Below are 144,179 nucleotides of genomic sequence, written 5' to 3'. Positions count from 1 at the left end.
CGTATAGGCCGAATCTATTCAATCGCTCCTCATAGGACAACCCTCTCATCCCAGGTAGACTGCCTTAAATTGAAGACATTGTGACAGTTGCCCTGACAATTGAGGATTGATTTGCATATTGCAATGCTGATAGTTGCAAATATGTTGAATATTCAGAGAATGGAATCCTTTCCTATTGATTGCTACTGCCATTTGTGAGGGAGCACGTAGCGGAAATCTATAACTCCCTGGATCTTTGATGAGTCCGCCACTGTAAAATTGCATGGATCTCTCATCCTGCTGCCAGTTGTCTATGGGGAAGAATATGAACCGTGTGGCTCAAGCAAACAATGTGTATACGACTTGCTTCAGACATCAATGCACAGCAAAATTGGCAGATATTCGTGACATGACAGCTTGAAATGATGTGAATGCCTAAACGTTGAGTGTAGTTGTGACTTTTAAAGACACACGGGAGTGTCGTGCCTATGATGCAGATTGGCTTTAGGTCATGTGACATAACTCCATCATGACTTTCCTGTCAAATTGAGGCCTCTGCAGTCACAGCTTCTTGAACAAGTGGAGGTACATGTGCTTCTGGCTGTGTATTGTGATGTGAGGATAATGCCGGGTGAGTGCAGAGTTCCTGGGACCCAGCCTGACGTGCCCAGTATCTCTCTATTTTGCCTTCTAATCTTCCTTTAAAAAAACAACAGCAATATAAGCCAATTCCCAGAGGGTACAGTGACAGCAGAAGAAAGGCAACACCGCAGCAATCGCCATGATAGGTTTTCAACCAGCTCAGTGATGACAGGGTCAAAATAAAAAGCAAATAGGGTATAAAGGCTTCAGCAGTTGCTGGACAATGCCCTTGTCTCACTACTGGTCTCTTTCATTTTCATATGGAGTCCGGCATCTCGCAAACCCCCGTCGCCGAACTTAAATGGATGGATAAAGGAAAAGTGTGACACGCACAATTGCGTGAATACATCATGATGTCATTACCCATTCATTTTATATGCAACGAACGAGCCATTGAAAGCCCAGTTACAAAATCAAACATGGCAAAAAATGGGCAGAGATCCAGCGATACTGACCTTTGCCAATTTCACGATCGGCTGTGCCCATTTTAAGCTTGAAAGTCAGTTGTAACCAACAACAAAAAATGACCCGATAGTATCAACTGCAGTGTTGTCCGTTGTGGAGGCAGATTCAATCGTGGCTTTCAAATGGGAATTGAATAAGTACCGCCCTAAATGGAGGAAGAGCTTCCAGGAGAGCGCTGAGCACCTCGAGTCTCGTCGCTGAGAGTATGCAGGAAACAAGCGCAGGCAGAGGAAAGAGCGTGCAGCAAACCAGACTCTCCACCCACCCTTTCCTTCAACGATTGTCTGTCTCACCTGTGACAGAGACTGTAATTCTTGTATTGGACTATTCATCAATTGAGAACAACTCACTTTTAGAGTGGAAGCAAGTCTTCCTCGATTTCGAAGGACTGCCTATGATGATGATGATGAATAAGTACCTGAAGGAAATAAATTTGCAGGACTACAGGGAAAGGGCAGGGGAGTGAGACTTGCTGAAGTGCCCTTGCAGACAGTCGGCATGGGCTCGACGGGCCGAATGGCCTCTGACTGTGCTGTAACCATTCTATGATTCTATGTGTTTTCAGCACTCGGTGTTCCAGGAACTCTGCTTGCTTCTTCTCATTTGTTCTTGGGACATGGGTGACTCCGAGAGCATGCAGAAATCAAGCGCAGGCAGTGGAAGGAGCGTGCGGCAAACCAGGCTCCCTGTCCACCCTTCCCCTCAACCACTGTCTGTCCCACTTGTGACAGAAACTGTGGTTCTCGTATTGGACTGTACAGCCACCTAAGAACTCATGCTAAGAGTGGAAGCGAGTCTTCCTCGATCCCGAGGGACTGCCGATGATGATGATGATAAGCAAAACCTTTTTTGCTACAATGTCACCTCGATCATCACGGCAGCTGAGTGACACCACACATTAGTGCCAAATGCATTCAGCAGGTAACCTCATTTACATCAAAGAACTCTGACAATGCCAAACCTAGTGGGACAAAAGAAACACATTAAAAAAAGAATTGGCAATGTATACTGAACCTAATGGGGAAAGGACCAGCACACACAATACAGGTTACAATTTCACACCGATACACTCAACTGCTACCTTGCTCTTGTACCAGCTGCTCTCATTAATTACGTTACCTGGACATAAAAATAAACAGAGCTGCAGAATATCCAGGGAGCTAATTTCATCCAGGCATGCCCAAACTGGTCTCTTCACTTCTGGGTGCCATAGGACACACAGCCACACTCATTCCCGTGAGACAACCGAGTCTGAAGCTGTTATTCAGCTGTTGGGGTGCAGCCAGTTTTCAGATTGGTGAATGATAGATGTAGTGTGTCTGGCAGAGAGCTGCTTTTCAGAGTATGTGTGACTAATCATGTCGCTTTTCAATAAACCGTGACAATCAAGTTCACTATTCATTTAAGGAGGGGATGAAAAACAAATCCTTCAATTGTGAGAAGGAAAAGGAATGTTGTAGGCACCAGAGTTTATTAAGTAAATGTGCTGTAGGTGATTTAATTGTTTCCGGGAGATGCAATCTGTCAGGGTTTGAAGGTAAAAAGCATGCTTCAGTTCTTTTGAATTATCCCCAGTAATATCTCAACCAGAATACAACCAAATGAATGCCTTCTGCTGATGATCATTACGCAATATTTATTGTAAAGAGAATTAAAAGGTTATGTACGTGACTCACTCCCTTAGATCATGAGTGTAAATGTTATCACCTGCACCAATATTACTGCCCCAGATAAGGATTGAAATCTTAGGGTTGGCACATGTCCATTTTTAGATGTCTGCAATGACAGTAACAAAAGTGCTTCAAAACACAATTACAGCATTTTCACACCATTTTACTCTCTTCCTCCTCCCCGAAACTGCCATGGATGCTAGCTTTCCTCCAGTGGTTTGCCCAAAGCGTGATTCTTCATGGGTGAGCAGTGATTGTCAGCAGGCTATTTGACTGTGGGGGAATCCTGTTGAAACTCATGTTCATGTTCTCACTCGGCAACCATATATCCAGCAGAAGTCACTGGACAGCGATCAGCAGCAGAAGCTCTATTCCAGGGAAACAAGACTAATTATAATATGTCCAACATCACCCTGATTGAAATCAGCTAACTCAGCACAGACATAGGATGGAACCTAAGAACCATAGGGTTCAGCTGCTCACTGGATAAATTTGCTTTAACCCCAAATAATCCGACTGACTACATCTTAACTCATTGATGGCGATCATTGGACAACAACATTGAGACATGTAAGATTCTGAGGGGGATTGACAGGGTAGATGCTGAGAGGTTATTACCCCTGGCTGGGGAGTCTAGAACCAGGGGGCACAGTCTCAGAATAAGGGGTCGGCCATTTAAGACTGAGATGAGGAGAAATTTCTTCACTCAGAGGACTGTGAATCTTTGGAATTCTCTACCCCACAGGGCTGTGGATGCGGAGTTGTTAAGTATATTCAAGACTAAGTTGATTTTTGGACTTTAGTGGAATCAAGGGATATGGAGATCGGGTGGGAAAGTGGAGTTGAGGTCGAAGATCAGCCGTGATCTTATTGAATGGTGTAGCAGACTCGAAGCCTACTTCTGCTTCTAATTCTTATATTCCTATAATCACAAGTGAATTCCTGAGCAAGCCATAAATGAGGCCTTTGATGGCTACATCAGTGCATTGTAATACTACTAACGGAGCTGATCAGAAAATGGTAGCTCGATGGGAGGAAAATATGCTCCCAAATTTTCAGATCAAGGGATAGCAACAGGTTGTAGAGGAGACAATAGCCAGCTCTTCTAGTGGTCCACTGGATAAAAACACCGCCGGATGCAGTACTAAGCGGTCAAAATAGTTTTTTTTTATGCTGCCCATTGCCGCCAGCGGTAGGCGACATCCACCCTCTGGAGAAATGTAGTTGGATCTTTGCTAGAGGCACCAAGAGGTAATGCTGCACCATCGAATGCCACCCACATGGTGACATCATCCAGCGTGCAACGCCCCCTTGTGATATTTGGCTTCAACGGTGGTCTTACAGGCAGGCGTTCTTACAGCCACAAAAAAGTGGTGAAAACATAACGGATCTCGGACGCAATCGCCCAGAGAGCAAGGTACATTTTTTTCTTTACTTTTTTCTGCATTTTTCCTTTTGTTGTAACAGTAGGGAAATTGTGTGTGTGGGTCAGAGAAGTTTTAGGTTTTTTTTCCTCACTTTTTTTCCACCTAGCATGCCGGCAGCCTCCCATAGCAAAACTGAGTCAGCCTCCTGAGCTCCCGCCCCTTTAGTGCCTGAGGATGAGAGTGCAATGACACCTTTTAGCACTGCATTCTCATCTTAGGGCGTAAAAACTTAATTTGGCAAATTGAGGCTGCATCTAACGCCTGTCACTAAAATTAGCACTCAGGCGGTGACCCCTGCCTCAAAAATGGCCATAACGAATTTAGACCCCTAAGTATTACAGACCAGAATGTCCTTAATTGCATTCCCTGGTCTATGCTGAGTTAATTGACTTCAGCCAAGGTCCAATAGACCAGAGTGCCCCAGGGCCAGAGAGTGGAAACACCATAAAGTGCTTCTCATTGACTGCTGCTGGGAAGTGTGTCTGTGTGGATGTTGGGTGAGGTTAGAATCCGTCATGGCTATAATGGTGCCTACAGTCAAATGGCCTCCCAACATTATCTAGACATGAAAAATAGTTACTGAGGGGAGTCAAGGGTTATGGGGAACAGGCAGCTAAGTGGAATTGAGGCCAAGATCAGATCAGCCATGATCTTATTGAATGGCGGAGCAGGCTCGAGGGGCCGTATGGCCCACTCCTGCTCCTATTTCTTATGTTCTTATGAGGCAAAATACTGGAACCCACGGAACTGTACTCTGGCTTGGGTTAACATTTTTGGAAGAGATGAGGAGAAAAGAGGAGGAAATTGGTAAAAGAAGTAAGCCAAAGCAATAGCCCTGAGGTCTACTGGATTTGGCCTGGAAATAAATTTCCCCACACTCATGCACCATGCCTGAGAGGAGATTGCTTGGCAGCTGAATCCAGTCTACAACAATAAAACAGCCTAGCACAAAATCACAAAACACATCACTGGTGTAGCTAAACACAGAGGGAATCTTTGCATAAACTTCAAGAACAACCTATAGAGTTGACAGCAGATGAACAGATGGTTATCCAGCTCAAGTTTGTAGAGGGTTGTGAGGGAGCACCTCCACTGCTGACTCTGGCAAAAGCAACTGGTAATATATGTGAGCCTTCGTAAAATATATTGCAAAACCGTAAGGTTAGGATCTTTCAATAGGAAACTAGGCTAGTGCAAATATATATGTAATTTTTGATTTGATACAGTATATCCCTGTTAATATGTATACAATTTCTTTATTCCTGATGTTGTTATGAAAGTGGTGTGACACATTCCTAATCTGATACTTTATTGCTCTCCGCAGATGAGCATGCACCATCTGGAGTTGAAGCACAAACAACACAACAAACAACACGCTGTACCAAAGAATAGGCACTACTTTTGCAAGCACAAACACAGAGGTTGTGCCCCAGTGTTAAAACATTCCATGGTCCACCATTACAAGAGCGCAGAGCTATACAAAGGCTGCGAATGAAAGAGACCAGATTTCGGGTGGAGGCATTGCAGATGTGATGTGCATTTGGAGCAAAAATGTAAAGATCAGTGGGAAGGCCATGAAGGTAAAATTGTTGGAGCAGTTCAATACTGTTGGTCTGTTTCATATTTTGGTGGATCAGAAGCTCCATCGTGCTGAGAAACGTTCTGTGCCCATCAACAAAATGGCTGAACTCCTGCTAATTATGGAGAAAATGCCACCTAGAAAAGTGATTCCTTTGATGCCTCAGTGAATTTTTTTATTCGTTCCTGGGATGTGGGCTTTGCTGACAAGCATTTATTGCCCATCCCTAATTGCCCATGAGAAGGTGGTGGTGAGCCGCCTTCCTTGAACTGTATGGTGAAGGTACGCCCACAGTGCTTTTGACCCAGCGCTGATGAAGGAACGGCGATATATTTCCAAATCAGGATGATGTGTGACTTGGAGGGGAACTTGCAGGTGATAGTGGTCCCATGCGCCAGCTGCCCTTGTATTTCTAGATGGTAGAGGTCGCGGGTTTGGGAGGTGCTGTCGAAGAAGCCTTGGTGAGTTGCCGCAGTGTATCTTGTAGATGGTACACACTGCAGCCACGGTGCACCGGTGATGGAGGGAGTGAATGTTTAAAGTGGTGGATGGGGTGCCAATCAAGCAGGCTGCTTTCTCCTGGATGGTGTCGAGCTCCTGGAGTGTTGTTGGTGCTGCACTCATCCAGGCATAGTTTTAACAACATAGAAGCAATTTATTAAAATGTTAGAACTCAGGCTGATCATTGGCTCCATTTCTTCGTGTCTCTAAAGCAAGGGTGTCCATTGTAAAAGAGGAAGGATACAGTCATCTATAAGGGAAGGCATTGCAGAGTTCTTAGCCAATTGAATATCCATCTGGAGCAGCTGCAAAACACTGTTTTATAAAGTTTGGTACATTGCAGTACACTGACAGGTTAGTGATCAGATTATGATGATGGAGAGCCCTAAAAAGATATTCTTACACACCTTCTTAGAGAACACTGAGACCTCTATGGAAATAATTCAAGTTACTTGTCCAGATGCTCAGATATCAGTGAGTGTTGCTGATTCTTCTGCCATCCTTATATCTCAAGCATCCTATTTGAACTTGATTACATTCTCTAATGGTGTTATATTACAGCCAAATCATGATGGTCATAATCAGGAGCACAAGGGCGGTCAGTGAAAAGTACACAGGTTTTATGGGATGAAATGTGAAAGACAAAACTTGAATTTATATAGCATCCTATCACACTCTTGATTCCAAAGCATTCCACAATCCATGAATTACTTTTGCAGTGCAGTCACTGCTGTTACATAGGAAAACACAGCAGCAGATTTGTGCACACCAAGGTCCTACAAACAGCAAATGAACACGGAGGGGTTGAAATTCGGTTTTTAACGCCACCTGTTAGTGCCAGAGAGGGGTGCCTAACGAGTGGCTAAGGACTTACCCACGCAGTGGAGCGGTGTCCTCACCTCCCAAAAACTTTAGTTGGGCGGTGGGGAAAGCACTAAGAGGTAGCGCTGCATGCTCTACCACCACCCACGTGGTGACGTCATCGAGCGTGCAATACCCCATTGGTGCCGCAGCGGCAAACTTCAGTTACATCGCCCGCTTTGCCAACAGGCGCTTTTCCCGACTGGGAAAGTTGTCGGTACATCGGGGATCCCAGGGCAGTATCGTCCAGGTAGCAAGGCAAAAAAGTTTTATATATTTGGGCTTCTATTTATTTATGACGGCAGTGGGGAAGTGTGGGTGTGGATCACTGAAATTTTTGCAAACATTTTTTCTTTCATTTTTAGGCTCTAGCGCCAGAAAATTGAGTGAGCCTCCAGAGCTTCTGCTCCGTTGGCGACCGAGGATAAGTGTGCAATGCCTCTTTTAGCGCTACACTCGCATGCTTAGGGGAAAAAAATGGAATTTTGCAATTTGAAGCGGTAATTACCGCCTGGCGGCAAAATCACCGCCTAGTCGGTGTCACCGCCTCAAAATCGGCGGTACCGAATATCAACCCCTGAATCTATTTTGGGGTTGAGGAAGAAATATTGACCAGGGAGCCAGGAGAACTCCCCACATTTCTTACAAAATAAATGCCCTGGGATCTTTTAAGTCCACCTAAACTGGCAGTCAGTGCCTGGGTTTAGCATCTCCTCCAAAAGCTAGCACCTCCTGCAGTACTGTGTTGATGTGCCTGCCTAGAACAGAGTGTCAGACATATTTACATGGTGGGGCTGATTTGACAACCTGGAACTTGGCATGGGCCACATTCAGCAAAAGTTATTTGAACACACTGGGGTAGAATTAGTATGCATTTTGCGCGCTTTTTGGACATAAAGTGGACGCAATGTACCAGTTTCTGGGCGCAAGAATCTGCACTGGCGGCATGGCCACCACTATATTGGTCCTCGCTGGCTTTTAGATATCCCTGGCGGTTGCCTGAAATCAGCATTGGATTAAGAAACGGGGCCTGCACCTTTTCCAGGTCACTTCTGCAAAATGCATGAAAAACTAGGTGCAGTATGCACCGCGCAAGCTCCGTCGAGTTTTTCCAGCTTTACAGATGCCTAAACAGCGGCCCTTAAAAGGACGGCTAAAGGCTGCAGAAGAAATGGTAGGGAAAATGTGCCTCTCCCAGCTCTGTAGCACTCCTGCAGGCCACTGCTGGCCCATGCTCGGCCCCCCTGCATATGCTGATGTCCACCGCCCGGTGGTGCAGCAGGCCCAAGTATGATTGCCAGTGTTAGGCGAGCTGCCTATGGAGATGCGACAGGTGCCAGGTACTCGCTTCTGTTATTAAAGCATCCCTTGGGAGCACTATATAAGCCGGCCCCTAAGGCCTGTTCCTCACTCTGGAGTGTCTTAATAAAGACTGAGGTCACTGTTACTTTAACCTCCCTGTGTGCAGTCTCATCTGTGTTAGGAACACAATAACTGGTGACGAGAATACGAATCCAACGCAAAGATGCGGCAAACTGTGGGCATCCTGAAGAAGTTGTCGGAAGGTGAGGACTGGGAAGCCTACATCGAACGGTTAGACCAGTACTTTGTAGCCAACGAGCTGGATGGAGAAGGAAGCGCTGCAAAAAGGAGAGCGGTCCTCCTCACGGTCTGCGGGGCACTGACCTACAGCCTCATGAAGAATCTTCTGGCTCTGGTGAAACCCACAGATAAGTCATATGAGGAGCTGTGTACACTGGTTCGGGAGCATCTTAACCTGAGAGAGAGCGTGCTGATGGCGAGGTAGCGGTTCTACACATGCCAGCAATCTGAAGGTCAGGAAGTGGTGAACTACGTCGCCGAGCTAAGGTGACTTGCAGGACAATGTGAGTTTGATGGCTATCTGGAGCAGATGCTCAGACTTTTTTGTACTGGGCATTGGCCATGAGACCATCCTACGAAAACTTTTGACTGTAGAGACACCGACCCTCAGTAAGGCCATTGCGATAGCACAGGCGTTTATGTCCACCAGTGATAACACCAAACAAATCTCTCAGCACACAAGTGCTAGCAATGTTCATAAATTAACTGGAATTGTGTTTGCGAGCAGAAATGTACAGGGCAGAAACCACGAGTCTGCAACTGCCAGCAGGCCTCAGGTGACCCAGATGACTCAGAGTCCGCAACAAAGGATGAATGCAAGGCAATTCACACCTTGTTGGCGTTCTGGAGGCTTCCATTCAGCCTATTCATGCCTCTTCAAAGGGTACGTTTGCAAGAGCTGTGGAACAATGGGGCACCTCCAACGAGCTTGCACACAAGCTGCAAGCTCTGCAAAACCTGCTAACCACCACGTGGCAGAGGAAGATCATTCCATGGTGGATCAAAGCAATTTCAAGCCTCAGAGAGAGAAGGCAGATGCTGAAGTACACGGGGTGCACACATTTTCGACGAAATGTCCACCTATAATGCTAAATGTAAAATTGAATGGCTTACCTGTAGCCATGGAACTGGACACTGGCGCTAGCCAATCCATCATGAGTAAAAAGATGTTTGAGAGACTGTGGTGCAACAAGCACTCAGACCAGCCCTGAGTCCCATCCACACGAAACTGAGAACGTACACCAAAGAGCTTATCACTGTCCTGGGCAGCGCCATGGTCAAGGTCACCTACGAGGGCACGGTGCCTGAACTGCCACTCTGGATTGTCCCGGGCGATGGCCCCACACTGCTTGGAAGGAGCTGGCTGGACAAAATCCGCTGGAACTGGGATGACATCTGAGCGCTATCACATGTCGATGAGGCTTCATGTACCTAGGTTCTTAATAAATTTCCTTCCCTTTTTGAGCCAGGCATTGGAAACTTTTCCGGGGCGAAGGTGCGGATCCACTTGGTCCCAGACGCACGACCCATTCACCATAAGGCACGAGCCGTACCTCACATGATGAGGGAGAGAGTGGAAATCAAGCTGGACAGGCTGCAACGTAAGGGCATCATCTCCCCAGTGGAATTCAGTGAGTGGGCCAGCCCGATTGTTCCAGTACTCAAAAGTGATGGCACGGTCAGGATTTGCGGCGATTATAAAGTAACTATTAATCATTTCTCGCTACAGGACCAATACCCGCTACCTAAGGCAGACGACCAATTTGCGACGCTGGCAGGAGGCAAGACGTTCACCAAGCTCGACCTGACTTCGGACTACATGACGCAGGAGCTGGAGCAATCTTCGAAGGGCCTCACCTGCATCAACACACACAAGGGACTGTTCATCTACAACAGATGCCCGTTTGGAATTCGGTCGGCTGCAGCGATCTTCCAGAGAAACATGGAGAGCCTACTCAAGTCGGTACCACACACGGTGGTTTTTCAGAACGACATATTGGTCACGGGTCGGGACACCGTCGAGTACCAACAAAACCTGGAGGAGGTCCTCCAGCGACTGGATTGCGTAGGGCTCTGGCTGAAGAGGTCGAAATGCGTCTTCATGGCAACAGAAGTGGAGTTTTTGGGGAGAAAAATCACGGCCGATGGCATTCGGCCCACAGTCGCCAAGACAGAGGCTATCAGGAACGCGCCCAGGCCACAGAAAATCACAGAGCTGTGGTCGTTCCTGGGACTCCTCAACTATTTTGGTAACTTCCTACCGGGGTTAAGCACCCTCTTAGAGCCCCTACAGGTGTTATTGCGCAAAGGTGAGAACTGCGTATGGGGAAAAAACCAAGTAATTGCTTTTGAGAAAGCCAGAACCATTTTATGCTCCAACAAGATGCTTGTATTGTATAACCCGTGCAAAAGACTTGTGCTAGCATGTGACGCGTCGTCGTATGGAGTCGGGTGTGTATTACAACAAGCTAACTTTGCAGAGAAGTTGCAACCTGTCGCCTATGCTTCCAGGAACTTGTCTAAGGCTGAGAGGGCCTACAGCATGATTGAGAAAGAGGCATTAGCGTGTGTGTTCGGGTAAAGAAAATGCATCAGTATCATGTTGACAATGCAGGCCTGTTTCTTGGCAAAATGTTCCTGGTGGTGGTGGATGCTTTTTCAAAATGGATTGAATGTGAAATAATGTCAGGAAGCACCGCCACCACCACCATTGAAAGCCTGAGGGCCATGTTTGCCACCCACGGCCTGCCTGACATACTGGTCAGTGACAACGGGCCATGTTTCACCAGTGTCGAACTTAAAGAATTCATGATCCACAATGGGATCAAACATGTCACCTCGGCCCCGTTTAAACCAGCCTCCAATGGGCAGGCAGAGCGGGCAGTTCAAACAATCAAACAGAGCCTTAAACGAGTCACAGAAGGCTCACTCCAAACCCGCCTGTCCCGAGTACTGCTCGGTTACTGCACGAGACCCCACTCGCTCACAGGGGTGCCCCCAGCTGAGCTACTCGTGAAAAGGACACTTAAAACCAGACCAACGCTGGTTCACCCCAACCTACATGACCAGGTAGAGAGCAGGCGGCAGCAACAAAATGTAAACGATGGTCGTGCCACTGTGTCACGGGAAATTGATCTGAATGACCCTGTGTATGTGCTAAACTATGGACATGGTCCCAAGTGGATCGCGGGCACGGTGATAGCTAAAGAAGGGAGTAGGGTGTTTGTAGTCAAACTAGACAATGGACAAATTTGCAGAAAGCACCTGGACCAAACGAGGCTGCGATTCACAGACTGCCCTGAACAACCCACAGCAGACACCACCTTTTTCGAGCCCACAACACACACACGAAGCATCAACGACACCACGCCGGACCAGGAAATCGAACCCATCACACCCAACAGCTCAGCAAAGTCAGGCTCACCCAGCAGCCCTGCAGGCCAACAACACGCCAGCCCAGCGAGGGCACAGCCAACACACCAGAACAGACATTTGTACCGAGGCGGTCCACCAGGGAAAGAAAGGCTCCCGACCGCCTCACCTTGTAAATAGTTTTCACTTTGACTTTGTGGGGGGAGTGATGTTGTGTATCTGTAAAGCATGCACTCCTATGTTCCGCCACCTGGGAGCGCATCCCCTGAAGTCCCAAGGGATCCCAGCATCCATTGAAAGCACTGTATATAAGCCGGCCCCGAAGGCCTGTTCCTCACTCTGGAGTATCTTAATAAAGACTGAGGTCACTGTTACTTTCATCTCCCTGTGTGCAGTCTCACCTGTGTTAGGAACACAATAGACTTCAGGTTAGTGTGATTGTTTTTTTTTGGTGATTTATATTGTGGTGACATGAGTTATTTATTGGGAATGTTTTTGGTGTTTGTTTTTTAGGTTTTTGTTTTCCCCCAGGCCTCTCTTGGAGCGCTCTGAGGTTGGCTGTTTAGCTCGAGATTTGCAGTTGCTCAGACGGCCTGGCGCCCTAAGAAAGGTGTGTAACGCCTCCCTTAGCACTCCACCCCACACTTAGGGCCCAGCTGATTCATTTTGCTGATTGAGGCGCAAACTTATCCCGGGCGCAAACTTTACCGCTCCGCCGCTATTACCGCCCCAAAATGAGTAGAACCGAAAATCCAGCCCTAAATGTGGTTGACTAACAAGAGATTCTGTCCACTGAAATGTTGTTTTATTTGAGATTGTCACAAAGCTCTCTTGCTAGTGGTGGCTTGGTACCTCAGACAGAGGTTGATGCAATCTCTCCTCATTCATGGTTTGGAAACGGGTCCATTCCTCAGAATGATATGGCTGTATAGCATGCAGCACACCACAAAGAATTGATGCAATTTAGATTACTCACACTGCAAGTCACCACTGCAGTGACCAAAAGATATGGAAAATCCATTTCCACAATGGACTATATTCATTTGTTGTACCGACAGACACTTACCATTTGGTGGATGGTGTAATGATGTTATGAGTTAAAACATGGCTCTTCAGTCAATTGTCCTGCTGAAATAATCAAGGCACGTATCATGGACTAAAGGTAAAGGAGTCATGTATAGACCCAGGAATTTTGCAGTCACCAAGAATATAGTTTTCTCGTATCAATGCCACTTGTGTGTTCAGGGAACAGAAAACCTGACAGTTTATATGTGTCATTGGGTCAAGTAATTGCACCTGTATCTCTACATGGTTGCAGTGTACCGTCACCAGCAGTCTGAGAAACCCAGCCATAGTGTACAAGTTTACATCTGTGGCCAGCTGTTGCGTTGCACACTTGGAGAAATGAATGGACTTGCGAGGATTACAAAATCTAAATCCTCAATTGCAGGTCATGTCTCAACCCATTCCACGGTCGCCTCCTTAAACCTAAATGACCCTGTAGCCAAATAAAATTACCGATTGCTTTGGCTTTAAGGCATCAAAATTGGGACCTTTAGCGCCAGCCGTCAAGGCCAGTTTTGCAGAAGAAATGGCGGCCACCTCGCTTCTCGCGCGGAATGTGGTGGCCGCAATTTTGGGCAGGTCGGCAGCGCTGCCACTGCCTGCGCTCACTGTACATGTTTCAATGATGCAGATCGTGATGTCAACTGGCGTGGAATGCCTGAATTTGATGCACCATCTGTGATTTTCAATATTGTCGCTCTTAATACCGCTCTCTCCAAACCACGCACGGAAGATTGTGTGTGCAGCAGTACAACAGAAACACTGCCAGCACTTCTTAAAGGGACACATAACTTTCAGGTAAGTTTAGATTTTTCTGCTTAGACTGTTTTGCCTTACTGGAGTTCTGCTGGATGCTCACAAAGCTTTGGATGTTAAAGGAAGGCCTCTGGAAGACCACTTGCTCCCAATCCTGAGGGCTCTAGTTGCAGTCCCCCTTGAGCTGCAACATCACATGGAGATGGAGCAAAGGCAACAAAGGGGACAAGCCGCTCGCAGAGGGATAAGGAGGATGAAGCAGAAGAGAAAAAGGCAACAGAGAAGGAAATGAAGGAAGGAGGTAACCCAGACAGTCCCTTTTTACCTGGTATATCCAGGATCGAATCATGTGCCTGCGGTACCTGTGACCATAACCACAATTCCCCTTCCAGCATTTGTCCCACACCTTACCTTCCCTTTTTTGCTGACCATCACAGCGTCCTCTTGGCCACAATGTTGAAATAAAAGCTACCACAAAGTAAACTTTCCAATCCAACTTTATCGAATTGTGCATCCAATATTACATCAAAAAATCAACTAATCACTCTTGTGCATTCTCTCAGTGCCTGTCTTGTGTGTGCCTTTGCCTATCCTAGTGCTGTTACGCAATGCTACCCCAGTGGCTGCAGCATGGCTGGTGGAAGGCTGCTGACTTTCAGTGGGGGAGACTGCAGATGGCCTTGCTGGTCGACCTCGAGGAGCTGGTGGCTGGGAGTGTCAAATCGAGTGACGGTGTTTTTTCATCTTCACTCTCCTCTCCCTCTTGTTGACACACTGGCTGGGCAGGCTGGATTTCTTGGGTGTCCAAAATGAGGAAGGCACAAGGGTCGGGTTGTGGTGAGGGGAAGGGGTAAAGCAAGAGCTGCATGCTTATACCACGTGCAGCTTTTAAATGAGGAGAGATTATGGGAAGTGGGATGTGAGAAGGAGGATAAGGTATGAGGATACCTGCACTTTGTATTCTTTCAGCCCCGCCATTGGCTAAGGGCTCAGCCATTCCCTGGCCAACAATGGTCATAACTGTCACCCCCAAGGGGGTGAGGTGATGCTAGGAATGTGAGGAGTGCTTCCTGTTTGGTAGAGATTGTTGGTGGATGAGTCATGGGGGGATCATGCATTGAGCAGTGTGTGAGGCTAGGGGTGCAGTTGGTAGAAGACCGCTTTGGAAGATGCATCCACTGACCTTGGCCACTTGTCTGAGGTCATGAAACTTCTTAGGGCACTCGAGCCACATCCTGGGGGTGGGGAGGGGCGGGGGGGGAATGATGACACTACTGGCAGTGACCGCTTCGCTGATCTGGTCTCACATCCTTCTTTCTGGAGGACCTCTTGGCACCCTGTGGGTAGAGGATTTCTCTTTCAGTGTTCACCCCCTGCACAAAGCTGGAGTACTGCATCTTAGACTCTGGGTTTCCTTTCCCTGGCTTGTTGAGCCATTTGTGTTTTAGCATTTTTTTTATGTGCAGAAGGAAGCTCAGCTTTAAGAGCTGCAGATTGCCTAGTGCTGAAGGATTTTAATTTTTTTTATGTGCAGAAGGCAGTTCGGCTTTAAGAGCTGCATCCTGCCTTGAAGAGGAGCAGAGTGGCTTTAAGTAAAGCTAACCTCTCTCCAGCGACATGAACTTCGGCACGCTGCTGAGTGCACAGTCAGTCAGCAGTGCGTTCTGTCGTAGGCTATGCGCTCTTATCATGTTAATTAGCACACACAACATCAAATTGACGTGTTGCCTGCACTTTCTGAACGGGCGCGGGCATGTCTCGCATCACACTGCCTGCGCCCATTTTTTTGTGCTATCGAATTTCATCCCCTAAGAGTCCTCCAGGTTTGGAGCCAAGCTTTCACATAATGAATTCACTGTCTCCCTTTTCAGCTTAGACACCTTAATGAACTGCTCCTTAGATAAAGCCCAAGTATTTCCTATGTGATTTGCATGAGAATATGGCCTTCACTTTGCTGAGCTCCAACAAAGTCTGTGTGCTTACATCTGAAAAGCTTTCTTATTTTAAATCCAGGATATCTATGGATGAAAAATTTGTCAGATCTCACAGGAGCTGCTAAAGGTCACAGTTAAACCAAGTAGGCAGCCTGCATTCTAGATCACAATTACAGAAATGCCTAACTTTTCTTAAGATTGATTGAAGTCTATTTTGACTAACCTAATCTCTGTGAGAAGAAACTTTGAAGTTGATAACCAATTCAATATTCTTTTTCAATTATCAAAAGTGTTCAATCACTTTTCACTCAATCTGAAACTATTCTCCATGTGTATATCATGTGAATAAAAATGTGTTGAAATTCCGGCCTTACCGGGTCTGTAGGAAGTGCGCATGGACTCGGCGAGGCCTCGCAAAAGCCGGTTTTTGGGGCGCGATGCGCAAGCGCCGAAAACCGGCTTATTCCAATCTGTCAAGATTTCTCTTGATAGGTCCTCTGCATTCCCGGGAGAAGGACATCCGTGCAGGAGAGATTGGGCTATTTGCCCAACTCATGCCCAGCAAATCTCCTTCAAACTTTTATGCCTGGTAAAAGCAGGCGCATAGCTTACTTTTACCAGCATAAGAGTTTTAAAACATATCCATATTACATTTAATCATTCATTTTTATGTTAAAAATCCTGTCCATTAAGGCAAGTTTATTGTTAACCCTATTAAAACACAAAAAAAATTCCCAAAAACATTTTTTTTTCTAAAACATTTAATTTCAATTAATTTTAAATATGGGAGTTTAAAAAAAAATATTATGCTGTGTTTCTTGTTTTGGGGGGTTGTTCTCATTGATAGTAATGGGAACTCGTAAATACGGAGTTCCCATTATTATCAATGAGAATACTACCTAGTGATTGATGGTCCAGGCTCACATGATTCCAGCATTTCCGTACATACAGGGTAATCATCTCCCTGTGCGCTACGCATCGAATGAAGGCCTCCGACTGGAATCGAAGGTGCCTCCGTGACCACCAGTAATTTTCCCATTGTAATTGTACAGGCCTTAAACACTGTCCATTATATCTTGGATAAGATAACAACAATAACTTGAATTTATATAAGCACCTTTAATGTTGTGAAATGTCCCAAGGCGCTTCACAGGAGTATTATGAGACAACGAGGACAATTTTCATCAAGGCCTCCGCCCACCCAAGTGCCGCCCAAGTGTCGCCGATGGCCACCGAGGTACCGGACGGTACTTTGGGCGGGATATTCATGGCCGAGGTCCCTCGAAGGATGGCGGGCGGCAAATGGATGGCGTAAGCCGCCAATTTGGGCAGCAACGGGCAGGAGGTTCATTCTTGACGGCAGAGGCGCTTGCTGCCCAAGTGCCGCCGAGGATGGAGTTGGGCCAACGGAGGGTCGAAGAACTGGAAAAAAAAATCACCAATAAAAAATACAATAACTATCCGAAGACCTTCAAGGAACCCCATGCAGGTAAGTCGCTGCTGAAAATTAAAAAAAATATATTCGCTTACCTTTTTTTCAGGTTCTTCAGACTTACCGTCAGGGGACAGACCAGCCTCCAGCCATTCTGCCGCCGCATCCTGCCGACTCCTGCCCGGGGAGCTCAGTTGTGCCACTCGGCCGTCCGCTGATGTCAGTGGGTGGTTCCCGGCAGCTCTCTCCTCCCGCCTGCTCCTAGCCCACTGCAGCCCACCTCCAAAATGGCACTGGATGGATCTTCAGGAGGAATGTCGGCGGCAATGGGCGGCGAGCTGATGAATTTCGGCCCCAAAGAATTTGACATCGAGCCACATAAGCAGAAATTAGGGCAGGTGACCAAAAGCTTGGTCAAAGAGGTAGATTTTAAGGAACATCTTAAAGGAGGAAAGAGTGGTTGAAAGGGGGAGAGGTTTAGGCAGGGAGTTCCAGAGCTTAGGGCCTAGGCAACAGAAGGCACAGCCACCAATGGCTGACTGATTATAATCAGGGATGCTCAGGAAGGCAGAATTAGATACAGGTTGGTATTGTCTTACAATGAAGTAACATATTGAGAGGCCCCATTTACATTGCTACTCCACAATTTAAATCATTTACAAATTTGTCCAATATACTGAAGTTGCATGATCAGACATGATCATATCGAATAATGGTGCAGGCTCGAAGGGCCAAATGGCCTACTCCTGCATCTATTTTCTATGTTTCTATACCTTTGTAATTTTCTTGATTTGTATCAGACTTCTACCTGTGCTATGTTTATTATATATTCCATGTTCAGAAACCTATTTGGTAACTTACCAATAAATTAATTGATTAAGATGACATAAATTAATTTATTGTGATACTTTAGTTGAATGGATGACAGGTTCCTGAGGCTAAATCGTGTGATCTAAACTGAAGCAATATTCTGTCACTGGATTTGTCTTGCAATAATATTGAATTTTACTTCCTAAATTTTCAGGGAATTAGCATACTCTCTTTATATCTATGCTTGCAAGCAACGTGCATGTTTTACAGAGAATAGATAAATCCAATAATCATTTATTCCAATATAAATAATTTCATTGGGCATGTGCTCTCCCAAAATTATGATTTTCTTCAAAAATCAACATAAAGTTAATGTTCAATATATGTCAGTGAGGTGATCCAGTCTCTGGATTAGCATAACAAGTTTGAACTTCAGAAATTCCTGTTTATCAAATAAATCAAGTTTATGACCTAACAGCAGGTGTTGCCTCATTTTGTCTTACCTGCACCTAGTTAGCATTGCAGCAATTCCACTACCCAGCTCTGATAGCTCACTGAGCGCAGCACTGGGAATACTCCTGTGAGCCTCAAGTGGCTAATCCTTAAGGAAAGGACTATCCGACATTTTCAAGGCTTGCTTGGTCCACTCCTATGTGAGTTGCTCTGGAAGACAGACAAGACAATTTATCGTAGTAACATTGATAAATATATTGAGTAGGATATGAAATCATTTTACAGCAAAATGCTGTCTGGGCACACCAACAATATGCGAACATGGTTAAGAGAAATTTCATTATACCGAAGATTGTTTGTACTGTGCTTATGTGTCAGCTGTGGCTCAGTCTTTGAATCATGAAGGTTGTGGATTCAAATCCCACTCCAGGGACTTGAGCACATAACTCTAGGCTGACATTCCATATAGTGCTGAGGGACTGCTGCACTGTTGGAGGTGCAGTCTTTCAGATGGGACGTTAAACCGGGGCTCTCTTGGGTGGATGTAAAATGACCCATGGAACTTTTCCGAAGGAGAGCAAGGAAGTGCTCCCCGATCTCCTGGCCAATATTTATCCCTCAATCAACATAACAAAAACAGATTATCCGGTCATTATCACATCGCAACAGGGACTAGGCTCTAAAAGTACTTCATTTGCGCTCAAGTACTCAAGCGCTTTGAGACATCCGGTGGTCGTGAAAGGAGCTATATAAATGTAATTCCTTCTATTTTTGGAACATGGACTGCTTTGTCACAGGGAATGGATGAGATAGAGACCATTGTACATTTAAAGGGAAAATTAGATAAATATTTAAAGCAGAGGAAGATTCAGGACTATGGCATGAGAGCAGCGCAATAGGATTAGTTTTGCATTGCTTTAGCAAAGCGACAACACGGGTACGATGGGCTGCACGGCCTCCTTCTGTCCTGTAAGCCTCTATAGTTCGATGGGTTTTCATTTCCATTTCTTTTGGTTTTCTTTCTTTTGTAAATCATCTAAGTGCTTTGCTACAGGGAGTGGTTGAGCCAGAGACCATTGCATCTTTTAAGGAAAAAGTGGATATATATTCGAAGCAAAGAAAGAAACAGAGCAAAGCAATGAGATTAGTTTCCGATTCTCCAGCAAAAAGATGGCTCAAACACAATGGAACGAATAGTCTGCTTTTGTGCTGTAAGTGTCAGTGGTTCAAATGTGCCTACCTACAGGCATTAACTAATTGTGTGATCTTTTCCTCTTGTTACATCTATGCCACAATCCCAGGAGCAGCAAGTTGGATGCTCTCATCAACAAGCCTCGCCACAGCACTCGATGTAATCTTTGTTGAAAGCAATCAACAGGTACTTCAGAATATTTTACAGATTTTGGGGAGGAAGAATTGCAGGTTGAGTCGCCTCATATGGATGTTGAGGGGACAGAGATGGAAGCTGACGAAGGGCTGGTTCCTGCTAAAGCGGAAGCATTAAACATCATTGTCGCCACTTTGTAATTTTGATCTCCCAGCTATGAAATGGAGGATGCTTCTTGGCCATGAACAAGTGCACCAGTCATTTGTCTCCTTGAAAACTTGGTTCATAGAAACATAGAAAATAGGTGCAGGAGTAGGCCATTCGGCCCTTCGAGCCTGCACCACCATTCAATAAGATCATGGCTGATCATTCACCTCAGTACCCCTTTCCTGCTTTCTCTCTATACCCCTTGATCCCTTTAGCCATAAGAGTCATATCTAATTCCCTCTTGAATATATCCAATGAACTGGCATCAACAACTCTCTGTGGTAGGGAATTCCACAGGTTAACAACTCTCTGAGTGAAGAAGTTTCTCCTCATCTCAGTCCTAAATAGCTTACCCCTTATCCTTAGACTATGTCCCCTGGTTCTGGACTTCCCCAATATTGAGAACATTCTTCCTGCATCTAACCTGTCCAGTCCTGTCAGAATTTTATATGTTTCTATGAGATTCCCTCTCATTCTTCTAAACTCCAGTGAATACAGGCCCAGTCGATCCAGTCTCTCTTCATATGTCAGTTCTGCCATCCCGGGAATCAGTCTGGTGAACATTCGCTGCACTCCCTCAATAGCAAGAACGTCCTTCCTCAGATTAGGAGACCAAAACTGAACACAATATTCCAGGTGAGGCCTCACCAAGGCCCTGTACAACTGCAGTAAGACCTCCCTGCTCCTATACTCAAAACCCTTAGCTATGAAGGCCAACATACCATTTGTCTTCTTCACCGCCTGCTGTACCCGCATGCCAACTTTCAATGACTGATGTACCATGACACCCAGGTCTCGTCGCACCTCCCCTTTTCCTAATCTGCTGCCATTCAGATAATATTCTGCCTTCATGTTTTTGCCCCCAAAGTGGATAACCTCACATTTATCCACATTATATTGCATCTGCCACGCGTTGCCCACTCACCTAACCTGTCCAAGTCACCCTGCAGTCTCTCAGCATCCTCCTCACAGCTCACACCGCCACCCAACTTAGTGTAATCTGTAAACTTGGAGATACTACACTCAATTCCCTCATCCAAATCATTAATGTATATTGTAAATAGCTGGGGTCCCAGCACTGAGCCCTGCGGCACCCCACTCGTCACTGCCTGCCATTCTGAAAAGGACCCGTTTATCCCGACTCTCTGCTTCCTGTCTGCCAACCAGTTCTCTATCCACGTCAGTCCAAATACACCACATCCACTGGTTCCCCCTTGTCCACTCTACCAGTTACACCCTCAAAAAATTCTAGAAGATTTGTCAAGCAGGATTTCCCTTTCATAAATCCATGCTGACTTGGACTGATCCCATCACTACTTTCCAAATGTGCTGCTATTTCATCTTTAATAATTGATTCCAACATTTTATGCACAACTGATGTCAGGCTAACCAGTCTATAAATACCCGTTGTCGCTCTCCCCCCTTTTTTACAAAGTGGTGTTACATTAGCTACCCTCCAGTCCATAGGAACCAATTCAGAGTCGATAGACTGTTGGAAAATGATCACCACTATTTCTAGGGCTACTTTCTTAAGTACTCTAGGATGCAGACTATCAGGCCCCGGGGTTTTATCGGCCTTCAATCCCATCAATTTACCTAACACAATTTCCCACCTAATAAGGATTTCCTTCAGTTCCTCCTTCTCACTAGACCCTCGGTCCCCTAGTATTTCCAGAAGGTTATTTGTGTCTTCCTTTGTGAAGACAGAACCAAAGTATTTGTTTAACTGGTCCACCATTTCTTTGTTCCCCATTATAAATTCACCTGAATCTGACTGCAAGGGACCTATGTTTGTTTTCACTAATCTTTTTCTCTTCACATATCTATAGAAGCTTTTGCAGTCAGTTTTTATGTTGCCAGCAAGCTTCCTCTCATACTCTGTTTTTCCCCTCCTAATTAAACCCTTTGTCCTCCTCTGCTGTATTACAAAATTATCCCAGTCCTCAGGTTTGCTGCTTTTTCTGGCCAATTTATATGCCTCTTCCTTGGATTTAACACGATCCTTAATTTCCCTTGTTAGCCACAGTTGAGCCACCTTCCCCGTTTTATTTTTATGCCAGACAGGGATGTACAATTGTTGAAGTTCATCCATATGACTTTTAAATGTTTGCCGTTGCCTATCCACCATCAACCCTTTAAGTATCACTCGCCAGTCTATTCTAGCCAATTCACGTCTCATACCATCGAAGTTACCTTTCCTTAAGTTCAGGACCCTAGTCTCTGAATTAACTGTGTCACTCTCCATCTTAATAAAGAATTCTACCATTTTATGGTCACTCTTCCCCAAGGGGCCTCGCACAACAAGATTGCTAATTAGTCCTTTCTCATTACATATCACCCAGTCTAGGATGGCCAGCCCTCTAGTTGGTTCCTCGACATATTGGTCTAGGAAACCATCCCTAATACACTCCAGGAAATCCTCCTCCACCGCATTGCTACCAGTTTGGTTAGCCCAATGAATATGTAATTAAAGTTGTCCATGATAACTGCTGTACCTTTATTGCACGCATCCCTAATTTCTTGTTTGATGCTGTCCCCAACCTCACTACTACTGTTTGGTGGTCTGTACACAGCTTCACAGTGGTTTCTGACTCTACTGTTCACTTAAGCACTGTGTTGAAGCAAGGATTCTATGCTCTACAGATCGCCATTTAGTAGTATACAGCATCATGGGGCATCTGCCGGGGAGATTTCAGCCAAGTCGATGGCAAGTACATTTGGAATACTTCTCAGTAATGTTAATGTTGGAGCATTGAGACAGATTTTAGAGCGTTAGTGGTGTGGGTTTCAGAGACCTCATGACAGTGCAACACTCTGTGCTCAAATAGAAGGGTCTGGCCTCTGGCAAGGCCACATGACCAGAAGGAAAGGAGCAGGTGGTGGGCTCTCCATTTACTACTAGTCACTTTTCTGCTGCAGGCTGCAGCTAAATGATGGGACAGACTGTTCCAGGCAGTATCATGGGGTCTGTCATACTTTTGAGGTCATGGGGGCAGCTGCATCTCAAGCAGATCGACATCACAATTCTCAGGAAGCTTTCACAACTATTCCTTCTAGTAGTGTGTCACGTTGGAGTGTCAGAGTAGAAATACCATGGCATATGAATTTATACAACAACAACTTGTATTTATACGGCATCTTTAACATAGTAAAATGGCCCAAAGCACTTCACAGGAGTGACACCAAGCCACATGAGAAGAAATTACGGCAGAGGACCAAAAGCTTGGTCAAAGAGGTAGGTTTTAAGGAGCGTCTTAAAGGAGGAAAGAGAGGTAGAGAGGTGAAGAGGTTCAGGGAAGGAGTTCCAGAGCTTAGGGCCCAGGCAGCTGGAGGCACGGCCGCCAATGGTTGAGCGATTATAATCAGGGATGCTCAAAAGGGCAGAATTTGAGCAGCGCTGATATCTCAGGGGATTATGAGGCTGAAGGAGATTACAGAGATAGAGAGGGGCGAGGCCATGGAGGGATTTGTAAACAAGGATGAGAATTTAGAAATTGAGGCATTGCTAAACCGGGAGCCAATGTAGGCCAACGAGCACAGGGGTGATGGGTGAACGGGACGTGGTGCAAGTTAGGACACGGGCAAACGAGTTTTGGATGACCTCAAGTTTACATATGTTATAGAGCTCCACCTAGTGGGCTACTGATGTAATAACAATAAAATGTCATGTGGTAAAATCACATGATAATTTCTGTTAAGGAGCCATCTTGTAGTGTGTGCTGTTAGTGGTCTCTGTAAAAATATCACAACGTAGGGTAGAATGTGGGAGGCCAGCCAGGAGTGCATTGGAATAGTCAGATCTAGGGGTAACAAAGGCATGGATGAGAGTTTCAGCAGCAAATGAGCTGAGGCAACAGCGGAGAAAGACAAAGGGTAGGCACCAAGCGGTGCACCTCATTAAACACACACTGTACCTTCACTATTCTCTTCAAAAGATACACAATGCAGCATCTTAACATTTCCAGTCATGGTTTACCAAAAAGGCTGTTGTGCCATGTTAATAAAAACAAAAGTATAATTAAACATAGAGGCAGGCCTCAAGCAGACAACTGCTCAGTCAGAGCCTGGTAAACCTTGGCTGTTTCATACAGTGGCTTTTGAACTGCAGCCAGCTCCCCGTCATTCTCTGCGACCTCCTCATCCTCCTCCTGTGCCACACCTTGCTGCTGCTGATCTTATGCGAACATATATGTGCCACTTTCCATAACTATATGTTGTGCAACACGTAGCACACCACTACCATTTTGTCAGTTCTCTTCAGGGCATATTGCAGAGCACCCTTGGTACAGCCCAAACATCAGAATCTTTGTTTGAGTGCACTTCTCAATCAAATGTGGTTCTTGTATGTTCTTTGCTGGGATGGTGGTGTGGGGGTGGGGGGGTACAGAGGTTGTGCAATGGTGTCATCGGCAACATTTTAAGCAAGTAACCTGTGCCTCTGAGGAGCCGCCCACACCAATTTGTCTTCAATTCAAAATAAATAGGCAAGAACCTGATTCCCTTTAATTGTGCCATAGACACTCCCTGGAAACTGTGCATTCATGTGCAGGATAATTTACTGCAGACCATTTGTGCTTCCATCTGGTCGTTATCACATTGCTATCTGTGGAGCTTGCTATATGCTAATTGACTGCCACGTTTCCTACATTACAGCTGTGACTACACTTCAGAAGTACTTCAGTGGTTGTAAAGCACTTTGAGATTTCCTGAGGTCATGAAAGGCGCTATATAAATGCAATTTTCTAGCACTTTTCTGTTGTTTGTCAACATGAGTTGTTTTACAGTTGTTTGAATGGTCACATGGGTGCAGTCAGTGGTGCCCTATGACCTAGGGATGCCATGTCATTTGAAAATGGTTAGCCTCTCCTGCTGCTGCTGCTGCATGCTGATGCTAATTCTTTTCAATACATACATTAAATACTGAGCATCTGTGATCCAGATGGTACAGTGATGAAATGCAAACTGAAAGATCATTCTCAAGTCCCTTGCATGGTGTCAACCTTGGTTGGTGGTGACACTCTCGCCTCTGAGTCAGAAAGTCATGGGTTCAAGCCTCACTCTAGAGACTTGAGCACATAATCCAGGCTGACAGGTTAGTACTGAGGGAGTGCTGCACACACAGAGGTGCTGACTGTCGGATGAGATATTAAATTGATGCACCAACTGCCTTCTTTGATCGACGTAAAGATTCCATGACACTATTTGAAGAAGAACAGGGGAGTCCTCCTAGTGCCTTGGCCAATATTTATCCCTCAACCAACATCACTAAAATAAAATTATCTGGTTATTTATCTCATTGCTGTTTGCAGGATCTTGCATGTGCACATTATTTTCTGCGGTTCCCTACATTACAACAGTGACTGCATTTCAAAAAGGTACTTCATTGGCTGCGAAGAGCTTCGCAACATCCTGAGGTCATGAAAGGTACTGTACAAATGCAATTGCTTTCTTTTTCTGCTATTGTCTGGAAGGAGTCTGTGCTAAATAAACAATTGAATACCATTGTTACTTTTACTATGACTGGCAGTAGATACAGATGCTGCTCCTTCATTGCAAGAGATGGCACGATTAATCTATGGATTCCTTGGTAAGCCACGTACTTTTCACACATAGGGAGTAAAATTCAACTTTGGCGGGGACACAGAATGGGTGATAGTGAATCGGCCGCCCAATATGCACCCTACCTGATTGAGGTCAATGGAAAAGAAAATTCAGCGGAGTGTATAACCATAACCACAACCACCCATTTTGCCCCTTTCCAAGATTGAATGTTGCCTCATAGTTCCTTGTTGAATCCGAGGCAGCTCTGCTGCCCACAATAGACATTCTGCTTGGAGTAGTAATGGTGGTCACACCGGCTATTGCATTAGACTGCCCTGGCCCATCTCTGCTGTTTGTTCTCCTCCTCCAATATGGGCAGGAAAATAAGCCTTGTTGCAATACACGTCCTCGTTCGGGGACTGAAACAGTTGAATTATTCTGTACAATGTCTGCTGCTCCATGCCATGCTGGGTCATCACTCACTCTCCCCATTGTTTGAATGTCACCTGCATGATAGATATAATTAATGCAATGTGAGCTAGAATACAAGCATGTTCAAAGTTGAAAGCTCACCTTCAACTGCCGCTAACAAATCAACAAAATGCCAATACTGGACCTGTGCATTAATGTGAGCTAAACTGTGAGACATTTTGGGATGTTGGTAAAAATGAGTCATGGTTCTGTTAATGGTGACACCATATTACTGCTTGTTAATATGCACACTGGGTGCAGTTAGATCAAACAAGCCGAAGGGTAGGTCTCATGAATTTGCACTCCCACTGTGCTGTAGGAGCACATTTCTGGAATTTGAGTTAAATGGATAATGCAGGTTGTCAGGTATGCAAACTCTTTGTATTCACTCTGTAACTACGTACGATGTACCACCTGAGGGCGATGCTGTTGGAGACCCCAGGGGTTTCCTGCCCTGGTGTGCAGGGGCATATAAAAGGCAGCCAGCCATGCTGCCTCTCATTTTGCAGTCATATTAAATGGACTGAAGTCACACAGCTCTTATTCACAGAACAAGGCCTCGTGGAGTTATTCGATGGTAATTGCAGACATAATAACTGGCGACGAGAATACGGACTTTCACGTGATTATGGCTACCTTTGGCACACTAAAAGACTTCATAGAGGGTGATGATTGGGATGCCTTCATGGAAAGACTCAAGCAATATTTCGTGGCAAACGACCTGGCAGAGGAGACGGACACATTGGCGGAGAAGCGCAAGGCTATACTGCTGACCAGTTGTGGGCCCGAGGTCTACCGCCTCGTCAGGGACTTGCTGGCACCCACGAAGGCCAAGGATAAGACATACGATGAGCTGACTGAACTAATTCGCGATACCATACAGATGACTTCCTACCAGAATTGGAGCTCACCGGCAAGTACTGTACGTAAAATAACGCCGATTGCAGGCAGAACTGTTGAACTAATCAGAACCGTACAGAGCAGAGCCTACATGCCTGCTGCTGCTAGGCGACCAAGGGGTGTAAATGCGAAATCATTAGCACAATGCTGCCATTGCGGGGGTAATCATGGGGCTCATCAATGTTGATTTAAAGACTATGCGTGCAAAAACTGCAGAACAAGGGGCCACCTCCAGCGAATGTGCAAACGTACTGCGACTCACCACGTGGCAGTGGAGTTGGCAGAAGAGTCCCGATCTAGCGTGGATCACAAAGGACAAGCTAGAGAGGCAACTCAGCCCAAGGGAGCAGTGTGCGGGGTGCACACCCTCGCCACAAAAAGTCCTCCCATGATAATAAAAGTCAAATTAAATGGCTTTCCTCTATCCATGGAGCTGGACACGGGGGCGAGTCAGTCAATTATGAGCCAGAAGGCATTTGCAAGGCTGTGGGGCAACAACAAAGCACAAAGACCCAAGCTGAGCCTGATTCAAATAAAGCTGCGCACTTACGCCAAGGAACTGATACCAGTTATTGGCAGTGCGAAATAAAAGTATCCTATGATGGAGAGGCACACGAGCTGCCACTGTGGATTGTACCAGGCGATGGGCCAACGCTGCTTGACAGAAGCTGGATGGGGACGATTCGGTGGAAGACGTCAAAGTGTTATCGTCAGTGGACAATGCATCCTGTGCTCAAGTGTTGAGCAAGTTCCCATCTTTATTTGAACCAGGCATCAGCAATTTCACAGGCGCCAAAGTACAGATCCACTTGGTCCCCGAGGCAAGGCCGTTCATCACAAGGCTCGAGCGATCCCCTACATGATGAGGAAGAAAGTGGAGATCGAATTGGACAGACTTCAATGCAAGGGAATCATATCGCCAGTCGACTTCAACGAGTGGGCCAGCCCGATTGTTCCGGTACTAAAGAGCGATGGCACGGTCAGAATCTGCGGCGACTACAAGGTAACAATCAACCGAGTCTCGTTACAGATCCAGTACCCACTACCCAAAGCCAATGACCTTTTCGCGACATTAGCCGGGGGAAAGGCGTTCACCAAGTTGGATCTAACCTCCACTTACATGACCCAGAAGCTGGTTCAGTCGTCGAAAAAATTAACATGCATTAACATGCACAAAGGACTGTTCGTGTACCACAGGTGCCTGTTCAGGATTCGCTCGGCTGCAGCCATATTCCAAAGAAACATGGAGAGCCTGTTTAAATCGGTTCCACACACCGTCGTATTTCAGGACGACATCCTTATCACTGGCCGCGACACCTCCGAACACCTGCACAACCTGGAAGAAGCTTTAAGTCAATTAAACAGAATCGGACTCCGGTTGAAACGATCCAAATGTGTCTTCCTGGCGCCAGAGGTAGAATTCCTGGGGAGGAAAATTGCAGCAGGCAGCATCAGACCCACAGACTCGAAGGCAGAGGCCATCAAGAATGCACCGACACCACGAAATGTAACGGAGCTGCGCTCGTTCCTGGGACTCCTCAACTATTTTGGCAACTTTCTTCCAGGATTGAGCACCTTGCTGGAACCGTTGCACAAGCTGTTACGCAAGGGAGACGACTGGGCTTGGGGTAAAAATCAAGAGGCCGTCTTTGAGAAGGCCAGAAACCTACTCTGTTCGAATAAGTTGCTGGTATTATATGACCTATATGAAAGATCTAGTTTTAGCATCGTCGTACGGTGTCGGGTGTGTTTTGCAGCAAGCCAATGCAGCGAGCAAGCTCCAACCGGTTGCTTATGCGTCCAGAAGCCTATCAAAGGCCAAAAGAGACCATAGCATGGTCGAAAAGGAGGCTTTATCCTGTGTTTACTGTGTAAAATTGATGCACCAATATTTGTTTGGACTGAGGTTCAAGTTAGAGATGGACCACAAGCCCCTAATCTCACTTTTTTCGGAAAGCAAAGGCATAAACACCAATGCTTCGTCTCGATGGGCACTAACACTATCTGCCTACGACTATGTGATCTGCCACAGGCCAGGCACTGAAAACTGCGCCGATGCTCTCAGCCGACTACCATTGACCGCTACCGGGGTGGAAACGGCGCAGCCCGCAGACCTGCTACTGGCCATGGATACCTTTGATAACGAAGGGTCACCTGTAACAGCCCGTCAAATTCAGACCTGGACCAGCCAGGATCTTCTGCTATCCCTTGTAAAAAGTTGCGTCCTCAATGGGAGCTGGTCAGCGGTCCCTAGAGACATGCAAGACGAGATCAAGCTGTTTCACTGTTCTAAAGACAAAATGTCGATCCATTCAGATTGCCTCTTATGGGGCAACCGCGTTACCTTGCCAAAGAAAGGCAGGGAAACCTTCATATGTGACCTACACAGCACCCACCCAGGCATAGTCATGATGAAGGCTATCGCCAGGTCCCACATCTGATGGCCTGGCATTGACTCGGACCTGGAGTTGTGCGTGCACCAGTGTAACACATGCTCACAACTGAGCAATGCTCCCAGGGAGGCTCCACTGGTCCTGGCCCTCAAAACCATGGTCCAGGATCAATGTGGATTATGCGGACCCCTTTCTGGGAAAGATGTTCCTGGTTCTTGTGGACGCCTACTCCAAATGGATTGAATGTGTAATAATGGCATCCAGCACGTCCACAGCCGCCATTGAAAGCCTCAGGGCCATGTTTACCACCTATGACTTACCCGACATTCTTGTCAGTGACAATGGTCTGTGCTTCACCAGCTTGGAATTCAATGAATTCATGACCCGTAATGGCATCAAGCATGTCAGATCTGCCCCGTTCAAGCCCGCATCCAACGGCCAAGCGGAGTGGGCAGTCCAAACCATAAAGTAGAGCTTGAAACGTGTCACGGAAGGCTCCTTACAAACCCGCTTGTCCTGGGTACTGCTCAGCTACATTACACGACCCCACTCACTTACCGGGGTTCCCCCTGCAGAATTACTAATGAAACGAGCACTCAAAACCAGGCTCTCCTTAGCACACCCTGACCTCATTGATCAGGTGGGAACCAGGCGTTATCAGCAAAATACGTACCATGATCGCGCAGCTGTATCACGTGACATCACTGTAAATGACCCTGTGTTTGTGCTGAATTACGGTCAGGACCCCAAATAGATCGCCGACACTGTACTAGCCAAGGAGGGGAATAGAGTGTTTATTGTTAAACTGCTTAACGGTCAAATGTGCAAGAAACATTTGGACCAAACCAAATTACGATTCACAGATAACCAGGAATCACCGGAAGAGGACCTCATCGTCACCAACCCACAGACACACGCCCAATCGACAACAGACCTTACTGCCAACCACAAGGATGATCCCACCATCCTCAACAGTCCAGCCCAACCAGTCGTGCTGCGAGACAGCAGTTGCCCAACCAACTCACCCAGGCCAGAAGCGACACTCAGATGGTCAACCAGGGAGTGCAGGGCTCCGGTTCACCTTAACCTGTAATCAACTCGCATCAAAGACTTTGGGGGGGAATGATGTCATGTATGCAAACTCTTTGTATTCACTATGTAACTATGTACGATGTACAACCTGAAGGCGCTGCTGTTGGAGGCCCCAGGGGTTTCCTGCCTTTGTGTGCAGGGGCATATAAAAGGCAGCCAGCCATACTGCCCCTCACTTTGCAGTCCTATTAAATGGACTGAAGTCACATAGCTCTTACTCACAGTACAAGGTCTCGTGGAGTTAATCAATGGTAATTGCAGACATAATACAGGTCTTTCTGTTCATTAAGCTTAACGGGCAGAAAATCCTGTGGGCCACACTGGCCTCTCCAAGCAAATTCCTGAAATGCTAGGCTCCGTGTTGGGAATATGAATTTGTAAAATCTCCCCAAGAATAATGTTACCTTCAATGCCGACGATTTTACTCGGCTTGAGGTGTCTTTTTGTCTGGCGCTGAAGGGCAGTGTTGTTGGCATGCAGCACATATATACAGTGCTGATTGTTGGAGCCAGAAATGGGTTGTTGCTAAGGCACATTGCTAGGACCCAAGTAAAGCTGGTTACTATTGCATTCAATCCTTGCTATTTATTGGTTCACAGCCACGTTCATGGCATGAAATATAAATTGTTGCTTTTACTTGATATTTATCAGCAAGTAAAATGTACCAAAATATTTTCAAATGTGTGCTATTGTTATTGTATATGTTTTCATAAATCAGCATGGTTGAAGCAGAGTACCCATTCCAACATGAAACAATATACTATGATAAATTTTGCTTCCATGAAAGTGTTTCAGTATATTTATTTCCCGTTAGAACAATTCGATCCCAATCTGTCAACGAGTATTTTGTACATTAACCTATCCAGCCTGATTATTCATTGAGTTTTGATTTACGTAACCATCTTAAACTGCCATTCGCTTGGCACATGAACACAGCTCACTTCATGACAAGATACAGACCTCCAGATGGTAGTGAACCCATACCAAGTAAATAGGTGTTTAATCAGGCAAAAGAGCATGACAGTGACTTATTTAAACAAACCAATCTGTCATCGGGATGTAGATCAATTTGATACAATTGAATGAAGCCTTGTAACACAATTCTTTTTACGGTACAATTGTAACAAAGCCTCAAAGAGAACATCTATTCACCTTTAAGATGATCAAAATTGAATATGATCTTGCAGTTTTCATTTTGTTCTGAATTAACTGGTGTTTTAAGTTTAGACAGAAATGAGATTAGAGCATTGAGGTAGCTTGTGGGAGGAAACAGGTGATAAGTGAAAAACAAAATTATCAGCCTAGTGTTGCATTTGAAACAAATAGTTCATGCAGCTATTTTCTACAATGTAAGTTTAATAAAAAATGCTTATCAAAGTTTTCTGATGGCTCATTTGGTTTAGCTACTGAACCATACAGACTGAGAATGTCCCAGGTTTGTTTGCTGGTCAATGCTCAGTTAGCTGACCTTAGACAGTATTTCAGTCAGGTTGCTGAAATTGGGTGCAAAAATTGAAGGAGATGATCAGCTGGGTTTCCTGCTCACAATCACTATCTGGTGATGGTGTGTCAGCCGTGGCTCAGTGGGTAGCACTCTCGTCTCTGAGACGGAAGGTCATGGGTTCAGGTCCCACTCCAGAGACTTGAGCGCAGAAATCTAGGCTGACACTCCAGTGCAGGGCTGAGGGAGCGCTGCACTGTCAGAGGTGCTGTCTTTCGGATGAAACGTTAACCAAGGCTCCGTCTGCTCTGTCAGGTGGATGTTAAAGATCCCATGGCACTATTTGGAAGAAGAACAGGGGAGTTATTGTCCTGGCCAATATTTATCCCGCAATCAACATCACTAAAACAGATTATCTGGTCATTATCACATTGTTGTTTGTAGGAACTTGCTGTGTGCAAATTGGCTGTCGCGTTTCCTACATTGCAACAGTGACTACTCTTCAAAACGTACTTCATTGGTTGTAAAGCATTTTGAGACATCCGGTGGTCGTGAAAGGCTCTGTATAAATGCAAGTGTTTCTTTCTTTGTTGGAAATGATGTGTGTAAGTGTGAATGTTGGGTGACGACACATCATGCATAGCTGTGATTTTCCCCCATGGCTAAATAGCTTGTCAGTTCTTACTGGCAGTCCTCACACATGAAAGAAGGATAACTTGGGTGAGGTAATGGGAGATAGTCATGGAATCTCCTAGCCCTGCAACTTCTACCATTGAGAAGGACAAATATAGCAAAATTAGGGAAACACCATTACCTTAACATTCTCCTGTAAGTCATACAAGAACCCGACTTAAAATATATACTGTTGATCCTTCATTATTGCTGAAATTTCCTACCTACCACCATTGTGGAAACAGCATCAGTGCAAGGTCTTCAAGTCAAGGAGAAGGCCCAGCAGCAAGCTCTCGGAGCAACTCGGGACGGGCATGAGTGTAGCCTTGCCAGGGTCTGAGAACAACACCCTGAGAACAAATTTTAAAAACTCAGCATGAGCCAATACTTCAGGTGAGGTGGGGAGAAAATTGGTGGAAAAAGCATGTTTACTACATTATCGTATGGTTGTTATCTGGACACTTATGTAAAACCCACAGCTCATGAATTATTCTATGGGATTCTCTAGTTATTCAATTAAAATGTGAACATTGGAAAAAATCTAATTTAAAAAAAAATTCCTTTTGGTTTACATTCTTTGGTAGACTATTTCCATTAATGGATGTAACAGAAAATATTTCATAACAACATCAACTTGTATTTATATAGTGCCTTTAACATAGTAAAACATCTCCGGGTGATTCACAGGAGCGTTATAAAACAAAATTTGACACCGAGCCACAAAGGAGAAATATGGGCAGATGACCAAATGCTTGGTCAAATAGATAGGTTTTAAGGAGCGTCTTAAAGGAGGAATGAGAGCAAGAGTGGCAGAAAGGTTTGAGGAGGGAATTCCGGAGCCTCGGCAGCTAAAGGCACGGCTGCCAATAGTGGAGCAATTCGAATCGGGGATGCTTAAGAAGCCAGAATTGGAGGAGTGCAGAGATATCGGAGGAGATTACAGAGATAGGGAGGGGTGAGGCCATGGATGGATTTAAAAACAAGGATAAGAATTTTAAAATCAAGATATTGCTTAACTGAGAGCCAATGTAGGTCAGCGAGGTGTGGTGGACGAGCGAGGCTTGGTTAGAGTTAGGATACGGGCAGCAGGGTTTGGGATGTCCTCAGGTTTACAGAGGGTGGAATGCGAGAGGCTGGCCAGAAGTCAAATCTAGAGGCAACAAAGGCATGGATGAGAGTTTCAGCAGCACATGAGCTGAGGCAGGTTACAGAGCTGGGCGATGTTACAGAGGTGGAAATAGGCGGTCTTAGTGATGGGCAGATGTGTTATCGGAAGCTCATCTTAGGGTCAAATATGACACCAAGGTTGCGAACAGTCTGGTTCAGCCTCAGACAGTTGCCAGTCAAAGAATGCAGTCAAAGTGGCACAATAGCAATGCTGTCTACCATAGATAATATTACGGTTAGTAAATAAAGTTCTCATTCTGCTGCACAATGCAGAAATCTGCAGAAACCGAATCAATAATCTGGAATCTGTTGCCAGAATAACTAAAAAAATAAGGGCATTTGTTTAAGATTGCTGGCAGTACTAAAACCTGGCTGGATTGTGACATACAGGGTTTAAAATACTGAAGAATGCAAGACTTATCAACTTTAATTGGATTCTGTTCAATAATTGGCTAAATTGGTGTTTTATTCACTAATGGTAATCATTTACCACTGTGTTAAACTGATGTCAAAATATATGTAATAACAGCAGTTAAAGCGCCTTTACTGTCTAAAATGGTATTTTCAAATCGGACTCCCCCGTTGTGACTCTTTTATCCACACTAGCAAAATGTTAAATTTAGCTAACCTTAGCCAAGTGATCTAACCAAGACACTTAACCAATGAAAAATAGCAACAACAACAACAACAAAAACAACTTGTATTGATATAACATCTTTAACGTAGTGAAACGTCCCAAGGTGGTTCACAGGAGTATTATGAGACAAAAACTTTTGTGACTTTTGCTCACCTGGGTATGATCACTAAACTCCCTTTCAACCACGAAATACTGCTGGGGATGGGAATGGGAATGAGCTATAAGATATGGGAATAGAAACATGTTTTTAACACTCAGGTTTGGCATGAAGCTTGACTGCTTTATGTCTGAAAACTATATGAGTTAATTATTTAAAGCTTCAAATTTTCTGAAATAAAAACAGAAACTGCTGGAAATACTTAGCGGGTCAGGCAGCATCTGCGGAGAGAGAAACAGAGTTAACATTTCAGGTTGATGACCTTTCATCAGAACTGGAAAAAGTTCGAGATGTAACAGGTTTTAAGCAAGTACAGAGGCAGGAAAAGGGGGAACGGGATGAAGGCAGGAGAGATTAAATGACAAAAGGGATGGTTCTGAAAGGCAAAAAGAGATGGTAATGGGACAAGTAAAGAAACAAAAGATGGGTCTAGAGGAGGTGTAAATGGGAATAGCAGAATCATTACCAACAGCTACTGTCTGAAATTTTCTGCACTGTTTGGGAGAAACACAAGTGTGGAAGCTCGGTACTGGCCCACGATAAAGGAGAACAATTGGGAACAGAGTAACCCGGGTTGCTCTTGCACATCTCCAATTCTCCAGCTCACCAAAAGCATTGGTAGAGGCTCGGGACTACTTTGTTTATATGCTATGTGGCACCTTTCAAAATCATGTTACCATGCAGGTACAGCAAGTAATTAGGAAGGTAAATGGAATGTTGGCCTTTATTACAAAGGGGATGGAGTATAAAAGTAGGAATGTCTTGGTTCAACTATACAGGGCGTTGGTGAGACCACACCTAGAGTACTGCGTACAACTTTGCTCTCCTTATTTAAGGAGGGATATACTTGCATTGGAGGCAGTTCAGAGAAGGTTCACTAGGGTTGATTCCTGGGATGAGGGAGTTATCTTATGAGGAAAGGTTGAGCAGGTTGGGCTTGTACTGATTGGAGTTTAAAAGAATGAAAGATGATCGTATTGAAATATATAAGATTCTGAGGGGGGTTTAACAAGGTAGAAGCTGAGAGGATGTTTTCCCTCATAGGGGAATCTAGAACTTCTGAATCTTTAGAATTCTCTACCCCAGAGAGCTGTGGAAGCTGAGTCATTGAATCTATTAAAGGCTGAGATAGACCGATTCTTGAACTATAGGGGAGCCAAGGGTTATGGGGAACAGGCAGGAAAGTGGAGTTGAAGCCAAGATCAGATCAGCCTCGATCACATTGAATGGCGGAGCAGGCTTGAGGGGGCATATGTCCTACTCCTGCTCTTTTTCTTATGTCCTTATAATCTAAATATTCAATTATAATCAAAATAAGTCAAACTAAATGTTTTTATTTGAAAACAATTACTTGTACTCCAAGGCTCCCCAAAGAATTCACGCCACAAGCAAAAACAAAATCAGGAAATATGGACTCAAAATCTGAATTGTCTGATGAACTTGTAATGTTCTGGGTCAATTCCTGTCTGGCCTTGGTTGTCGTACTAACAATATGGGGGCAGGACTTTGAGCTCTCTAAGCAATGTTTCACACTGTAAACATACATCACAGGGGCCCAGCCACAGCCCCGGAATGAACTCAGCTGAAGTAACTCAACTCCACGTGACGAGAAGATACTTCTGCAAACATCAGGGTGCGGCTCATAATGCTATTATCGGAAAGGCACTGGACACACTTCATTGTGTGGAATGTGTCAGGATCACTTTCAGCTGTTAGACCTTGTTCCTAGAAAGCACGTCTTTGGAATATGAATGATACTTTGTATTAAAGCTCCAAGACAGACATAACCATTGTTACTAAGTTGGTGGGAACATTTTGTCCAGAGTTTTTGCTACTAGAATAAATATAGTTAGGTTGTCCAAATCCAAACCTATATAAATTGACTATCTGTCTCGTGATGGTTTATTTTGCATCCCCCACTGTTGTTGTGGCGGCTGCAAAATTATTTCTCAGACAGTTTAGTATTTTTCACATTTGTCCATTGGTATGGTTAAAACCGTACCAGAAGCTTTTTGTTATTTTTACTCCTCTGTGTATTATTTTTAAAAGCTATTCTCCTTTCCCTTCACTTTATTGTTTACAGCACTTTTCTAGGTTTTCCCCCTGTGCTACATACCATTTCATCCTGACGCGAGGGGCCAGTGAACTGCCGCTAGGCCTCTGTTCATGGCATTGTGTAACTTGCCGTCAAATTTTCCTCCCTTTCTTGTGTGGAAGTTTTTGCGAGGGTATCCTTTTTCCAGTGCAGAGCCTCACCCGATGGGAACATAAGGGGCAGATAGGTCACTTAGCACTCAATGGCCAATTTGACACTCCACATTCCTGCCAAATGAAACTCTGAGCTGGGATTGAAGCCACACAAAACTTGCCCTCTAGTGTTTCCTTCTGATAGCTTGGCCAAGATTAAGAACTTGGCCATTACCTTGAATCTCCATCCCTAGTAGTAAAAAACTCAGTACTTGGAGGAAACATAGGAATGTACCCATGTTCTACCAATTTGGCGTAAATCAATAGGGAATAATTTTGACTTTGAGTGATAGTCTAAACTGGGCAATATCAGATCAGCTGCCCATTACACATAGCTTCCAAGTAAATCGGGAGAGTTCTTTCACAGGCGGCTGATCTAATAAAGCCCATTTTACATTATCACCCAAAGTTAAAATTAGCCACAATGTCCTACGTATCAGATCTCCAAAGCCTCTTTAAAAACAATATTCATTTAAATTGCTGCCACATCATTGTTACCCTGTTTATAACAGTTAATCTCCAACCCACCCTCCTACAGCGAGAATCGTAAATTACACTCATCTAGAATTTCCAAACCATCTGTGGTTCTCATGTTTTAATCAGCATGCAGTATGCATCGACAGAATAAAACCAGGTTCTTAGGAAAGATAGATTAAGTAACAAGAAATGATCTAATATCATTTTTTTTGAACAAGATCTGGGTTGAATTGTATAAACCTATTGGAAGTTGTCTAAAAGGGTGTTAAAGTTCTGGTAAGGATGCAAGTCTCAAGATCTAAGTTTAAAGATAAGAAGGTTAAAAGGTGTCTCAAAATATTGTCATGTTGGAAGTTTGTAAATATTGGCAAGGTAGCTCCAGAAATCCAAGCACCCATTGTAAATGTATTATTATTTATCTTTTAGGTGTTAAGATTCTGGTAAGTAAAATTAATTCTCCTAAATCTAAAGGTCAGGCATCGTGTCCAGAAAAAAAGAAGAAATTTGGCAACTTGAGGTGAAAACCTGTGAGTTAGTCTGTTGAGCCCTCCTGAATGTTACTATACAATGCTCTATGCATTAGATTGATGAATCTATGTACACTGGTTGTTTTTACCATATTTATATTAACTATTTAATTATAATTTGCTCTGTTGTCTGAGAAATTGCCAAAGGTTTAAATGAAATTTAGCAAGTACTTGAATGGTTAAAACAGGGCTGAGCCTGTATTGTTAAACTGGGTTTACTAGCATTGAGTGGAAACCTCAATTTTACAAGGCAAACAATTGGGGGTACAATGGGCATTGAAATGTAAGAAATGTAACGCAGCTGAAAAAAGCCTTGAAATAGAGCATTGTCTTTCACACAACCTCAGCTTATCTACTGGGAAAGTAGTGGCAGGAAGCCTCTTTTAACTCCCATCAATATTCCCAGAATTGATACTTTTTCAGTACTATATAATTCCTTACATCTATGCCAATAGACCAGTGCTCCAAATTGATAGATCTAAGGGGACAATTATATGACCATATTTTACATAATCGAGATATTACATTTTACAGTGACATATCTGTGCAGTTGGATTAGAAAATTAAATATGTTTGCAGAATATAGGCAAATATCTCAGTGATAATACTTGTTTTGTTTAACATTCGTATAATACAAAGACTCATTCTTTGACCAAAAGACTGCAACAGAGCTGATACAGTTTAAAGTACATTATTAATTTGATAATATTGTAGATTTTTGTTGCACAGCGATACTTTAGCCCATTTTTCTAATTAAGAGGGAATTATTTAAAAACATAATGGTGGTGTAAAAGAACTGAAAATACAATATAACCCTACTGCTTTTATATTTTGGGCTTTGTTGTATCATTTAGATGATATTGGAAGCACCTTTAGCAAAAAAAGAGTGCTTATGTGCTGTTGCTAAGATTAATTAAACTTTCATAGAAGCCAAGGGAATGTCCCCTTCACTTGCAGTCTGCCAAGTGCTGGATCACTCAATGTACTATCTGACTCAGAATCTGCATAGACAGAGTGAGACTGGGTAGATAGGTGATCTATTACATCTATTGCTGCTATAAATGTTTAGAATTTTGATTATCCAATCATTGATGTATCTCACTTGTGGACACCAATAGACTCATCACATCGTTCAGGTGTTTTTAAGAGTTGACATATCAAAATTTCTTCCTGCTCATCAATAGTTATAGTGAAATTCCATAAAATAGGGGTTTTGAAAAGTTAAGGAGCTATGTCTTCACATTAAGTGTCAAATGGCAAAAGTTAAAACACTAATGTTCAATAATGGTATGTATAAATAAATATATATATACACACACACTAAAGACGTTATTGACCCCAGTGCATATATGTTCCAGTAATAATGTATTGTGTTGTTTATATACTTATACAGCTGACCTCTACTCTTTCCTACCAATTATAAAGTCAAAAGCAAGAGGAGAAAGAGGTCAGCATTATATGTGTGCTATTGATCTCCAATCTTACTGCAAACGTCAAATGTTCTACAAACCAATTTCTATGTGACAAAATAATGATGGGGCAACTTCAACTTTATATGAATTATTTTGAATTTGAAACAAGAGAGAATTCTTGGTCTGTGTCCCAGTGTAACATTGTCACAAATTAGACCACTTTGCAACTTGACCTGGTGCACCCCCTGCTGACTGATGCACAGAGCAATACTGCCCTCGGTAGCCATGAAGGAGTCTGCCTGTATTCTCTTAGAGGCTGTGGACAATCATGTCTCCCAGGAAAGGATAGAGGAGAGAGCCAAAGAATTAAAAATAGCTGCAATTAGAACAAAACAATCTTAACTGATCTGAATCTTTTTTGTCCCAATCAACACAAGTAGCATTTCTCTAGCCTATAGAAAGGGGTGGGGCATACATCTGTCTCTCCTATGTGCACATAGCAAAGGATCTGTTAGAATCAATTTGCTATGCAGAATGTGTATTTTGATGCAGAACATTTGTGCCTGTGATTTTGTACCCTGCAGCTCTGATGCAGCACTTCACTATAATGGTATGGTGTCCATCACACTTTTTCTCAACTAGTTGTCAGGATGTGGGTGACGCTGGCTAGGTCACATTTATGGCCCATCGCAATTTGTACTGAGAAGGCCTTCTCCTTGAACTGCTGTAGTCCATGCGACGATTGTATTTTCACAATGCAATTACAGCGTATACCTTAAGGGTCATTCAGATTTTTAGGGTAACATTGCAAATTATGGTTCCAATTTGTAGTACTACTGCACGGAAGGGTACTATATCCCTCACTGCTCCACAGAATTTTCAATCTTAGCTGTCCCGTTGTAGGAAGGTGCCAAACGTTTCTTACAGAGAAGGAGGAGGAACTGGAAAGAAAGTCACCTTAGACCACTCCCATGCAGCTAATTACAGAGTAAAAGACTGGATGAAAGGCCAAAATCTACCGTGCAGGAATCAGCATGTTTGAAAAGAATATATAAAAGATGATGAAGTAAATTGAGAAGCAGTGATTAAATTTTAAGAGCTTGTGTATTATAATCATTGACAGAAGCTTGTGAGTAGGCGACCTGTCATTTTGCCTTAGGATGCTGCATTTAATGAAGTGGTCCAATAAGCTTCATTATTTTGAAGAACAAGTATAGAAGGTTGCAGATATAAATTCAGGAATGTTTAAAAGAAAAGGAAGACTTACATAAGAACATAAGAACATAAGAAATAGGAGCAGGAGTAGGCCATACGGCCCCTCGAGCCTGCTCCGCCATTTAATACAATCATGGCTGATCCGATCATGGACTCAGCTCCACTTCCCCGCCCACTCCCCATAACCCCTTATCTCCTTATCGTTTAAGAAACTGTCTATTTCTGTTATTCAATGTCCCAGCTTCCACAGCTCTCTGAGGCAGCGAATTCCACAGATCCACAACCCTCCGAGAAAATAAATTTCTCCTCATCTCAGTTTTAAATGAGTGGCCCTTTTTTCTAAGATTATGCCCTCTAGTTCTATTCTCCCCATCAGTGGAAACATCCTCTCTGCATTCACCCCGTCAAACCCCCTCATAATCTTATACTTCTCGATAAGATCACCTCTCATTCTTCTGAATTCCAATGAGTAGAGGCCCAACCTACTTAACCTTTCCTCATAAGTCAACCCCCTCATCTCTGGAATCAACCTTGTGAACCTTCTCTAAACTGCCTCCAAAGCAAGTATATCCTTTCGTAAATATGGAAACCAAAATTGCACGCAGCATTCCAATGTGTGGCCTCACCAATACCCTGTACAACTGTAGCAAGACTTCCCTGCTTTTCTGCTCCATCCCTTTTGCAATAAAGGCCAAGATTCCATTGGCCTTCCTGATCACTTGCTGTACCTGCATACTAACCTTTTGTGTTTCATGCACAAGTAGCCCCAGGTCCGGCTGTACTGCAGCACTTTGCAATCTTTCTCCATTTAAATAGTAACTTGCTCTTTGATTTTTTTCTGCCAAAGTGCATGACCTCTCACTTTCCAACATTATACTCCATCTGCCAAATCTTTGCCCATTCACTTAGCCTGTCTATGTCCTTTTGCAGATTTTTTTGTGTCCTCCTCACACATTGCTTTTCCTCCCATCTTTGTATCATCAGCAAACTTGGCTACGTTACACTCAGTCCCTTCTTCCAAGTCGTTTCTATAGCGCCTTTCATGACCACCGGACATCTCAAAGCACTTTACAGCCAATGAAGTACTTTCAGAGTGTAGTCACTGTTGTAATGTGGGAAACGTGGCAGTCAATTTGCGCACAGCAAGCTCTCCTAAACTGCAATGAGATAATGACCAGATAATCTGTTTTTTGTTATGTTGGTTGAGGGATAAATATTGGCCAGGACACTGGGGATAGCTCCCCTGTTTTTCTTCGAAATAGTGCCATGGGATGTTTTACGTCCACCTGAGAGCAGACGGGGCCTCAGTTTAAAGTCTTATCCAAAAGACGGCACCTCTGACAGTACAGCACTCCCTCAGCACTGCACTGGAGTGTCAGCCTAGATTTATGTGCTCAAATCCCTCGAGTGGGACTTGAACCCACAACCTTCTGACTCAGAGGCTAGTGTGCTACCCACTATGCTACAGCTGACAATAAATTTATGGGCTATTTGTATAAAATACAGAATGGATTTTATGGTATCTCAGGCAGTGGAACATTAGACTCCTTACAATAGATTTTGGGGCTAGAAACAGTGCGTATTTCTAATGTAATGGTGGGAATGGTGGGAAGGACTAGAATTTTGACTGGTACCCGCATATGGCAGATGCCAGCCTTGCACAGGAGTAACCACTTGGCATTGTTGGGTGGGGTAACCACTGACCTATCCAAAAAAGGTCAGTAGAGTAAAGGAGGGGACGAGGTCTCCCTACACCTGGGGTTCTTGCATCTCCAGCCTTTACGAAGACCTGGGGAAGGTTGGCAGTGGTAGGCCAACAAACAGCAGAATTGGGGAAGACTTAAGGTCCAGGCATGATCTTATATAGGGGGCCTTTGGGGGCAAATCTTAAATTTCTTTCGGGGGGGTTAAGGAAATCGATCCAGAAACCAACAACATCCACCGCTATTTGCAGCTTGAATGCCAAGGTAGGTACTCTAGATTCATCTCTAATGGTGTCTGCCAGTGCAACTTACATTAAGGACCTAACTTTGGTAGGGTCAGCGAAGAGGCCCTGGGCAAAGTGCATTGCAATACCTACGCCAGAATGCACTCCCTAACTCGCCTGTGGATGCTCGGTTGGTTCCTTTGAGCTTTAGGCCCAATTTTGATTGCCACTGGAAATTTCCTGGTCTAAATAGATGAGTTTCACTCCAGGCCATTTATTCCGGCTTGGAATTTCCTCAAAACCTGTGCTGAAAAAAATGGTGTAAATTCGGCTTAATGCCAATTTTTAGCACAAAAGAGCAAAGAAATTCTGGCACAAGCGACTAACATTCAATTTTATACTCTGCCCGAATTTTCCCGATCTTTTGTGCCAATTCACCAAAACCTTCGCCGAACCCCTTCCCTGCCCATTAACATAGCTTTGCTCTCGCCATGCGAAAGACTGAGGAATGCAAGTTTCCTGCCAATAGGTCAGTTCTGAATGGGCTGTAAATTTACACATAAAATGGACGCACAGAGTGCGGAGGGACTGATCCTTGCACCTGAATGGATAGACATAATATTGGGCCTCATTATCATCAGGCCGATGATCTGTGGATACCTTATGGGTATCCCCTGACAGCTCGCCTGAGAGGAGGACTCAAAGATTGGGCTGCTGTGATGCGTGTTGTGGCTCTCAGGTAAGTTTTAAAGGGGTCCGGGAGTTGTGAGCGATTGGGAGGGAGGATAGCGAAGACCAGAAGAGTGGGTAGTGGTGCTTGGGGTCAAGAAGGGTGGGTAGCAGTTGAGAAAGAGGAAGGTAGAGGCCAAGATCAGGATGGGGGTTGTGTTCAGGGCAACCCAATGTAGCAGAGGGGGTTTCATATAGGCATTAAGCCCCTTATTTGAATCTGCAAAGGGCCTGTTTCAGGCATGAGGCCTGGATGCCTATTTTATTGTCTACCCCAATATGGCGGGCAGCACACATCCGGTTCATAAGGAGTGTGCGCTTCATGCCTTATATATTGGAGGCTTTGGTGCCTCATAAATGAGCCCGGGACCATCCAATTTCTCGGCCTCTGTGCCTAATGTGCATAAATGATGGTTTGATGGCTTCAAACTTTAATTTTCATATATAGAGAGGAACTTAAATATGGCATTTGTTCAGCACTTTCTTTGTTTGCGCTGATGTCCAATTGTTTTACGTTGGTTTCTATGTTCTAATGTTTCTACGTCAGCTAATGAGATTTTCAGGAAAGTTCGGCATGAGTTGCTGTCTAGATCAGTGTAAATTCTGGTGTAACTTGCTAATTACGCTGTTTGAAAAAATTTAGGACCAATATGCGGCATGCAGCGAATCAGATGTTTAGAAAATTAGATGGCTTGATTTTCCAACTTGCATCCAGCACCAGTGAGGCTTCACACTACCATCAGAACTTCAGCAAATCAGGACAATAAAGTCTGTTGTTAACGCAATGATAATATTAATAAATATTTTAAATGATGAGATTAGATTGCACCATGAAAAAAGGTGAAAGACTGTACACCTGGATTGTCCATAGAGTCTAAGATTGCCACACAGTTACTGCTGAAATGGTAGGTTAGCACTGTCGGCAATGCAACAGTTGAAATAATTACCATTACTTGCATTCTCAGTATCAACTTTTGACAGGTTTTCAAGGAATACCACACATCAACTGAAATACCAATCAAGGCATTGGTTGGAGGTGGATCTGATTAAAATCAGTAAGAAGGGGACTGTACCATTCAAATAACCTTTAAGTTTAAGTGTGTTGTTTAGTCATAATTGAAGTAGGGTTAGTTCTGATACTCAGATTCTCAATACCTTACTACATTTATAACTGCTCAAATGACTCACATGGGTGGCTTTTTGCTTCGATTTCTAACGCTGTAAAAGACAGAGAATTGAGACAGAGAATATGGAGGAAGAGAGGAAATAATTGTGCTGAGAGGCTGTATATGGTCTTAACTGAGCAGCAGTGTGTGTGGACCTACGTAGCTCTATTCCTGCCCTTCATACATCTGCCACATGCTGAATGGCGACCTTGAACCTTTAGCCTCCACTGCTACAATTCGACCAATAACAGTTGAAGTGATTGCTTTGCTCAATTTGTAAACCACAGGCTCCTTTCCGTCATTACAAAATTGGTTATTTCAATTATAATTGAAAAGGTAGTAAGTATACTTCTACTAAGTAAAGAGAAAGGCATTTTTTCTTTAAAAAGTCACACAGGTTGCTACTCAGGGGGAGTGTTTGCTAGTGCTGTTGGGGAGGAGTTAAGCTAACATGGCAGGGGGATGGGACCTATGCAGGGAGACAGAGGGAAATAAAATGGAGGCAGAAGCAAAAGATAGAAAGGAGAATAATAAAAGTGGAGGGCAGAGAAACCCAAGGCAAAAAACAAAAAGGGCCACATTACAGAAAAACTCTAAAGGAGCAAAGTGTGTTAAAAAGACAAGCCTGAAGGCTCTGTGCCTCAATGCGAGGAGTATTCGGAATAACGTAGACGAATTAACTGTGCAGACAGCAGTTAACGGATATGATGTAATTGGCATCACGGAGACATGGCTCCAGGGTGACCAAGGCTGGGAACTCAACATCCAGGGGTATTCAACATTTAGGAAGGAAAGGCAGAGAGGAAAAGGAGGCGGGGTGGCGTTGCTGGTTAAAGAGCAAATTAAGCAATAGTAAGGAGGGACATTAGCCTGGATGATGTGGAATCGGTATGCGTGGAGCTGCGGAATTCCAAAGGGCAGAAAACGCTAGTGGGAGTTGTGTACAGACCACCAAACAGTAGTAGTGAGGTTGGGAACAGCATCAAACAAGCAATAAGGGATGTGTGCAATAAAGGTACAGCAGTTATCATGGGCGACTTTAATCTACATATTGATTGGGCTAACCAAATTGCTAACAATGTGGTGGAGGAGGATTTTCTGGAGTGTATTAGGGATGGTTTTCGAGACCAATATGTCGAGGAACTAACGAGAGAGCAGGCCATCCTAGACTGGGTGATGTGTAATGAGAAGGGACTAATCAGCAATCTTGTTGTGCGAGGCCCCTTGGGGAAGAGTGACCATAATATGGTAGAATTCCTTATTAAGATGGAGAGTGACACAGTTAATTCGGAAACTAGGGTCCTGAACTTCAGGAAAAGTAACTTCGACGGTATGAGGCGTGAATTGGCTAGAATAGACTGGCAAAGGATACCTAAAGGGTTGACGGTGGATAAGCAATGGCAAACATTTAAAGATCACATGGATGAACTTCAGCAATTGTACATCCCTGTCTGGAGTAAAAATAAAACGGGGAAGGTGACTCAAGGGAAATTAAGGATAGTGTTAAAGCCAAGGAAGAGGAATATAAATTGGCTAGAAAAAGCCACAAAGCTGAGGACTGGGAGAAATTTAGAATTCAACAGAGGAGGACTAAGGGTTTAATTAAGAGGGGAAAAATAGAGTACGAGAGGAAGCTTGCAGGGAACATAAAAACTGACTGCAAAAGCTTCTATAAATATGTGAAGAGAAAAAGAATAGTGAAGATAAACGTAGGTCCCTTGCAGTCGGATTCAGGTGAATTTATAATGGGGAACAAAGAAATGGCAGACCAATTGAACAAATACTTCGGTTCTGTCTTCACGAAGGAAGACACAAATAACCTTTCGAATGAACTAGGAGACAGTGGGTCTAGTGAGAAGGAGGAACTGAAGGAAATCCTTATTAGACGGGAAATTGTGTTAGGGAAATTGATGGGATTGAAGGCCAATAAATCCCCGGGGCCTGATAGTCTGCATCCCAGAGTACTTAAGGAAGTGGCCCTAGAAATAGTGGATGCATTGGTGATCATTTTGCAACAGTCTATCAACACTGGATCAGTTGCTATGGACTGGAGGGTAGCTAATGTAACACGACTTTTTTAAAAAGGAGGGAGAGAGAAAACGGGTAATTATAGACCGGTTAGCCTGACATCAGTGGAAAATGTTGGAATCAATCATTAAGGATGAACTAGCAGTGCATTTGGAAAGCAGTGACAGGATCGGATCAAGTCAGCATGGATTTATGAAAGGGAAATTATGCTTGATAAATCTTCTGGAATTTTTTGAGGATGTAACTAGCAGAGTGGACAAGGGAGAACCAGTGGATGTGGTGTATTTGGACTTTTGACAAAGTCCCGCACAAGAGACTGGTGTGCAAAATCAAAGCACATGGTATTGGGGGTAATGTACTGACGTGGATAGAGAACTGGTTGGCAGACAGGAAGCAGAGAGTCGGGATAAACGGGTCCTTTTCAGAATTGCAGGCAGTGACTAGTGGAGTGCCGTAGGGCTCAGTGCTGGGAACCCAGCTCTTTACAATATACATTAACAATTTAGATGAAGGAATTGAGTGTAATATCTCCAAGTTTGCGGATGACACTAAACTGGGCGGCGGTGTGAGCTTTGAGGAGGACTCTAAGAGGCTGCAGGTTGACTTGGACGGGTTAGGTGCGTAGCAAATGCAGTATAATGTGGATAAATGTGAGGTTATCCATTTTGGGGGCAAAAACACAAAGGCAGAATATTATCTGAATGGCGGCAGATTAGGAAAAGGGGAGGTGCAACAAGACCTGGATGTCATGGTTCATCAGTCACTGAAAGTGGGCATGCAGGTACAGCAGGCGGTGAAGAAGGCAAATGGTATGTTGGCCTTCATAGCTAGGGGATTTGAGTATAGGAGCAGGGAGGCCTTACTGCAGTTGTACAGGGCCTTGGTGAGGCCTCACCTGGAATATTGTGTTCAGTTTTGGTCTCCTAATCTGAGGAAGGACGTTCTTGCTATTGAGCGAGTGCAGTGAAGGTTCACCAGACTAATTCCAGGGATGGCTGGACTGTCATATGATGAGAGACTGGATCCACTGGGCGTTTATTTACTGGAGTTTAGAAGGATGAGAGGGGATCTCATAGAAACGTATAAGATTCTGACGGGACTGGACAGGTTAGATGTGAGAAGAATGTTCCCGATGTTGGGGAAGTCCAGAACCAGGGGACATAGTCTTAGGATAAGGGGTAGGCCATTTAGGACTGAGATGAGGAGAAACTGCTTCACTCAGAGAGTTGTTAAGCTATGGAATTCCCTGCCGCAGAGAGTTGTTGATGCCAGTTCATTGGATATATTCAAGAGGGAGTTAGATATGGCCCTTACGGCTAAGGGGGTCAAGGGGTATGGAGAGAAAGCAGGAAAGGGGTACTGAGGGAATGATCAGCCATGATCTTATTGAATGGCGGTGCAGGCTCGAAGGGCCGAATGGCCGACTCCAGCACCTATTTTCTATGTTTCTATGTTTCTATATTTCAGCAATACTTTTACGTCATTGCTAGATTATTCTGTCCATGACTTGGTGGGCTACATACTTGTCAAAATCAAAGCCTTGCCAGATACACTTCTATGGCCTATATCATATATAAGAGATAGCATTCCCACAATATACACATTCTAGCTGATGCCAAGCCTGAGATCCCACAAGTCACCACAATTTTCTTTGATTCATAATCCCCTGAATTTGAGTCAGACTATTTCACCAAAGCTCTGTGAATAAGAGGACAGACGAAATGGATGACTTTTTTGGGGACTGTTGTTATGATGTGAAGACATGGTTCTCGGCACCTGTGCACCAACCTCAAACAACAGACCAGAGGTACAGTCAGGCAAAGTAGAATACAATAGAATCAACAATTGTCAGTTTGAAGAAAGGTTTTCATTGCTTGGAGACCTCCAAAAATGTCTCCTACTGTGCATTATAAATGTTTCATTGTAAGATGCATGGCTATATAGAGGGATATATGAATCAAACGTGTCTGAAGAAGATGACAGTGTTTACAGGTGAATCATAGGCGGTCCCTCGAAACGAGGATGACTTGCTTCCACGCCAAAAAAGGACGAGTTCACAGGTGTTTCAATGAAGGACCTGAACTACATCCTCAAGGGTGGAAGATGCCTGTGCGTGGATTTTTTTTAACGTGTGGTGGCCGTTGCACACCAGTCACCACACGGGCTTGACAGAGCTAGGTCTTGGCCCAGTGGCAAGGATTACCCACGACGACTGGAGACCTGCTCTGCTGCACGGACCCAGTGCGCACACATATCACAGTGTGGGCTGGCCCGTGCTGCCCCTGTGCCCCTGGTCCCGAACTCATGCCTCCCCGGGCCCCGATCACGTCCCTCTACAGTCTCTCACTGCTCCTTCGCCCCGACCTCGCAGCTCTTGCTGTATCTGCCCACGCTCCAATCAACGACCTGGATCTTGATGACGTCAGTCTTTGCTGCCGTCGCCCTCCTGCACCAGCTCGTGCTGTTCCCTGAAAGGGCCTCCACGCCGCTCCTTTTATGGCCCCAAACTGCCGCTGGTGTTCTCACGCAGGTCGGGGCTTCAGTGAAGTCTTTGAACGACAGTACCCACAACAAAGAGACTCAACAGTAGTAGTCCAGGGAACCTGGGACAATTTGTGTTTTTCAACTCAAAAGCAAGCAGAAAAAATACAAGTCCTTTCACTTAAGGTACTTCTAACGACATGTACGTGTGAAATTTAAAACTGAACAGAAACAACACTACCTTAACAATTATAGAAAACAAAACACTGCATCCTGTTGATGAAGTCTTTCACTAGCTCCAAATGCAAGCACGCAGTCTTAGACAAAATGTATTAACATTTTTCTATCAGATAAACCATAGCTAAGATGATATGTCGTGTTAACTTCTTAATTAGACTTCACGCATAAACTGGTACTTTTTTTTACAAGAATCACTGGGGCTGAAATTGCTCCCTGCCGAAAACGCGGTGCTCCTACCGTGTTTCGACAGTTTTCACCGCCGCGGTAGATGTGGTGGCCTCTTGCGCGAAATTCCGCTCTTTGGCTTTTTTTTTGAGCGACCCAAAAGTCGGTCTCAATGGGGGCGGATGTGTGGCGGTGAGCAGAAGTTCGCACACTAGAGGGGTGGAATAGGGGGGCGGGGGAAATGTCCACCGCTATCACTCATCAGCGTAAAGCGTAAAGCTGATGACGTCATCACGCTGGCGCTTCACCATGTCTCGCCCCTTCACTTAAAGGGGAGAGCCGCTGCGAGCTCTGCGATACTTTAAGTTAGGTCCACTGGGCCACCAGGGAGGGTTTCAGCCCGGCCAGCAGCCTGGCACCCAAGAGGGGCTGCCAGGCTACCTGTTGGTGGCCCGGCCGAACCCGGGGGCATAATTATTGGTCCGACATGGCAGTCAGCCGACAAAAAAAAAATAAGATGGCGACCACTGCAGTAGGTCCTCCCCTTTAATGGCAGCCGTACCGCCATTTTACAAGCACTGCAAGCACAGCGCACTGGCAGAAAAAGCTGGCGATGGCATCAAGGGGCTGGATCAAGATTTTCAGCGCAGAACTTTACATTCGGGGCGGCACATCTGATGACGCACTTAGGACGGATCGCCAGCAATGGAGCGGTATTGGGGGGAGCGGATCACCACTGGGATACCGCAGGCGGAAAATTTTCAAAATTGCGGCCAAACTATGAAAAATCGGCAGCCATTCCATTCCACTGCATGGCCGCCAATTTCCGGCGGTAATAGGCCTTAAGGAAAGGGCAAATTTCAGTCCCATTGTATGTTGCTTTTTGTACACCGCCTCCAATGTGCCAGTGCAACCTTCGGTCGCCTGAGGAAGAGAGTGTTTGAAGACCAGGACCTCAAATCTGCCACCAAGCATATGATCTACAAGGTAGTAGTGATACCCACCCTCCTATATGACTCAGAGACGTGGACTATATACAGTAGACACCTCAAAGCGCTGCAGAAGTACCACCAGCGCTGCCTCTGCAAGATCCTGCAAATCCACTGGGAGGATAGACGCACCAACGTCAGTGTTCTCGCTCAGGCCAACATCCCCAGCATCAGAGCACTGACCACACTCGACCAGCTCTGTTGAGCGGGCCACATCGTCCGCATGCCTGACACGAGACTCCCTAAGCAAGTGCTCTACTTGGAACTCCTATATGGCAAGCGAGCCCCAGGTGGGCAAAGGAAACGCTTCAAGGACATCTTCAAAGCCTCCTTGATAAAATGTAACATTCCCACTGGCACCTGGGAATCCCTGGCCCAAGACCGCCCTAAGTGGAGGAAGAGCATCCGGGAGAGTGCTGAGCACCTCGAGTCTCATCGCCAAGAGCATGCAGAAACAAAGTGCAGACAGTGGAAGGAGCGTACGGCAAACCAGACTCCCCACCCACCCTTTCCTTCAACCACGGTGTGCCCCACCTGTCACAGAGACTGTAGTTCCCACATTGAACTGTACAGCTACTTGAGAACTCACTTTTAGAGTGGAAGCGATTTCGAGGGACTGCCTATGATGATGATTGGGGTACAATCATAGAAAACTTCAACAAGGACAAATGATAAGGTATTGGTCTAATGCCCACTAAACTATCCCTAATAGTAGAGGATTAAGAATGTTGCCAAGCCCTCCGCATCACACACCCATGCTACATCTTTACAAACAAAATGACATTCTGCTCACATTCCTAGTCTGGGCTACCATGTTGTTATGAAGAAATGTAGGATATCAGTCTAACATAGCGAATTCCTACTTACCGCTGTTCTGGTGGTTTTTGTTGCTGCACAGAAAGATATTTTTTGATAAATGCCAATTAAAGCCAATTTGAGTGGACACCAAAATAAGGAGCTCTTTAGCTGCGGTCCAATTGCTTTAGAAACATAGAAACATAGAAAATAGGTACAGATGTAGGCCATTCGGCCCTTCGAGCCTGCACCACCATTCAATATGATCATGGCTAATCATGCACTTCAGTACCCCTTTCCTGCTTTCTCTCAATACCCCTTGATCTCTTTAGCCATAAGGATCACATCTAACTCCCTTTTGAATATATCTAACGAACTGGCCTCAACAACTTTCTGTGGTAAAGAATTCCACATGCTCACAACTCTGAGTGAAGAAGTTTCTCCTCATCTCGGTCCTAAATGGCTTACCCCTTATCCATAGACTGTGACCCCTGGTTCTGGATTTCCCCAACATCGGGAACATTCTTCCTGCATCTAACCTGTCCAATCCCGTCAGCATTTTATGTTTCTATGAGCTATCCTCTCATTCTTCTAAACTCCAGTGAATATAAGCCTAGTCGATCCATATGTCTTCATATGTCAGTCCTGTCATCCCGGGAATCAGTCTGGTGAACCTTCGCTACACTCCCTCAATAGCAAGAATGTCCTTCCTCAGATTAGGAGACTAAAATTGTTGTGTATCTGTAAAGTATGCACTCCCATGTTCCACCACCAGGGAGCGCATCCCCTGAAGTCCCAAGGGATCCCAGCATCCCTTGGGAGCACTGTATATATGCCAGCCCCTAAGGCCTGTTCCTCACTCTGGAGTGTCTTAATAAAGACTGAGGTCACTGTTACTTTAACCTCCCTGTGTGCAGTCTCACATGTGTTAGGAACACAATAACTGGTGACGAGTATACAAATCCAATGCAAAGATGCAGCAAACTGTGGGCATCCTGCAGAAGTTCTCGGAGGGTGAGGACTGGGAAGCCTATGTTGAACGGCTAGACCAGCACTTTGTAGCCAACGAGCTGGATGAAGAAGGAAGCGCTGCAAAAAGGAGAGCGGTCATCCTCACGGTCTGCGGGGCACCAACCTACAGCCTCATGAAGAATATTTTGATCCAGTGAAATTCACAGATAAGTCATATGAGGAGCTGTGTACACTGGTTCGGGAGCATCTTAACCCAAGGGAGAGCGTGCTGATGGCGAGGTATCGGTTCTACACGTGCCAGCGATCTGAAGGTCATGAAGATGAGCTACATCGCTGAGCTAATGCGACTTGCAGGACAATGTGAGTTTGATGGCTACCTGGAGCAAATGCTCAGAGACTGTTTTGTACTGGGCATTGGCCACGAGACCATCCTACGAAAACTTTTGACTGTAGAGACACCGACCCTCAGTAAGACCATTGTGATAGCACAGGTGTTTATGTCCACCAGTGATAACACCAAACAAATCTCTCAGCACACAAGTTCTAGCAATGTTCATAAATTAACTGGAACTGTGTTTGCGAGCAGAAATGTACAGGGCAGAACCCATGAGTCTGCAACTGCCAGCAGGCCTCAGGTGACCCAGATGATTCAGAGTCCGCAACAAAGGATGAATGCAAGGCTATTCACACCTTGTTGGCGTTGTGGAGGCTTCCATTCAGCCTATTCATGCCACTTCAAAGGGTATGTTTGCAAGAGCTGTGGAACAATGGGGCACCTCCAACGAGCTTGCACACAAGCTGCAAGCTCTGCAAAACCTACTAACCACCACGTGGCAGAGAAAGATCGGTCCATGGTGGATCAAAGCAATTTTGAACCTCAGAGAGAGGAGGCAGATGCTGAAATACACGAAGTGCACACATTTTCGACGAAATGTCCACCTATAATGCTAAATGTAAAATTGAATGGCTTACCCATAGCCATGGAACTGGATACTAGCGCTAGCCAATCCATCATGAGTAAAAAGATGTTTGCAAGACTGTGGTGCAACAAGGCACTCAGACCAGCCCCGAGCCCCATCCACACGAAACTGAGAACGTACACCAAAGAGCTTATCACTGTCCTGGGCAGCGCCATGGTCAAGGTCACCTACGAGGGCACGGTGCACGAACTGCCACTCTGGATTGTCCCGGGTGATGGCCCCACACTGCTTGGAAGGAGCTGGCTGGGCAAAATCCGCTGGAACTGGGATGACATCCGAGCGCTATCACATGTCGATGAGGGCTCATGTACCCAGGTTCTTAATAAATTTGCTTCCCTTTTTGAGCCAGGCATTGGAAATTTTTCCAGGGCGAAGGTGCGGATCCACTTGGTCCCAGAGGCACGACCCATTCACCACAAGGTGCAAGCAGTACCTCACATGATGAGGGAGAGAGTGGAAATCGAGCTGGACAGGCTGCAATGCGAGGGCATCATCTCTCCAGTGGAAGTCAGCGAGTAGGCCAGCCCGATTGTTCCAGTACTCAAAACTGAAGGCACAGTCAGGATTTGCGGCGATTATAACTTAACTATTAATCATTTCTCGCTACAGGACCAATACCCTCTACCTAAGGCAGACGACCTATTTGCGACGCTGACAGGAGGCAAGATGTTCACCAAGCTCGACCTGACATGGGACTACATGACGCAGGAGCTGGAGGAGTCTTCAAAGGGCCTCACCTGCATCAACACGCACAAGGGACTGTTCATCTACAACAGATGCCCATTTGGAATTCGGTCGGCTGCAGCAATCTTCCAGAGAAACATGGAGAGCCTACTCAAGTCGGTACCACGCACGGTGGTTTTTCAGGACGACATATTGGTCATGGGTTGGGACACTGAGCACCTACAAAACCTGGAGGAGGTCCTCCAGCGATTGGATCGCATAGGGCTGCGGCTGAAGAGGTCGAAATGCATCTTCATGGCAACAGAAGTGGAGTTTTTGGGGAGAAAGATCGCGGCGGACGGCACTCGGCCCACAGACGCCAAGACAGAGGCTATCAGGAACGCGCCCAGGCCACAGAACATCACAGAGCTGCGGTCATTCCTGGGACTCCTCAACTATTTTGGTAACTTCCTACCGGGGTTAAGCACCCTCTTAGAGCCCCTACATGTGTTATTGCGTAAAGGTGAGAACTGGGTATGGGGAAAAAAACAAGTAATTGCTTTTGAGAAAGCCAGAAATATTCTATGTTTCAACAAGCTGCTTGTATTGTATAACCCGTGTAAACGACTTGTGCTAGCATGTGATGTGTCGCTGTACAGAGTCAGATGTGTATTACAACAAGCTAACGTTGCGGGGAAGTTGCAACCTGCCGCTTATGCCTCCAGGAGCTTTTCGCAGGCCGAGAGTGCCTACATCATGATTGAGAAAGAGGCATTAGCATGTGTGTTCGGGGTAAAGAAAATGCATCAGTACCTGTTTGGTCTCAAATTTGAGCTGGAAACCGATCACAAGCCCCTCATAGCCCTGTTTGCTGAAAACAAGGGGATAAATACGAATGCCTCAGCTCGCATACAAAGGTGGGCACTCGCGCTATCAGCGTATAACTATACCATCCGCCACAGGCCAGGCACCCCGAAAACTGTGCGGATACTCTCAGTCGGCTACCATTGCCCACCACGGGGGAAATGGCACAGCCTGCAAACTTGTTGATGGTGACGCAGCCCGCAGACTTGTTGATGGTCATGGAAGCATTTGAAAATGATAAATCACCTGTCACGGCCCGCCAGATTAGGACTTGGACCAGCCAAGATCCTCTGCTGTCCCTAGTAAAAAAACTGTGTACTGCATGGGAACTGGGCCAGCATCCCCGTTGAAATGCAAGAGCTAATCAAGCCGTTCCAGCGGTGAAAGGACGAGCTGTCCATTCAGGCAGACTGCCTGTTGTGGGGTAACCGCGTAGTGCTACCAAAAAAGGGCAGGGAGATGTTCATCTTGGATCTCCACAGCACACACCCAGGGTATAGTAATGATGAACGTGTGGTGGCCCGGTATCGACTCTGACTTAGAGTCCTGTGTACAGCAATACAGCATGTGTGCTCAGTTGAGCAATGCGCTCAGAGAGGCACCACTAAGTTTGTGGTCCTGGCCCTCCAGACCATGGTCGAGGATCCACGTCGACTATGTGGGCCCGTTTCTTGTTAAAATGTTTCTGGTGGTAGTGGATGCTTTTTCAAAATGGATTGAATGTGAAATAGTCGGGAAGCACCGCCACCGCCACCATTGAAAGCCTGAGGGTCAGGTTTGCCATCCACGGCCTGCCTGACATACTGGTCAGTGACAACGGGCCATGTTTCACCAGTGCATAATTTAAAGAATTCATGATCCGCAATGGGATCAAACATGTCATCTCAGCCCCATTTAAACCAGCCTCCAATGGGCAGGCAGAGCGGGCAGTACAAACAATCAAACAGAGCCTTAAAAGAATCACAGAAAGCTCACTCCAAACCCACCTGTACCGAGTACTGCTCAGCTACCGCACGGGACCCCACTCACTCACAGGGGTGCCCCCGGCTGAGCTACTCATGAAAAGGACACTTAAAACCAGACACTCGCTGGTTCACCCCAACCTGCATGATCAGGTAGAGAGCAGGCATCAGCAACAAAATGTAAACGATGGTCACGCCACTGTGTCATGGGAAATTGATCTGAATGACCCTGTGTATGTACTAAACTATGGACATGGTCCCAAGTGGATTGCGGGCACGGTGATAGCTAAAGAAAGGGAGTAGGGTGTTCGTAGTCAAACTAGCTAATGGACAAATTTGCAGAAAGCACCTGGACCAAACGTGACTGCGGTTCACAGACTGCCCTGAGCAACCCACAGCAGACACCACCTTTTTCGAGCCCACAACACACACCCAAAGGATCAACGACACCAAGCCGGACCAGGAAATCGAACACTTCACGCCCAACAGCCCAGCAAGGTCAGGCTCACGCAACTGGCCTGCATGGCCAACAATACGCCAGCCCAGCGAGGGCATAGCCAACACACCAGAACAGACATTTGTACCAAGGCGGTACACAAGGGAAAGAAAGGCTCCCGACCGCCTCACCTTGTAAATAGTTTTCACTTTGACTTTGGGGGGGGAGTGATGTTGTGTACCTGTAAAGCATGCACTCCCATGTTCTGCCACCAGGGGGCACATCCCTTGAAGTCCCAAGGGATCCCAGCATCCCTTCGAAGCACTGTATATAAGCCGACCCCTAAGGCCTGTTCCTCATTCTGGAGTGTCTTAATAAAGGCTGACGTCACTGTTACTTTAACCTCCCTGTGTGCAGTTTCATCTGTGTTAGGAACACAATAAAAACTGAACACAATATTCAATGTGTGGCCTCACCAAGGCCGTGTACAACTGTAGTAAGACCTCCCTGCTCCTATACTCAAATCCTCTCGCTATGAAGGCCAACATGCCATTTGCCTTCTCCACCGCCTGTTGTACCTGTATGCCAACTTTCAATGACTGATGTACCATGACACCCAGGTCTCGTTTCACCTCCCCTTTTACTAATCTGTCACCATTCAGATAATAATCTGCCTTCTTGTTTTTGCCACCAAAGTGGATAACCTCACATTTATCTACATTATACCGCATGTATTTGCCCACTCATCTAACCTGTCCAAGTCACTCTGCAGCCTCTTAGCATCCTCCTCATAGCTCACATTGCCACCCAGCTTAGTGTCATCTGCAAACTTGGAGATAATACATTCAATTCCTTCCTCTAAATCATTAATGTATATTGTAAATAGCTGGGATCCCAGCACTGAACCTTGCGGTACCCCACTAGTCACTGCCTGCCATTCTGAAAAGTACTCGTCTATTCCTACTCTTTGCTTCCTGTCTGCCAACCAGTTCTCTATCCACATCAATACATTACCCCCAATACCATGTGCTTTAATTTTGCACACCAATCTCTTGTGTGGGATCTTGTCAAAAGCCTTCTGAAAGTCTAAATACACCACATCCACTGGTTCTCCCTTGTCCACTCTACTAGTTACATCCTCAAAAATTCTAGAAGATTTGTCAAGCATGATTTCCCTTTTATAAATCCATGCTGACTTGGACCGATCCTGTTACTGCTTTCCAAATGCGTTGCTATTACATCTTTAATAATGATTCCAACATTTTCCCCACCACCGATGTTAAGCTGACTGGTTTATAATTCCCTGTTTTCTCCCTCTCTCCTTTTTTAAAAAGTGGGGTTACATTAGCTACCCTCCAATCCATAGGAACTGATCCAGAGTCTATAGAATTTTGGAAAATGACCACCAATGCATCCACTATTTCTAGGGCCACTTCCCTAAGTACTCTCGGATGCAGACTATCAGGCCCTGAGGAGTTATCGGCCTTTAATCCCATCAATTTTCCCAGCACAATTTCCTGGCTAATAAGGATTTTCTTTAATTCCTCCTTCTCGCTAGACCCTCAGCTCCCTAATATTTCCGGAAGGTTATTTGTGTTTTCCTTAGTGAAGACAGAACCAAAGTATTTGTTCAATTGGTCTGCCATTTCTTTGTTCCCCATTATAAATTCACCAGATTCTAACTGTAATGGACCTACATTTGCTTTTACTAATCTTTCAAAGTGACAGAGCTACCAATGGTAAATTAGATTGAGCTGATCCTCTATAGATAGCTTGGTACACCTTATGTCAAATGTTGCTTTGTTCAGTCCTTTCAGAAGTAGCAAAGATTAGGTGGGCAGTAATATGGTCCTGCCACAGGAATGGTGGGACTGTTGTCCTGTAACATGATGTTAGCTCAATTACATGATACTGTGGCGTTCCTGACAGACAGCATTTCATTAGAACAAAAGAAATAGGAGCAGGAGTAGCCATTTGGCCCCTGGAGCCTGCTCCGTCATTCAATGAGAACATGGCTGATCTTCTACCTCAACTCCACTTTCCTGCACTATCCCCATATCTCTTGATTCCCTTAATATCCAAAAATCTATCGACCTCTGTCTTGAATATACTCAACAACTGAGCTTCCACAGTCCTCTGGGGTAGAGAATTCCAAAGATTGACAACTCTCTGAGTGAAGAAATTTCTCCTCATCTCAGTACTAAATGGTCGACCCCTTATTCTGAGACTGTGACCCTTGGTTCTAGATACCCCAGCTCGGAGAAAAATCCTCCCTGCATCTACCCTGTTAAGCCCTGTAAGAATTTTGTATGTTTCAAGGAGATCACCTTTCATTCTTTTAAACGCTAGAAAATTTAGCCGAGTCTACTCAATCTCTCCTCAGAGGACAATCCCCCCATCCCAGGAATCAGTCTGGTGAACCTTTGTTGCACTCCCTCAATAGCAAGTAAGGAGACCAAAACTGTACACAAAATGCCAGGTGTGGTCTCACCAGGGCCTATATAATTGCCGTTTATATAATTGCCGTAAGATATCTTTACTATTATATTAAAATCCTCTTGTAATAAAGCCAACACAACATTTGATTTCTTAATTGTTTGCTGTACCTGCATGTTAACTTTCAGTGATTCGTGTACAAGGACTCCCAGGTCCCTCTGAACACCAACATTTCCCAATCTCTCACCATTTAAAAAATACTCTGCTTTTCTATTTTTCCTGCCAAAGTGGATAACTTCACATTTCTCCCCATTATATTCCTTTTGCCAAGTTCTCGCCCACTCACTTAGTTTGTCAATATCCCCTTGAAGCCTCTTTCCATCCTTGTCGTAACTTACATTCCCATCTCGCTTTGTATTATCAGCAAACTTGGATATATTACATTTGGTCCCCTCATCAAAATCATTGCTATAGATTGTGAATAGCACCTCTTTTAAAACCCTAGGCTATAGGCCATCAGGGCCAGGGGACTTATCAGCTTTCAGTCCCATTAATTTATCAAGTACCATTTTTTTACTAATATTAATTTCTTTCAGTACCTCATTCTCATGAGATCCTTAGTTCTCCACTATTTCCAGTAAGTTATTTGCGTCTTCTGCCATTTCCTTATTCCCTATTATAATTTCTCCTGTCTCAGCCTGTAAGGGATCCACATTTACTTTTGCTAATCTTTTCCTTTTTACATACCTATAGAAACTTTTACAGTCTGTTTTTATGTCTCTCACTTATTTACTCTCATATTCTATTTTCCCTTTCTTTATCAATTTCTTGGTCCTCCTTTGCTGAATTCTAAAATCCTCCCAATCCTCAGGCTTGCTATTCTTTTTGGCAACATTATAAGCCCCTTCCTTTGATCTAAAACTATTTTTAACTTCTCTTGTTAGCCACAGTTGGACCACTTTTCCTGTGGGGTTTTTGTGCCTTTACAGGAATGTATATTTGTTGTAAATTATGTCTTTATTCTTTAAATGCTCTCATCATCATAGGCAATCCCTCGAAGCGAGGGTGACTTGCTTCCATGGCAAAAAGAGATGAGTTCACAGATGTTTCAATGAAGGACCTAATATTCCAGATCCGAACTACATCATGAAGGGTTTTTGTGCCTTTACAGGAATGTATACTTGTTGTAAGTTACGTATTCATTCTTTAAATGCTATCCCTTGCTTATCTACCATCATATCTATATCTTTTTAATGTAGTTTTCCAATCTACCTCAGCCAACTCACCTCTCATACCTACATAGTTTGCTTTGTTTATAGAATCATAGAAATTTACAGCACAGAAGGAGGCCATTTGGCCCATCGTGTTCATGCCGGCCGACAAAGAGCTATCCAGCCTAATCCCTTATTCCAGCTTTTAGTCTGTAGCTTTATAGTTTATGGCACTTCAAAGTGCCTATCCAAGTATAGGTTGAACCTCTCTTACTCTGGACTCTCTTATCTGGCACTACCCCTCGTCCGGCACCATTCCCGGCCACCGGGTGGTGCATGCGCAAATTATTTTTTTTCGTACTCATCAATATTCTCTGCTCTCCTGAAGACGGAGACTCCTTCCTCGGTCCGATTCTGAAGGCACTGATTGCCTAAGTGACCTTGAGGGTGGGTATTGAAGTCAGTGGGGATTCAACTAAATCATTTTCAAACTCAATATAAAATGCTATCATATTATGGTCACTCTTCCCTAAAGATCCCTTTACCTACAAGCGCATTAATTAACCTTTTCTCATTGCACAATACTAGATCTAAAATAGCCTGTTCCATAATTGGTTCCTCAACATACTGATCCAGGAAACTATCTTGTATACATTCCATGAATTCGTCTTCTACACTATTACAGCAAATTTAGTTTGCCCAGTCTATATGTAGATTAAAGTCCCCCATGATTACTGTATTACCTTCATTGCATGCGTTTCTAATTTCCTGATTTATACTCTGCCCTACATTAGTACTATTGTTTGGGGGCCTATAAACAACTCCCACCAATGTTTTCTGCCCCTTGCTGTTTCTTAGCTCCACCCAAACTGATTCTACTTCTTGATTTTCCGAGCTAAGATCCTTTCTCGCTACTGTCTTTATCCTATCCTTTATTATCAGGGCTACTCCTCCTCCTTTTCCATTTTGTCTATCTCTTCTAAAAGTTAAGTGTCCTGGAATATTTGGTTCCCAACCTTGGCCACTTTGCAACCATGGCTCCGTAATAACTATTAGTTGTCTGTGTGGTTGATAATGAAGAGGAAAGTCATGGGCTGCAGGAGGATATCAATCTACTGGTTGGATTGGCAGAGCAGTGGAAAATGGAATTTAATTCAGAGAAGTGTGAAGTAATGCACTTTGGAAGGGCTATTAAGGAAAGGGTATACACATTAAACAGTAGGCCACTTAATAGCGTAGATGAACAAATTGACCTTGGAATGCTTGTCCACAGATCCCTGAAAGTAGCAGGACAGGTGGGTAAGGCGGTTAAGAAGGCATACAGAATGCTTGCCTTTATTGGCCGAGGCATAGAGTACAAGAGCAGGGAGTTTATGCTTAAATTGTATAGTACTTTGGTTAGGCTACAGCTGGAGTACTGCGTGCAGTTCTGATCGCCATATTATAGGAAGGACATGATTGCACTAGAGAGGGTGCAGAGGAGATTTACTAGGATGCTGCCTGAAATTGAGTATCTTAGCTATGAGGACAGATTGGATAAGCTGGGTTTGTTCTCATTGGAGCAGAGGAGTTTGAGAGGAGACCTCATTGAGGTGTATAAAACTTTGAGGGGTCTGGATATAGTGGATAGTAAGGGCCTTTTTCCCTTGGTGGAGGGGTCAATTATGAGGGTGCATAGTTTTAAGGTGGTTGCTGGTAGGTTCAGAGGGGATTTGAGGGGGGGCTTCTTCACGCAGAGGGTTGTGGGGGTCTGGAACTCACTGCCTGGAAGGGTGGTGGATGCAGAAACCCTCACCACATTTAAAAGGTGCTTGGATGGGCACTTGAAATGCAGTAACCTGCAGTGTTACGAACATAGAGCTGGTAATTGGGATTAGACTGGATAACCTTTTGTTGACTGGCGCAGGTACAATGGTAAGTACTGCAGGGAATCAAATAGATAGATAGATAGAGTGATTTCCTGGACTAGTTTTGATCGCTTGGATGGGTCGCAGAGGAATTTTCCCAGTTTTTTTTTTCCCCAATTGGCCTGGGCTTTTTGTCTGGTTTTTGCCTCTCGCAGGAGATCGCGAGACTCCACCCACTGTTGGGGTGGAATGTAGAATGTTTTAGTGCAAGGGATGTCGCAGTTGTGTGGGGCGGACTGGTTGGGCTGGATGTTCTTTACCTTCCCGCCATTGTTCATTTTTCATAGGTTTATATGTAACCTTCAGGGCTGCTGACCGAGGGCCGTGTGGCTCTTTGTTGGCCGGCACGGACACGATGGGCTGAAATGGCCTCCTTCTGCGCTGCAAATTTCTATGTTTCTATGCTTCTATGTTTCTATTAGACCAAACCTATTAATTTCTATCTGCTATTAATTCATTTATTTTGTTGTGAATGCTTCGCGCATTCAGATATAGTGCCTTTAGTTTTGACTTATTTCTATTCTTCCCTGATGTCACCTTAATCACTGATGCCTCATTACCTTTGTTACTCTCTCTGTCCCTTCCTGACCCACTCTGTTTATTTTTACACCAAACTTTGCTCTGCTCTAGAGCCTTGACATTTCTCTTGATGATTTTAAAGCCATGTCTACTGCCCTAGTTATTCGTTTCGCCAGGACACTTGCCCCGGCCCGGTTTAAGTGGAGCACATCTCAACGGAACACCACCCTCTTTCCCAGTACTGGTGCCAGTGCCCTATGAACTCTTTCCTCCCACACCACTCTTTGAGCCACGCATTTAAACCTCTAATCTGTTTGTCACTATTCCAATTTGTGCGTGGCTCAGGTAACAATCCAGAGATTATTACCTTTGAGGTTCTGCTTTTTAATTTGGATACTAGCTCCTCAAATTCCCTCAGCAGAACCTCACTCCTGGTTCTACCTATGTCATTGGTTTCTACGTGGACCACGACATCTGGATCCCCCCCCCTCCCACTCCAAGTTCTTCTCCAGCCACGAGGAGCTACCCTTAACCCTGGCAACACATACTCTGGAACTCCATGTCACGGCTGCAGAGGACAGTATCATAGAAACATAGAAACATAGAAAACAGGTGCAGGAGTAGGCCATTCGGCCCCACTAGCCTGCACCGCCATTCAACAAGATCATGGCTGATCACCCACCCCAGCACCTCCCCCCCCACGCCCCCTCCACACCCCCCACCCCGACCCCTCCAGCCGCAAGGACCACATCCAACTCCCTCCCGAACACATCCAATGAACTGGCATCAACAACTCTCCGTGGCAGGGAACTCCACAGGCCAACAACTCCCCGAGTGAAGAAGTCTCTCCCAATCCCAGCCCCAAACAGCCCACCTCCCATTCCAAGAGCATGCCACCCCCCCGGCTCCGGACCCATCCAACACCGGGAACACTCCCCGCGCACCCAACCCGCCCCGACCCACCAGAATCCCTCCCAATTGTCAACCACCCAGCCCCGGCCACCCCGGAGCCACGCCCCCGCGACGCCAACCACACCACATCCACCAACCGCCATCTGCGCAGTCAACCCGTCTACCCCACTCCGAACACTCCCCGCACCGAGGCACAGAGCCCCCAGGCCCGCCCCTCCAACACACTTCGCCCCCCCCCAGACCTTCGCTGCAATGTGGCCCCTCCTGTCCCCCGCCCTGGGTTTCTCCATCCCCCACCTCCACCACTCTTCCCTCTATCCCCCGCCCCCGTCTCCCCTCATTTTCCATCTGCCTCCCCGCACAGGCTCCCATCTTGGGGGCGGTAACTTTCTGGGGCAGGGAATTTTAGCCCCCAGCGTGGAAGTCCTGCTCCCGCCGCAGAATTGGCCTTACCACCCCTCAATGGAAGCGGAGTGCAATTTCCCACACTCCACTTCCTTTGTGGGCAGTTACCGGGGCACGACTGGATGCTCCTGTGACAGTTTGAACTGCTGCTCTCCACTCTCTCTCCTGTGACAGTTTGAACTGGTGCTCTCCACTCTCTCTCCTGTGACAGTTTGAACTGCTGCTCTCCACTTTCTCTCCTGTGACAGTTTGAACTGGTGCTCTCCACTCTCTCTTATTCTAATTCCCATATCTATCCCCCTTACTATATTGTCAACTACCACTACCACATTCTTTTTTACTCACCCCACTTGAATGGCCTCCTGTACCTCAGTGCTATGGTCAGTTTGCCCATCCTCCCTGTAGTCCTTGTTCTCATTCATATAGGCAGCAAATACTTCGTACCTGTTAGACAAGGTCAAGGGCTGAGGCTCCTCCATCACTATATCCTGGGTTCACCTTCCTGACTCGCAGTCACACCCTCCTGTCTCTGACAATTGACGAACTCTAAAGTGCTGCTTAACCTAAGTGGTGTGACTGCCTCCTGGAACAAAGTGTCCAGGTAACTCTCTCCTTCCCTGATGCATCGCAATGTCTGCAGCTCGGACTCCAGCTCAAACTCTGAACCGAATTTCCCTGAGCTGCAGGCACTTACTGCAGATGTGTAGCTCGGGATCTCATTGGTCTCCACCAACTGCCACATGCTGCAGTTACGACACACCACCTGCCCTGCCATCTCTAACAACCTTATTTTATTTACATAATTAGTTACAGTATTTATTCAAATTATTATTTTTACTTTTAATTTGTTGCTTTAATTAAGTTAATTTAGTTTAAGTTATTAATTCAATAAAGTTATAGTAGTTAATACTTTCTCAGTTCTGAATTTAATCCACTAACCGAACCTAGAGAGCAAAGGAGCTGTAATACTCACCAACCAATCACCTACCTGCTGTCCTGTGATGTCGCTCCTTGTTTTCTGTTTTTTTGACTTGGCTATTCAGCTCTTCTTTATGGCATTGCTCTCGCCGGTCCTGCTCAGGTGCGCCTGGGTCCTGGTCTTCTCTCAGCTCTCCTTTATGTGCTATCATGTGCTGAGAATGCATGGGGCAGGGGTGGGGGTGGGGGGGGGGGGGTGGTGGTGGTCAGGAAATGGGTTATTCAGCACCAGCACCTTTAAAGCTGTCCTGTTGTTTGGGGGGTGGGGGGTGCGGGACGAAATGACTACAGCAAAGGAAATGCAGCAGAATTGCTCCAGTTAATGAAGGATCTTGGAGGTCCTGCTGCAGGAAGTCGTGCAAGAAATATGGTTCTTTTGGAGTTGAGGGACATCCTGGGTGAATGTAGCTAAAACAATGAATGTTGTCTCATTCGAGCTTTGGACTTGGCTGTAGCTGAGCAAACCAAGCTGCTGGTGTCAGGAAGAATGCCAAGGGAAGTGTGCTCAGTACTTCCCCTATTTTTACAAGGTTGCCTTACAATAGATCTTATCAGTACTTCACTGTAAGCTTGGTGGAGCATCAGAGAAGGAGAATACACAGTGCTCTGTTCATGACTTTCCAAATGCACAGGCATGTCCATGTTTTAGCAGGCACTTTGTATTGCTGCTACGTCAGTGCATTTAGCTTGAATTCTATTAAATGTGGCAAGCAACAAATGCCAAGCATTTTGCCAACATAAACTACTTTGTTGCTGCATGCTCAAGACTCAGATCACAGATTTTTATTAAGTAAGGGTATCAAGAGATATGGATCAAAGGCGGATAAATGGATTTGAGATACAGATCAGCCATGTGCACGATCCTTCTTCGTCTTCCTCAATCTCTCTGCAGCCTTTGACACAGTTGACCCCAGCATCCTCCTCCAATGCCTCTCTACCATTGTCCTGCTAAATGGGACTGTCCTCAATTGGTTCCACTCTTACTTTTCCAAGCACACCCAGAGAATCACCTGCAATAGCTTCTCTGCAGTTTTTTAGCAGGAACTTTTGTCCTGTCACGGTGAATGATTTGGGCAGAATTTTTTTTCTCTCAAAATAGGTCAAAGGGTGCACATTTAGCTGCAGCTTAGAGAATAACCTTCAACATGGTTTTGAAGTATTTATTTAAATTCTGAGTGCTAACAATAATTTGGCAGCCTTAGCCAGCGATGTTTGCTGCCACCATGATAGAACACTAAACTGTAGCCAGGAATAATGACGAGAAATCGAGCATAGATTTTCTCTAAAAATAGAAATCTCCGTCCTATCAAAGGGTGTTACAGTGTAAAGATTTTCCTATTTTTATTACTTAATGTTCTTTGAGGTGTGGTTTGTAATTTTTGGCTTAATATGTTTTTTTTAGTAGTTAATGATCCTGACAATATAGTGCCAGCCAGCAATTTTCCAAGACTTGTTTTTTTAATAGGCTGATCAGTAGTTTGATCACCCTGGCTCAGTGGTAGCACTCTCACCTCTGCGATGAAAGATTGTGGTTTCTGCCCCGCTCCAGGAGACTTGCTCATAACCTAGGCTACCCACCAAGGCACTACCAAGGGACCGAGTGCTTTGCTGGAGGTGCCGTCTTTCAGTTGAGATGTTACCTTTTTCAAAAAATATGAGGGAATTCTCCCAGTGTTCTAGCCAACATTTATCACACAACCAACAGCACCATAAAAAGATTATCTGGTCATTTATCTCCTGGCTGTTCGTGAGACTTTGTTTTACTCAAATTGGCTGCTGTGTTTTCCTACGTAATAACAATGACTATACTTCAAAAATACTTCATTGGCTCTGAAGCACTTTAGGACATCCTGAGGATATGAAAGATGCTACATAAATACAAGTCCTTTCTCGGTAACAACCATCTCACTCCACAGATACCTTTAGTGCAGTAAGTTATACTACATTTATAACAAAAAATTACATTCTGTTCAAATCCAATTGACGCAAATTATTTTATACCGTGTTTCCAATATTTCCCCATTCTACTTCAGGTCTCAATGTTTCCAATGTCATCAGTCAATGTCAAAAGTAATTTATACTGGCCTGATAACAATCTCTTTTGAAGCTTAAATCTAGAAGTAGGAATTTTAGTTCGGGGCTAAAGCCTCATTAACTGCACTCATGTTGTTTCAGTCTGCATTTGGGTACTTTTCTTCACCATTGAGATCTGTTCCCCTTTAACAGAAACAATAAGCACCAGCTCTCCAAGTGAGTCTCATTTAGACCACGAACAATAGTGTTTTGTTTCTATGTTCTTTCTTGTTCTCCCAGCTTCATGCTGAGATCATTACCAGCCAATCACTGTTATTTCAAGTTAAAGGAAAATTCAGCACTTTTTATTTGTTGAAGTTTATTTGTTGAGTTTTATTTGCTGAGCAGAGTGAGGGATGGCAATGTTGGGGGAATGGAACATTTCCCAGTCCAGTCATACCTGGTCAGATGCAGAGTAGAGTTCCTTCTACTTTACCCCAACAATGTACCAAGACTTAAACCCAGAACAGGACTTCTCAGAAGAAGCTAGAGAAGAATACGGGTTTGAATTGTTCCACTGCGGACAATAGCTGTCCTTATGGTGACCCTGTGTGAGATTGCCAATTTGCAGTCTGTCTGGACTAAATTGTGGGCAGATCGGTGCAATAAAAGGAGGGATGCAGCAGAGGCTGCTGAATAGATGGTCTCGATCTTAATGGCAAAGAAGTTCATGAGTTCCTCATACTTGTTGGAGGTGAGGGTGGAGAGGGATGGGGAGAGGGGTTCAAAGAGACGGTTGGTTGTAGAGAAAAGAAGCCAAACTCATTTTATATAGAACCTTTATAGTCAGTGGCGAGAGTTTTCCATTCCCCATTTCTGAGTTGCAGTCAAACCCAAGCTTCTCTGTGCTGACCCATCAGAAGAAGAAATGGCCTTGTGACACTCTGAGCTCCTATTGCTGTGAAATCCATCCTGTTTACATTAGTTCACAGTTATGATTTGCGGCTTTATTTTCTGGCTAGTGGCCCACAGTCTGAGTCACTGAACTCCACTCGCTGGCAGAATAAATAGTGGCTAGTGCCACTGAAGGCAGCATTTACATTGCCTCTGTTGGAGCTCTGTCTCTAGAAGTGTCAGGGAGATCTTGGTACTTCCACGGCAGTTTCACTTCATTTCTCTTAGAGTGCTGTCAATGAAATTCAGGCAGCCAACTGCAGCAAAGCTATATGGCAAATGGACCATTCGATTTGATCCATAGAACCACAGAAGGTGGCCATTTGACCCATTGTGTTTGGACTGACTCTGCTAGAATCCCTAGAATGATAGAACTACAGCAGTTGGCCATTCAGCCCATCTTATATATACTGGCTCTTTCTGTGAGCAATCTAAAATGAATCTCAGTCTCCCATATTCTTACCATAGCTCCATGTTATCCTTGGTTTCAAATGCTTATCCCCTTTTCCCTAAAAGGGTGCATCTGTTGCAAATATTCCCTGTAGCACAGCATTCCACGCTCCAATAACACATTCTGTAAAAGCATTTATCTTAGACTCTCTTCTCACTCAGTTAAAAAAATTAATGACCCCTTATCACTCTTTCCCCAAGCAGGGGAAATAATCTCTTCTGATCAACCTCATCACATTGCAAAGGTATGTCCTGTCCACAAAAAGCAGGACAATTCCAATCCAGCCAATTACCGCCCCATCAGTCTACTCTCAATCATCAGCAAAGTGATAGAAGGTGTCGTCAACAGTGCTATCAAGTGGCACTTACTCACCAATATCCTGCACACACATTTCATGCTCCAACAATCCATTCTGTAAAAATATTTATCTTAAACTCTCTCCTCATTCTTAGCAACAGTTTTAATTTTGATGACCCTTTCCTTAAGCAAGGGAAACACACCATACTGACTTGGAAATATATCACTGTTCCTTCATTGTCGCTGGGTCAAAATTCTGGAACTCCCTCCCTTTCAGCACTGCAGAAGTACTTTCACCACGCAGACTGTAGTGGTTTCAGAAGGTGGCCCACCACCACCTTCTCAAGGGCAATTAGGGAAGGGCAATGAATACTGGCCTTGCCAGCGATGCCCACATCCATGAATGAATAAAAAAAGGACAAAGCAGTCAGATTGATTGGCACCCCATCCACCATTTTAAACATTCACTCCCTCCACCTAATTAGGGATGGGCAATAAATGCTGGCTAGTCAGCGACACCCAGATCCCGTGAATGATTTTTTAAAAACCTTCACAATAGAATGAAAGACTTGCATTTATATAGAGCCTTTCATGACCTCAGGATGTCCCAAAGCACTTTACAGCCAATGAAGTACTTTTGAAGTGTAGTGACTGTTGTAATGTGGGAAACACAGCAGTCAATCTGCGCACAGCAAGCTCCCACAAACAGAAATGTGACAATGAACAGATAATCTGCTTTTAGGTTGAGGGATAAATATTGGCCAGGATATTGGGCAGAACTCTCCTGCTCTTAAAGAAAACACTATTAAATCTCCTCAGCCTTCTCTTGCTCATAATTATAGTTTCTCAGTCCTGAAATCATTGTGATGAACCTACACAGCAACAACAACAACTTGTATTTATATAGCGCCTTTAACGTAGTGAAATGTCCCAAGGTGCTTCACAGGAGTATTATGAGACAAAAAAATTGACATCGAAATTAGGGCAGGTGACCAAAAGTTTGGTCAAAGAGCGTCTTGAAGGAGGAAAGAGAGGTAGAGAGGCAGAGAGGTTTAGGCAGGAAATTCCAGAGCTTATAGCCTAGGCAACAGAAGGCACAGCCACCAATGGTTGAGTGATTATAATCAGGGATGCTGAAGAGGGCAGAATTAGATATCTCGGGAAGGTTGTGGAGCTGAAGGAGATTACAGAGATAGGGAGATGCGAGGCCATGGAAGGATTTGAAAACAAGGTGAGAATTTGGAAATCGAAGTGTTGCTTAACCGGCAGCCAATCTAAGTCAGCGAGTGGGACTTGGTACAAGTTAGGACACGGGCAGCCGAGTTTTGGATCAGCTCTAGTTTACGTAAGGTGGGAGGCCAGCCAGGAGCGCGTTGGAATAGTCAAGTCTAGAGGTAACATGACATGGATGAGGGCTTCAGCAGTGGATGAGCTGAGGCTAGGGTGGCGACGGGCCCTTGGGATATACTACTTTCTACATGACACCACTGATTTATATGTTTGAGATTGTTTCCATGCCACTATGACACTGATTTCCATGCATACGTGGAAACCCAGTTGTGAAGCAGTGCTTTTTAACATACCCCCTAGTCACCATGTATGCAATTTCAATTCAACAGTCATTCCCTATGCACACCCATGCCTTATTATACATACCTGTATACCAAGTTGACGTAACTGTTAATTGCCACACAACCTTTTATGTGTGTATGTAAATACACACCAGATAATACAGGCGCCACTAATGATCCAATTTAGACTGGAATTTAAATGACCTTCACCCCTTTTGGCAACTTACTTCATTCGAACTCACTGGCCAATTAACTCAGTCACCTTTAATAATTCAATGCATAGCAAGTTCAGAATAGCTTCTCCCTTATGGCACTCAACTCATTTAATTAAAATTCATAGTCCAATTACCTCAGCTCATCTGAAATATCAGGTCAGCTTTGTCTTCTCTTTGTTACTTTCGCAAGCTCCGCACACCTGTCACTTATGACTTTGTACTGGTTACATTTGGATTTCGGGTTTGCCAAATCTTATCTGTTGGCCATTTTCTTTAGACATATAAAGGTAGATAAAAGTAGTTCAGTATATTGTACTCGAGTCTTATGTTTAGTCTTTAAACTTAGAAATCTAATTAGGGAAACCACGCGTCTGTGACATTATGGAGTCTCATGTCGATAATTAAAGACCAAACACTGTATGGAGCCTTTGAATCGGACTGGCAGGTGGGCCTGTGGACCATCCAAGTAGCCCATATTTATATTCCACTCTAATTACATTTTGGATTCAGCAATGTATCTGATGTTATGACGCCTGTTTGTGTGCTCAGGTCATGGCTTCCACGAGTTTATTTTATTTATAGTTGGAGACAGCTGTCCTCACTGCCATAAAATGCTCAGAGTGTGTTTGCAGACACACTGGGCACCGAATCTTGGTGGGGAAAATACATTCACCTTTCATCAAGTATCTGCACCACACAAAAATTGCCAGAAGTGCACATTTACACTCTTTTGGTCTCATTGTGCATGGAAATCTGTCTTCGTGGTAAGTGTGGAAAATATTAATGGCTGTTTTGTTTCTTTAAAATTGTTTACTTCAGATGTGGCATGTTGCAGCAAATTCTGGAATTTGGGAATGTCAGTGAGGTTTCTTTATATAATTTACAGTTAATCATAGCCCTGAGCTAACCTATTTCATGTGACTGTGGAATAGTTCCATATGATGCAAAATTATTTCATGTGATCCATTAAATAACAGCAATGTGAGTTTGTGATTGAATTTTGGAAAATCCAAAACCAATTGCAGTCAAAGTAACAGAGAAGGAGCGAGACAGCAGTGGTTGGTGGTTCTCCAATGAGTCACTGCGGTCCTTATTTTTGGCTGTTAGTAATTCTACTGCTTAGCTTCTGGAAAGGAGAAAATTGCACTTTTGGCATTAAGATGTGTTTTTAGTGGTATTGCTGCCACGGCCCATTTTCAAATATGGGTTTAACACAATAGTAAATGCTTACTGTTCCTGAGCTTAAATCACCAGTTTGCTCATTTATGAAGGGGGGGGGGGGGAGGGGGGGGTGGAGGTGTGGGGGGTGGTGGGGGAAAGATCCAATTAACTTCAATCAGTCATTTCTGATATTTTAAACTCCTTATGCCATCCCTGTAATAAGTCACGTTAAATTACCACTGACACAAAAAATTTGCAAGCAGGTTAGTCAGCAACTGAAAGAGGATATGTTTTAGAAAAGTAGCTTAGGTCTTGGGTTGAGATTCTTTGTCTGTTACGATAAAAAGCTCTCATCCAAAACATTATGGGCTAGAAATTCAGTGCATTTGTACTTCCCATTAATAACGAGGCACAAATGCCTTACGGCCCAGGCCTGACTCTGGCAACCACTCCCGCCATATTTGACTGATTGATTCGGCTGATTGCTTTGACTGATTGATTCGGCTGAAAGTTTCGACTAATTCGACTGATTAAATCAACTGATTTATTCCCGCCATATTGGGCGGGAGTTTAGCGGCGGCGCTACAGCATTGCACCCCGATCTCCTGCGTCCAGAGATCGTGACATCATCGCCGCGAGCATCGCCGCGGGGTTAATGCCCCAGCCCCAAAATTCACTTCCGTCCCCTGCAGCAGCGCCGGGTGAAAGTACCGACAGCTGCAGGAGGCGTGCAGTGGGCGGCTGGCCGCTACAGAAATGAAAATTAAAGGCGAGGTGGCCGATGGAAAGTTAAAAAAACTTACCTTGCTTTTCCCGCTGCTGCTCTGCTTTGTTCGCGCGATCGCTCAGTGCGGCATTCTGCTTGAGAGTCGGGCTGATCGCGCAGCACCCCTGCTCCATGATGGTCCAGGTAGGTCCCTTTGCCATTTGCAGAGCCAGCAGCGTGAGCCCTTTCCTTTGATCGAGGGAAGAGGCCTGTGGACGCATTAGCGCTGGACGGCCCAGTGTGCAGTGCTGCTGAGGTGTCTGCATTGTTAGCGTCCCAGTAAAGAAATAGAGCCTTTGATTTAGCTCCCCACTTCCTTCTGGTGCCGGTAACCCGAATTTCTCGAGAGAGAGAGAGAGAGAGAGAGAGAGAGAGAGAGAGAGAGAGAGAGAGGCGGAACATCCCTGCCTGGCGCTAAGTCTCACGCCTCCCGACTGTTACCGTCCCCAAACGGGACGATACCGAATTTCTGCCTCTATTTCTCTGGAAATCTGCAGAGAGACATCGTGGCATAAGGGCTGAGCAGTGCCCGGCATTGTTGCTCGTCCTGTCAAATTTTGCACGGTCGGGGATTGGGGGGGGATGTCTTCTGATTATCATTACAGTGACAAGGCACCTGCACCATTAGGGGTGCATTTACAGCACTCAGTCACCCATTGGAGAGTCTAGAATTTGTCTACTGGGGTAGAGTGCCGCATCCTTTTTGGAAGCGTCTGTGATTTGCCCCTTATGACTTTAGAATTTTATTATCGAAAGAAGCTCCTTCTCTTCGAGGGAAATACAACGAAGGTTCACCAGACTGGAGTTTAGAAGAATGAGAGGGGATCTCATTGAAACGTATAAAATTCTAACGGGGCTGGACAGACTGGATGCGGGGAGGATGTTTCCCCTGGCTGGGAAGCCTAGAACAAGGGGTCACAGTCTCAGGATATGGGGTAGGAAATTTAGGACTGACACGAGGAGAAATTTCTTCAGTCAGAGGGTGGTGAACCTGTGGAATTCTCTACCACAGAAGGCTGTAGAGACCAAGTCACTGAATATATTTAAGAATGAGATAGATAGACTTCTAGACACAAGAGGCATCAAGGAGTATGGGGAGAAAGCAGGAATATGGTGTTGAGATAGAGGATCAGCCATGATCATATTGAATGGTGGAGCAGGCTCAAAGGGTGAAATGGCCGACAACTGTTCCTATTTTCTATGTGTCTATGTTTCTATGGGACCAGACCTTCATTCCAGCTTGGAACTCCAGGTGGGTCCCACCACCACTCTTGCTTGGCTGGTATGCCTAGTTTCACCAGGTCTACCTCCACTGACCTTAGGAAAGGACCATCTGAGGGCCCCAAAAGTGGGAAAATGCAACTTACGAGCTTCTTGCTTGGAGTGGGCGGCAGCCCCATCCTCCACAGGTTACCTCAGTGTGTTCAGATCCCAACCAAAGATGCAGCTTTTCCAGCAGACTACTGCCAAAATTACGGCACAAGTACACCAAAAAGACCATGGATTTTCAGGGCCTATCTATCTTTCATTCAGATGCTGTTAAGGTGTCAGCCTAGGCTCAGAGCCAGCACTCCCGCCTCTGAGTCAGAAGGTCGTGGCTTCAAGTCCCACTCCAGAGATTTGAGCACACAACCTTGACCGACACTTCAGTGCCGTACTGAGGGAGTGTTGCGCTGTCGGAGGTGTTATCTTTCAGATGAGGTGTTAAACCGAGGCCCTGTTTGCCATCCACGCTGGTTGGAAAAGATCCTACAGCACAATTTGAAGATGAGCAGGGGAGTTATCCCAGTTTCAGGCTAATACTTATCCCTCAACCAACACCTAAAATGATCTGGTCATTTATTTTTAATTGCTGTTTGTGGGAGCTTGCTGTGTGCAAATTGGCTGCTGCATTCTCTACATTACAACAATAACTACACTTTAAAAGTACTTCATTGGCTGTAAAGTGCTTTAAGATGTGAAAGGTATTATATAAACGCGAGTCTTTCCTTTTTATTTTGAGTCCAACACTTGAGGAGGAATTTTAACTCTCTACACCCAGCAGGAGCGGAGTTGGAATGGGAGTTAAAATTATGTGGGAAAACTTACTGCCCTGCTCCCACTCGTTTCACGCCCACCGCCACTTTAACTCTGCACTCCTCTTCAGCATCAGAGCCCACGAGCCTTCGAGCCTAGAGTAGGGTTTCTCGATCTGTCTGAGGAGCAGTGCCTGAGGAGCCTACACTTCTCCACGTAGGCTGTCACTGAGATGGCTGTTTCCTGCAAGGAGACCTACTGCCTACTGAACCAAATGGCCATGATGTGCCTGTGAAAGTCACCACTGGCCTTAACTTATTTGTCATAGGTTCGTTCCAGGGTACTACAGTGATAGAAGGTGTGATCAAGAGTCCATGACACATTGGTAGGAGTGTCCTTGTGGAAACCAAGTCCCATCCTCACACTGAAGGCACCCTCCATTGTGCTATGTGGCACTTCCACCATGCTAAGTGGGATAGGTTAGGAACAGATCTAGCAGCTCAAGACTGGACATCCGCGAGGGTGTTGTGGGCCATCAGCAGCAGCAGATCAGTATTCCACCACAATCTGCAAACTCATGGCCTGTCATATCTGTCAAGCCAGGGGACCAACCCTGGTTCATTGAGGAATGTAGAAGAGCATGCATGCTGAGAGCAGCACCAGGCGTACCTGAAAATGAGGTGCCAACTTGGTGAAGCTGCAACACAGGATTTCCTGCATGCTAAACAGTGGAAGCAGTATGCTATAGACAGGGCTAAGTGATCCCACAATCAACAGATCAGGTCAGATCTCTGCAATCCTGCCAAATCCAGTTGGAAATGGTGGCGAACAATTAAGCAACTAATGGGAGGAGGAGACTCCATGAACATCCCCATCCTCAACGATGGCACATGAGCGCAAAAGACAAGGCTGATGCATTTGCAACCATCTTCAGCCAGAAGTGTTGAGTGGATGATCCTGCTAGGCCTCCTCCTAAAGTCTCCACCATCACAGATGACAGTCTTCAGCCAATTCGACTCACTTCACGTGACATCAAGAAATGGATGAGTGCACTGGGCTTCAGCAGAGGCTATGGACCTCGACAATATTCCGGCTGTAGTGATGACGAACTGTACTCCAGAACTAGCCGTGCCCTGATAGAAGCTACTCCAGTACAGCTTCCACACCCAACAATGTGAAAAATCTACGCTTTCTTGTTTTCACTTCAGTTTGTCAGCGTTGACCTTTTGTCTTTTTAGGTCTACTGTTGACACACTTAGACCAACGTGTCATCACTTCAACTTCTTAATACAGGACAGAATAGTATTATAAATGTGAGTCTGAACCTTCGTGATTCATTATAGAGCACTTTCCATGCTGTCAGTGGGTAGCTGTGCTTGCAGGGGGCACAATGTGGGAAATTGCAGACACATAGCCCATATACTATTGTTCGAAATGAGTATCAAATCACAGGCTGTATGATTTTCCTTGGATGAGCTCCCTCTGAGTGCCTCTCCCTACAGGAAGAGTGTGAATATGGAAATGGCCCTTATGAGATACCATGAAGTAAATACGGAACATTGTGTTACTGCTATGCTCTGAATGGACATTTAGAAAAAGTTTCCATATTTTTTTTTGGAGATAATGGGCGTAATCTTTAGGTGGAGACCCGCTGGGAGCGGGGGTGGGGGGGGGGGGCGCGGTAGAGTGCGAGAAACCCGCAAGTTTTAACTCCACAGCGTGTATGTGACGTCATTGACATGTTCCTTGCACGGAAGTCAGCCTGATTGACAGGGTGGCTTGCAGTCGGGCAGGAAATGCTGGACAAGAGGCTGCAACCCCAGGAAGGTGCGACCCCCAATCCCGGAGGGATCTGATCTGGGGGGGGGCGGGGGGGCTATCTCCAACCCTGCGAGGTCCGATCCTGTGGTGGGAGGCTTGGGGGGCTGGGAGGAAGTACTCCGCACTCCTGCTCCTCCTGGCCCACAAGGAGTGCTCCCCGAGGCTGACTTCGCCTCTCTGCAGCTGCCGGGATTCCCGAGGTCCGGAATTCCCGAGGTCCGGGATTCCTGCTGGCCACAGTCAAACCAGCAGAGCAGGTTAAATCCCAGGTGTCCAGCCTCATTATCATATTTAAAGTGCCAACCCGCCTCCTGTGAGCGGGTTGGCTGCCTGCCCCCCATCCCGCCTCCATTAAAACCAGAAGTGGGCGGGTTGGGATTGGGATTTTTAACACTTTAACCTCCCACCTGACCCCAACACACCCATTTTTTGGGGGTTACATTTTGCCCTCCCCCCCCTTCCCCCCCAATAAATTCTATGGCTGGAATTTTCATGCTGCCGTGCGTGCGGGATTGGAGGCAGGTCCGGAGTGAAATTTGCAATAAATAAGGGCGTGTCTGGAACCCGCTGTCATTCCAACTCCTCGCGCCTTTAGCTCGGGCACGTTTGCCAGCGCGGCACGGACCCGAACAGCAGAGGCAGGCGACCTAATTTAGACCATTATTACACTGTTGTCAGTGTTTTTAACCAGACTGTTTGAATCTCACTGTGTGACCACAGGAATCACACAGCTCAGGAAGCACGTCTGTCACAGACGTTCAGTGGCCATTGATCGAGGCCATTACTGCAGAGCATGGAAAGCACAATAAATACTGTCACCTCACACCTGCTTACTTACCGAAGGGAAAAGCTCTTGCAGGGTGCATTTTCAGCACAGATTTAGATGTCTAGGGTTTGCAAGTCTTTTCTACAAATTCGGAAGACACTCTCACCTCAGGGCTACTATCACACCATTGACAGATTGCTTCTCTGATCTCTACTTGACCTGCCATCTATTACATCAACATTGGTGCCATTTATACTGTCTCACCTTGGTCCTCAGAATTGAACCAGGATGAGTCCCAACACCAGCAGCAGCAGCAACAGCACCAACAACTTTCTCCTCAATGACCTGATGCTGCACAGGACAGAGGGCATCAGCGGCAGGGGTGCCCTGCGCCTGAGATGATACCCCCAACACAGGGTATACAGGCAAAGGATGAACTTCCTCAACATGACTGAGCAGCAGTGCCAGAGGAGGCTCAGGCTGTCACGCCAGGTCGTCGCAGACATTTGCAGATTGCTGGAGCAAGACCTGCAGCCTAGAGGACTTGGTGGATGCACTTTACCAGTCACCAGTGCCCTGAACGTTTTAGCCTCTGGCTCTTTCCAAGGATCTGCAGCAGACATCTGCAGCACCTCGCCATCGGCCGCCCACAGATGCATCACACAGGTCACCTATGCCCTGTTTGACAATATCATCTTTGCCACTGATGAAGCCAGTGTTACTGAGTGGGCACTGGCCTTTGCCGCTCTGGCTGGCTTCCCATGGGTGCAGGGCATCATCGACTGCACACATGTGGTATTCAGGGCACCCCATCATAAGAAATAGGAGCAGGAGTAGGCCATTTGCCCCCTCGAGCCTGCTCTGCCATTCAATAAGATCATGGCTGATCTGACCTTGGCCTCAACTCCACTTCCCTGCCCGTTCCCCAGAACCCTTGACATCCAGTAGTGTTTATCAACCGCAAGGGCTTCCATTTCCTCAATGTGCAGTCGTCTGCAACCATAGGAAGATCATCATGCAGGTGTGTGCCAAATTCTCTGGCAGCTGTCATGACTCTTTCATCCTGTGTCAGTCCACCCTCCCTTAGTTATTCACACCGCCAAACACACTTACCAACTGGCTACTTGGAGACAAGGTCTATCCACTGAAGACGTGGCTCATGACACCCTTGAGGAGGTCAAGTACTGAGGCCCATGAGAGATATAATGAAAGCCACATCATCATAGGCAGTCCCTCGAAACGAGGATGGCTTGCTTCCACGCCAAAAAAAAGGATGAGTTCACAGGTGGTTCATAAAGCCACATGTCCACCAGATGTGTCACAGAGCAGATAATAGGCATGCTCAAAATGCGCTTCAGATGTCTTGACAGATCTAGAGGAGCCCTTCAGTACACACCAGCCAGGGCCTCCAGAATCATTGTCTGCTGCGCATTGCATGACATAGCGCAGCAACGAGGATTGGAGCTGCATGAGGAGCAAGGTGCAGAGTGCACAGCCTCTTCAGAGGAGGAGGAACATCAGCTGGAAGATGAGGAGGAGCAGGAGGAACAGGAGATCCAGATGCCAAAAGCGCCCAAGCCTGGGAGGCCTCATCATGGCCAGATTTACTTAACTTCCTGCATTACACCCATATGGCTGTCACATGCTGTGCCAGGTTCCCCCCACCCCAACAACACCATCAAACATCCCTACAATGACTCAGACATTCCTTAAGTCTCACCACAGATCTACAGCCCTTCAGTATGCATCGGCCAGGTACTCCAGGATCCAACTCCAACTCACTAAGCCACTTCCAAAAGTAGCAGAAAAAAATGGGCATGACCAGAAATTGGTGAAAATAAATAGTTTTACATGTGACACAGCAGTAATGGAACCTAACAGAAATACTTCTTTAAACACCCAGAAACTTATACTTGTGCATCTACTTCTGTGTCATCTTTCGCTTACGTGTGCTTCTACAAGGTGCTACCCCTATGGCTGCAGCAGAGGTAGTGGCAGTCTGCTCCCTTCCCTGCTGCAACTATGTAGACACTTTTGGCGGGCATCCTCTGGGTTTTGGAGCCTGTGGTGGGCCCGCCAAAGTCTGCTCCTCTTCCGACTGTGCAGGGACAGACTCGGCCATCGTGATCCGAGAAGGAATCTGAGTCTCTGACTGAGGGGGAGGCAACAGGGGAGAAGTGTGAGTGCTTTGAAAGGAGACCCAACTTCCATGTCCGCTCTCACTATCATCCCTCTTGTGGGCCACCATCATTTCCCTGTTAGCAAGGAGCTGGAGAGCAACTTACTGCACAGCAGAGCGGCCACAAGGACCCAAGTCTACTTTAACATCCCTCCTAGAGAGGAGGTCTATGAGCACTGCCATCTGTTGTCTATAGATAGCATGTGCTGCTGTGAGTGGCACATTAGCTGCTCCATGCAGGTGGCCATCCTTTCCATAGAAGAGTCTACAGTCGCCATAGCCTGCGACACGGTGGTGCTCATGTTGGAGATAGACTCCTCCATTCTCTGCAAATTTATAGACATTGCAGTTGCGAAACCTGTCAGATCCTCCTGCACTTCTTGCTGCACCTCCAGGATCGCCCTCTTTCGTGATGGACCCTGAGGCTTAGTGTCTGCATGCAGCTGAGCAGAGCTGGGAGCGTCCTGCGCCCTCCGGCGAGGAGTCTCCACTGCTGTCCCTGTCTGCACCATCTGCTCTTGCTCACTTGTGAATTGTGAGACACTAGGTGACAACACTAATCTATCTCGCGTGGGACCCACCGAGATGTGTGTATCTGCACTGGTGCTGGGTGTCTGATTATGCTGTGCCCTCAGAAGCTGGAGGTTCCTTTGAGGAGTCGTCTTTGAGGAAGGGTATTCAATACTCAGGAAGGATAGACAGAAATGAAAACGAGGTGGGGTAGTGTTGTTGGTTAAAGAGATTAACACAATTGTAAGGAAGGATATTAGCTTGAATGGTGTGGAATCTGTATGGGTAGAGCTGTGGAACACCAAAGGGCAGGAAACGCTAGTGGGAGTTGTGTACACACCACCAAACAGTAGCAGTGAGGTTGGGGATGGCATCAAACAGGAAATTAGGGGTGCGTGCAATAAAGGTTCAGCAGTTATCATGGGTGACTTTAATCTGCATATAGATTGGGCTAACCAAACTGGTAGCAATACGGTGGAGGAGGATTTCCTGGAGTGTATTAGGGTTGGTTTTATAGACCAATACGTCAAGGAACCAACTAGAGAACTGGCCATCATAGACTGGGTGATGTGTAACGAGAGAGGATTAATTAGTAATCTTGTTGTGCAAGGCCCCTTGGGGAAGAGTGAGCATAATATGGTAGTTTTCTTCATTAAGGTGGAGAGTGACAAAGTTAATTCAGAGATGAGAGTCCTGAACTTAAAGAAAGGTAACTTCGATGGTATGAGTCGTGAATTGGCTAGGATAGACTGGCGAATGATACTTAAAGGGTTGATGGTGGATAGGCAATGGCAGACATTTAAAGATCACATGGATGAACTTCAACAATTGTACATCCCTGTCTGGCGTAAAAATAAAACGGAGAAGGTGGCTAATAAGGGAAATTAGGAATAGTGTTAAATCCAAGGAAGAGGCATATAAATTGGCCAGAAAAAGCAGCAAACCTGAGGACTGGGTGAAATTTAGAATTCAGCAGAGGAGGACAAAGGGTTTAATTAGGAAGGGGAAAATAGAGTATGAGAGGAAGCTTGCAGGGAACATAAAAACTGATTGCAAAAGCTTCTATAGCTATGTGAAGAGAAAAAGATTAGTGAAGACAAATGTAGGTCCCTTGCAGTCAGAATCAGGTGAATTTATAATGGGGAACAAAGAAATGGCAGACCAATTGAACAAATACTTTGGTTCTGTCTTCATTAAGGAAGACACAAATAACTTTCCAAAATACTAGGGGACCAAGGGTCTAGTGAGAGGGTGAACTGAAGGAAATCCTTATTAGTCAGGAAATTGTGTTAGGGAAATTGATGGGACTGAAGGCCGATAAATCCCCAGGGCCTGATAGTCTGCATCCCAGAGTACTTAAGGAAGTGGCCCTAGAAATAGTGGATGCATTGGTGATCATTTTCCAACATTCTATAAACTCTGGATCTGTTCCTATGGATTGGAAGGTAGCTAATGTAACCCAACTTTGTAAAAAAAGGAGGGAGAGAGAAAACAGGGAATTATAGACCGGTTAGCCTGACATCGGTAGTGGGGAAAATGTTGGAATCAATTATTAAAGATGTAATAGCGCGCATTTGGAAAGCAGTGACAGGATTGATCCAAGTCAGCATGGATTTATGAAAGGGAAATAAGGCTTGACAAATCTTCTAGAATTTTTTGAGGATGTAACTAGTAGAGTGGGCAAGGGAGAACCAGTGGATGTGGTGTATTTGGACTTTCAAAAGGCTTTTGACAAGATCCCACACAAGAGATTAGTGTGCAAAATTAAAGCACATGGTATTGGGGGTAATGTATTGATGTGGATAGAGAACTGGTTGGCAGACAGGAAGCAAAGAGTAGGAATAAACGAGTTCTTTTCAGAATGGCAGGCAGTGACTAGTGGGGTACCGCAAGGTTCAGTGCTGGAACCCCAGCTATTTAGAATATACATTAATGATTTAGATGAAGGAATCGAATGTAATATCTCCAAGTTTGCAGATGACACTAAGCTGGGTGGCAGTGTGAGCTGTGAGGAGGATGCTAAGAGGCTGCAGAGTGACTTGGACAGGTTAGGTGAGTGGACAAATGCATGGCAGATGCAGTATAATGTAAATAAATGTGAGGTTATCCACTTTGGTGGCAAAAACAGGAAGGCAGAATATGATCTGGATGGTGACAGATTAGGAAAAGGGGAGGTGCAAAGAGACCTGGGTGCCATGGTACATCAGTCATTGAAAGTTGGCATGCAGGTACAGCAGGCGGTGAAGAAGGCAAATGGCATATTGGCCTTCATAGCGAGAGGATTTGAGTATAGGAGCAGGGAGGTCTTACTACAGTTGTACAGGGCCTTGGTGAGACCACAGCTTGAATATTGTGTACAGTTTTGGTCTCCTAATCTGAGGAAGGACATTCTTGCTATTGAGGGAGTGCAGCGAAGGTTCAGCCGACTGATTCCCGGGATGGCAGGACTGACATATGAAGAAAGGCTGGATCGACTACGCTTATATTCACTGGAATTTAGAAGAATGAAAGGGGATCTCATAGAAACATATAAAATTCTGATGGGATTGAACAGGTTAGATGCAGGAAGAATGTTCCCGATGTTGAGGAAGTCCAGAACCAGGGGTCACAGTCTAAGGATAAGGGGTAAGCAATTTAGGACTGAGATGAGGAGGAACTTCTTCACTCAGGGAATTGTGAACCTGTGGAATTCTCTACCACAGAAAGTTGTTGAGGCCAGTTCGTTAGATATATTCAAAAGGGAGTTAGATGTGGCCTTTACGGCTAAAGGGATCAAGGGGTATGGAGAGAAAGCAGGAATGGGGTACTAAAGTTGCAAAAATGATCAGCCACGATCATATTGAATGGTGGTGCAGGCTTGAAGGGCCGAATGGCCTATTCCTGCACCTATTTTCTATGTTTCTATGTTTCCTCTTCCTCCTGGACAATGTGGGGCAGGGATGGGGGGAGCAGAGGCGGTGGGGGGGGGGGGGGGGGGGAGGGGGTGCACTTGATGGGCCTGTGGGAGAGCAAAGAGATGATTTAGAAATGTTATATCAAGAATGGATAACGATACCTTTATGCAACGGATCCATTACAGACCCAATCCACGTCCAGACCGGTGTCAAACAGGGCTGCGTCATCGCCCCACCCCTCTTCTCAATCTTCCTCGCTGCCATGCTCCACCTCACAGTCAACAAGTTCCCCACTGGAATTAAACTAACCTACGCCACCTCCAGGCCAGGTCCAAGATCACCCCAACCTCTGTCGTTGAACTACAGTACGCGGACGATGCCTGCGTCTGCGCATGTTCTGATGCTGAACTCCAGGATATAGTCAATGTATTCACCGAGGCATACGAAAGCATGGGCCTTACGCTTAACATCTGTAAGACAAAGGTCCTCCATCAGCTTGTCCTCGCCGCACAGCACTAACCCCCAGTCATCAAGATTCACGGCGCGACCCTGGACAACGTGGACCATTTCCCATTCCTCGGGAGCCTCTTATCAACAAAGAGCAGACATTGATGAGGAGATTCAAGATCGCCTCCAGTGCGCCAGTGCAGCCTTCGGCCGCCTGAGGAAAAGAGTGTTCGAAGACCAGGCCCTCCAATCTACCACAAAGCTCATGGTCTACAGGGCTGTAGTAATACCCGCCCTCCTGAGGCATGAACGCTGTACAGAAGACACATCAAGTCGCTAGAGATATATCACCAACGATGTCTCCGCAAGATCCTACAGATCTCCTGGGAGGACAGGCGCACCAACATCAGCGTCCTCGTCCAGGCTAACATCCCCAGTATTGAAGCACTGACCACACTTGATCAGCTTCGCTGGGTTGGCCACATAGTTCACATGCCAGACACAAGATTCCCCAAGCAAATGCTCTATGCGAAGCTCCTTCACGGCTAACGAACCAAAGGTGGACAGCGGAAACGTTACAAGGACACCTTTAAAGCCTCCCTGATAAAGTGCGACATCACCACTGACACCTGGGAGTCCTTGGCCGAAGACCGCTCTAGGTGGAGAAAGTGCATCCGGGAGGGCATTGAGCTCTTCGAATCTCAATGGCGAGAGCGTGAAGAGGTCAAGCGCAGGCAACGGAAGGAGCACACCACAAACCAGTCCCACCCACCCCTTCCCTCAACGAATGTCTGTCCCACCTGTGACAGGGTCTGTGGCTCTCATATTGGACTGTTCAGCCACCAAAGAACTCACTTCAGGAGTGGAAGCAAGTCTTCCTCGATTCCGAGGGACTGCCTATGATGATGATGATGATGATGGCACACGATGAACATTCACTGGCTGCTGATATTAGTCCCCATATGAGTACTGCTGTATGCTATTTGGCTGTATGAGATGTAGTTCTGTCACCAGGTTGCTGAGAGGTCCCCCTCTCTCTGTCTCCCACTGCCAGCTGCTCTGCAACTCATAAGACCTCCAGGGCTGCTGTCAAAGTGGTGAACGCTGGAGGGCCACCTCCAGTTCTCTTCCTCTCCCTGTTATTGTGGGCTCTCTTCTCCTGCAAAGAGAAAAAGAGAAGTTTGAGTAAGAATAATGGCATGAGTGTAAGGAATGTGTGGCTTACATCTTTAGAGGGTGACTATGAGAGACTGCTGTATGCGAGCGATGTGAGAGGTGTGAGTTCGGGGCCCAGAAGAGGCGAAGGCCCAGGAGCAGCATGGGTCAGCCCACACTGCGATATGTGTGCGCACTAGGTCCGTGCAGCAGAGCTGGCCTCCAGTCGTCTTGGTTAATCCTTGCCACTGGACCAAGACCGAGCTCTGTCAAGCCCGTGTGGTGGCTGGTGTGCAATGGCCGCCACACGTTAAAAAAATCGACGCACAGGCATCTTCCACCCTTCAACATGTAGTTCAGGACCTGGAATATTAGGTCTTTCATTGAAACACCTGCAAACTCATCCCTTTTTGTGTGGAAGCAAGTCATCCTCGATACGAGGGACTGCCTATGATGATGATGAAGAGGTGTGGTGCCAATGCCAAAGTGCCAATGCCAAATGGCCTCCTTGTGTGATGGTAGTTGGTATGATTGAATTAGGATGAGGGTGAGTGCGAGTGGTGGTTAGTCAAAGGGATATGTAAGTATGTGGATAGAGAGAGAGAGAGAGGGGTGGGTGGACGTGCAAGGTAAGTTGGCGTGAGTAATGTTGTGCAGGAGCAGGGGAGGGAAGGCAGAGTGATGGGGATGTGGAGATAGGCACATCAGGATGAAGGGGAGTGCGGCTTTGCACTCACCTTTCTCGATCTAGTGGGATCATTGAAGTGCTTCTGTCACTACACCCAGGTCCTCCTCACCACGTTCCTGCTGTTCACCTCCTCTGCAATTTGGAGCCAGGCTCTTTTTGTCTCCTGGGAAGGGTCTCTTGCGCCCATCAGCAGGGAAGAGGACCACCCTGCGTACTCTGACTCCCTCCACAAGAATATGTAGGGGGTCATCTGAAAACCTGGGTGTAGCCCTCTGTTTCTGCGAAGCCATCTCTGTAAGGCTGGGCAATAACCAGATGGTAATATGTGCTGCCTGCACACTCCTTGATGAATGCAAGGTGACCAAGGCTGCTTTGAATAGCACCAGTGGAAATGAATCATCGATGACATCATCAGACCCCCGCCATTTAACAGGGCCGGATGACGCACAGGCCTGCCTTAATAGGCGACACTAACAGAAAGTTGCTCTGAGGAGCGGAATGAAAAGAAGAATGGGGTTCCGATCCGCCATGCCGACTGCCCGCTCCCAACCTGCCCAGGTAATGAAAATTCCAGCCCATGTATTTGAATGGGCACAAGTCAAGCTTCCTTCTTCGTGGATATATTAATAAAAATAAACCCAGACCACACAAGAAAGACACGACAGAAAATTCCAGAAGTAGTCAAAATTATAGCCGCGTAGGCAAAATGCTGCAGGGTTATTTTTCAATCGCTTTCTGAAATAAGAATAAACAACTGATGTGGACTTAAATGATAAAAATAAACCATTTAATCAAAAATCCATGTAAAATTTCACGTGAAAATCAATAATTCTTGCACCAAACTCTTTCTACATAAATGGGTTGAAATGAGATTGAGTTCTATTTACAACACACTGGTTACCATTCTTCTGTAAAACGCCTACGGGGCAAAATTGCCATGCGCCACGTTTGGGGCACATATTTCGAATTATATGAAAATTTATCGCCCAGCGCGAAGTGACCTAGAATTTGGGTCTTTAACTCTGAAAAATACCCGGGGCACTATGGGAGAAGCTCTGTGCCTCCGCAGGGCGGTAGAGGGCCGGAAGTAGGGCGATGTGAGTCAGTGCTGCGCTAACGCGTCACAAAGTCCCTCCCCTTCAATTAAAGGGGAGGGCCGCTATGCGCTCTGCAGTCCCTTTGACGGCTGCCACTGGGCCACCAGGGACGCCCTCAACTGGGCCAACAGCCCGTCACCCATAACAGAATGCCGGGCTGCAGGATGGTGGCCTGTTTGAGGTGAGGGCTGCCATTGTCGGGCTGACAGAAGAGTCGGCCGACAGAAAAATACGGCAAATGGCCTCCCCTTTAAGGAGAGCCCTGGCGTCAGATGTCTGCCAGCTTCGCGACCCGCAAAGCTGGTGCTGGCATCGGCCGGCGCCATCCTCGCCGGCCATGGGGCACAAAAGGGTCAGCGCGAGGCGGTGTTGGGTCGGCACGCACGGCGACAATGTCATCGCTGTGCGTGCACCAGCCCGGGGCGCAAATCGCGGGGCGTGGAGCTAACGACGCAACATCCCCCAAACCCCCAGGGCAATTTCCTCGGAGGCACTATCGACCTCTTCCTCCAGGCAATAACCTCGTTGCACCCCATTAGCACCCCTTGGAGGTGACAATGAGGCTAAAAAAAAAGGGCAATTTCGCCCCCCCAACTTCCTTTCTTTAATATAAAGGGGCCGAAATAGCTCCTTTCTGTCATGTATTCAACTATCATTGTAACCCATGTATAAGCTGACCTAAGTTGTACACCTTGAGAACACTGACCACAAGAGGGTGAACTTGTGGGAGACACTCCCAACCTGGACTTTCAGGTATAAAAGGGGAAGCTCCACCTACCTTCATCACTTCAGGTCTTGGTAATAAAGGTAACTGGTCACAGAGTGATCTTCTCTCAAGTATGGGTCTCGTGCGCATTTATACTGTAAAGTAAGAACATATCATTGGCGACGAGAAACTGGGATTTAAACTACATGAGCATGGCCGCTAGCAGCACAGAAGAGAGGTACTGTGTTGGTGATGATTGGGACGACTTTATTGAGAGACTACAGCAAAGTTTTGTCACTAAGGAATGGTTGGGACAGGATTCGGCTGACAAACGCAGGGCTCATCTCCTGACGGTTTGTGGATCCAGAATGTACTCCCTGATGAAGGACCTTCTAGCGCTAGAGAAACCGGCAGACATGATGTTCGAAGAGCTCAGTAAGTTGATCGGTGAACACCTTAAACCGGTGAGTAGCATGCACATGGCGAGACACCGGTTTTACACGCACCGGCGGCGGGAAGGGCAAAGCGTTCCAAACTTCGTGGCAGATCTCCGGCAACTGGCAAGCCTATGTAAGCTCCCAGATGCATGCAGAGCGGAGATGCTGCGAGACTTTTTTATTGAAGGCATCGGGCACACTGGAGTTTTCAGGAAACTGATTGAGACCAAAGACTTGACCTTGTAAGCGACAGCTCTGATAGCCCAGACATTTATCTCAGGGGAGGAAGAGACCAGAATGATGTATGACAAAAATCTTGGCTCAAATGCGGCAAACGACCAGGGAGTCAACATTGTTAACGCGGCACACAGTTCTCTAGGCAGACAAGGGCAATCGGACATGCCCCAGTAGTTGAACCCAAAGGGGGAATTCAACAGAGGCAATGGTTAGCTGAACGGCGATTCATGCCATCGCAATGGACAATGCGGCCAGTAATGGGGCTATCAACTCCTGTTAATGGTGCGCTTAAGAACAGTTACAGAGACAATCAGAGACGATCGACTGGTAATTGACCTTTTGTTTCCAACAATGGGGCCTCTAGCTCATGCTGGAGGTGTGGAGGCAAACACCCAGCCAGAGCTTGCAGGTATCAGCAATATACCTGCAGAAACTGCAACATCAGCGGTCACTTGGCGCGTATGTGCAGGAAGCTTGCAGCCAGGTTGATGTACGAGGAGGACGAGCCTGATGTAAGCCCTACGAGGCTAAATGGACACTGGGGGAAATCGCTGGAAGCTGAAGTTCAGCGAGTTCATGTGGAGCACATATACAGTTCATATACCAGGATGCCACCGATAATGATGAAAGTGCTCCTCAATGGTATCCCAGTATTAATGGAGCTAGACAAGGGGACCAGCCAGTCCCTGATGAGTATCAAACAGTTCGAAAGGTTGTGGGTGTCCAAGGCCAGGAGGAAACAATTATTGCAGATTGACACACTGCTACGGACATATATAAAGGAGATCATTCCGGTGCTAGGCAGCGCCACGGTAGTCGTGACCCACAAAGATTCGGAGAACAGGTTGCCACTCTGGATTGTCCCAGGGGACGGTCACGCACTACTGGGGAGGAGTTGGCTTGCTGTCATGAACTGGAAATGGGGCGATGCCAATGCAATTTCTTCTGTGGAGCGAGTATCATGCTCACAGGTCCTGGACAAATTTAACTAATTATTACAATCCGGCATTGGCACTTTCATGGGGACCAAGGTAGTGATTCACATAAACCCGGACGCCAGACCAGTACACCACAAGGCCAGAGCGGTGCCATATGTGATGCAGGAAAAGATAGAATGCGAATTGGATCGCCTGCTGAGGGAAGGCATCATCTCGCCAGTCGAATTCAGTGACTGGGCGAGCCCGATTGTGCCGGTGCTCAAGGTGGATGGGTCGGTCAGGATATCTGCCGATTACAAGGCCACCATCAATCGGGTGTCACTCTAAGACCAGTACCCGCTACCGAGAGCGGAGGACCTCTTTGCGACACTATCCGGTGGCAAACTTTTTTCAAAATTGGACCTGACCTCAGCTTACGTGACCCAGGAGCTGGCGAATGAGTCGAAGAAGCTGACCACCATCACGACACACAAGGGGTTGTTTGAGTATAACCGATGTTCGGGATTCGTTCGGCCGCCGCGATCTTTCAGCGAAATATGGAAAGCCTCCTCAAGTCGATCCCAAGGATGGTGGTTTTTCAAGACGACATCCTCATCACGGGTCATGATACTGATGAACACCTCCACAACCTGGAGGAGGTGCTACGCAGACTGGACCGGGTAGGGCTGCGACTGAAAAAGACGAAGGTCGTCTTCTTAGCTCCAGAGATAGAATTCCTGGGCATGAGGGTAGCAGCAGACGGGATCCGACCTACTGCGTCCAAAACGGAAGCGATCCAGAGAGCACCCAGACCCCTTAACACAACGGAGCTGCGTTCGTTCCTGGGGCTCCTGAACTATTTTGGTAACTTTCTTCCCAAATTGAGCACGCTGTTAGAGCCGCTACACGTACTCCTACGCAAAGGTCGCGATTGGGTCTGGGGGGACAGCCAGGAAAGGGCTTTTGATAGAGCATGCAATTTGTTGTGCTCCAACAAACTGTTAACGTTATATGAGCCGTGTAAGAAACTTGTTTTAACGTGCGATGCGTCATCCTATGGGGTCGGGTGTGTGTTGCAGCATGTGACTTCCAATGGTCAGTTACAGCCGGTAGCTTATGCCTCCAGAAGTCTGTCCCAGGCTGAAAGGGGCTATGGGATGGTAGAAAAGGAAGCGCTAGCATGTGTATATGCAGTAAAAAAAATGCACCAGTACCTGTTTGGCAGGACATTTGAGCTGGAGACAGATCACAAACCCCTAACATCCCTTTTGGCCGACAACAAGGCCATAAATGCGAATGCATCGGCCTACATACAGAGGTGGGCACTCACGTTAGCCGCCTATGACTACACAATTCGGCATAGACCGGGCACTGAAAACTGCGCCGATGCACTCAGTAGGCTCCCACTAGCCACCACTGAGGGGGCAACTAAGCATGATGCTGAGATGGGCATGGCTGTTGAAGCTTTCGAAAGCAAAGGCTCACCTGTAACAGCCCGTCAGATTAAAGTCTGGACAAATAAAGACCCACTACTGTCGTTAGTTTAGAAATGTGTCCTGAATGGGGACTGGGCAGCCATGTACGGGGCATTCCCTGAGGAATTTAAATCGTTTCATAGGCGCAAGAATGAACTCTCGATTCAGGCCGATTGCCTACTGTGGGGAAACCGAGAAGTCATGCCCCAGATGGGCAGAGAGGTGTTTATCAGAGAACGTCACAATGAGCACTCGGGCATTGTCATAATGAAGGCAATTGCCAGGTCACACGTTTGGTGGCCAGGGATAGATGCAGACCTGGAACTTTGTGTTCGCAGATGCAACATGTGTGCTCAGCTGGGCAACGCACCCAGGGAAGCCCCCCTTAGCCCCTGGTCCTGGCCTGCCAAGCCATGGTCAAGCATCCATGTGGACTACGCAGGTCCTTTCATGGGAATAATGTTTTTGGTTGTAGTAGACGCCTACTCCAAATGGATTGAGTGTGCCATTTTAAATTCAAGCACATCCTCTGCCACGGTAGAAAGTCTACGGGCAATGTTCGCCGGCCATGGTTTACCGGATGTCTTGGTCAGCGACAATGGCCCGTGCTTCACAAGCACTGAATTCCAGGACTTCATGGCAGGCAATAGAATTAACCATGTCAGAACGGCACCGTTCAAGCTGACCTCAAACGGCCAGGCAGAACGAGCAGGCAGATAATCAAACAGGGGATGCTCAGAATCCAAGGGGGTCCCCTACAAAGCCGCTTATCACGCCTCCTGTTGGCCAATAGATTCCGACCACACTTGCTCACAGGGGTTTCACCCGCAGAGCTGCTAATGAAAAGAACGCTCAAAACCACGTTATTCCTTATACACCCTACTATGAAAGAAATTGTTGAGAGCAGGCATCAGTCACAATTTGACTACCATGACAGGAATGTGAGGGCGCGATGTATTGATGTCAATTTCCCTGTTTTTGTCCTTAATTACGCTGCAGGGCCCAAATGGCTTGCAGGCACTGTGATTGCCAAAGAGGGGAATAGGGTTTTGGTAGTTAAACTTACCAATGGACAAGTCTGCCGCAAACATGTGGATCAAACAAAAAGTAGGTTCAGCAACCCCATAGAAGAAGCAGAGGAAGAACACGACGTAGAGTTTACTCCACCACAGGTAACCGAACACCGGAACCAAAGGGAGGAGAGCCTAGTCACTGTGGGCAGTCCGGACAGGCCTGAGGCACCACAAACAGCAGACACTCAGGCCAGCGCCCAACAACCGGAGCCCCAACTCAGGCGCTCTACAAGTGAGCGTAAACCACCAGAGAGACTTAAACTGTGATCCCAATAAGACTTTGGGGGGGAGGTGATGTCATGTATTCAACTATCATTGTAACCCACTCTTCTGCTCCTCTCCCAACACCAACACCGCTCCGACCGACAACAAGAAACAAAGTGCTGAAAATTGACACATTGGGGCGGGTGGGCCATTTAAAAATCGGTAGGTGCGACTCATTTCAGGCAGAGGGCAATTTCGGCTCCGATTTCTTTAATTTATTTAAATTAAACTAGTGCTCTGAGATTAGTGCTTGGTTGAATTTCAACCCCAAAATGTAGTTAACAGTACTTAATGGAGTAGAGCATGTAACTGATTCTTAATTTTGAATCTAAAAGAAATGACGTGCATTTGCTTAAAAAATTTAAAAAGAAACTGTTACATGCCCCCGCCATCCGCCCCCACCCCGGGCACCACCATATCTATATTAAAAATATTGGGGTCATTTTTGACTTTGATCTTGTCAATTGACCGGTGGCAAGCGCTGGTTGGCGGTGAAGAGTTTGCTGGCCTCAATTAAATTTGGCAGGCCAGCTGCAGAGCGCGAAGCAGTCATCTGGAAGCAGCTCGTCAGATTGAGGCCTCAAGATCGGAGTGGGGCAACTGTCAGCGAGGCAAGTTGCGGGGGCGGGATTCAATCGCAGAGGATGGGAGTCTCAAGACAGCAACAGCCTTGATTATTTTTGTGCTCCTCCAGGGCCCACAAAAATAATTTGACGCTTTCCTTTTGCGGGTCTCTTGGGTTCCTTCACCCGGGTATGGCGCATGCTCTGACTTAAATGGTTATCTGGTCCTATTAGTGTCATAGGACCCCCAACTTCCATATTAAAAGGTACCTATCGCCTGTAACAGGTAGGTGCTTTTGACACTCAACGGTAGACCCATTTGAAAATAGAACCGGACGACTCACTGGTGTTCATGAGGCAGTGAGTGGGGAGACGGTGTAACTCGGGGACTGGCGGAGAACAGAGCAGCTCATGAACTCCTTTCCTTCCACCACCTATCTCCACTCACTCTCCCCGCTCAACTTCCCTTGGTCTTTTTCATATTTACTGTCTCCTGAGATGATGATGATGTGAATATGAAAGAACCATTTCTGGGGAAATGAAACAATATTTTGATTAAACGACTTTGGACAATAGTGACCATAATATAATATGCTTTAAAATAATAATTGAGAAGGACATAAGTATGACAAAGATTGGAGAAAAGATGATTTTGAGTGGCTGGGAATACAACTTGGGAAAATAAAATGGTCAATAATATTGGCAAACAATGATGAAGAACAACAATGGGAAACATTTAAAACAGAGTCCAGGAAAAATATATTCTGCTAAAAAACAAGAACAAACTAAACACTAATGAGACACTATGGATCAATAAAGCCATAAGGAAAACATTAAGGGTAAGGAAAGAAACATACACTAAGTACATGTATGGCAGGGGAAAGCATGACAAGGGAGAATATGAAGAGATTAGGAGAGGAGTTAAAAATAATTAGGAAGGCAAAGAGCAACTATGAAATTAACTTATCAAGGAACATAAAGCAAAATAGTAAAATATTCTACAGGCACATAAATTTTAAAAGGAAAGTTGGAATGGGAATAGTGCCACTAACAGATGGATAGGATAAATCAGAGGCAGCAATGGCCAAATAGCAGAAATATTAAATAATTACTTTGCTTCAGTATTTATCAGGGAGACCGATCAGGTGGCCATGTCTTATGAAGATGAGATTAGAAATGATATAACCGTATTTAAAGTAAAAAGAGGAAAAATATTACATAAACTAAGCAAACTCAAACTGGATAAAACCTCAGTTTACATCCGTGCATTTTAAAAGAGTTTAGGGAAGAGATAGCAGAGGAATTACTATACATACTTAATAATTCATTAGAACAAGGTGTAATGCCAGAAGACTGGCGGATAGTTAACGTAATACCTATATTTAAGAAGTACAGTCCAATTGGACTGTACAGCTACCTAAGAACTCATGCTAAGAGTGGAAGCAAGTCTTCCTCGATTCCGAGGGACTGCCTATGATGATGATGATTTAAGAAGGGAGATAGAACATGTCCAGGGACCTATAGACCAGTCAGCTTAACATCGGTGGAAGGAAAAATAATGGGATCCCTACTTAAGGAGAAAATAGAATAACATCTAGAAACCAAAAATATAAGAATGAATAGTCAGCATGGATTTCAAAAAGCAAAGTCTTGCTTGATCAACCTCAATTAAGTTTTTGATGAGGTAACAGAGAGAGTAGACATGGGTAATGCAGTCGATGTAATTTATCTAGATTTCCAAAAGGCCTTCGATAAGGCACCATATAATAGACTAATGAATAATATCAGAGCATTCTGAGTCAGGGGACAAGTAGCAGAATGGATAGCTAGCTGACTTCAAGACAGAAGCAGAGAGTAGGGGTAAACGGTAGCTATTCAGAGTGGCAGAAGGTGGAAAGTGGGGGCTTACAAGGATCAGTGCTAGGACCAAAGTTGTGCACAATTTATATCAATGATTTAGACTTTGGAATCAAAAACACAATGTCTAACTTTGCTGATAACACCAAATTAGGCGGGGGGGGGGGGGGGGCAGTAGCGGGCGGAGAGATAGTCAATACTGAGGAGAACGGCAACAAATTATATTAATAAACTTGCAGAATGGGCATATAATTGACAAATGAATTTCAACACAGATAAATGTGAGGTATTGCATTTCGGTAAGAAAAATATGGAGGTCACATATTACCCCAAAAATATGAGTCTAAATGGGGTAGAGGAGCAAAGGGATCTCGGAGTACAAATACACAAATCACTAAAAGTAGCAATGCAGATTTATAAGCCCATAAAAAAAGCCAACCAAGCACTAGGGTTTATTTCTGGAGGGATAAAATTGAAAAGTAGAAAAACTATGCTAAACTTGTATCGAACCTTGGTTAGACCACACTTGGAGTACTGCGTACAATTCTGGTCACCATTTCATAAAAAAGATATAGAGACACTGGAGAGGGTGCAAAAAAGATTTACGAGAATAATACCTGAAAAGCGAGGTTATACCTATCAGGAAAGGAATAACAGGCTGGATCTCTTTTTGCTTGATAAAAGAAGGCTGTGGGGTAACCTAATAGAGGTCTTTAAAATTATGAAAGATTTTGATAGAGTGGATACAGAGAGAATGTTTCCACTTGTGGGGAAGAGCAAAACTCGAGGCCATCAATATAAGCTAGTCACCGAGAAATCAAATAGGGAATTTAGCAGAAATGTATTTACCCAGAGAGTGATGAGAATGTAGAACTCGCTACCACAGGGAGTGGTTGAAGCAAATAGTATAGATGCATTTAAGGGGAGGCTAGATAAGCATATGAGGGAGAAGGGAATAGAGGGTTATGCGAATAGAATTAGATGAGGAAAGATGGGAGGAGGCTCGAGTGGAGCATAAACGCCAGCAGGGACTGGTTGGGCCGAATGGCCTGTTTCTGTGTCATATATCCTATGTAATCCTAGGTTCATAAACTGCGAGCTTTCTTACAATGAGACTTTTCCAGAAGACACAAAACCAATAGTTAATTTTATACAAACACAATAGATGATTGTGTCAGAGATTTGCTTTTATAATTCATTGTGTTTTTCCTGATTAACCTGCGGTAACTTTGGCAGTGTATGAAGAGGTCAGCAAACTTTTGATAAGGCATCCATCTAACACTCGCATGCTTTTAAATGTAATACGTGCAATACCTTCCAAGCAAAATAATAACTATACTTCACAAAGCACCATCCCAGTTACCTCAAGCTGTTATTACTGTGCATTAAGAATTCGGCATCAACTTCCAAAATAATGCTGGCTGCCACATCAAAAAATAGCTTTCTACCTCTGGGGCTCAGAATAATTACAGTCTGACTGCAGCAATCATGGTTGTTGGACAATTGGCGATCATAGAATCATAGAAATTTGGCCCGTCGTGTCTGTGCTGGCCGAAAAAGAATTATCCAGCCTAATCTCACTTTCCAACTCTTGGTCCGTAGCCCTGTAGGTTACGGCACTTCAAGTGCATATCCAAGTACTTTTCAAATGCGATGAGGGTTTCTGCCCCTACCACCCTTTCAGGCCGTGAGTTCCAGACCCCCACCACCCTCTGGGTGAAAAAAGTTCTCAACTCCCCTCTAATCCTTGTACCAATTACTTTAAATCTATGCCCCCTAGTTATTAACCGCTCTGCTAAGGAAAATAGGTTTTTCCTATCCACAATTTTATGGACGCAGTTATTTGTACTATCAAAATGGCCGCATTGTCTCTGATTGGCTCTCCATTTATCACATGACCTGATTGCTGATTGGTCCCTTTGAAGGATAAGCAACACCCTGAAGTTTCTCTGGAATGTGTAACTGGAACCGCCCAGCCCAAGTTCTGACTGACTTTGCAAAGTGTAATTCGATCCATTCTGACATTCAGAAGCCAGAGAGGATAGATCTTCATCAACCCAGCAAAAGCCTCACAAGTTCCAGCCGAAGTCCCTTACCCAGTGCAAGTCCCTTATCCCCGACCCCTACCCCCCCCCCCCCCATCATAGATGGGGCATTGTGTGTGGGTCACGGATTGGGTATGAAGTGAATAGTGACAATGTCATGACTTCTGGACTTCATCCACACCAACTATATCCCTTGTAACACATGCACCAAGCTTTCCAAGAAATTGGGTGTGGGTGTAAAGAGGATTGGAAGAACATGATCCATCTTTCCCGAGTTCCCTCTTTCCCCATCTCCCACTTTCGCTCGCTCTCTGCTCCCCCACCCCCTGTCTCTCTCCCTCCCCCCATGTCCCTCTCTCTTCCCCTCCCACCATGTCTCTCTCTCTCTGCCCCTGTGTCTCTTTCGTTTCCCCCATGGCTCTCTCTCTCAACCCCTGTGTCTCTCTCTCTCTCTCCTGCCCGTCTCTCTCTCTCCCGCCTGTCTCTCTTTCTCGCCCCCCCCCCGTGTCTCTCTCCTCCTCCACCCCGTGTCTCTCTCTCTCTTTCCCCCGTCTCTCTCTCTCTCTCACCCCTCCCCCTCACGTGTCTCTGTCTCTCTCTTCCTCCCGTGTCTCTCCCCCTCCCGTCTCTCTCTCTCTCTCTTCCCCCCCATCCCCCGTCTCTCTCCTCCCCCAATGTCTCTCTCTCTCCCCCGTTCTCTCTCTTCTCCCCTCCGCTGTGTCTCTTTCTCTCTCTCTCCCACCCCCACCCCGCAGAGTCTCTCTTTTTCTCTCTCTCCCCCGCCCAGAGTCTCTATCTCTCTCTCTCCCTCCGCTGCCTCTCACCCCGCCGTCCACAGGCTCGGAGGAACAACATGGTCAATTGCGGGGCCCCACTTCCGGTTCTGGTTTCGGGTGGGAGGCATCGGGGTCAGAGTCCAGAGGGCGCAGGCGCAGAAGAACAGAAAAAGGATAGTACAAATAGTCACTGCAATTTTATACACCTCAATTAAGTCTCCCCTCAGCCTCCTCTGTTCCAAAGAAAACAAACCCAGCCTATCCAATCTTTCGTCATCGCTAAAATTCTCCAGTCCTGACAACATCCTCATAAATCTCCTCTGTACCATTTCTTGTGCAATCACTCTTTCCTGTAATATGGTGACCAGAATTGTACGCAGTACTCTAGCTGTACACAGTACTCTAGCTTAAAAATAATTGCACAAATCTAATAACTGGATTAAATGGAGTGACTCTCACTGGATTAAGTGGGGAAGAAATGTGTCTTTTTCGTGCCCCTTTTACAGGTGTAAAGTGGGTGCAAAAATGATCAGTTTCGGGGCACAGTGGCCTGCTCCACAAAGACACCTGAAATAAATCTGACCATTTTTGTCAGGCATCCAAGGTGGCCAACAAAAAGAGGCATTAGGCGCCTTCCACATGGCAATGCTCACCTGGGCAGGTTGAAGTGAGTCCCAGGTGTTAAGTCTTGACTCTAATGTACTGACTTACACGAGACACATGCTGAAGTCAAGGTCACTCAGGACCTGCACCTTTAATTCCAGCTCTCCAGTGCTGCACTTGCCTGAGACCTCCCTTTATATACCTCAGTGGGACAGGTATGGAGTGTCTCCTGCAAGTGCACCCCTGGTGGTAAGGTATGCTTATTGTTACAGGTCATATCCAGTTACAGTCATGTGTAGCATGGTAAGATACAGTTATATACAGTAATGTGAGATACATGACACCAGGCTATTTTAACTCCCGGGCCTCATTTCTATCTCCCAGGTGAGTCTCCAGCCTCATCCTGGCGGGAATCAGTATGTGGCCGGCAGCCGGGAGCAGAATTTCCGGCAGTGGGGGCCACCGCTGGGATCTGGGGGAAGAATGGTGAAGTCGTGGGCAGGGGAGTATCAAGGTTTCTTCGTGGGGCCCAGAGTCTCACTCCTGCTTTTCTCGGCCCTCTTTTGGACCTGCTCCTGCCTGCCGACAGGTTTCTCTGGTAAGCCCGACACTCGTTAAAAACACATTGGGTTCATATTTACGTCATCGGACCTGGGCTTTTGCATATTTATGAAGCCCTCACCTGCCTACCTCAAGGGCCTCACATGTTGCCCGAAAAACTGAGTGTGCACCATCCTGGAGGTCAGACCTGCCTCTGTTTTACTTCTCCACCATCACTATTCTCACTGGGCAAGGGTGTGGGGAGTAGGGGGGGAGGACTTAAAATCTGCCCTCTCGTTACCAATGTTCCCTTTAATTTTGATGTTTGGTGTGTGGTCCCTTTATGCGTGATATTTTTTCCAGTGGAATAGCTGGTGAGCGGCCTGCACAGCACCTCTCAATCGCATGCCCACGCAGCTTAGGGGGCAAGTTGCTCGTTACCCTTGACATCAATTTCACTCCTCTCCCTGGCCATTGTCTCAGGCTGAATCAGACGGTTTGCAACCTCAGCGTCTCATTTGATCCCGAGCTGAATTTTCAACCCCGAAATCCTTTTCATCACAAAGACTGCCTACCTCCACTTCCATGATAGTGCCTGCCTCCTCCCCTATATCAGTCCATCTGCTGCTCATCCATTCAGGACTTCATTAGTCCAATGGTCTCCTGGCCAACCTCCCATTCTCAACCCTCCATAAACTTCAGCTCATCCAAACTCTGCCGCCTCTATCTTATCCCTATCAGGTCTCATTCACCCATCACCCCTATCCTCACTGACCTACAATGTCTCCCAGTCCCCTAATGCCTCAAATCTAGAATTCTTATCCTCATATTTAAATCCCTTCATGGCCTTGCCCCTCCCTATCTCTGCAACCTCTTCCAGCTCTACAACCTCCCCTGAATTTTCCTCTAAATATGGCCTCTGGTGCATCCCCCCTCTTTACAAAGTCACCATCATCATAGGCAGTCCCTCGGAGTCGAGGATGACTTGCTTCTGCACAAAAAATGAGATCTCAGGTGACTGAAGAGTCCAATGTGAGACCTACAGTCTCTGTTACGGGTGGGGCACGGGTGGGGTTGAAGGGACGGGTGGCATTGCCGAACGCTCCTTCCGCTGACTACGCTTGGCTTCAGCTTGCTCTCAGTGAGAGACTCAAGGTGCTCAGTGCCCTCCCAGATGCTTTTCCTCCACTTTGGGCGGTCTTGGGCCAGGGATTCCCAGGTGTCAGTGGGGATGTAAAATTTTTTCAAGGAGGCTTTGAGGGTGTCCTTGAAACGTTTCCTCTGCCCACCTGGGGCTCGCTTGTCGTGTTGGAGCTCCGAATAGAGTGCTTGCTTTGGGAATCTTGTGACTTTGTAAAGAGGCCTTGGACAACGTGGACTATTTTCCATACCTCAGGAGCCTACTGTCAACAAGGGCAGACATCGATGACGAGGTCCAACACCGCCTTCAGTGTGCCAGCACAACCTTCGGTCGCCTGAGGAAGCGAGTGTTTGAAGACCAGGACCTCAAACCCGGCACCAAGTTCATGGTCTACAGAGTAGTATTGATACCAGCTCTCCTATATGGCTCAGAGACATGGACTATGTATAGCAGGCACCTCAAAGCACTGGAGAAGTACCACCAATGCTGCCTCCGCAAGATCCTGTAAATCCACTGGGAGGATAGACGCACCAACATCAGTGTGCTCGCTCAGGCCAACATCCCCAGCATCGAAGCACTGACCATGCTTGATCAGCTCCGCTGGACGGGCCACATCTTCCGAATGCCTGACACGGGACTCCTAAAACAAGCGTTCTTTACAAAGTCGAACAGTCCCATTAACTCACAGGGCTGGATTTTGGGGTGTTCCTGATACAGCGGGGCAGTCCTGATACTGCCTGGAAAAAGTTTGTGCCTCAGTCAGCAAAATTGGGCAGCTGGGCCCTGAATGTGGGGCAGAGCTCTAAGGGAGACATTGCACACCTCTCTTAGGGCACTAGATCGGCTGAGCATGCGAAAATCTCGAGCTAAACAGCTGACCTTGGAGTGCTCTAAGAGAGGCCTGGGGAGAAAAAAAAGAAACCTAAAAAAAAACCTACCAAAAACATTCTCAATAAATAACTCACATCACCACAACATAACTCGCAAAAAACATAAAATAAGAAACAATCACACTTACCTGAGGTCGCCATTACTTACCTCACTGCAGCCGGTATAGGTTGGTCCGCCCGTTTTCACAGGCGGACCCAGCAAGGCGCTCTACGCAGCGCTACGGGTCGGGTGGGAGCCAAAAGTCGAGCTGGTGTCACAACCAGGTGCACACTGGCTCGCCTCTTCCGGGCAGTAATGCTCCGTGCACCCCCCCCCCCCCCCCCCCCCCCACCGAAACTGGCCTCGAATACCCCGGTGGGGTGCCTGCCCAGAAGAGCTTACCACCGTCATTGCCGCCCTTCCGGGGCAAAAACAGAGGCAACAATGAGCCGAAAATCCAGCCCACAGTATATATAAAGATCTTGAGATTCATGACCGCTAACCAGGAAGGGTTCCTGAACTTAAGGAGATCTTCATTAATAGGAAGATCGGAGTTTGTTAGGATCTGATTGTACTCTCTGATTATTGTGAGGTGGTGGCAAGTTATGTGTGAGGACAAAGAGCCAGAAGGTCAGTGTTGGTTTCGGCACTCCTGTGACGGGTCTGATAGTGGTGTTCAGTTGCACATCAACAAGATTTGTATGTGCACTCCCTGCCCAAGATAGTGTGCAATATTCAGCCGCTGAGAAAACAAAGGCCAAGATGGCTTCCCGCAGGGTGTGAGCATCTGCTCCCCAGCTGGTCCCAGCTAATTTGTGGATGAAGTTGATCCTAGTCTTTATCTTGGCTGCAGTATTCGCTAGATGTTGATGGTATGTGAGATTACGACCGAACCACTCCAAGGTAATTTGAGAAGTCCTTGTGCTTAAGTTCAGTGTCACAGAATGGAACAACCAGGCAGCTCTTTGCATGCCGGTTTCTCAAATGACATAGAGACAAGTGTTTTCTGAGAATTCGGACAAAGCCATCAAGACATATAAAATCCTCAAGTATTTTCAAGTCTTCCGCAAACATGTGTTCCGCTAGGGGGAGAGGTCTCACTTGGATTGGATGGCTATCACAAATTGTATCTGCAAATCCAAATGTCCTTTATTGGGTCAACCAGATATCACTGATATAAATATTAAAAAGTGATGGAGCCTATTATTCATCAGTTGAGGTCTGCTAATTTGCTCCATGAGATGTACGCGGAACTTGTGAAAGCCTGTCTTTCTTTCTTTTCTCCATGCCATAACATATGCTGTAGGCAAGTCCACAAATGCACTGTAGTTTTGAGCCAATGTTGATAACTAACTTCGTTGTGTGCAATTAGCTGGCCACAGGTGTGCCATCTAGGTCTAAACCCATACTGCTCCTTTGGGATGGGATCCTCGCAGAGTGGCATGAGCCTTTGTAGTAACATCCTTTCCAAGATCTTGTACATAATGCACAGCAATGATTTTTCGGATCATCGGCTACTTTACCCGGTTTCAGGATGGCGTTGTCCTTCACATGTTGCCATAATTTGGGCCTCTGGCTCGAGGCATGCACGTTGGTAAAAGCACATACCAGTCAGCTGCGGGCATGTTGACTTAGATTCTTCAGGAATTCTGGAAGTCGTCATTTGAGCCTGCAGTTTTACCAGAGTTGGTAAGTGCCAGAACCTTGTCCACTTCTTCTCAGGTGAATGTCCTTGATAAATATATTTGTGGGCAGTCAGAAAGGGAACAAAGCAGCTCTTTTATTTTAACTTTCCTTCTTTGATGGCGATCTGCATGGATCTTGGAATTGGAATTGGGTGGCAATGGCATCAGATGCTACAATCGGGGATTTACTTTGGGATGGGCTAGCATCACCAAGGTTACGGAGAAGTCTGAAAGTTGCCGTGCTCGAGTTGGTGAAATCTCAGGTCTGTATCGCTATCACTCTCATCTAGCAGAATTTCATGACTTCCAAGTGGCTTTATTCATTTTTGAACTTTGACTCTGACTGTTATTGGCTATTCAATGATAGGGGAAGTACAGCTGAACCAAATCCAGCCCTACCTATTGTCTTCAGGTACACTCTTCCAATAAGTGACACAGAGCAGGGAGGTTATGCTTGAACTATATAAAACACTAGTTAGATCACAGCTAGAGTACTGCATGCAGTTCTGGTTGCCACATTACAGGAAAGATGTGATTGCACTAGAGAGGGTACAGAGCAAATTTACAAGGATGTTGCCTGGATTGGAGAATATTAGCTATCAGGAAAAATTGGTTAGGCTGGGGTTGTTTTCTACGGAAGAGGCTGTGGAGAGACCTTATTGAGGTGTATAAAATTATGAGCAGCCTAGATAGAGTGAAAAGGAAGGACCTATTTCCCTTAGCAGAGGGGTCAACAACCAGGGAGCATAGATTTACAGTAATTGGTAGGAGGTTTTGAGGTGATTTGAGGGGAAGTGTTTTCACCCAGAGGGTGGTGGGATGAGGGTGGAACTCATTGCCTGAAAAGGTGGTAGAGGCAGAAACCTTCACCACATTTAAGAAGTACTTGGATATGCACTTGAAGTGCCCTAACCTACAGGACTATGTGTCATGTTTGTAACCTTCATATAACTGTAACCTTTATGTAACAACACTGTAAACTGTATACACCTGAGAAATGCACAACTTGACCACAGGGAGTGAACTTGTGGGAGACACTCCTCACCTGGTCATCCAGGTATATAAAGGGAGGTCCCACGCAGGGTCATCACTTCTTAGTCCTGTGAATAATGGTACAGGTCACAGAGTGACCTTGTCTCCAGTATGTGCCTCGTGTTGATTTGTTGTAGTGTGTAAGGACACAACATTTGGCGATGAGAAACGGGAATCAACGATTCAAGAGAATGGCCACCGGTAGCACAGAGGAATGGTACTGTGTTGGTGAGGACTGGGCCGATTTCGTTGAGAAGCTCCAGCAGAGCTTTGTCACGAAGAACTGGCTGGGAGCGGCAGCGGCTGACAAGCGAAGGGCGCATCTACTGACCAGCTGTGGACCTAAGACGTACGCGCTGATGAAAGACCTGCTCGCACCCGAGAAGCCGGCGGACAAAACCTTCGAGGAGCTAAGCAAACTTATCGGTGAGCACCTCAAACCGGCGAGTAGTATACACATGGCCCGACACCGATTCTATACGCACCGACGTCGGGAAGGGCAGAGCATACCAGACTTTGTTGCGGACCTTCGGCGCTTGGCCAGCCTCTGTAAATTCACAGACACCTGCAGGGGGGAGATGTTACGGGATTTCTTCATTGAGGGCATTGGTCATACCGGGATTTTTAGGAAGCTAATTGAGACCAAGGACTTGACCTTGGAAGCAGCGGCGTTGATGGCTCAAACCTTCATGGCGGGGGAGGAGGAAACCAAGATCATATACGCGTGCAACTCTGCTCCCCACGTGGTGATGGAGCAGGGAGTTAACATGGTAAACGCGACTCAGAACCCCGCAGGCAGGCAAGGGCAATTCGACACCAACCAGGCAGTAACAGACTATAGGGTGGGTCCTCAACAGAGACAATGGCAGGTTGAACAGACATTTACACCATCAAAAGGGACAATATGTCCTGGGATGGGACCATTGACACCCACAAACAGAGTGCTCAAGAGTAATCAAAGAGACAATCAGAGGGGAATGCCTGGTAACAGCTCTTTTGTTCACAATAATCTCAGCTCATACTGGAGGTGCGGGGGCAAACATGCTGTGAAGACTTGCTGGTTTCAACAATTCATCTGCAGAAATTGTAACTTGAGTGGACATTTAGCCAGGATGTGCAGGAAGCCCGCAGCGAGGCTGGTTTACGAAGTGGATGAACCACAAGAGGGGTCTGCAAGGCAGAAATATGCCTGGGACACAGCAATGGACGCTGAAGTTCAGCGGGTCCAGGTGGCAAACATCCACAGCTCATACACAAAAACGCCACCTATGATGATGAGAGTACTGTTAAACGGCATCCCGGTACGCATGGAGCTGGACACAGGAGCCAGCCAGTCACTTATGAGTGTCCAACAAATTCGAGAAACTGTGGACACTCAGAGCTAGCAGACCCAAATTTGAACGCATTGACACGCAACTACGGACGTACACCAAAGAGATCATCCCAGTGCTAGGCAGTGCAATGTTGGTGGTCACACATAACGGATCTCAGAACCGGCTGCCACCCTGGATTGTCCCGGGAAATGGTCCCGTGCTTTTGGGGAGGTGTTGGCTAGCTGAGATGAACTGGAAATGGGGGGATGTGCACGCCATTTCATCTGTGGAGCGAAGTTCATGCTCACAGGTCCTACAAAAGTTCAAGTCATTATTTCAACCTAGTGTCGGGACTTTCAAAGGCACCAAAGTAAGGATACGCATCAACCCGGACGCCACACCAGTGCAACACAAAGCCAGAGCTGTGCCGTATGTGATGCAGGAGAAAATTGAGAGTGAGTTAGACAGGTTGCTAAGAGAGGACATAATTTTGCCCGTTGAATTCAGCGACTGGGCAAGCCCCATCGTCCCTGTTCTAAAAACGGAAGGCTCGGTCAGGATCTGCGGCGACTACAAGGCCACCATCAACCGAATGTCCCTTCAGGACCAATACCCGAGAGCGGAGGATCTTTTTGCCACGCTGGCAGGCAGCAAGCTGTTCACCAAGGTGGACCTCACTTCGGCCTACATGACCCAGGAACTGGCTGAAGAATCCAAGCTACTGACCACCATCACCACGCACAAGGGGCTGTTTGTCCACAACAGGTGTCCGTTTGGCATTCGTTCAGCAGCCGCTATCTTTCAGAGGAACATGGAAGGCTTGCTCAAATCCATCTCCGGAACAATCGATTTCAGGACGACATCCTTATCACGGGTCGAGACACCGAGGAACACCTCCACAACCTGCAGGAGGTGCTACGTCGACTGGACTGGGTAGGCCTGCGACTAAAGAAGTCCAAATGTGTGTTTTTGGCCCCAGAGGTCGAGTTTTTGGGCAGGAGGGTTGCCGCAGATGGGATCCGGCCTACCGAATCCAAAATGGAGGCGATCCGTCGCGTGCCCAGGCCCGGCAACACATCGGAGTTGCGTTCATTTCTGGGACTATTGAACTATTTCGGGAACTTTCTGCCGAACTTAAGTACATTGTTGGAGCCACTACACATGCCCCTGCATAAGAGTTGAGATTGGTTTTGGGGGGACTGTCAGGAAGGGGCTTTCAATCGGACGCGGAACCTGCTTTGTTCTAATAAGTTATTGACCCTGTACGATCCCTATAAGAAATTGGTTTTGACATGCGATGCATCATCCTATGGGGTTGGGTGCGTGTTGCAGCAGAATAATGATGAGGGCCAACTCCAACCTGTGGCTTATGCCTCCAGGTCGCTCTCACAAGCAGAAAGGGGGTATGGGATGGTTGAAAAGGAGGCACTCACATGTGTCTACGGGGTGAAAAAGATGCACCAGTACCTTTTTGGCAGAAGGTTCGAGTTAGAAATAGACCACAAGCCGTTAACATCCCTGTTGTCCAACAGCAAAGCTGTCAATGCCAATGTGTCAGCTCGCATACAGCGATAGGCTCTCACGCTGGCTGCGTATGACTACACCATACGGCACCGGCCAGGCACCGAAAATTGCGCTCACGCGCTCAGCAGGCTTCCACTGGCCACCACTGGGGGGGCAGCGGAACAAAGCGCTGAGATGGTCATGGCTGTCGATGCCTTTGGCGGCACAGGCTCCCCCATCACAGCCTGCCAGATCAAAATCTGGACCAACAGGGACCCCCTCCTATCTCTGATTAAGAAATGTGTCCTGACTGGGGATTGGGCGCCCGCACACGGAGCATGCCCTGAAGAGATCAGACCGTTCCACAGACGGATGGATGAACTCTCCATCCAAGCCGACTGCCTACTATGGGGCAGCCAAGTAGTCATGCCCCAGAAGGGAAGGAAAGCATTCATCAGGGAACTCCACAGCGAGCACCCAGGCATTGTGTTAATTAAGGCCGTTGCCCGGACACATGTATGGTGGCCGGGAATTGATGCAGACCTTGAACACTGTGTTCGCAGGTGCACGACGTGTGCCCAGCTGGGCAATGCCCCCAGGGAGGTCCCACTCAGCCCATGGCCCTGGCCCACCAAGCCATGGTCACGTATTCACGTAGACTACACGGGCCCGTACATGGGAAAAATGTTCCTCATTGTTGTTGATGCGTACTCGAAATGGATCGAATGCATCAAATTGAATTCATGCACGACATCCACCACAGTGGAGAGTCTGCGCCCCACGGCTTGCCGGACATCCTAGTTAGCGACAACGGCCTGTGTTTCACTAGCTATGAATTCTGGGAGTTCATGCCGGGTAATGGCATCAAACATGTCAGGACAGCGCCGTTCAAGCCGGCTTCCAATGGCCAGGTGGAACGTACGGTCCAAATCATAAAGCAAGGCATGCTCCGGATTCAAGGACCCTCCCTTCAATAACGTCTATCGCGCCTCCTGCTGGCCTACAGGTCCCGACCGCACTCGCTCATGGCAGTCCCGCCAGCGGAACTACTCATGAAACGTACACTTAAAACTCGGCTGTCCCTCATTCATCCAATCTTGTCAGATATTGTTGAGGGCAAGCGCCAGTCCCAAAATGAGTGCCACGACCGTAACTCAAAGGGGAGATGGATAGAAATCGATGACCCTGTATTTGTTCTTAATCACGCTGTGGGGCCCAAGTGGCTCGAGGGTACTGTAATTGGTAAAGAGGGGAATAGGGTCATAGTGGTCAGACTCAACAATGGGCAGATATGCCGCAAGCATCTGGACCAAGTAAAAAAAAGGTTCGGCATGGACACTGAGGAACCTGAGGAACAGCATGAGATGCTGCCCACACCACTGCCAGAGAACCGAGCAACAAGAACTATCATCAGTATGTACAGTCCCTGCGACCAGCCCGGACGAGCCGGAAGCACCACAGGTAACAAAGAGGCCTGCCAAGGCTCAACAACCAGAGTCCCAACTGCAGCGCTCTACGAGGGAGCGTCGACCGCCTGAAAGACTCAATCTTTGACCCAAAGACTTTGGGGGGAGGTGATGTCATGTTTGTAACTTTAACATAACTGTAACCTTTATGTAACAACACTGTACACTGTATACACCTGAGAAATGCACACCTTGACCACAGGGGGTGAACATGTGGGAGTCACTCCTCACCTGGTCATCCAGGTATATAAAGGGAGGTCCCACGCAGGGTCATCACTTCTTGGTCCTGTGAATAAAGGTACAGGTCACAGAGTGACCTTGACTCCAGTATGTGCTTCGTGTTGATTTTCTGTAGTGTTTAAGGACACAACACGATGGACCAAGTGCTGGAAAGTGGGAGTAGGCTGGATTGCTCATGTTCAGCCGGCATGGACATGATGGGATGAAATGGCCTCCTTCCGTGCTATAAATTTCTATGATTCTATGAATAGCAATTAAGAGCAGACACCTGACTATTTTTTCTCCCAAGAACGCTAAGGCTAATTGCAGCACCCATAGTGCCACAACAGTTTATAGGCAAATTTATGTTTGCATTTGCACCCCTTGTAGTGTATTTGCTTCATGGTTTCTTTGCTTAAGAATTCACAGCTACACATTTGCTGTAAAGAACTAGCTGGTTTATTAGCAATCGCAGGATAGCACAGATGAATACGTGGCTTGAGCAGTGGTGCAGCAGGGAGGGATTCAAATTCCTGGGGCATTGGAACCGGTTCTGGGGGAGGTGGGACCAGTACAAACCGGACGGTCTGCACCTGAGCAGGACCGGAACCAATGTCCTAGGGGGAGTGTTTGCTAGTGCTGTTGGGGAGGAGTTAAACTAATATTGCAGGGGGATGGGAACCTATGCAGGGAGACAGAGGGAGACAAAAATGAGGCAAAATCAAAAGACAGAAAGGAGATGAGGAAAAGTGGAGGGCAGAGAAACCCAAGGCAAAGAACAAAAAGGGCCACTGTACAGCAAAATTCTAAAAGGACAAAGGGTGTTAAAAAAACAAGCCTGAAGGCTTTGTGTCTTAATGCAAGGAGTATCCGCAATAAGGTGGATGAATTAACTGTGCAAATAGATGTTAACAAATATGATGTGATTGGGATTACGGAGACGTGGCTCCAGGATGATCAGGGCTGGGAACTCAACATCCAGGGGTATTCAACATTCAGGAAAGATAAAATAAAAGGAAAAGGAGGTGGGGTAGCATTGCTGGTTAAGGAGCAAATTAAGGCAATAGTTCGGAAGGACATTAGCTTGGATGATGTGGAATCTATATGGGTAGAGCTGCAGAATACCAAAGGGCAAAAAACGATAGTGGGAGTTGTGTACAGACCTCCAAACAGTAGTAGTGATGTTGGGGAGGGCATCAAACATGAAATTAGGGGTGCGTGCAATAAAGGTGCAGCAGTTATAATGGGTGACTTTAATATGCACATAGATTGGGTTAACCAAACTGGAAGCAATATGGTGGAGGAGGATTTCCTGGAGTGCATAAGGGATGGTTTTTTAGACCAATATGTCGAGGAACCAACTAGGGGGGAGGCCATCTTAGACTGGGTGTTGTGTAATGAGAGAGGATTAATTAGCAATCTCGTTGTGCGAGGCCCCTTGGGGAAGAGTGACCATAATATGGTGGAATTCTGCATTAGGATGGAGAATGAAACAGTTAATTCAGAGACCATGGTCCAGAACTTAAAGAAGGGTAACTTTGAAGGTATGAGGCGTGAATTGGCTAGGATAGATTGGCGAATGATACTGAAGGGGTTGACTGTGGATGGGCAATGGCAGACATTTAGAGACCGCATGGATGAACTACAACAATTGTACATTCCTGTCTGGCGTAAAAATAAAAAAGGGAAGGTGGCTCAACCGCGGCTATCAAGGGAAATCAGGGATAGCATTAAAGCCAAGGAAGTGGCATACAAATTGGCCAGAAATAGCAGCGAACCCGGGGACTGGGAGAAATTTAGAACTCAGCAGAGGAGGACAAAGGGTTTGATTAGGGCAGGGAAAATGGAGTACGAGAAGAAGCTTGCAGGGAACATTAAGACGGATTGCAAAAGTTTCTATAGATATGTAAAGAGAAAAAGGTTAGTAAAGACAAACGTAGGTCCCCTGCAGTTAGAATCAGGGGAAGTCATAACGGGGAACAAAGAAATGGCAGACCAATTGAACAAGTACTTTGGTTCGGTATTCACTAAGGAGGACACAAACAACCTTCCGGATATAAAAGGGGTCGGAGGTCTAGTAAGGAGGAGGAACTGAGGGAAATCCTTATTAGACGGGAAATTGTGTTGGGGAAATTGATGGGATTGAAGGCCGATAAATCCCCAGGGCCTGATGGACTGCATCTCAGAGTACTTAAGGAGGTGGCCTTGGAAATAGTGGATGCATTGACAGTCATTTTCCAACATTCCATTGACTCTGGATCAGTTCCTATGGAGTGGAGGGTAGCCAATGTAACCCCACTTTTTAAAAAAGGAGGGAGAGAGAAAACAGGGAATTATAGACCGGTCAGCCTGATATCGGTAGTGGGTAAAATGATGGAATCAATTATTAAGGATGTCATAGCAGTGCATTTGGAAAGAGGTAATATGATAGGTCCAAGTCAGCATGGATTTGTGAAAGGGAAATCATGCTTGACAAATCTTTTGGAATTTTTTGAGGATGTTTCCAGTAGAGTGGACAACAGAGAACCAGTTGATGTGGTATATTTGGACTTTCAGAAGGCTTTCGACAAGGTCCCACACAAGAGATTAATGTGCAAAGTTAAAGCACATGGGATTGGGGGTAGTGTGCTGACATGGATTGAGAACTGGTTGTCAGACAGGAAGCAAAGAGTAGGAGTAAATGGGTACTTTTCAGAATGGCAGGCAGTGACTAGTGGGGTACCGCAAGGTTCTGTGCTGGGGCCCCAGCTGTTTACACTGTACATTAATGATTTAGATGAGGGGATTAAATGTAGTATCTCCAAATTTGCGGATGACACTAAGTTGGGTGGCAGTGTGAGCTGCGAGGAGGATGCTATGAGGCTGCAGAGCGACTTGGATAGGTTAGGTGAGTGGGCAAATGCATGGCAGATGAAGTATAATGTGGATAAATGTGAGGTTATCCAATTTGGTGGTAAAAACAGAGAGACAGACTATTATCTGAATGGTGACAGATTAGGAAAAGGGGAGGTGCAAAGAGACCTGGGTGTCATGGTACATCAGTCATTGAAGGTTGGCATGCAGGTACAGCAGGCGGTTAAGAAAGCAAATGGCATGTTGGCCTTCATAGCGAGGGGATTTGAGTACAGGGGCAGGGAGGTGTTGCTACAATTGTACAGGGCCTTGGTGAGGCCACACCTGGAGTATTGTGTACAGTTTTGGTCTCCTAACCTGAGGAAGGACATTCTTGCTATTGAGGGAGTGCAGCGAAGGTTCACCAGACTGATTCCCGGGATGGCGGGACTGACCTATCAAGAAAGACTGGATCAACTGGGCTTGTATTCACTGGAGTTCAGAAGAATGAGAGGGGACCTCATAGAAACGTTTAAAATTCTGACGGGGTTAGACAGGTTAGATGCAGGAAGAATGTTCCCAATGTTGGGGAAGTCCAGAACCAGGGGACACAGTCTAAGGATAAGGGGGAAGCCATTTAGGACCGAGATAAGGAGAAATTTCTTCACCCAGAGAGTGGTGAACCTGTAGAATTCTCTACCACAGAAAGTTGTTGAGGCCAATTCACTAAATATATTCAAAAAGGAGTTAGATGAAGTCCTTACTACTAGGGGAATCAAGGGGTATGGTGAGAAAGCAGGAATGGGGTACTGAAGTTGCATGTTCAGCCATGAACTCATTGAATGGCGGTGCAGGCTAGAAGGGCCGAATGGCCTACTCCTGCACCTATATTCTATGTTTATATGTTTCTAAATTGAACCCTACCAGTTCATTCACCAGGCTCACAACTGCATGTTTCATTGTGGAGAACCTGAACTCAATTAACTGGGGTTTTATTGAGTCTTGTGAACACCACACGACTGGCTAAGCCAGTCACAGTGCAACAGCACCACAAACATGTGAGCATGCTCACAGGTACATACATTATACCCGTGGAGATTTATTAAGACTGCCCCAAATCATTTTGTATGATGGGAAGACTTAGTTGGTTCGGGAAAGAAAGAAAGAAAGGAAGACTTGCATTTATACAGCACCTTTCATGACCTCAGAAGATCCTAAAGCGCTTTGCAGCCAATTAAGTACTTTTGGAGTGTAGTCACTCTTGTAATGTAGGGAACACGGCAGCCAATTGCGCACAGCAAGCTCCCAGAAACAGCAATGTGTTAATGACCAGATAAACTGTTTTTTGTTATGTTGATTGAGAGATAAATATTGGCCAGGACATCTGTTATAACTCCCCTTCTCTTCTTCGAAATAGTGGCATGGGATCTTTTACGTCCACCTGAGAGAGGAGACGGGCCTCGGTTTAACATCTCATCTGAAAGATGGCACCTCCGACAGTGCAGCACTCCCACAGCACTGCGCTGGAACCATGTCCTATGGGTTAATGTACAGTATACTGCATTACCCTGTTCACCTTATTCTAAATGTCAGTGCGGCTTCAAACTGTTCATTGCCATTGAACTGAATGTCATCATGTGCACTTTATAGCAATATATAATTATTTTCTAAATACAAGTTTAAAAACCATGTAATCAGTGCAGTCATACAGCACATTGATGTTTCATTCTGTCTTCAAAAAAGCAATGGTACAATGGTGGATTCAGATCACCTGGCTGCTGTCAGATATGGAATAGTGTATTGTTGGGGGCAGTCAAAAAGGAGAAAAGTAAATTAAAAGAAAGACTTAACACAGTATTGATAATCTAATGCGAGCAATTAACTTAACCATGTGCATTTATCAGTGTTTTTAGACTTGACTTGTGCTTTTCTCTATCCCAGAGGGCTATGACTGTTCAGTCATTGAGTATGTTCAAGACAGAGATTGATAGATTTTGGGATATTAAGGGAATCTCGGGACATTGGGATAGTGCGGGATGGTGGAGTTGAGGAAGAAGATCCACCGTGATCTTATTGAATGGCAGAGCGAGCTCGAAGGGCTGATTGGTCTACTCCTGCTCCTTTTTCTTATGTTCTTTATTAACATTTGCTTTACTTACTTCTTAGGCAGTCCCTCGTATCAAAGATGACTTGCTTCCACCAAAAAGGGATGAGTTCACAGGTGTTTCAATGAAGGACCTAATATTCCAGATCCCGAACTGCATATTGAAGGGTGGAAGATGTCTGTATGTGGATTTTTTTTAACATGTGGTGGCCGTTGCACACCAGCCACCACACGGGCTTGACAGAGCTAGGTCTTGGTCCAGTGGCAAGGGTTAACCAAGATGACTGGAGACCAGCTCTGCTGCACGGACCTAGTGCGCACACATATCGCAGTGTAGGCTGACCCGTGCTGCCCCTGAGCCCTTGTCTCTTATGGCCTCTCCTGGGCCCCAATCATGTTGCTCTACAATCTCTCGCTGCTCCTTCGCCCCGACCTCGCCGTTCCCGCTGTACTTGCCTGCGCTCCAATCATGCTACGCACTGAGCCTTGGCGGACACACACGAGAGTCTCAAAGGAAAAAACATTTGCTTTACATAGCACCTAAGCAATTACTAATATTATAAAAAACACCAATGTACACACGTGTGCTCATTCATTGTTAGTTCACATTCAGTCAAGTGAAAAACTGGTCTTTTGTACCTCAATTATGTTTGCTTTGGAATTACACTGCAGCTATTTAAACCTTGGGTAAAAGAATGTTCGACTGGTGTGATTATAATAAAGCTTAATCATTTTAAATTGGTAGATACAAAATGTAATTTAAAAAGTACAAAGTTGAAGTCAAATTTATTATGAAAAAAACCCTGACTAATGCATGGAAAATTGTGCGACTTATAAATCACACCATGTGCCTAGACGTGATCTAACTTCAGCAAGTTGGGAATTCTTTTCTTTATCAAACATATGTATACAGACCGGAGTGTAACCTTATTAAAGGTTCTTGCAAAATATTTGTAAACAAAGTTCGTAGATACTTCATTTGAAGCGACAGGGACGTTATCTCCTTGATGGAGACAGTTTGCAGTGGCTCACAACCCAGAACAATAAGCTCCGTGAACTCTGCTGCTTTCTGGCTGCTGCAGAAAAGTTACCCTTGAGGAGACTCTGTCAGGGAATTAGTCCTCACTATTTGTTGCGAAATCATTCATTTGTTCTTTACACGCACATACATGATTTCACCGCAAATAGCAAACTGGGTAAATTCTGCTGCAGCACAGAATTTTACAATAAATGTTTTAAGTAATTTATCTCCAAGTGAGCTCATCTCACGAAGATGTTTCAGTTGTACACAGGGCCTCCGGACCAGAGAGGATAAAAGGTCAGCCAGGATTCCTGCTTCTGATTGTTATCTAGTGGCTCCTGCTATAAAGTGGGTGAGGACAGGAAAGGGCTGAGATATGATTTGTCCTCCTTTGCCCATGTACATAGTGCAATAGCTTGCCAACACACACAGTCAGGGAAAAATATGAACAGGAAAAATAGCTACTTAAAGGACTGCCGGAAGCTAGACACAAGTCAGAGGGTTAGGTGCCAGCTGTGCCTCAGTAGTAGCACTCTCGTCTCTTAGTCAGGGTTCATGTCCCACTCACAGACTTCAGCACCTAATCTAGGCTGACACTTCAGTGTAGTACCGAGGTAGTGCTGCACTGTCAGAGGTGCTGTCTTTCAAATGAGCTGTTAATCCGAGGGCCCGTCTACCCTCTCAGGTGGACGTGAAAGATCCCAGGGAATTACTTGAAGAAGAGCAGGGGGTTCTGCCCAGTGTCCTGGTCAATAGTTATCCCTTAACCAACATCACTAAACCAGACTATTTGATCATTATTGCATTGCTGTTTGTGGGACCTTGCTTGCACAGATTGGCTGCCACATTCCCTACATTACAACAGTGACTACACTTCAAAAATACTTCAATGGCTGTAAAGCCCTCTGGGACATCTAGAGGTCATTGAAAGACACTACATAAGTCTTTCTTTTCTTTTTTCAGGAAAGGAGAGGAGAAAATTTGAATTATTTTAACATTTATCTTCAACTTTATTCAAATTAAGATCAAAATAATTGAAATTGCAGCACCAGATTAAATAATTGCGTTCTCCCACATCTCCAGTGGCATGTTATCTGACATGAACGTCTTTTATATATATATAAGAGGCCAATTCAGATCAGAATGTGATAACATGCCAGTCAACCACTGCTGTCTTACAAAATGATAAAGAGGTTAATTTTACTGCAGTACAAACCAATCAAAAGACTTTACAGTTTTAATTTGTAGGAGACACTAATCCTAATTGGGCAGGCTGTTTAGTCTAGTTTTGCAGGTGATAAGTGATTAAGTAAGTTCTAATAACTACTATATGTGATCACCATAGTTCAATAAGTCAGTAATTATGCCTGTGAAATGTGTTGTGATGTGGCAGCCCTGCTTGATCTACTCAAAATGTATTAGCCTGGAAATTAGATTGTGCTGCACCCATTTTACAGACATAAAACGGGCACCTAAGGGTCCAAAATGGTGAGCAGCATCCACGCTCATTCAGTGCTGGAAGTGCACAGCCCGCCTTATTGGTAAAGGCTCCTCTGTAGGCGTAAAGGTGTAAGTAGTGGGCCTAATGCCTGTTTGAGGCTCCCTTTGCAAAAATCGATTGCATATGAACACCCTTTTTGCAATAGAGACTAATTTCGAGGACAGTGTGCTTCTACATATAATGAACTAAGTGAACAGCTGATTGTTCTCTTGTATTTAACTCACAGAACGGCTGCACTGAGTGCCCGTTCCATGTGGGCTGTTACATTCTGACACAAGATGACGATGTATGCCTATTGCTGTCAGGCGGCTGGTATCACTCCTTTGGTGCGCAGGCTCGTGGGGAAAACCAGGGCCATTTTTTGATCGTGTGCATCAGATCCTGGCTCGTGGTGTTATACAAAATGGTGTTATCTAGACTTGGTGCCACTGTAGTTAAAAGAAATACTCCAGCCCAGAGATTTAGATTTAATTGAACAGAACGTACCAGGAATGGCAAAGAGTTAACCCATTCCCTCATGTTTGTTTTCTTAATTTATTGGACATGTTAAATGTGGTAGAATTGCAACATTCTGCTATATTAACGTGCCTTTAAAATCCAAACATTTAAGAGGAATGATGGGAGTACACTCCCACTTACCCCAGGTTCCAAATGAATAGCAAACAAACCAAGAGCATCCCCTTTAAATAGACAAATCAATGCCATCTACCATCGCAGGACCCCAACTGCAATTTTGAAACACAAATGGGCAAATGTATGTAAAGTGGACAATTCCTATTATAAAGGGTAAATTGCTAGTTAGCTGGGATGAGGAGGAGTTAGAGGCTGCCTGCTGTGGTTTCCTGGAGCTTTCCTTGATTACATTAGAGATTTGAAAAAGAAGTATCAGAGGGCTAGACTTCCCACTTTTTTTGCATGCTCAACGCCTACTTAACGCCCATTTTACTGCTGAAATGACGTATAACGCCCATATATCGCCCATTTATCCACAAAATGGAAACTGACGGGTATTTTTCGGAATCTTATCGCCGAGCGTTATTTTCCCCATGTACTTAACGCCAGGAAAAAATAAGACCGCCAGCCCATTTTTTTGGGGCGGAATCGTCAGAGTGGGCGAAATCAACGGCCATAATATTGCCCAGCGTTACATTCCGCACGGAATTAGCGCCGAGATTCAGTAATACTGCCCGCCCATTTTTTTTTATTGTAAAGTCCATATTTGGCGAAACTAACGCCCAGGAGATCGTCCAGCGTCACTTTCACCACCTCGCACACATATCGTTCGCCCAAAAAACCACCCATAAAAAGTGGAACTGTTCTGAACTAAAGCCAGTGGTGTGGCTGCCATTTTTAAAATCACAGGTCGCTTCATTCAAAAGGCTGCTTCAACTTCGGGGGAGTTTGCATTGACTCTGGAGTTCTTCTCCGGTGAAGTGACCATCTCAAGAGACATATTTTCAGACTCTGGATTATTGGAGGTTTACTCTAGGTATATTTCAGTGAGGAAATTATTGCTTCTGATCAATCGCTATTGTACTTTCATTTCTCAGCCTGCATCGATTATTACACAGATGCTGCAGAGTGCAGATGGCTCAATGTGTGATGCACATCATTATGTCCCCAATTTAAGATGTGCAAGAATGAGGAGGAGGGCCAGACCATAGACACCCCACACATACAGGACTGAAGCATTGCTAGGTTCCCCAGGGTTCCCCAGGAGCTACACAGTGCACTCACATCGCCATGCGGCCATGCTTCTCAGGACCCAGAACATTTTCGTAACAGAAAAGGATTTCACTCCCTGAAGGTCCAACTAGTTGTTGACCACAACCAGATCATCATGACGGTGAATGCCAAATGCCCGGGCTTCGATGAGGCTCACATCCTGCGCGAGAACACAAGGACAATGCTGGATGCTTGGTGATAACTGATATGGCCTAGCTACCTGGCTGATGACCCCCCTGCGTGACACTCACACCGAGGCCGAGAAGCGATACAACCGGAGCCACAGAGACACGTGAAATGTGATCCAGAAAATGATAACTGCTTAAGCAGCGCTTCAGATGTCTGGACCACTCAGGAGGGGAGCTACAATACAACCCTGAGCAAGTAGGTAAATTCGTGGTCGTGTGCTCCAAGCTGTACAACCTGGTTATCAGGAGGGGCCAAGAATTGCCAGAAGGGACTGATGCTCCACTTCAGGAGAGAGAGGTAGAGGACGACGAGGGGCTGGATGCTGATCTAGGGCCAAAAAATCAGGCTGGCTATGCAACCATGCCCACGACCCCCTCCAGACCGCAGGAAAGGGCCCGTGGTGTCTACATAGCTGCAAAACTCTTGCGTGAGGAGCTGATATCTGAACAATTTGCCTGAAAGAAGGTTGCTGTGAGTGAAAACACTGACACACTGCTTTGTGTGTGCAGCTCAGACATCAATGGTGCCCATCACCTTGGTGCCAGTTAAAGTTTACGTTGATTGAAGTTAAGTTTTATTTAAACTTTCATGTTAAGGAATCACCTGTGTGTAATGGTCCAGCTATCTGAGACAATGCGCAACAAGGTTATGTTCAATAAAAACATTTTTATACCAACATTGGTCTGAAATCATAAGTATCACAGGCAATAACACCCAACCCCCGCCCACACCCCACTTTTTCCACCTTTGACATCAATCAAATGTTCAACGTGTCCAGCAACACAGAATACAAAGGCAAAGCAGGAGGATGGTCTCCTCCCTCCATCATTACTATAAATTGCATACACCCAGATGAAGATATAACACAGCCATCACCTGCGGACATGCACCTCACTTTCCTTCACCCCTCCTCCCCACCTCTACAAATTCCCCTCCTCGCTCCACAGCGCGTGGCCGAGGAGCTCCTTAGGCAGTGCCTCATTGGGGGGGATGAGGGCAGAACCAGTGGTTGGATGGGTATGGGAGCGGGGGGTGCCAAAGAGATAACATTCTCTAATGCAGAAGCGGGATCTTGGTCCTTGCTCTCATCTGTCGTTCACACTGGTGGTGCGGAACCTAGGGGTGGAATGCCGTGCTCTAGACCACTGGGAGGCCTGTGCCAGCAGTGTTCCTGGCTATCGCCTCCAGGGCCTCAGCCATCCGCGGAATGTAATCAGTCATGGTGGCCAGCTGTCGGGATATGCCCCCCAATGCTTTGATGAGCTGGTCACCAATGTCTACAGTCCTCCTGGACAATTGTACCATCACTATACTCTCATGTGGCGCTCGTGGACCAGACTGGCCGCTTCCACGAGGCCTCCACGGAGTCGGCGCCGTCCTGGGGACAAATGGAGTGCCCTGTGGCGAGGTGCTTGGGGCCTGTACCTCCAGTGACCGGAGGACCACTAGATGGCCTTGGGGAGGAATGGCTTCTGGAGCATGGCGATGCAGGATCCTCGAAGTCAGCGCTCTCATCCGTGGAGAACAGACCCAGCGGATTGACGGGCAAGAATCGGAGCTCCTCATCACCATAGAAACATAGAAAATAGGTGCAGGAGTAGGCCATTCAGCCCTTCGAGCCTGCACCACCATTCAATATGATCATGGCTGATCTTTTTTGAAACTTTAGTACCACATGCCTGCTTTCTCTCCATACTCCTTGATCCCTTTAGGCGTAAGGGCCATATCTAACTGCCTTTTGAATATATTTATTAAACTGGCCTCAACAACTTTCTGTGGTAGCGAATTCCACAGGTTCACATTTCTCTGAGTGAAGAGGTTTCTCCTCATCTCGGTCCTAATTGGCTTACCCCTTATCCTTAGACTGTGGATAAATGTGAGGTTATCGACTTTGGTGGTAAAAACAGAGAGACAGACTATTATCTGAATGGTGACAGATTAGGAAAAGGGGAGGTGCAACGAGATCTGGGTGTCATGGTACATCAGTCATTGAAGGTTGGCATGCAGGTACAGCAGGCGGTTAAGGAAGCAAATGGCTTGTTGGCCTTCATAGCGAGGGGATTTGAGTACAGGGGCAGGGAGGTGTTACTACAGTTGTACAGGGCCTTGGTGAGGCTACACCTGGAGTATTGTGTACAATTTTGGTCTCCTAACTTGAGGAAGGACATTCTTGCTATTGAGGGAGTGCAGCGAAGGTTCACCAGACTGATTCCCGGGATGGCGGGATTGACCTATCAAGAAAGGCTGGATCAACTGGGCTTGTATTCACTGAAGTTCAGAAGAATGAGAGGGGACCTCAAAGAAACATTTAAAATGCTGACAGGTTTAGACAGGTTAGATGCAGGAAGAATGTTCCCAATGTTGGGGAAGTCCAGACCCAGGGGTCACAGTCTAAGGATAAGGGGTAAGCCATTTAGGACCGAGATGAGGAGAAACTTCTTCACCCAGAGAGTGGTGAACCTGTGGAATTCTCTACCACAGAAAGTTGTTGAGGCCAATTCACTAAATATATTCAAAAAGGAGTCAGATGAAGTCCTTACTACTAGGGGGATCAAGGGGTATGGCGAGGAAGCAGGAGTGGGGTACTGAAGTTGCATGTTCAGCCATGAACTCATTGAATGGCAGTGCAGGATAGAAGGGCCGAATGGCCTACTCCTGCACCTATTTTCTATGTTTCTATGTTTCTATGTGACCCCTGGTTCTGAACTTCCCCAACATCGGGAACATTCTTCCTGCATCTAACCTGTCCAATCCTGTCAGAATGTTATATGTTTCTATGAGATCCCCTCTCATTCTTCTAAATTCCAGTGAATATAAGCCCAGTCGATCCTTTCTTCATATGTCAGTCCTGCCATCCCGGGAATCAGTCTGCTGAACCTTCGCTGCACTCCCTCAATAGCAAGAATGTCCTTCCTCAGATTACAGATTAGGAGACCATAACTGTACATAATATTCAAGGTGTGGCCTCATCAAGGTGCTGTACATCTGCAGTAAGACCTCCCTGCTCCTGTACTCAAGTCCTCTCGCTATGAAGGTCAACATGCCATTTGCCTTCTTCACCGCCTGCTGTACCTGCATGCCAACTTTCAATGACTGATGTACCATGGCACCCAGGTCTCGTTGCACCTCCCCTTTTCCGAATCTGTCACCATTCAGATCATATTCTGCCTTCCTGCTTTTGCCACCAAAGTGGATAACCTCATATTTATCTACATTATGCTGCATCTGCCATGCATTTGCCCACTCACCTAACCTGTCCAAGTCACTCTGCAGCCTCTTAGCATCCTCCTCACAGCTCACACTGCCACCCAGCTTCGTGTCATCTGCAAACTTGGAGATATTACATTCAATTCCTTCGTCTAAATCATTAATGTATATTGTAAATAGCTGGGGTCCCAGCACTGAACCTTGCGGTACCCCACTAGTCACTGCCTGCCATTCTGAAAAGTACTCGTCTATTCCTACTCTTTGCTTCCTGTCTGCCAACCAGTTCTCTATCCACATCAATACATTACCCCCAATACTATGTGCTTTAGTTTTACACACTAATCTCTTATGTGGGACCTTGTCAAAAGCCTTTTGAAAGTCCAAATACACCACATTCACTGGTTTTCCCTTGTCCACTCTACTCAAAAAAATTCTAGAAGATTTGTCAAGCATGATTTCCCTTTCATTAATCCATTCTGACTTGGACCGATCCTGTCACTGCTTTCCAAATGCGCTGCTATTACATCTTTAATAATTGATTCCAACATTTTCCCCACTACCGATGTCAGGCTAACCGGGCTATAATTCCCTGTTTGCTCTCTCACTCCTTTCTTAAAAAGTTGGGTTACATTAGCTACCCTCCAATCCATAGGAACTGATCCAGAGTTTATAGAATATTGGAAAATGACCACTAATGCATCCACTATTTCTAGGGCCACTTCCTTAAGTACTCTGGGATGCAGACTATCAGGCCCTGGGGATTTATCGGCCTTCAGTCCCATCAATTTCCCTAATACAATTTCCTGACGAATAAGGATTTCCTTCAGTCCCTCCTTCTCGCTAGACCCTCGGTCCCCTAGTATTTCCAGAAGGTTATTTGTGTCTTCCTTAGTGAAGACAGAACCAAAGTATTTGTTCAATTGGTCTGCCATTTCTTTGTTCCCCATTATAAATTCACCTGATTCTGACTGCAAGGGACCTACATTTGTCTTCACGCATCTTTTTCTCTTCACCTATCTATAGAAGCTTTTGCAGTCAGTTTTTATGTTCCCTGCAAGCTTCCTCTCATATTTTATTTTCCCCCTCCTAATTAAACCCTTTGTCCTCCTCTGCTGAATTTTAAATTTCTCCCAGTCCTCAGGTTTGCTGCTTTTTCCGGCCAATTTATATGCCTCTTCCTTGGTTTTAACACTATCCTTAATTTCCCTTGTTAGCCACGGTTGAGCCACCTTCCCTGTTTTATTTTTTACGCCAGACAGGGATGTACAATTGTTGAAGTTCATCCATGTGATCTTTATATGTCTGCCTTTGCCTATCCACCATCAACCCTTTAAGTATCATTCGGCAGTCTATCCTAGCGAATTCACGTCTCGTACCATTGAAGTTACCTCTCTTTAAGTTCAGGACTCTAGTCTCTGAATTAACTGTGTCACTCTCCATCTTAATGAAGGATTCTACCATATTATGGTCATTCTTCCCCAAGGGACCTCGCACAACAAGATTGCTAATTAATCCTCTCTCATTACACAATACCCAGTCTAGGATGGTCAATTCTCTAGTTGGTTCCTCGACATATTGGTCTAGAAAACCATCCTTTATACACTCCAGGAAATCCTCCTCCACCGTATTGCTACCAGTTTGGTTAGTTCAATCTATATACAGATTAAAGTCATCCATGATAACTGCTATACCTTTTATTGCACGCATCCCTAATTTCTTGTTTGATGCAATCCCCAATCTCATTACTATTGTTTGGTGGTCTGTACACAACTTCCACTCGCGTTTTCTGCCCTTTGGTGTTGCGCCGCTCTACACATACAGATTCCACATCATCCAAGCTAATGTCCTTCCTTACTATTGCGTTAATCTCCTCTTTAACCAGCCGCTACCCCACCTCCTTTTCCTTTCTGTCCATCCTTCCTGAATATTGAATACCCCTGGATGTTGAGTGCAAAGTCCTGTCCCCTCAGTACAGATTCACACGAGGCATGCAGTGAAGTCAAGGTCACTCTGGACCTGCACCTTTATTTCACAGCTCTGGAATGCTGCACTTTCCTTGTGACCCGTCCATATATACCTGTCTCTTGCAAGTGCACCCCTGGTGGTAAGGTATGCTGGTGGTTACAGGTCATATCTTATTACAATCATGTATAGCATGTTAGGATACAGTTATATATAACAATGTAAGATACATGACATCACCCTCCCCCAAGGTCTTATTGTCTTTATAGATTCAGTCTCTCAGGTGGTCTACGCTCTCGCGTGGAGCGTCTGAGTTGTGGTTCAGTTGTTTGCCTTGGTGTCTGTTTTTCTTTGGGTGTGGTTGCTGATATCTCGCCTGGGCTGTCTGTTTCGATTGGTGTGATTGTTGTTGACTCGCCTGGGCTGTCTGTTGGGATTGCCCTTTCCTCAGGTTGTTCCCTCTGTCTGTCCACCAGGTGTGGTGCGAGTTCCACATTGTAGTCTGCCTCTGGTTCCGCAGTATTGTTGGTAAATCTGCTTTTGACTTGGTCTACATGCCTCCGGCAGGTTTTGCCATTGTCCATTTGTACTACCAGTAGCCTGTTTCCTTCCTTGCCCGTTACTGTCCCTGCAAGCCATTTGGGACCCCTGTTTAGTACAAACACTTTGTCCCCTATCTCATTCCATCTCCCCCTCGAATTTCTGTCATGGTACTCAGTCAGCTTACGGCGCTTTGCCTCAACAATTTCGTGCATGTCTGGGAGGATTAATGAGAGCCTTGTTTTTAAAGTCCTTTTCATCAACAGTTGCGCGGGGGGGGATCCCAGTCAGTGAGTGCGGACGAGATCTGTATGCCAGCAGCAGTCGCGACAGGCGACCCTACAGCGTGGGACCTTGGATTTTAAGCATGCCTTGTTTAATGATTTGCACTGCTCTCTCCGCCTGGCCGTTGGAGGCCGGCTTGAATGGTGCCGTCTTGACATGATTTATGCTGTGGTCAATTATAAAGTCCTGTAATTCTGCGCTGGTGAAGCACGGACCATTGTCACTGACCAATATGTCAGGGATTCCGTGCATTGCAAACATGGTTGCGAGGCTCTCCACAGTGGTGGAGGTTGTGCTCGAGTTTAAAATGGTGCATTCGATCCACTTTGAAAATGCATCGACAACTACGAGGAACATTTTGCCCATGAATGGGCCCGCATAGTCTACATGCACCCGCGACCACGGTTTGGTTGGCCAGGGCCAGGGGCTCAGCGGAGCCTCCCTGGGATCATTGCTGAGTTGGGCACAAATGGTGCACCTTCGGACGCAGAGCTCCAAGTCCGCGTCAAAACCAGGCCACCAGACGTGGGATCTGGCTATGGCCTTCATGAGAACGATCCCCGGGTGCTTGCGGTGGAGCTCCCAGACAAATGCCTCTCTGCCTCAAAGAGGCATGACTACTCGCCTGCCCCGGATCAGGCAGTCTGCTTGTAGTGATAGCTCATGCATGCGCCTGTGAAAGGGTTTGAATTCCTTGGGGCAGGCACCGTGAGCCTCTGCCCAGTCACTGGTTAGGACACATCTTTTTACTGAGGATAACATGGGGTCGCTGGCCGTCCAGGCTCTGATTTGGCGAGCCGTCATGGGTGAACCTGTGGACTCAAAGGCATTGATTGCCATGACTATCTCACAGTCCTGTTCGTCAGACCCTTCCATGGTCGCCAGGGGTAGCCTGCTGAACGCGTCAGCACAGTTGTCTGTGCCTGGTCTGTGCCTTATGGTATAGTCGTAGGATGCCAGCATGAGTGCCCACCATTGAATTCGCGCCGAGGCGTTGGTGTTTATTGCCTTGCTCTCGGATAGGAGGGACGTGAGGGGCTTGTGGTCGGTTTCTAACGCGAACTTGGCCCCGAGAAGGTATTGGTGCATCTTTTTGACACCGTACACGCACGCGAGTGCCTCCTTCCCTACCATTCCGTACCCGCGCTTCACCCGCGAAAGTGACCTGGAGGCATAAGCTATGGGTTATAATTTGCCCGCACTGTTGACATGTTGCAAAACACACCCGACCCCATACGCTGACGCATCGCATGTGAGAACTAGCTTTTTATCTGGGTCAAAGAAAGTCAAAACACTGTTGGAACACAGAAGGTTGCGTGCCTTATTGAAGGCGCGTTCCTGGGCGTCCCCCCAAAATCAATCGCGCCCCTTCCTGAGTAGCATGTGGAGAGGCACCATTGGCGTGCTTAAGTTCTGCATAAAGTTCCCAAAGTAATTGAGTAGCCCGAGAAAGGCGCGCAGTTCTGAGACATTCCGGGGCCTGGGTGCCAGGCGAATTGCTTCTGGTTTGGACTCTGTTGGGCGGATTCCATCAGCGGCAATCCTTCTGCCCAAAAATTCAACCTCGGGTGCGAGAAACAGGCACTTGGATTTCTTGACTCGTAGGCCTACCCGATCCAACCGCTTTAGTACTTCCTCCAAATTACGGAGATGGGAGTCGGTGTCCCTGCCCATGATGAGTATGTCGTCTTGAAATACAACCGTCCCCCGGATGGACTTGAGCAGACTCTCCATGTTGCGCTGGAATATGGCAGCTGCCGACCTGATGCCGAATGGGCATCGATTGTACATGAAAAGGCCTCGATGTGTGTTGATGGTGGTGAGTAGCTTGGATTCCTCGGTCAATTCTTGCGTCATATACGCAGATGTGAGGTCTAATTTTGAGAAAAGTTTACCTCCAGCCAATGTGGCAAATAAGTCCTCTGCTCTGGGCAGCGGGTACTGGTCCTGTAGGGAGACTCTGTTTATGGTAGATTTGTAGTCCCCACAGATTCATACGGATCCATCAGGCTTCATGACTGGGACGATGGGACTTGCCCAGTCGCTAAATTCCACAGATTATATAATGCCTTCCCGCAGAAGCCTATCTAGTTCGTGTTCAATCTTTTCCCTCATCACATAGGGTACAGCTCTGGCCTTGTGATGGACCGGTCTAGCATCCTGTGTGATGTAGATTTTGACTTTGGCCCCTTTGAAAGTGCCCACACCTGGCTGAAAAAGATGTTCAAATCGCTTTATAACTGTTGAGCAGGAAGTCCGTTCCTCTAATGACAAGGCATGGACATCATCCCATTTCCAGTTTAGTTTTGCCAGCCAGCTTCTCCCCAGCAGTGCTGGGGAGTCTCCGGGGACAATCCATAGGGGAAGTCGGTTCACTTATCCTTTGTGAGTGACAGAGAGCATGGCGCTGCCGAGGACTGGTACGATTTCTTTGGTATAGGTCCTTAGTTTGGTGTCGACCCTTGTGAGTTTTGGTCTGTCTCTTTTGTGTGGCCACAGTTGTTCAAATTGTTGAGCGCCCATGAGAGATTGACTCGCTCCCGTATCCAGCTCCATGTTGACAGATATCCCGTTGAGTAGGACCCTCATCATTATAGGAGGCGTCCTGTTGTAGGACCAATGGCCATTGATCGTGTTGACCCACTGTACATCGGTGTCCCGGGTACTGTCCCCACCATCTTCTGGTCCGCTTTCCGACCCATCCGATTCGTATACCAGCCGAGCTGCCATTTTTTTGCACATGCGGGCCAAATGCCCTGTATATTCACAATTTCTGCAAACAGCCTGCTGAAATCGACATCCCCTTGACGACTGCCCACCCCCACACCTCCAGCACAGACCTGTTCCATTGTTCAAAGTGTTCCCAAAGAATGAGCTGCATCTGGCTGATCTCTCTTGAGCTTCTCTCAGTTTGTAGTTGATTGCTCGCATTGTGGGTTGATGAGGTGTGAACGGCCATTCCTGTGGCCCTTGATGGCTTCTGCCTGCTGTTGAGAGCCTGTTCTCCTGGTTTTGTCTGTGTGTGGGGGTAGCAGCTTATTTAGTGCTGTGAACTTCTTGTTCCGATATTTCGTTAGTTGTCGTACCTGCATTGTAAATCAACCTCGTTTCTTCTTCCCCTACCAAGAATGTCTGTGCAACCAGTGCTGCTGCCTCTAAGGTCAGGTTCTTGGTCTCTATGAGCTTTCGGAATATGCCTGCATGGCCTATTCCTTCAGTGAAAAAGTCTCTCAGCATTTCTCTCCTCAGTTCATCGGAGAACTCACATAAACTAGCCAACCTCCGAAGTTCCTCCACGAAGTCGGATATGCTCTGGCCCACACAGCGCCTGTAGTTGTAGAACCTGTGTCTGGCCATGTGTAGGCTGCTCGCTGGCTTCAGATGGTCTCTTACCAGTGTGCTCATTTCTTCAAACGATTTGCTTGCTGGTTTCTCGGGTGCCAACAGATCCTTCATTAAAGCGTATGTTTTCGAGCCACAGCTGGTCAAGAGATGGGCTCTTCTCTTGTCTGCCTTATCGTCGCCTAACCAGTCTTTGGCTACAAAGCTTTGCTGGAGCCTTTCTATAAAGTCCTCCCAATTGTCTCCCGCATTGTACTTTTCATCTGATCCATTGTTCGCCATTCTGTGGATTCTGTAATCCCGTAACTCGTCGCCACTGTAAAGTCCTGTCCCCTCAGTACAGATTGACACGAGGCATGTAGTGAAGTCAAGGTCACTCTGGACCTGCACCATTATTTCACAGCTCTGGAATGCTGCACTTGTCTGAGACCTGTCCTTATATACCTGTCTCTTGCAAGTGCACCCCTGGTGGTAAGGTATGCTGGTGGTTATAGCTCATATCTTATTACAGTCATGTATAGCATGTTAGGATACAGTTATATATAATAATGTAAGACACATGACATTGAGTTCCCAGCCTTGGTCACCCTGGAGCCATGTCTCCGTAATCCCAATTACATCATATCCGTTAACAGCTATCTGCGCAGTTAATTCATCCACCTTATTACGAATGCTCCTCGCATTGAGACACAGAGCCTTCAGGCTTGTTTTTTTAACACTCTTTGTCCTTTTAGAATTAAGTTGTAATGTGGCCCTTTTTGATTTTTGCCTTTGATTTCTCTGCCGTCCACTTTTCCTTATCTCCTTTCTACCTTTTGCTTCTACCCCCATTTTACTTCCCTCTGTCTCCCTGCATAGATTCCCATCCCCCCAGATGTAGGATCGTCTGGAGAGTCGGGCCCCGCGTCCCCAGCTTCTGGCCTCTGTGGTCTTGCCTGGGACCGCGCTGCTGGCTGAGCTGCAAAACATAAATGAGGTTATTAGAGGAGAAGGGGGTGCTAGGGTCACAAGGTCAGTCCAGTGCTACACACAGCATATGCACGACAAAAGCATTACTGCTCTCAAAATCATCACAGACATCACATTTCATGACCATCAATACATTGCATTGCAATGATTTTCATCAGGCCAGCATTATTTCAATGACAATTTTAGAAATCATCTATCGTATATGATTGTTTGGATATGAGTGGGTGTGGCATCTATTGCCTTTACATCACGCAATGGTGTGAGCTTTACTCACGTGTCATCACTTCAGGGTCTGCAGATGCTTCCGTCGCTGTCCGGGTATGCCTCCCTACGAGTGCGAACACCCGCTCCTCCATGATGTCGCTGGGGACTGGTGGCCCCCCCACCCGTTCGCCTCTGCACGGACCTCATTGTCGATAGCTTCTTCTGTAAAAGGTGACATGAGATCATTGCGTGAGATCATTGCTAGGTACTGTCACAGAGACTAATACAACACATAACTGACAGATGTAATCATGATTATTATGATAATTATCATTCTTTACCTGAAGACGTGCACCGTGACCGCAGGCTTTGAGTAAAACATTCCTGGTAAAAGTGGAAGACCTCACATCTGCTGATAGTCACTCATGACTGTTACAAATCAAATTATATAAATACATAAGTACAAGTAAATCAATGTAATACTTACTCTTGCAGATCCCACAAGGTTGTTCCATCGTTTGCGGCATTGGTTGCCCTCACGCACCTCGTTGGTCACCGATGAGACCACCTCTGCTATCTCGGTCCATATCTTCTGGTAGGTCTTTGGGGTGGGCTTCCACGCCCTCCCTGTGTCAAATCACCCCAGCGTAACTCAACCTCCTGCAGGAGGGAGGCATTTGCCTCGTCCGAGAACCTTCTCGCTCTTTTGCCCCCTCCAGTGTGCTCCTCTCCCACCTCACTGCTCTCTCCAGCATCAGTCTCCACAACGTGCTGTGGTGCCTACTCCTCTCCCTCCATTATAGGCCAAAATCGGGCAAATATGTGGCTGGTAACAGCTAATTTTTGTTTCCCTATTTGCTGTGAAGCTCTAAAGTCTCCCTCCTTCCTCCCAAAGCAGCCACACCACACCAAGACACGCCTTCAGTCCCTCTCAGCTCCCTCTCTCTCTGTCTCCTCTTCTGCGCATATCATGATGACCTTTGACCTCCTGAATCACGGGAATCAAGCATTGCCATGCCATTGCTCAGGACGGCGACACTTTACGGCAGAAGGTCAGTGATATTTAACGCTACCGCCCATTTCACATCGCTCGCGATAACGCCCAATTTCAAAAATGGAGACTAGGTGCTTTGAGAATGGGCGAGAAGCCGGCGATCTGAAAACCCATTTTTACCACCCACGCCGGAAATAACGCCCATTTTTGGGCGATAAGCACAAAAGTGTAAAATCTAGCACAGAGTCTTTTTATGTTTTTTTTGTGCTGCTCCTAAGACATGTACCTGCTGATCTCTTCCCACCCTTTCTTTCATAGGGGAAAATTCTGTGGCCTCCCGCATGGCAGTAGTAATGCCCGGAAATGATGCGTTATGACTTACCACCCCATTCCCGCCGGCAGTGTGACCAAGGGCCTATCATTGGCGTCCAGAGGGCCTGCCTGAGTCAGGCTGTAGGTCGCCTTAATACCCAAAGCAGGGTTTTATGACATACAAAGGACACAATTGCCATTTTAGGATTCAACTGGGCGGAGTGTGCTCCATGCAAGTACTGCACGGTTTCAGCTTGTGGTTCAGGTGAAGAGGAGCCAAGAAGGTAAGTTTCTATTTATATTTGCAGGCCCAAGAAGAGCAAGACTGCTACTCTGGGGCAGGGATTTATAAAAAAATATATATTTATAATTTAATGTTCTGACAAAAATTCATGTACGAGCCTTGACAGTGAGTATTGACAGGCTATTTATCGCATTCTGCATCATACCTATATCTAATCCTGTCTAAACATGAGCCTTTCCTATAGGGGTGGCTTAATATTTATTAGGAGCAGGAACCTGGCTCATTTCCCCTTCTTTAACTCATGGGCAGTGTAATATATGCACCTGTAAATATACTCACAGGTTTGTAGAGCTGTTGCATTGTGACTGGTTCAAAGGAGCAGCGTGTGGCCCGACCCAGCATTTAGTGCGGCAGCCTCGACCTGCAAGGACCATCGGCAGGTCGGGGCCTTCAAAGGAGCGTACCAATCCAAGGTACAGCGCGCGCTGGAGAGTGACGGCTGTGAAGAGGGCGATTGGATTGGACGTCACCAAGGTCCAGGTCGCTGATTGGAGCATGGGCCGGTACAGCAGGAGCAGCGAGATTGGGGCGCAGGAGTGGCGAGTGTTCGTAGAGCGACATGATCAGGGCCCAGGAGAGGCGTGAGTTATGGGGCCAAGAAGAGGCATGGGCCCAGGGGCTGCATGAGCCAGCCCACACTGAAATATGTGTGCACACTAGGTCCGTGCAGTGGAGCTGGTCACCAGTCGTCTTGGTTAATTCTTACCACTGGACCAAGACCTTTAGCTCTGTCAAGCCCGTGTGGTGGCTGGTGTGCAACGGCCACTACACGTTAAAAAAAATCCACACACAGGCATCTTCCACCCTTCAACATGTAGTTTGGGACCTGGAATATTAGGTCCTTCATTGAAACACCTGCGAACTCATCCCTTTTTGGCGTGGAAGCAAGTCATCCTCGATACGAGGGACAGCCTATGATAATGATGATGGCTTAGCCAGTCACGTGATGTTCACAAGACTCAATAAAACCCCAGTCAGTGGGTCTGGGTCATCCACGATGAGGTATGCAGTTGTGAGCCTCGTGGATGAACTGGTAATGTGTAGTGTGATTGTTAAACCTTGATTAATAAACCAATTAGATCTTAATAGCAATGTGTTGCTTTGAATTCTTAAGCAAAGAACCCATGAATCAAATACATTACAGGCACTTACATTAATTGTATGCATTGGCAGGTTATTCACCGGAACGGTCATCACAGATGAGCCTGATCATGTTTCCACCCATCATTAACACATGTGCATTTTCCACCAAGAGTCACCTTATCGCAATCGGGAGTCCTGACTGATTTTACCTCTCTTCCTAGACTAGGGATACTGAGGCCTCTTATAGTACTTCTGCCAATGCACTGGCAGATATCAACCAAACCAACACAGACCAGGGATCAAACTACATTCCTTCCTGGTCTGTACAACACCTGCGAGCCTCTGGACTAGGCTCTTTATAATATGTAATAGTTTTTATAAATTATAAACCATTTGTGACATTATATCATTCCTTCCACAACCTTAGGGGGCTAATTTTTGGCTTCTAACCTTTACCCATCTCCTCCTGGGAAAAGCTGCAACGAATATATTGATTTCATTAAATAAAGCTGAGAAATAGGATTTGAAAGCATTGATTGATTTCCTGACTATACACTGAATATTGACTGTCCCCTATTCCCTGGAGGAAGATTGACTGTCATGCCACAGCCATTTTTTTATAGCTGCACATCAGCTCCATATATTTTGTAATGAGATGAAAATGAATATTAACAACGACATTAATACCTGACTGACTCATGTAGTATCCAAATAGTTTATGTTAATTCTAGCCCCGTAGAAAGGCATTAACAGTGGGGAAAACGAGCTTTCAAATTCCTTCAGTTTATTTTATAACTTGACAATCTTCCAAAATTTTTCATCAGCTCTAACAAATAAAGCACGGCTTTGTGTGAATTAGAAATAAAAGGATTTTATAACATTAATGGACATCTTACTGTACGCTTGATTCGAATTCCCTATGGCACAGACTGGTAGAAGTTCCTTAGTAGGTGAAGTAGCAAAATTCAAAGCTGGTACTCCCTTAGGTTCACAGATGGATGCAAAAACTGTACAGAAATGATTTAGTCAGAAAGGGCTAATTGCCAGGAAGGGTGCTTGATATTATCTGAAACGTTTGCCAAATTTGAAAAGAACAGCGAGGGGACGGGGACACAGGGTTCTTACAATCTCTTTATGTAATGAATAAATTAAATGCTCCTCTAAAGTTATCCATCTTATTAATTGGGCAAAAAGAGAGCTAGAATAGGGTCTAATGGGTAAACACAAATATCCTCATTACCTTTGGTGGTGCTAGGGGGGGTGGGTTAGGTTGAAAATGTGCTTCCATGTTGCCGTGTGAAACCCAGTGTAAACACTAAAACAATTTTTAAATTATTCTAAAATTAATCAATTGAGCATTGAAACTATTCACCTCAAAAGACATTCAAGTGACTCAATTCTATTTTTTTAGCCTTCTGTTTCATAATAGTTATTATTTTTCTTTCTTAATTGTCATAAGAATTTCAATTGCGTAGAATTCAGTGCACAAATGGCACAGAAATTCTGTGGGGGTTCTACTGAGTTTAGTATGATTTATTTACATAATAATGAGGCCTCCATTTCAGGTTGCCAGATGAATACAAATTCTCTCTCAAATACTTTGACAATGGCCAAAATATAGATGCTTTTTTCATTGTTCTTTTCCTTGTGCTGGTGCCTGTCTTACCACTGGAGTTAACTATTCTAATCCCATCTCTTTAGCCAAGTTTTCAGTTATCCTTCCCAATCTCTTCATTCTGCAATGGTTTTCCTTATTTGTGAAGTGACTTCGGGTATTTCTTACATTAAAGGGGCCAAGTATATACAGATTGCTATTGTTGTTGTTATACTTGATGTCAACTGGGAATCACATATAAAGAGCTGCTTGATGATGATCTCCAGTTTTGTATGATCTCGTGTTTGATTAATTCAGTGAAGGCCATGATGGGGAGTAATACACCTCACCTTTAAGAGGTGCAAGCTACCTTTAAATTGCAGCAGCCCCTCTGCAGTTCAAAACCCTCCCCCATCCTTGATGGGCGAGCTGCCTATCAAGATATTAAGCTGAGGCCCGACCATGAAACTGGTCTGAGCCTCCCGCCAATGCGTAACATGATAATCGCCCCCACCATCTCTTAAAAATGAGAAAGGATTGATATTTTTACCAGATGATTGAGGGGCGTGTTTCGACAGGTATTTCAAATTCTGTAACATTTTCAATTTAAAAATCATTGCAATTACATACAGGAATCAAATGTGGCAAAATCATTCTGAATTAGAATATCTTTCTCAAATAAAATGCTCAGGAAAATATAAATTGTTTATCCCTTCGTCTTAAGAATCTGCAATTCTGCAATTATTGCACTGATCCTGCCAGAATTCCAATGGTCGGACCAGTGCCTATTCCCTGAGGGATTCTGCTGGTCTTCCATTGGAGCAGGAGGACTTTTGCACACTGAGATAGTGCTGTACTGTCATGATAAACTGAGGCATTGTCTGCCTGTTCAGATCAACGTAAAAGATCCCATGCTACAATTTGACCAATAACAGAATGTTCTCCCAGTGTCCTGACCAACATACCCCTTCAAATAACAACATCAAACATTCACTTATTTGCCGTTTGCGGGACATTGCTGTGCACAAATTGGCTACTGTTTTTATCTACATAACGATAGTGACAGCACTTCAAAAGTAATCCATTGGTTGTAAAGTGCTTTGGGACATCATGAGGGTGCACTAAGATGTTATATAAATTTATGATCTTTCTATTTTTACCCCTTCATGAATGGACACCAAGTCAATAATTTTGTTACAGTAACAATTTGGATCCAAATCTCCCACATAATTGAATGAACTTACTGTGGCAAGTAAAGAAAAATGTGAACAAGATCATGGCACTCCTCTCCTTGCATCTCAAGGTCTTCCATATTGGGTTGAATCAGGAGCAGTGTGAAGCCGGTAGCTTGCTTGAGTCAACGTGATGCTGACCCGGCAGACACTGAGGCACTTATTTCACTCACTCTATTGCTTGAGGCTTGTACCAGGCAGGAAATAACTATTCATTATTCCCAAATTAAAGTTGCAAATGTATTTTTATCTACAAATAAAGAAATAGGTCCTGATTACCACTTGGAATCTTTCGCAGAACCTGCTGCGAAGTAGGGAACACAACGCAGTATTTCACCAGCTCACAAGATAGATACAGAGCAGGAAGGCCATTCAGCCCATCTTAACTTGTCCATTCAGGAAGACCCTACAACCCTCCAAACATGGAATCCAATTGTTTGTAGAATGTGTTCAAAGGTTCTGCCTCCACTACCCTACCCAGAAATCCATTCCACGTGTTGATCTTTCTTTGTGTGTGAAGAACTTTCTGACATCAGTCCTAAATTTACCTTAACTCGTTTGAATGAGTCGTATTGTCAAAGTTTAGTTATTTAATTATTGAGTATTTTTAGCAGTGGCAGGAAGGGAAAACTCCTGTAAGTATGGTCTAGTGATTAAGGGTTGGAAATCAGGTTTATAGATTGTTGTCTACAATATGTAATGATATATCTGCAATAATTCAAAATTTCAGATTGAAATGAATGAAGCTAAATGGAGCTGTTAAACAGTCTACATACATCATAAAGAACAAGAGCCTAGGCTGATTAAGGTTGGTGTCTTTCTGTCAAATTTGAATCTTTTTCTAACACCAGTCAACGTCCAGTAGTGTCTTTCCCCCATCTCTCTTCTTCCATTTCTCTTCTTCTCTTTCTCTTCTCTTCTGCTTCTCTCCCCTAGCTTTTCGTTTTGCTTGTCTCTCTGTCCTTTTTTGTCCCTTTTTCTGATTTTTTCCTCTGGTTGGAAGCTGCTGGGTAGTATGGTCCAAAAAGGAGCGACCAATGGCTGCAGACTGCATTTGAGGTGAGATTGCAGGGAAAATACAGTCCTCAGGATTATCTGTTCCATCCCCTCTCCCAACCAGTCATGCTTTCCCATCACATCCCCTACCCCTTCACATTCCTACTATCTCCGCCCGTTGCTACCACATTCTCACTCCCATCACTACACCCACATTTTGCCCTTTGAACTGCCTGCTCAATTCGTGTATCCTCCCTTCTTCCTTCCTCACTTGTCACTCATAGAAAGAAAGAAAGACTTACATTTATATAGCGCCTTTAATGACCACTGGACATCTCAAAGCGCCTTACAGCCAATGAAATACTTTTGGAGTGTAGTCACTGTTGTAATGTGGGAAATGCGGCATCCAATTTGCACACAGCAAGCTTCTACAAACAGCAATGTAATAATGGCCAGATAAACTCTTTTGGTTATGTTGATTGAGGGATAAATATAGGCCAGGACACTGGGGATAACTACCTTGCTCTTCTTTGAAATAGTGCAATGGGTTCTTTTACACCTACCTGAGAGAGCAGGTGGGGCCTCGGTTTAACGTCTCATCCAAAAGACGGCACCTCCGACAGTGCAGCGCTCCTTCATCACTGCACTGGAGTGTCAGCCTAGATTTAAGAGTTCAAGTTCCTGGAGTGGGACTTGAGACCACAACCTTCTAACTCAGAGGCGAGTGCGCTACCCACTGAGCCACAGCATCATCAAAACCTTAACCCTTCATCCACTTCCACCCACTCTCTCAGAGCCCCCCTTACCCTAAAGATTTTTCCCTTCTCTCCTCCTTCCTTCATTCCTCCTTCATTCCTCCTTCATGTCCATTTCCCTAAAAGAGGCGCTGCTTGCTTTCAAAATTCAAGCTGCTTGGTTTTAAAAAATCAAATTAGAATGAGGAAAGAAATTTACTGTATTCTCAATTTGGGTCTTTCTCTGTCTCTGTTTCTCATGCCTTTACTCTCTTTCTTTCTTTATCTCTCTCTGTCACATAGGTTTTAGCAATTAAGATGTCTAGGGGCAATATTTAACTGGTTTCTGGTGTGAAATGGGTGGTGCGTCGTAAATGCCCGAGGCCCCTTTGAAATAAGGTCTCTGGCCTCAGCTACATTAAACCAGTAAGCTGCAGATGCCAATCAGTTGAACTGTGGATGCTAATCGAGCGATGGGATGCAGCGCATCGTTTGGGAGTTTGGGAGTTTCGGTTGGCTACGACACTGAGTCGGCCCACAGCTAAGTCCTGGGGTGTAGAGGTGAAGTGGATGGGTCCCCAGCAGCTCACAATGCTCCTACTGGCTCCACAGAAATAAAAGTTTAAAAAGTTTGCTTACCATTATGACCGGCCTCCAACGGTCACTTTAAGGACTGCTGGTTAGGTCGCTGAGGGACAACGGCAACAAAATTCAGTGCTACTGGGGGAGACTTGAACTAGGATTAATGAACTCTCTTTCTCTCTCTCTCCATCTCTCTCTCACTCTATCTATCTCTCTCACTCTTCCACCCCCTTTTCCCTCACATACCTTTGGTCCCTTAGCACAAAGCAAATGCCACAATGGTGTGTAATCAGAACGATAACAATAACTGTATTTATATAGCGTCTCTAACATAAGAAATGTCCCATGGCACTTCACAGAAGTGCAATCAGACAAAAGTTGACACTATGTCCTTTTTATAATTTTCTCTCACACGCAGAGACATAAATTTATACAAACAGGGCTTTATTACGTCAGAAGGACCCCGATTACATTTTACCCTGGGCCTGAACGAGCAAGCTGCCTCAGCTTTCCAGTCAGGCTGATGCAGATCTGCAGACAGAAGAGGCCCTCAAAAGGTGAGTATAAATCCTCCAAGCCCCACAAGGAAACTCGCGGCCTCCCCTCCCCACTTCCCTCCTGCAACACCCTCCTGAACGTCCCCTGGAGACATGGGAGGTTTAGGGGAGAGATGAGGGGAAATTTCTTCACCCAGAGGGTAGTGGGGGGTCTGGAACTCACTGCTTGAAAAGGTGGCAGAGGCAGAAACCCTCACCACATTAAAAAATGGATGCGTACTTAAAATGCCGTAACCTACAGGGTTACGGATTCAAGAACTGGAAAGTGGGATTAAGCTGGATAGCTCTTGGTCAGCCGGCGCGGACACAATGGGCTGAAATGGCCTCCTTCCGTGCTGTAAATTTCTATGATTCTATGAAAGCCCCTCATGTTCAAAATTGAATGAATATCTATGAGGTTTACTTCCTGGATGGGATAGAGGCAAGGAGAGACTATAGTGAATTTGACTGAAGTAATCCAAATGGACAGGACTAACTAGGTGCACCAAATGGCCTTTACTTATCCACAGCTATTTCTTATTTTCTTATTATTGCATTCCTAACTCACAATGTTCACCTGTAGCATCATTCCAAGAGCATTCCTTACTATTAAAAAGAAATGACTCCATTGTTTGTCTGAGTTAGATATTTCATTTTAAGGAGGAAGCAACCTGCCTGTGATTATGCCAGTGCTGGCTGCCAGAAGCTTTTTATGATTGCTCTGAACTGTGCCCGATCCAAACCCATTTACTATCATGTGAGGTAGTCTCAAAATAGACATGCCTCTGCATTGAGTGGGAATGCTGAGGAAAGTAATAGTAGCAGTCACAATAGAGTTGGTGGAAGGATGTAGCTTCAGATTTATCTGCCAAAGGCATGACATCATGCAGCCAACATATTGTAACATTTTGGCAGCAAGATGAGCAGAGAGCTGGCAGGTTGCAGTAATTCAGAGGGTCGCAACACTGCTTGACTTTGTTCCTTGTAGCACAGCCAGAAGTTTCACTTGAAACCCCATTAATGAGTGAGACTGAAAGGTTATGTGGTACAGTGAATGTCAGCTTGACATATGGTAAATCAGCAATCCATATATGAGCCAGGGAAGGGAGAACAATGTTCGCTGGAAGTGTGTTTCCTGTACTTTCGGAATATTGCTCATATTGAAAACCCAAAGATCTGTGTAATTATGGCATATCCCAACTATATTACTGGAGTCCAATGATATCAAAGTCCTTATTAACGAAAGTCAAAATATCTGTCAAATCTGCACAGCTCAAACATATGAAAGTTGCTTCTTATCTTCACCAGATTGCAGTTATTTTTTTCCCTTGCTTTAAGCTTCCCTTTATTATTTTTCACAGACCTCTGTACATTTTCCACAGGCCTCTGCACATGCAGCTCTTCAAGTGGATGTTGTATGTATAAAACAACACATGTCCTTTCCCATTCACTCTCCTTTTTTCTGGTCTTGTCCTACATCTCACTTGTGGGGCTTGGGGCATAATCTAGAGTTTTTTTTCTTCAACTTTTCTCCACCCCTCCTTTCCTTAGGGTGTTGGTTGACTCCTTGCTGGAGTATAGTTTTACAGATACCAGGTGCCATCCAGCCATCCACTTATTCAATCATTCAATTTTGTCAATCAGAATTATATATCTATCTTTTATGCTGTATATCTCCAGCCATCTCATTCCACAACTTAGATTTATTTAACACTATCTCAGCTCCAGAGAGCCCAAGTAGCCATTCTTTGAGGGTTAAATTGAGTGTTTATGCTCCACACCAGTCTCTTCCAACCCCTCTTCGTCTAACCCTATCAGCATACCCTTCTTTTCTCCCTCACGTGCTTATCTAGCTTCCCCTTAGATGCATCTATGCTATTTGCTTCAACTACGTATATTTCACATTCTTACCACTCTTTGGGTAAAAATTGGTTAGTGTAATGTCATGCCCATCTTGATAGTCTCCCTGGTAAATACTGAGGCAAAGTAACTATTCAATATGTCTGCCATTTTGCTATCATTAATTGTGAGCTTAGTATATTAGTATGTGCATCCCTTAGTGGTCCTACCTGTATCCTGATTTTTCCTTTGTTATTTATGTGTCTGTAGAATACTTTACTATTTCTTTTTATATTCCTGGAAAATTTAATTTTGCAGTTCTGCTTTGCTTCCCTAATTGCTTTATTGACTTCTTTCCTAACCCCTTTGTACTCCTTTTTGTCATCCTCTGCTTTATTGTCTATGTACTTAATGTATGCCTTTTTCTTTAGTTTCAATTTTACCCTTATCTCTTTATTCATCCATGATGTTTCATAACTGGCTATATTCTTGTTTTTTAGAGGAATATATTTCTCCTGAACTCTATTGATCACCATTTTAAATATTTCCCATTGTTGTTCTATCTCTTTGTCTGTCAATTTTTTTCCAGTTTATCTTCCCTAGCTCCATTCGTGTCCCCTTAAAATGAGCGTTTTTCCAATCTATTACTTTGGCCTTTGTCTTACTTATGTCTTTCTCAATCATTATTTTAAACCTTATTTTGTTATGATCACTATTGCCTAAATGTTCTCGTATGCTTACTTATCTTATCTGCTCTGGTTCATTTCCCATTACTGGGTCTAGCAGTGATTCATCTCTTGTTGGGCTTCTTATGTATTGTAAGAAAGGAGTCATGTACACACTGTAAAAACTCAATTCCCCTTTTCCCTTTCTTTACCTCTGTTTGCCAGTTTATTTGGGAGAAGTTGAAATTTCCCATGATTATTATTCGATGATTTTTACTTATTTCATAGATTTGCCTACATATTCCTTCCTCTACTTTCCTTCCACTATTTGGTGGTCTGTAGAATACCTGTATTAATATGATCGATCCCTTCTTCTCCTCTTTCTCAATCCATATGGGTTCTATCTTCATGTTAGTTATGTCCCTTGCTTCTATTGCCATTATCTTGTCTCCAATTAGTGCAGTTACTCAACCCTGTCATCCATCCCTTCCTTTCTAAATATGTTATATCCTGCAATATTTAACTGCCAGCCCTGTTCTTTATATAGCCATGTTTCAGTTATCCCACATACATCAGGCTCCTTGCTACAGATTATTGGCTCTAATTCTCCCGTTTTGTTTCGGATGTTGTGCACATTGCTGTACAGGCAATTTAATGAGTTTTTATAAATTGTTCCCCTCACTTTATTTTTAACAGTGATCTTATACTTAGCTCTATAACTGGTCTCTGATTGTTTATGTTACTCTTATTCCTTACCTTGGTCTGGACTTTACTCTCCTCTCCTAATTCTTTTATCGTCAGACTTAAGTTAGTTTCACCAGCTCCGGCCCCTCCCCACTCCCCCACCACCATCTTACTAGTTTAAAGTCCTATCTGCAGCCCTATTTATCCGTTCCGCTAGGACACTGGTCCCATTTTGGTTCAGGTGAAGCTCATCCTAGCAGTACAGCTTCTCTCTGTCCCAGTACTGGTGCCAGTGTCCCATGAAATGGAACCCCTCCTTCCCACACCACTTTTTCAGCCATGCATTCACCTTCCTGATCTGCCTATTCCTATGCCAGTTAGCGCATGACTTGGACAATAATCCCGAGATTACCACCCATGAGGTCCTGTTTTTTAATTTAGTTCATAAATTACAACTAGTTTAGTTTCCTACATTACAACAGTGACTACATTTCAAAAAGTACTTCATTGGCTGTAATGTGCTTTGGGACGTCCGGTGGTCATGAATGCCACTACATAAATCCAAGTCTTTCTTTCCTTCTTTCTTTCTTATAACTTCTGATATCCCCTTAGCAGGACCTCCTCCCTTTTCTTCCCTATGTCATTGGTCCCAACATGAACCATGACAACTAGATCTTCCCCCTCCCTTTCCAAGTTCCTCTCCAGTTGCTCCGAGATATCCTTTACCTTTATCGTTTCACCAGGTAGGCAGCACACCCTTCTGGAGTCTCGGTTGCGACTGCAGAGGGCGCTATCTATCCCCCTAATTATTGAATCCCCTATGACTGCAATCTTTCTATTCTGCTCCATCACCCCCCTTAGATGACTTCCTGCTCCACGGTGCCATGGTTAGTATTCTGGCAATTCTCCTCACAGGTAGATATCAGCCATTTTATATCATCGCCCAAAGATACAATTACTCCCAATGTGGTTCCAATGGTCTAAGCCAATAGTTCAAAACTGCACTGAACTTGTTGCTAATCTTGCTCTAAAAGTCATAAGGATACAGTGCAGGAGAAATACAAGGCCATTATGGATGCTCTTCTCAGAATATAGAAGAAGTATGCTCTTAGAGAAAAGTATAGAGGAAGCCATAATCGCTACAAGCGTGCTCCATGGTGCAATGCTGGGAACTGGCAACATATTTTGCTATTCCTTCCACACCTGAATAAGCATCTATTAAACAAGCCTTCAGTCCTATCTCTAGTAGATGTAAAAACAACCGCTTTCATGGATAAGACTGGCTGTAAATTTGTTTTCTGCAATTTTGTGAGAGGCATGAATTATGCAGATTGTTAATACAGCATGTTCCCACAGATTCTCGATCAGTGAGATGGTGCTACAAAATATATACAATTGGCAAATAAATTCTCTGTAGAACATGTAAACTCAAATGAATAATCTAAAAATCAATTTTGAGAAGCTTTTAGTGTCAATATCGGGGTTTTCTCTCAAGCTTCTGTTATTGTGCGATTACACTGTGAGAGACTTCACTGATCAGTCTTTTGTTTTTATACATGGTGTTCTGCAAAATCATGTTTTCAACAACAAAACAGATGGATACAAAAGGTCAGCTATAGACACACATGTACGCACTGTTTGTTACTTCAACCAGCATCTGTGACTCACTGAGAACCACAAATCAATGAAGTACGATGGAAAACATTGCATTTGCATCCATTTAAAATAAATGAATCCACCTTACACTAAATGTTTGGATCTTTCACTGTGCAATTTGACTGACTGAAGCAGCAAGGATTGTCACCAATCAGAGGTAGACTGGCTCCCCCAAAAGGGGCATAGTATTCTCATGGTAAAGGGAGGCACCGATAATATGGCTATGGAACCATTTCCAGGGAACACTCGGGAAATCACGCAATTTTCCCAATAGCCAACCTGGCCTTGGTACCAATACATGAAGCATTGTGACTAGCAGCACTCAGTCTTCTTAGTGAATGAGGAATATAAACATACCAACAGGAAAGGAGCCACTGGGGAATCTGGCCTGTCCCATATAGTTGTGATGCCATATGCATCACGATGCATACACTCCCGACCCACCCGAATATAAACATACGAAAATGGTTGGTTAAATTTGTGTGGGATCCGGGACATACCAAATGAGTTTGACATCAAGTTACTGTGTAGAGTTAACTAATTTCAGTTGGGTAGTGCTGAGGATGCTGCAATTAGCCTCAAAGTCCCTGGACCAGGGAGAGGAAATATCAACCAGTACTGCTGCTCTTGATTGCTATCCAGTTACATTTCCTTGAAGGGCACGTGTGTGGAAAGGGCTGAGTCCAAGGATCATTATCTCACTAAAACTCATTGGGTCTGATAGTGCAGCCCACCAGGCACTGGCTGCTACAGATGTTGCTGCACCATTGCCAAAATGTGTTGCGCTTCCACAGTAATGCAAGGTCAGCTCAATGAATATTTTAGCTGTGTTTCTGGCACATAGCGCAAAATAGGGATGCCTCAGGGGTCAGGGGCCAGCAGCAATGGAAATTCTGTTGGCTACACGCACAGTGCTGCCATTTCTCTTTCAATGTGGTGGGGCACAAAAGTCCCCTTTGACAAATTAACCCTTGAAGCTCAGGACGCAGATGGGTGACTAAGTAATATAGCCATATGGCAAGGGGTGGGCCACTTAGCACAGCTTTTTTTAATGAGCGCTTAGTGAATGAAGCACTACCCAGACACTCCAACTACATTATGGCGAGGACCCCTAATCTAAATAAATCTTAGGGCCTTTTTGATTGTTGCGCACAATCGGTGGATCGGGTCCTGGTGTGATAGGCACTACTGACCCACATTGGGATTTCACTTGTCCCATTGGGCACAGGGTAGACATCAGTTCTCCACACCTGATAATTTGGGGTATTTGGGGTAAGAGGTGATCTGGCTCTCTGGGCACTTATTGGCCCTATAACTTCAAACATGAAGAATAGCCACTTAGGCAAGATACTGGAATTGCTACCAATCTCTATGGCATATGCTCCATTAGTTAAAGAAAGAACTTTCATTTATATAGCACCCTTCACAACCTCTGCTGCTTCACAGCCAATGAAGTATTTTTGTAGCGTATTCACTGTTGTAATGTAGGAAACACTGCAGTCACAGCAAAGTCCCACAAACAGCAACAAGATCATGGTCAGGTAATCTGTTTTATTCATATTGGTTGAGGGGTAATTATTGGCCAGGATACCAGGGAGAACTCCCCTGTTCTGCTTCGAATAGTGCCATAGGATGTTTCATGCCCACCTGAGAGGACAGGTAGTTTAATGTCTTATCTGAAAGATGGCACCTCCAACACTGTAGCACTCCCTTATTGCTGCACTGAAATAGTCAATCTAGAGTATGTGCTTAAGTCTCCGGAGTGGAACCCAGACCTTTTGATTCAGAGCCAAGAGGCTACTCAGCCAAGGCTGCCACACAAAGTTACCACTTTTGGGAACGAGAATAGGAAAGAGGAGGAAAAATGAGGCTGTAATCAGTAATAGGATTAACAATCTTTTCTGCAAAAGGCTGTTGGAACAAGAATGAGAAGAAGGCCTCCACGGAACAAGATGAAAAAAGAAATTGTCCTTTCACGACTTGTAGAAAAAATGTAAATATATTCTTTATATTCGTTTATGATTTTGTTACAAAATGTGCACAGAGGAAATCATCTCGCTTTGAATTTAGTTATGCTAGCTTGTATTTTGAAGCCATCTTACAAAGCCTATCCTTAAAGGTAATATTTCCCTCACTGCATACTTCAAGTTCCCACAATTTTCTCATGTATTTCTTTGAAAGGATTTCACTTTTGATTCAGACAGGATTTTAAACAAAAATGTTGTCCACTGTCCCTCCCCTCCATATTATTCACAGTTGAGAGAGTCCAACAGTCCAGGACACCTCAATGAATGCCGTTAATATTGTTCCTTGGCTGACTTCCAGGACGTGTATTGCAGCAGCATGGACGTAGTTCATCCCAGAAATGTGAATGGACTTTGATGCTTACATTTCAATTCTGGAACAAACATGCTTCAATTTTAAAAGTAAAAGGAGATGTTATGTATTAATGCTTGGGGGTCACCAGACTTCAGAGGGCGCCGCAGTCGGAGGTCATCAGGCTGTACGCATGTGGCATATGTGTTTCGTCACCTATATATAAAGTGGATGTCTTTGTCACGCAGGCACTCTCGGGCTGGAATAAAGATGGATCAGGTTGCACCTGAGTGAGTTTACAGTAACCAGACTCCTGAGTCATTAAAACCACAGAGTTAGTTGACAATTCCATTCAGAACTTAGGAATAAGCATGAAATGGAGAGGCCTGGTGGCACACTAGAATAATAGATTGGCACTTCTGTGTTCTGTGCCATGCACAGTTCTAGTTCACATATATGATTCCTTACAGTGGAGAGTTCCAATCTCAGCCATGTCGGAAGGAAGGTAATACATGGAGGTCCAGCACTTCCTGACTGGAAATGAAAATCGATGGCAAGTCACCTCAGGCTTCTGCATCTGGTGGAAGGTACAAAAGTCACATTGAGCCTTATCTGGGGCTAGTTTGTCTCCCCTTGGTCTGGGAATGGTATATAATGTAGAAGCAACCTGAAGTGTGCATGAAAATAACTAAGAAATGTGGCAATAAATGTGGTATAAAATGGAGAATCATCACTCAAACAAGCTTAATTCAAAATGCTAGGACCAAGACATGAACATTTTAAAATTGCTAAAATAATTAATTTGCAGCCAAGTGCATTATATTAGAAGAGGTGCTATAACACATCACATAAGAACATAAGAAATAAGAACAGGAGTGGGCCATATGGCCCCTCAAGCCTGCTCCGCTATTCAACAATCTGATCTGATCATAGACTCAGCTCCACTTCCCTGCCTGCTCCCTATAACCCCTTATCCCATCGTTTAAGAAACTGTCTATTTCTGTCTCAATGTCCCAGCTTCCACAGCTCTCTGAGGCAGCGAATTCCACAGATTTACAACCCTCTGAGAGAAGAAATTTCTCCTCATCTCTGTTTTAAATGGGTGGCCCCTTATTCTAAGATCGTGCCCTCTAGTTCCAGTCTCCCCCATCAGTGGAAACATCCTCTCTGCGTCCACCTTGTCAAGCCCCCTCATAATCTTATACGTTTAACAATAAAGAATCAATTTCTGTAACGGTGCTTAACAAGCTCTGTTCAAATCAATTCCCAGCGAGCAGTTAATGCTGACTGTATGTATGTATTTTGTGTCTATTTTGTCCATCATGGAATAATTTAAAATGGCCTGATGATTTGATGGGCCAAGACCCTTTCTTACTCTGTACTTTCTTATGTTCTTATATTCATGCTGACTTATAATATGCTTACAATATTGCTCCTTTATCCTTGTACTCTGTTGATAATAATGACGATGGTTCAGAATTCTGTTGTGTAACATCAATCAACAAATCTCCTTTAAACACTTTAATCATCAGTAGGGAGAAAGGTAAAAAAACAACATAATGAGCATAATGGTAACCTCATTGAAGCAGAGAGCTAATAGTATACAAATATGACTCTTGGCCATTAGGATGCAAGTGCAAAAGCAAAATATTGCCGATGCTGGAATCTGAAATAAAAACAGAAAATGCTGGAAATCTCAGCGGGTCAGGCAGCATCTGTGGAAAAAAAGCAGAGTTAACGTTTCGGGTCAACGACCCTTCATCAGAACAGGATGTAAGTAATGCTCACATCCCTGAAACTCATTCAATAGAAATACATTAACTGTGTCACCAACCTGAGGATAACTTTTTGGGCCCTGGTTTTTTAAATGTTTATTAATGATCAGACAACACTCTACTAAGGATGAAAAATGTTGTACTCTCTCTCTACAAATCTGGCAGACAACACATTATTGTTAAAGATTGTAACATTACAACAACATGTTTAAAAATAGCCCTTATCTCTTCACCAAACCTCATTGCTGTCTTTGCAGTGTTAAATGGAATTACTGTTCTGAAGGTTGTTTCTGGTTTAACAGTGCATGAAGAGCAATTTAGGGTAACAGGCTTTGGCAGCTGCAAAGAATTCTCTAGCTTTATAAAGATCAATATAAAAATAAGTAAAGCAACAGCATTTTCTTGCAATGTTAAGATATAGTTCTATAAATGTGCTTTACTTTCCCTATCACGTGGCACTATTTTAATTATTGAAAACAAATCTTAAGCATAATTGATAGGGTTACTCAAGAATAAGTTACCAGGGAAGGCCATTGAAGCAGACTCTAAATGAGATCATCAACAACAACAAGTTTTTTCTTGTGTATATTTTTGATATAGATTTTTGTTAGGTGAGGGTATCAGGGGATAAGGATCAAAGGCGGGTAAACGGTGTTGAGGTACAGATCAGCCATCATCTGATTGAATGGTGGAATAAGTCTAATTGCCTATATTGTGTTTACTATAAGGTAAGGTTCGATAAGGTGCCACATAAAAGGTTACTACACAAGATAAAAGTTCAATATATTAGCATGGAGAGAAGATTGGCTAACTAACAGAAAACAGAGAGTCGGAATAAATGGGTCATTTTCCGATTGGCAAAAAGTAACTAGTGGGGTGCCGCAGGTCTCGGTGCTGGGGCCTCAACTATTTACAATGTATATTAATGACTTGGATGAAGGGACCGAGTGTAATGTAGCCAAGTTTGCTGATGACACAAAGATGGGTGGGAAAGCAAATTGTGAGGAGGACACGAAAAATCGGCAAAGGGATATGGACAGGCTAAGTAAGTGGGCAAAAATTTTGCAGGTGGAATATAATGTGGGAAAATGTGGGATTATCCACTTTGGCAGAAAAAATAGAAAAGCAAAATATAATTTAAATGGAAAAAAAATTGCAAAGTGCCACAGTACAGAGGGACCTGGGGGTCCTTGTGCATAAACACAAAAAGTTAGTATGCAAGTACAGCAAATAATCAGGAAAGCAAATGGAATGTTGGCCTTTATTGCAAGGGGGATAGAGTATAAAAGCAGAGAA

At 45.5% G+C, this 144,179-nt stretch overlaps 1 long non-coding RNA gene across 1 annotated transcript; it reads left to right on the top strand.

Annotated features, from left to right (window-relative positions):
* Positions 1-70,115: 70,115 nt before the first annotated feature.
* LOC139274862 (uncharacterized) lies at positions 70,116-131,902 on the top strand. The gene is made up of 3 exons (XR_011595632.1): positions 70,116-70,242; positions 126,077-126,176; positions 131,831-131,902. It is a non-coding gene; the product is annotated as an uncharacterized lncRNA (long non-coding RNA).
* The last annotated feature ends 12,277 nt before the right edge of the window (positions 131,903-144,179 follow it).

The sequence above is a fragment of the Pristiophorus japonicus genome, chromosome 10 (genome assembly GCF_044704955.1).
Source record: "Pristiophorus japonicus isolate sPriJap1 chromosome 10, sPriJap1.hap1, whole genome shotgun sequence".
Taxonomy (NCBI): domain Eukaryota; kingdom Metazoa; phylum Chordata; class Chondrichthyes; family Pristiophoridae; genus Pristiophorus; species Pristiophorus japonicus.
Note: the sequence above shows the minus strand (reverse complement) of the source record. Positions and strands in the feature narration are given on the sequence as shown.